Genomic DNA, 144,179 nt, shown 5'->3' with positions numbered 1-144,179 from the left:
AGGAGTAGGGGACTAGGACTGGATGAGCAAAAGATTGGGAATGGGCTCGTTTTCTGCCTTAATCCTGACTGAAAGAATGCCATTTTCTTTCAGGAAAGACAGACAGACACACACACAATTTACTAATTCCTTAAATTATAAATTTAATTATTTATCTTTTGATAATAACAATAATAACAACAATTAACAGCTAACATGTATTGAGCACTCATTCCAATTCAGGAACAGTGCTAAGAGCTTTAGATACTTGATTAAATCCTCATTACCTTAAGAGTTAGATGCCATTGTCATCACCACTTGCAGAAGTAGAGATTGATGCTTAAAGAGTTAAGTAGTTGCCCAAGGATACCCAGCCTGTTTGGCACAGTGGGAGAGCAGTGGGCTTACTTCAGAAGATTTAACCACCAAGCCACACTCCTGGCAAGGTGGTGATCTTGGCCACTATGCCAGATTGTCTACTTCCAGGAAACACCATTGAACATGAGTGACTGCAGTATATCTTATAACAGAGTTTTCCTGGAAACCAATCGAACTAAATCAAAAGAGTAACACTTCATGAACTGCTGTCTCTTAACTTCTGTAACAAATTACTGGCATAGCTGATATTGGAGTTGAGTTGTTAGCTAAAACTTCCAAGTGCTCCTTCCATTCTAAATGTCTCTGTTGTTTGCCAAAGTGATTTTTTTTTTTAAAGACTACGTAAAATCCACATGTTTCCTTCAAATTTGGCACTTGTGATCTGTTCCTAGCTAGTAGTTTGTCAAATCACCTGGAATTTCAGAACTATCATCTAAACAATTTGCATGCTGACTTCAGAAGTTTTCGAAGTTGGGTGAGCATAATAAACCTTTTGGGACCGGGGGAAATATCAGAATTTCTGTTTTTAGCTCCTCCTTTTGAAAGTTTATGTTTGTGCATAGTACATTAGTGTAGTCATACATGTATTAAATCAATAAATAAGTAAACAAACATTGTGATTGTGTGATCAAAAAATTATAGAGACTATTGATTTAGTCACTTTTCTATGTGAAGCTTGATTTTCTCTCTTGATAGGGATAAGGTCTGTATTAGGCTTGTCTATTGCTATGTAACAAACCATCCCCCAAACTGGTAGCTTAAAACAATATCAATATTTCATTTTCTCACATAGTTGCAATTTGGGCAGGACTCAGAGGGTCAGCTTGTCTTTGCTCTGTCACAGTGGCTTGAAAGCTGGGCTGGAGCCATCTGAAGGCTGCTGACTCACAGGTGTGGTAGTGTTGTTTTCTGTTGTCTGGGAAGATGCAAATGCTTTGAGACAAAAATGTCTGGAGCTCCTCAGCATTTCTTTCTTTCTCTTGTGGTCTTTCCATGTGGTCTCTCCAGTATGGCAGCTTCAGACTAGTGAGACGTATTACACAGCAGCTAGGGCTCTTGAAGTGCATGTCCCAAGGGAGAGAATCAGTCAGAATCCCAATGACCTTTTCTAATCTAGCCTTGGAACTTGTACTTGCTCACTGCTGCCACATCCTATTCTTCAGAAGTAAATCACTTGGTGAATAAGACTTTTTGATTGGAGGAGTGTCAAATAATTTGCTAACATACATTAACACCCCATACACTTTGTTCAAGTGTCACTGGTTGGGCTAGTGAAAGGCCAATGATATGGGTTGGGAGCCATCTAAGTAAATTTGGGCTTTAAGTTATGAGGCGGTTGTGAATCTGAGAAACTGAGCTGATCAGGAGGGTCTCCAGGCTGAGTGGATTAAAACCACTTGTCTCATTTCCATTTCAGCCTCCTCACCCCATGCGGAGGTGAGGCTTTCCTCAGGTGGTACCCTGCCAAAGTGGGGAAGGTAGCTGGATTCCTTATCCTACTCAGGTAGGCCTGAGAGCAAGGGGTTATGGATCGTCTCACCAAAATATCATGTATGTCAAAATGTCATATTGGGTGTGTGTTAATAAAAAAAATGTGTAAACCTTCCTTCAAAATGTCATGCCAACAACAGATATGTGTGCTAGTAAAAAATGTGTATATCTCCCATCAAAAGGTCATATCAATAATAGACGTATGTTCTAATAAAAATATTTACTTTTGCTATAAGCACTTTCCTACTTAAGTTAATTGGTGCTACTAAAACAAGAGTATAGCTACAGAACGTTCAAAATCAATTTCTTATTTGTGCCTCTTCAAACAGTTTAGGTAAATGAAGTAAATTTACAATGTATATTTTGAGTAAAAGCATTTTCTATAAATAATGAAACACGAGTAAAATAATGTACTGTTGGTTACCTATTCCACTGAGGGTAGTAGAACTAAATTGTTTAGATTTATGCAGGTTTCATTTAAGTCGTGATTTCTAAGAGTGTATCTATTCTTGAAATTATTCTGAAAGACTAATAACAACTTCCTTTGACATTTGATCAAGTACATTATTAAAATTCAGAAGCCAGAGAAGAATGCAGAACACTTGGAAGTTGTTCAGAGGAGAGCCTCAAAGATGATTAAAGGGATGAGAAATGAGACCCAAGGAAAGTATAATTTATTGAGATGATTCCATTTTGACAGGGCAGAGTTTGAGGTGATGACTCAGTTCATGTTCTGTTGACTAGAACTCGAACTCTGTGCTCTGCCATAAACTATATTGCTATGTCAAGTAATGTTCATAATTGGGACAATGAAAATTTAGTAATGAAAAATTTTATAATGATTTTGATTTCATTCCTTTTTCCCTGCAACCGAATTTAAATTTCATTAAATGTAAGGTTAGTGCATTCTCCTACTTCGCAAATGGATAATACATAGGATTCTTATTTTCACACCACATCCAGAAATAGTTTCCACATTCTAAACTCTGAAACAGGAAAATGCCTTGGTGTTCATCTTCATCCAGATGAATCAGGTCTTAATTTTAGTTTTCTGGAAAGAAATAACAGCGTGTACAAATCAAATTTTTTAAATTAATAATTGCAGCAGATTTTCAGGGCTGGCTGTTAAGTCATTTTCTGTAGTGGTTGCTAATTGATTATTAACTCTCTAGAATGACTTAAATATGATGCTACCCTAAGACACTGAAAATAGAGCTGATCTACTTGGAGCCTAAGATCTTATGAATTTTCTTTTTTTTTTTAAGCTTTAAATTTTTTTTTTGGTCAGAGGCTTTTCAGTGTTCTAGTAAAAAAACCTCTTAGATTTGCAAGATTATAGATTGCCTATAAATATTCTGCAACTAATGCATTTATGTTTTAAGTCCGTAAAGGAACACTTAGTATTGCTATATCTGCAGGTAGTTTGTTGCACATTTATGTTTCTTAATTACTATGTTAGTAAACAGTCTCTCGGGTGCTTTTTCTATGATTGATGAACTTACTTTTTATTTTGATAAAGATGGCTGTTGCATTAGTGCTTAACCTCCATAGTGTAATCATTCTTGCCCCAGACAAATTTTCTTGACCTGAAAACCAAATGTCTCTGTGGTAAATGCATTACATAAAAAAAGACCCTACACTCTGTTTTTTCTTCTTGTAAATCAGTTTTCTTATGTTTCACTTTTATGAGTTTCTAGCTGTGATGTTATTACAATTGATTCAGCAATGGAAGAAATATTTAGTTGGATTTCAAAGGAATATTCTATGCAGTTGTGGTAGAAAGACATTCACTTAAGGTATTGTCTTAGTCCATTCATGTTACTACAACAAAAATGCCATAAACCGGGCAGCTTATAGACAATAAACATTTATCAGAGTTCTAGAGACTCGGAAGTCCAAATCAAGGCATTGAAGGGCACTAATCCCTTCATGAGGCCCTACCTGCTGATGTAATCACCCCAAAGGCCCTACCTCCTAATGCCATCACCTTGGGGATTAGGATTTCAATATATAAATTTTGGGGAGTACAAGTTGTGACACCATAGCAGGTAACTTGAATATATCTTGTAGTCCCAGATTTTCTAATTCTTAAGAATCATCAAATCTGATAAATTTCACACTTTACATGTCTTATGAATGCCCTACAAGTAGATGCAGGGGCTATACTCAGATTAAAAAAAAAGGGTGGATGCCTGCATTTGCTTGTGAGACTAATCTCAGCTGCAGGCAGACTATTTCGGAAAATTGTTAGAATTTCATGGGGTAACTTTTACTCCTTCCCAAACTAATTATTTTTAATTTCTCTTTCCTTCTACTTTTTGTTTGTTTTCCATGAGTTTTTTTGTTTTATTTTATTTTAATCTGCAGACAATTTGCAGTGATTAGATTTGTTCAAAGTAGACCCAGATTCTTTAAGACTGGTGAATCCTCTCAAATTGAAACAAAACAAAATTACAAACACATACAGAGATGCACACACACATGCATACCCACATAAAAACAAAATATACAGAAAGAAAGTAAACTTTTCTGTTATACTACTATTCTTGGACCTCAAAATGATATTCATAAAAGCTTAAGGCAAAATGAGGGATGAAATCCAGATGAACTGGAACACTTGCTTTATGCCCTAAGAATTTATCTGAAAAGTTGTGGGCATATTGAATTTCACTTTAAAATTTTGGTATTAGAAGAGCTATCATTGAATGAAATTCTGCAGTGCTTCTTTTTGCAAAATGAAACATTCTTTTAGAGGGCAGAAGAGCCTCTTTAACAGATCTCTTTCCAATGAACCTATTTTTTCCTGTAGTCTCTTTGAGCATCAAATTTATAAACTGTAAAATAGATACTAGTTTGTACTTGATAGAGTGGTCAAGAGAATTAAATGAGAATTAGTTTTTTGAGTAATAAAGCCTTACATAAATGTCAGTAGGCTTATGTTTCAGACTGACACCTGTATTATATTAATAAGTCTTCATTTAGTTTGTGTAAAGGGGATGTAAGTTGGTGTCTACTCCTGCTCTGTTACCTGATTTCTAAAGTGTGAGTTTGTATAAATCCTTAAGTACTTTGAACACCAGTTTTTCATTCACGTATTCATTCAGTAAGAAGGTATCAAGTGCCTACAATGTACCAGGATGCTATTGGCTCTGGGGATATAGCAGTGCAAGACAGAAATGCAGCTCATGGAGCTGGCGTTCTGATGGTGAGATGCAAGCACCAAACAAAGGAAATACGTAGGTATGTTAGAAGGTGATAAGTAGTGTGCAAAAAATAAAACTGAAAGGGGATAGAAAATGCGGGGGATTGATTTTTTTAAGTTAATTAAGGTTGTCAGGGAAAGACCTCTCTGAGAAGGTAACTTTTGAGAGAAGACCTGAAAGTGATACAGGCATGAGTCATGTCGAAATGAGAGAGGAACAATTCCAGGTAGAGAGAACGGCAAACAGAAATCTCATGCAGTGAGCGTATGTCTTGGCAAGGAGGCCAGTGTGCTGGAGGTAAGTCAATGCGAGAAAGTCACAGAAGCTGAGGCCAAAGGTGGTGAGTGGCAGGCAGAATAGGACTGTGTAGAGCATTTAAGGACTTTGCTTTTTACCCTGAGTAAGAAAATGAGACATTTGAAGATTTTGTGTGATTTAGATTTTAACGGAGTCCTTTGGCTGGAGAATATAAAATACAGGTTATCAGGTTTATCCTTTAAAATCTTTTCTAGCTCTAGGTCCAAGATTCTACATTGTTTGATAGTTTCTCTACCAATTTTCCTCCTATTATTCCGGGCAGAAGAAAATCCTCTTCAGGCTCTTCTTGGTCAACTCCTGGGACCAGCTATTTGACACACTACAGGAGTTAATTCTCCATGGAAGTGGAGTCAATAAGGCCAATTGAACCTTCACTTTCTCATGGCTTTAAAAAAATAATTTAAAAGAAGATCGCTGTGTTTCAGAAGTACTAAAGAAATGTTGTTAGTATATATGAGGGTTCATGGTGTGTATATAAAGACCATATACTTTTGACCTCAGCACAAGTGAGCAGCTCAGTGCAAGTCAACTCGTCTTGTGGACTTATAGGAAGACCCTCTCTCCTGTCCTTCTTCACAAACCTATGAAAGACCATTCTCTAAATTTTAACAAAAGTCTCTTCCCTTACCAATAGGTGAAAGATTTGTCTCAATGTAATGTAATCCCATGAGATTCCAGAGTGAGGAACATGCTAGTAAATTCCAAAAGACTTTTAAGTTCTTCAAGAATGTTAAAGGAAGAAATTAGCTTCAAGTGTTAAAATTATTTGCAATGCCAGCTTTATAAATTTGTTTTTACATGCTGCCACTCTAAATCCCACAGTACATTGTTATTTGGGCAGTAGATACTTTATTTGTGTGATGACCTGTAGTATGTCAGATTTTAGGAGAGCAAACTCCAGTGTGAAACAGAACAGCTGTTGTTCTGTACATTCAAATGATGGCTGATGCTGTTGATTATTTAAAAAAAGAATAAGATAATTTTGCTTTTATTTATGGCATTATAATTAAGCCAAATTTTCTTTATTTGGATGTAAACTTTCTATATTTAGCAAATATACTGAGTTGGGTAGAGCAATAGAAACCTCAAATTCATTTGTATTCTGACAGAGAGAGAGATAGAGAACATCAATGTTCTCTGCAATGAATTTTATACTTATAAAATAAAACATTAACTGAAATAACCAACATCATAAAAAAAGATATGGGTGGCAGTTACCGAAGGGCATCTGGATCCTTGTAAAAGACCTTGAAATTCCCAAGCACTAAGTTTAATAAGGAAAAGATGAGAAGATCATATTGAAATATATAAAATTAACTTGGCAGAATATTCACAATTCATTTTATGCATGTATATAAGACAATCCCCTGTGCATCACAGTGTATTAAAAAGGACATGTGGGTTGGTATTAAGGATTACATTGAGACAAAACACAAGCTAATTGTTATATGGTTAAAGACACTATTAAAAGTGATATGGTTTAATAAGGAGTATCATGGCCTGCTGTCCAAATACAGTGACTGTCTATGCTGCCGGCTTAAGGAGATCAGGAGAATACTTCAATGAAACTACTTAATACTTCAATGAGTATTAAGAAATTTATTCACCAGATTAGTTCCCAACTTTACTTCTCTTTAAAATTTTTTTTTTTAAAAAACGTTACACATGCATAATAATAACATGCAATGGGTAATAATTACATCATGGAAAATGAGGTATCCATCTCCTCAAGCATTTATCCTTTGTGTTACAAACAATCCAATTATACTATTTCAGTTATTTTAAAATGTACAGTTAAATTATTATTGACTATAGTCACCCTGTTGTGCTATCAAATACTAGGTCTTATTCATTCTTTCTAACTAATTTTTGGTACCCATTAACCATCTCTGCCTTCCCACCAACCCCCCAAAACATTTCCCAGCCTCTAGTAACCATCCTTCTTGCAGATTTACTTCTGAATCACTCACTTTGAGAGGTTACTTATATATGATTACTAAAAGTCAAGATAATAACCAGATTATTTAGAAGAATCATGAGTATCAAAATGATGACCAAATAGTTGACTTATCTGATCCTTTACTTTCTACATTTTAAATTTTCTTCCACCCAGCCAACTAGCGAATTTGGAGCTGCTTAGACAACCATTCTGCTCTAATACGAATTATTTGTATAGAAAGTTAAGATACCTCAGAAATCCAAACCTGACTGCTGGATGTCGGGCACACAGCCACTGTGCCACTGTCCATCAAAAGCACACAAAACCAGCAAGAAGCCCCACAGGTTTGATTTCGAGGTCCTTAGGCAAATGGTCTCAATTTTGAAATTATCTCTTCTTAATAGGAAGTACTCACATAGTGCTATTATATGTCAGGCATTTGAATTTATGTAATCCTCACATCAGTCCTATCTCATGTGTATCAGTTAGCTTTGTGCTGCATAAAAAAGGGCCTTAAAATTTAGTAGCTTCAAACTAACTAGATCATAAGCCTAGAAGACAATAGCACTGCATATTATTCACTAGTCTGTGGGTCAGCTGGACAGTTCTGCTTATCCAGCTAGTGTATTTTCTGCCTGCTAATCTTGGCTGAGCTCTGTTATAATTTGGGGGGCCTTGGCTGGGACCAATGGACCGACTCACTGGTTCTGGTCCATGCGATTGCTCATCACCCAGCAATATGTTCCTATGATGGAAACATCATTTTCCTATGGGGAAGGCAGAGTCCTGGGAGAGAGTGGAAGAGAACAATGTCTCTGGAAGCCTGGGCTTGGAGATAATGCATTGTCACTTCCAATGGGTTTTGTTGACCAAAATAGTCGCAAGGCCAGCCTGTAGTCAAGGGAGGGGAAATAGATGGGAGGAACTACAATGGATGTGAATATAGGGAGAAGTAAAGGACTGTGTCCATTTTTAGAATCTACACAAGTGGGCACAATTATTTTCATTTTGAAGATGAGGGAACTGAGATACAGAGTTTAAATGACACAGTTTATATAGATTCTAAATGTCCAAATCAGAATTCAGACACCCAGGGAGAGACAGACTCCAGAATCCATGTTGTTTATCAATATGCTAAATATTTATTTTGTGTGTGTATTTCCTAGATGTCACTGCTACACGTGTTGAGAAAGAAGATCATGCTCCTTGAATCCTTTCTTGTGCAAGACCTTTGATTCCCTTGGTACCATCCATTCTATCCCATTCCCCTGGACCAAATGTTTGCAATATGTAACACTTCTTTAAACTTTAGTATTTTCTCCTGGTCTTTACAGTTACCTAAAAAAAAATTAAGTTTTAAAGTTTTAAAAAGTGGTACATATGAATGTGTTTTTGTCTTTAGAATGCAAATAGCTGAGAATAGAAACTATATTTTATTTAATAGTTATGTTTTTAGCAAGTTGTAAAATATTTTTCAAAATTCCCAAACAAGCTCTTTCTTCTACTAGCAGGTAAATTCCATTAAGATAGGGACCTAAACTCCAGGCTATAGTTGTTTCCCCAACTGGTAGCAAATGGGAAGTATTCAGTAAGTATGGATTAAATGGAGGACTGAAGGAAGCCACAATTTCAATTAGTAGTAGTAAATATATTTAATCATTGATTTTTATCAAGTAGGTTATACTAACATTATATTCTTTAGTTTTCAAAATAACTTTCTATGTTTTTGTGTATTCAGTGCCATTTTTTCTCATTATGTCTTTGTATTTTATGTATATATATATGTTTGCGTGTGGTACTATAATACTATATCCAGATTTTAAAGACTTTTTTTTTTGTAAAGGTTGAATTCGTTTCCTCTATAATTTCATACTATGACTCCCTGTCAACCTGAAAACATGGTAGTGTTTTGAGACTATGGAAACTTTCAGCCCATGTGGGGCCTTGAGAAAGTTGGAGCTCACAGCCCATCCCTTCCATTGCTCTGTTGCTCGTTTGAAATCTAATCCTTGGGCTCAACTAAGTACTCTGTATTATGAGTGTTGAAAACTCCTTGAAGTTCCTTTTTGGAAACTCTTCTCAGTTACCTGGTGGGTTGTTTGCAGAGCTTTTTTCACTTTACCAATGGGAATTAAGACACAGACTGGGTAAGCAGCTTGTCAAATTCAAAATCAAGGCCAAAGGATTAGGTAGCCTAGATAAGAACTGAAGGAACTCATTTTATAGCTCCCTGTTCAAGAGCCTAAGAAATGTAGTTTGTAAGGAAAGCATAATATGGAGAACAAATACCACCTCTCTTAATCATGAATTGTGTGTGTTTGTACGAAGTTTTTTGATTAGAACATACTAAAGGGTTGGTATGTTGTTAGTTTGTAGAATCGACAGTGGATTCACATGATTATTAATAGGAGAAATATTTCATGATTAATCTCATTAGCATGTATAATTGCTATCAGGAGAAAGATCATATGCCTAGAAGACAAAGAGCAAAATAAACTTATATTGATTTCTTCCTCTAGAGATTAGAACACAAGTCATCAGAATGCACGAGTAGAGCCCCAAGTTAGAATGCTGCCTAAGTATGGGTTCTTCCTTTGTGATAAACCCCATTTTAACCCAGAATCACAGCAATTGGTCTCAGGATGTTTTCCATGAATATATTTTATTACAGTGATATTGTTTGTCAATGAATATTCTGAGGTTTTATCCATTGAGAAGTAGAAATCCTGAGTAACCGGCTTAAAAGTCTGTGGTCTTTACAACACATGAAATTGCGTTCTTCTCTGACCATTATTTTAATGATTTTTATATAATTACATCTTTATATAGTTAATACTATGTGTTCATACAGTTGCTTATGTATTTTGCCTTTTTTTTTGGTCTTCACAGTAAGAAAAGAAGCTGCTTTAGAGTGAGGGCCTCAGACCTTTCATCATCCTGGCTCTGGTCCATCCATCCTTTCTCTGATCTGTAGCTCAGGAATGGGGTGAAGTAGACATGCCCCAGATGCATGTCACTGCCAGGCAGGTCCTTGGATGGGAAAGTACAAGGTGTACTCACAGAAAGGTGAGAAAAGGCACACGTGGTGGGAGCAACTTCTGCTAAAAACTTAACTGACTTAGAATCATTTTCTTTTTTTAAACTATAATTCTATGTATCACATTAGTAAAGGCCTCATAGAAGGGAGTGAAGTATGTCTGCAGAACCGTTGACTGCTGCTTATATATAAAAGAAATGAAATTTAAATATAACAACGACAACACACACATCTGTGATAGTCTGTTATATTGTGGTCTGTGGTTGATAAGGGCTTTTATCTTGACTAGCAGGAGAGAGTGCAATATGGAGCACTCTACAGATCAGCAGTTCTCTATCATTTTTCAATTTGTAATTATCAAACTGCCTGACTGAGAGTCAGGATAACTAGTATCATCTTTCCCAGACTTATAAGAAGAATTACCTGGAGGCCTCATTAAACATACAAATTCCCAGCTCCACCCAGATCCTGGTAAATGAGAGCCTCCAGGGAAGTACTGTGGATATTCATATTTTTAGTAAGTTTGAAGGTAATTGTGTTAGCTGATGGTTTTGAGGATTTATAATTCAACTTTGCCATTGTCTGTGTTGAGATGACATGTTATTTCACCATGTCTAAACATGCTTACTTTTCTATAAAAGCAAGGTGATGATAGTATCTCCTTCTGGGTACTATTGTGAACATTAAATGACAAAATGTGTGCAAAACAATTATCATGGTGCTTGGCGGAAATGCTGGATTTGCATCAGCTACTTCTGTACCTGCTACTGTTGTTGTCATTTTACCTAGTGAACGCTGATGCTCTGGGTCCTCCTAATTGGAGGAAATAATACATATAAATGATATAGAGAAGTTTCAAGGGAAAATAAGATAAAGGAAAGGAAACTCTGACAGGTTGGGAAAGGGCTGAGGCAGTCTAGGTTAGAGAGATGGGCTAGATTGATCCTATGTAGAGAGAGGACCTAAATAGATCCTAGGCAACAGAACCATCAATTCTGTTCACATACATGCTCCAAGTTTTTGTTTTGCCTTCCCGCTTACTCCCCTTATGGGAATAAGGGACTTGGCTCGTTTGCCTTGATAAAAAATGTTTTTGTAGGAACTAAGACATGATACAGTTTAACTGGTCAATGATATTATTTTCATTTTCTAAAATTTTCATTTTGGATGTGCTGATAAAGACGATGTTATTGCTTTGCATGAACAGGGCCATCAGAAAGGCAAATATGTGTAGTTCTCATAACATCAAATTTATTCATTTACTATTTATTGAGCACTAACTCTGTGGTAGGCACTGTTTTAAACACAAAGGATATATCAGTGAGTACAAGAGTAGGAGAGGGAAACGCTCCTGTCCTCATGGAGTTTTTATTCTTGTGTGTATGTAAATACATACATAAGTAAGTTATGTAATGATGATGAGAAAAACAAGTGAGTGTGTGTGTATGTAAATACATACATAAGTAAATTATGTAATGATAATGAAAAAAACAGCAAGACAGGAGGAATGGGAGTATAGGTTGTGTGTGTGTGCTGGAGGGAAGGACAGACAAAATGAAGCCAGGATTGTGTAAGGCCCAGGTAAAGACTTTAACTATGACTTCAAGTTATATAGGAATTTTATAAAACATTTTGAACTAATAATATTTTCAGAGAATCTCTCTGGCTTCTGGACAATGAATTCCAGGGAGGCAAAGTCCCTCTTCAGGTAGGAGACTATTATAATAAACTAAGAGAGAGCTGATGACAGCCTGGGCTAGGGTAGTAGCAGTAGAGAAGATGAAGAGTGATCAGATTCTGGATATACTTTATGGGTAGAGACAACAGAACTTGTTAGATAGATTGGAATTGGGGATTGACAGAAAGATAAGAATCAAGAAGAACTCAATCTAAGCAACTGAAAGTTAGGAGTTGCCATCCCTCTGAGATGGAATAAAGTATAGACAGGCAAGTTTTTGTGGGTAAAGTAGCAGTTAGATTTTAGGCCTAAGTCAGACGTCTTAGCCATCAATGTGGAGATGTTGAGAATGAGAAGCAGGCAGTTGTATATGTGAAGGTCTGAAATTCAGGGGAGGGATTTGAGCCAGAGACATAAATTTAATGCCAAGACCAAATGGGATCACCAATAGAACGTACAGGAGACTGGACCATGGAAAGAGTTCTGGGACTTGGAACCTATATATAAGAGGGTAAGGAGATGAGAAAAAAAACATCTCAGAAGACTGAGAGGAGCAGCCAATGAGCTGGAGGAAAACGAGAACAGTGTGTGTCCTGCAGGTCAAGGGAAGACATTATGTCAAGAAGAGAGTGATCAACTGTGTCAAATGGTACTGAGAACAAGATGTGTATTTTATTCACCACTAGATTTAGCAAAGTGACAATCATTGGTGAAAACCGTGAGAGCAATTTAAGTGGACTAGTGCTATAAATAGCAGGATTAGTGTAGATTCAGGAGAGAATGAGAGTGGTGAAATGAGAGAGAAAATGAATGTGTGTTGCAGGAGGCAGGGGGATCTTACTTTTGAGAACTTCTCTAACACACACCCAAACATTCATACTCTTCTGCAATCTCAGTTTCTATACCCCAGTCAATGAAGCAAAGGCCCAAGACTTTAGACAAACCAGACTACTGACAGCTCCCCGAAGCCCCATGATTCTTAATGCATCTGGCCACAGATAAGATTTTTTTTGCTTTCATTTTTTGTGTTAGAAAGGAAGGAGGAAAGGAGGGAGGGAAAGAAGGAAAAAACAAAGGAGGGAAGTAAGGAAGGAAGGAAGATAGGAAAGAAAGAAGATAGGAAGGAAGGAAGAAGAAAGAGAAATAATAACTATATATTTTTGGCAAATTTTTTTTTCACCTACTTCCTTCCTTAATCTCATTTAATGTTTATAACAGTCCTTTGAAATGGGTATTATTTCTTCTTTCCAGATGGGGAAACTGAAATTAGAGAGATTAAATAGTCTGTTCAAGATCTCAGAGCTCATAAGAGACTGAATCACTTCAAACTGAGATCTAGCAGACCTCAAAATACCAATTTTACAGATTTATCTGAAATAGGAAATTCTTGATAAGCCCATAGTTTGACTCAGCCTTGGAAACATGGCTTCAGGCCCTTTCTCAATGGCCTGGAAGATCTCATCACCTATTTGGCAACTCATTTCAATCATATGTGATTGTTAAGTTCTCTGTGTTCCCTTTATGGTAAACATCCATTTCTCATATTTATATAGAATTTCAGAGTGAAATGTATTTTGCTATAAAATTGGCCATGATAATTATTCAAGAAAAAATAAATAATCTTATGTAGAATGCTATCTAAAGTTGTGTTAAATTTACTGGATGTATCAATAGATAGAAATAAGCCATTTTCTGAGACCCAGAAGGAGTCATGTAATTTTACCCTTAAGATGAGGTTAACAGAAGAGCTTCAGTCTGCACAAACATTTTTAATATACATGGGTCAGAAACTGCAACAGCTTGCAGCTGACAAAGGGCTCCTGGGACAAACATAACCTGTTTTTATATTTGTAAATGCTTAGATCTCCTCTTAGCTTAGCTTTGGGTTTCTTGACTCCTTCCATTTGGGATATCTTGTTTATTCATACTAAATGGCAAAGTGTTAGAAAAGTGAATTCCTCTGCCATATTTGGTTCCTTGAACCTCAAAGCTTCTTAGAGAAATGCTGATTCTGCTTTCTCAGGAGGAATAATTTTCCCAGCAGTATTTCCACCAATTTCTTCCTGGATAAAGAAAGATTTTTAGGGTTCTCCTTGAAATAAAGATGACTTGAACCAAAATTGATTGAATAGATTAGGGGAGTACAGGTATATCTTAACAATCAAACAGATATGTTAGCTACCAGTTCTTTACAAATGGTGTGGAAAAGAAAAAATGGCTGTGAAAAGTTAGGCTGTGAAAAGTTAGGCTGTGAAAAATGGCTGTGAAAAGTTAGGCTGTGAAAAGTTAGGTAGCTGAGCTAACAAAAGATAAATGCTCTGGAACACATGTGGTTCTTCATAGTCAAATAATCAGAGCCATTTAGACATGTTGTCTTTGGAAAATAAAGAAACACTCAACTAAAAATATGATCAACAAATATTTCTTGAGTATACACCAACCAAATAATAAGTTAGATGAGTTTCCTCATGGAATTCCCAGCCTAGTGGAGGAGATAAACTGGGTGATAACATAAAAGTCATAATTCCTCCCATGCGATCTTACAAAGTGATTATCTCCACCAATCTCACCCCTAAAGTCCAAGATGCTCCTGTTTAATAGTATCATTATCAACATGAGATATGCTTTGAAGAAGGAAAGGGAAAATAAAATCATATTTACAGTTTCTTTTACCAAAATGGAAATCAGCTTGAAAGAGTTCAGTAAAACTAAACATGAAATTGAAAGTTATAGTTAATCCATAAATTTGGTAACTGAGAGGATAACAGTAGAGTAAGGAACATGGAAAGAGTATGCAAAAGTTGAATTAAGTAGACTTATTTATAGAACATTTGTGTAAAATAGAAATAAATTGTTCTTATCAGAGAGGGGAAAAATATTCTTACCATTGAAAGTCAGATCCATGCCTCAATTTTTGTAGGTTTTTATTTCCCCTCTCAATCAGTTTTTTCCTTTCATTGTCTCTCTGAGGTTTGCTGAAAAGGTCATCCAAGACATGTGGTTTTCTTTTCTTATTTCTTACCTCATTTGGGGATGTTCACAACTAGGTTTATTGGGCAATATTCACTTATTCATAACCTACTAATCTTTCCTTTGTGGTATCCTCTTCCTTCAGAGGATTCATGGTATTTTTATAAAGTTTAAAACATCATTTTTTTCCTAGACTCCTGAAAGAAATATTGTCAAAAAATAGGGGTTATTAGTAAAATAATTAATTACTTTTTCACCAAAGGTTCCATCCTGTATTACCCAAGAATATATTTCACGTATTTTATGGTTAGACGATCATAGTCCTGATCACTATATCTTAAGTATTGACAAGTTTTTCTTATTCAAATAGACATTTACTTCCTCGTGATAATTGTTTTAAAGATGACTTCCTCCTTCACATTTGTAAAGAATGATTATCTAAATGTCATCTGTTTAGTAGTGCTTATATTATATTTTAGTGCTTCTTTTGAATGCTTAGCCTTTAGTATTTTATAAGCTGAAGACGGCTCTTATGCAATTGTTTTTACCTGTTAAGTCACTATTTCCACATTAATAATAGGGTAAAGATATCAGGCTTCAGTTTAGATTATGAAAGTTGCTAATGTCTTTTCCACATTGACTTCAAGCAAGGAGAAGACTTCCTCTCTTGTTTTCATGGGAATTTTATGAATTCCAATATGTATATTTTTCCAGCTGTAGTATTTTATTTGCAATTGGAAATTACGAGTTAAGATATCACTTTTCTTATGAAAAATTGTTGAATACCAAGTCCTAGCAGTCAAAGCTGATTTCAACTACTCTAGTGGTATGATTTTTTTCATGTATAACTTAGAATTTTTAAAAATTCTCTTCAGTTATTTACATTGACACTTCAGGGTCAGGGAAACATTAGGTTATGTTTTTTTTTCTCATATTAACTACCTTTTTGTAAGTATAATTACCTTTTTTGTTATATGGCCTTAAGTAGATGAGTAAGACAAATGAAAACTCTTGACAAATATTATTAAAATGAAGCCATTTAATTTGATAGCTGTCTTAGATTGCAAGTGGGATTCCTTGATTCAAAATGTTTTTGTGTCCAGAAAATACTCACTGGTAATTCATTATAGCAGCAAATCTTTATCTTTGCTTCATCTCAGGAAAATTATTTCCCTATTATGCATTTGACAGACTAGCTCAAACTGTCATGCAGGATGAAATGAAAGGTTGTGATGCTCACATGGATTTTTGGGGTCACGTGAGTTTATATTACTTCATGCTTACATTTTTGTAAATTTTTGAATGTGAGCCTGTATTTCTCAGATTTAAATGTTTGTCTTGTTTCTCTCTCACATCCTTAGATATCTCCATTTGAAAAGTAGCACGTTACAGGTATCATGGAACAATAAGCTAAAAATAGGTATAGCTTTTTCTCAAACAACACCTTATTTTAGTTGTTGTTGAGGAATTTCTTTTTGTTTCCAAAAGAGGAGACAGTGTTTTTTTTAGTGGGGTGGGGCATGCTTAAGTAGGAGTCAGAATATTGGTATGGGTCAGCTCTGCCACTAATTAGTTAAGAGGGTCACACCACCTAATCTCTGAGCTCAAGTTCTTTGTCCGTAGTGTATGAGGCAGGATGAATGAATTCTGAAGTTTTTAGTGGGGTGGGAAATGACCTTCTTTTCTCTACCTTTATGTACGGTTATTCATTTATATGTTTTTTCACTGACTTTGTGGTCAATAAAGTCTATTAGAGAAGCTTCCTGGAAATTAGGAGGCTTAGAGTATCTGCCACTCCAGAGAACCAAATTTTGAAATTCTCCCTATTCTGAGCATCCTCTTCTTTGAAGGAACCAATCAAAAAGGTCCAGGGACAGCTATTAGATTGTAAGCCAGCTTGCAGGAGTTTATGATAGACATTCTAATCTTCAACACTGGAAAGGAATAGCCTTTATGAATGTTTAGCAATAGCAATTTAATTGCACCCCAAAGTAAGTTGCATTTAGCATCTATACGCAATGACATGATGCTGACTGAAATGGAATTTTACTGTCTCATCACTTTAGTTTAATATAGTTTGTTTTCCCTGCCATGTCTTCTTATTTCAAGCTTCAAAATAAGGTGGGTAGACAGTTCTGTAGGCAGTTTTCAATCATGTTGTCTAGGCCATCCATTTTCCATTTAACAGAAAACAGTTAATAGTATCACACATAGAAGAGGCCACTATTAACTGTGCTTTCATTTAACTCTAAGATGTGAAGAGCCATGATGACTTCCTGAAGGGACATAGTGAGTCAGTGGCTCAGATAGAAGAGGCTCCCGGATGTCAGTGTTAGGTCATGAAGATGTCACTCTCTCTTAAGAAAAAGTTTTCATTTATTCTACAGAAACATCAAATGCACTTCTTTCTTTGTATGTCATGAAACAGTGAACTTTTTTTTATCCATCTTTCTTAGTACATGGGTCACTTTAATGATGAGAGATTTTGCTTATTGTTCCGTACCTATAACATGCTACTTTTCAAATGGAGATATCTAAGGATGTGAGAGAGATACATAACAAACATTTAAATCTGAGAAATACAGGCTCCAATTCAAAAATTCACAAAAATGTAAGCATGAAGTAATATGAACTCTTAAGAGTAGTCATAAGGAAAAGTTACATGTTTTTGTAACTTATATAGCTATAAAAGATTGATAATTTTGTGCCTCTGGTTACATGTCTGAGATACTGCAGGAATTAAAGAACTGGTTTTTGTATTATGACAATTAGAAGAAAGGCATTAAGTTTGCATTTAGAAGTACTATTCTAATTATTCTACAGAGTTAATTTCAGGAGTATTTTACCAGGAATATATTAGTGTTTCAAAAGTTGTGAAGATAACTAAAAGAGGGAATTTACTCTCCTACTATTTTAATTTTGTCTCTGATTTTTCCTTATTTATATAACCACATCTCCTCCCTCAGATGAAACTGAAATATTGGATAGAAGAAGAATAAGTTATGTAAGTTCATAATAGAATTCACTGCAAAAAATTCTTTACTTTCCAACTTTAATTAAGGATGTTGTATAGTTTTAAGCTTATCAGATATTAATATGGAGGTTTAAAAAATGTCTTGAGGAATATCCAGTCCAAAATGAAAATAATATTCTAAAAACTCAGATCAGTTTTAGAAGTATGTATCACTCCTTGTTATTTGGCGATTTCGAGCCTTCCCTTATGCTGTCCTTGGCTTTACATCTCCCTGGTAAGCATCTTCTGAAAATCTGCTTGTGTCATTTCTGCTTCAAACATTATTATCAAAAAAACAGGTTTAGAGTCTGCAATTGCAGGTGATTATGTTTATAGAGTTGGGAGATTAGTGTAATAATCTAAAAAACAGCACATTTTGTGTATATGCATAGATTCTAACTTCCGTAGTGAATGGATTTTTATGCTCCTAGGCTGTTATGTTACTGTCGTCAGACTCCAGTCACCCATTGATAATGACAATTGCATTGATTGCCTCAGCATCAGCTGACCTCCTGTGACTAAACATCTTCACATAGCAGACAGTTCATTCAAAAAATTGGACCTAGAATTGCTGATATGCCTTTCTCTTTCAATGCCCAAAGTCCCCTTAAATTTTTGACTGAAATGTTGTATTGAGATAGAGAAATGGATCTTTATTCCAGATGTTTAAACAGTCTTTTTAGGCCTTCATAGGGTTTTTCATAGACATTTATTGTTACTTTTATAAGTGCCATTTAGGCTGCTTATGATTGAGAATGTAAATTCTCCCAGCCCAAATTTAAGACCAAATATGAGGACTTTTATTGAAGAATTATTGATTCTTCTTGTTTCTGTCTCCAGCCCACTTCTCTGCCACCTCAAAATAGTTTTTATTTCAGAGAGTTAATCGTGAAATGTATTAATCATGAATTGAATCAAGCCATGTGATCTCCATGCTGATATGAAGGAGTATAAAAAGCCTATCGAACACAGTATTAAGTCAATCAAGGGACAGGGTAATAAAGTGTGTAAGACGTGAAGCTGCAGAGTAAGACAAATGTGCATTGGACTGAGTTGCAAATTGGTCACTTTTTAGTTGTGTGATCTTGATTAAGGTATTTCATTCCTTCAAGTCCATTTACCACACCTTTAAAATAGTGTTGATAATAATACCTCATCAGTAGAATTTGTGTTTATAAAGACTTAAGTTTTTTAGAGAAATTTTAGGTTCACAGCAAAATTGAAAGGAAGATACAGAGATTTCCTGTATACACCCAGCCTCCACACATGCACAGCCTCCTCTACTATCGACATCCCCCACCTCAGTGGTGTGTTTGTTATAACTGATGAACCTTCATTGATACATCATTACTCAAAGTCTATACTTTATGTTAGAGTTCGCTCTTGATATTGTACATTCTGTGGCTTTGGACAAATATATAATGACATACATCCATCATTACAGTATCATACAGAATATTTTCACTACCCTAAAAATCCTCTCTGTTCTGCCTGTTCATGCCTCCCTCACTTCAACTCCTGGCAATCACTGATCTTTTTACTATCTGTGTAGTTTTTCCTCTTCCAGAAAGTCATGTACATGGAATTATGCAGTATGTAGCCTTTTCAGATTTGCTTATTTCATTTAGTAATATGCATTCAAGTTTCTTTCATGGCGTTTCATGGCTTGATAACTCTTTTTTTTTTTTTTTTTTTTTCTGGTGTTGAAGTCCATTGTCTGGATGTGCCACAGCTTATTTATCCATTCTGTTTCTGAAGAAAATCTTGGTTGCCTCCAAGTTTTGGCAATTATTAATAAAGCTGTTTGAATTTCATTTGAGTAAATACCAAGGAGCATGATTGCTGGATAATATGATAAGAGTTTGTTTTGTAACAAGATGCCAAACTGCCTTCCAAAGTGCCCGTACCATTTTGCATTCCTACCAGAAATAAACAGAGTTCCTATTGCTCCACATCTGGTATTGCCAGTTTAATGGAATTTGGCCCTCCAAAGATGTGCTTTGTAGTGTTTCTGTCATGACCAAATGACATATTTTTAAAAGGCACTTATCATAGTACTTGACACATTCTAAATATATTATTGTTATTACCTGTTCTTATTCTATTATGCCAGTCAGTGAAAAAAAATCAGTCAAAATAGATTGTTAGACTTTTGTTTCTGGCCACTATGCACTTAGGAAAACAGACTTACCTTCCTTCCATAAACAACTGGAAACTAGGTAATGTGCTTGAAATGACTGTTGTTAAGTGTTGGACCACAGGCAGTGTAAGACTGCAATTCCTGAGAAGGAAACAGATGGAATAAATGCTACCCAACAATAACCTGGAAGCACATTCCTGGAATGAGGTTTAGGATTTCTGCCTGGAAGTACATTCTGGAATGAGGTTTAGGAAGGGGTTCCCAAGCAAGGCAGGTTGGTCTTAACTGAGTTGAGGAGACAGATATCAGAATTCAAGGAGGCTACATTAGTTGGCTGTTGCAAAGCAGAGTTCTGAACAGAAGAGAGCTAAGGAAAAAAAAAAAAGTTTTGGAAATCTGCATAGGAGTTCACTTGAGCCTTTGCTGCATCCTAAGTTCACATACACTTCACAAGGTCAGGAAAAAAAAAAAAAAACATGAGGGAGCTATAAGCTGAAGGTAGCATGGAGATGTTTGAGCTATGCTTAGCCAGAATGGAGAGTCCTTTTGATCACTGAGAAATCATGGACAAACTCAGAATGGTCATGCCTTAGTAGTAGGGTTAAACTACACCTAGAATAAATAGAATAAATATTACTGTTACAAAAAATAAAAGCACATCTTTTCATTTAAAAAATTTTATTTTACTTAATTTTTAAAAATTTAACTTTTATTTTAAGTTCAGGGTTTGCTCGTGCAGATTTGTTATACAGGTAAACGTGTGTCTTGGGGGTTTGTTGTACAGATTATTTTATCACCTATGTATTAAGCCTAGTACCCATTAGTTATTTTTTCCTAATCCTCTCCCTCCTCCCACCTTCCACTCTCAGATAGGCTCCAGTGTGTGTTGTTCCCCTCTATGTGTCCATGTGTTCTGATCATTTAGCTCATACTCATAAGTGAGAATATGTGGTGTTTGGTTTTCTGTTCCTGTGTTAGTTTGCTAAGAATAATCGCCTCTAGCTCCATTCATCTTCCTGCAAAGGACATGATCTCATTCTTTTTTATGGCTGCATAGTATTCTATGGTGTACATGTACCACATTTTCTTTATCCAGCCTATCATTGATGGACATCTAGATTGATTCCATGTCTTTGCTATTGTGAATGGTGCTATAGTCAACATACACGTGCATGTGTCTTGATAATAGAACAATTTATATTCCTTTGGGTATATATCCAGTAACCGGATTGCTAGGTTGAATGGTATTTCTGTTTTTAGGTCTTTGAGATATTCCCACACTGTCTTCCACAATGGTTGACCTAATTTACACTCCTACCAACAGTGAGTAATCACTCCTTTATCTCTACAACCTCTGTGGCATCTGTTATTTTTTGACTTTTTAGTGATAGCCATTCCGACTGGTGTGAGATGTATCTCATTGTCGTTTTGATTTGAATTTTCTTTCTTTAAAATTTTTTTTTATTATACTTTAAGTTCTGTGGTACATGTGCAGAATGTGCAGGTTTGTTACATAGGTACACATGTCCCTTAGTGGTTTGCTGCACTCATCAACCCATTATCTACATTAGGTATTTCTCCTAATGCTATCCCTCCCCTATCTTCCCACCCCTCAACAAGCTGCAGTGTGTGATGTCCCCCTCCCTGTGTCCATCTGTTCTCATTGTTCAACTCCCACTTATGAGTGAGAACATGTGGTGTTTGGTTTTCTGTTCTTGTGTTAGTTTGCTGTGAATGATGGTTAGATACTGGATATTAGACCTTTTTTGCATGCATAGTTTGCAAAAATTTTCTCCCATTCTGTAGGTTGTCTGTTCACTCTGTTGACAGTTTCCTTTGCTATGCAGAAGCTCTTTAATTTTTCAATTTTTGCTTTTGTTGCAATTGCTTTTGGTGTCTTCGTCATGATATCTTTGCCCTTTCCTATGTCCTAAATGGTATTGCCTAGGTTGTCTTCTATCATTTTTGTAGTTGTGGGTTTTAAATTTGTCTTTAATCCATCTTGAGTTAATTTTTTATATGGTATAATCAATTCAATCTTTTTCACATGGCTAGACAGTTTTCCCAGCACCATTTGATGAATAGGAAATCTTTTCCCCATTGCTTGTTATTGTCAGGTTTGTCAAGTACTAGATAGTTGTAGATGTGCAGCCTTATTCCTGGGTTCTTTATCCTGTTCCATTGTTCTGTGTATCTGTTTCGTACCTGTACCATGCTGTTTTGGTTACTGCAGCCCTGTAGTATTGTTTGAAGTTAGATAGTGTGACACCTCCAGCTTTGTTCTTTTTGCTTATAATTGCCTTGGCTACTTGTGCTCTTTTTTGGTTCCATATGGACTTTAAAATAGTTTTTTCTAGTTCGGTGAAGAATGTCAATGGTAGTTTAATGGGAATAGCATTGAATCTATAAATTGCTTTGGGCAGTTATTTTAAGGGGCACAAGAGCAGTTTTTTTACATGGATATACTGTGTAAGTGAAGTCTGGGCTTTTAGTGTATCCATCACCTGAATAATGTACTTTGTACACATTAAGTAATTTCTCATGCTTCTCTCCCTCCTATCCTCCCACCTTTCCGAGTCTCCAATGTCTATTATTCCACTTTCTATGTTGATTATTTCACTGTCTATGTCTATATTATTTAGCTCCCACTTATAAATGAGAACATGCAGTATTTGACTTTCTGTTCCTGAGTTGTTTCACTTAAGATAATGGTCTCCAGTTTCATTCATGTTGCCCCATTAAAGGCGGGCAAATGACGTGAATAGATATTTTTCAAAAGAAGACATATGAATGGCTAAAAAGCATATGAAAGAAAATGCTCAACATCATTAAGTACCAAAGAAATGCAATGGGGATTTCTCAGAGAACTAAAAATAGCACTACCATTTGACCCAGGAATCCCACTACTGGGTATCTACCCAAAGGAAAAGAAATCATATCAGAAAAAGATCTGCACTTGTATGTTTATCACAACACTATTTACAATAGCAAAGACAGAGAATCAACCTAAGTGTTTATTAACAGATGATTGGATAAAGAAAAATGTGAGATATATATATATATATACACACACACCCACACACATATATATACACACATATATATACATATATATACACACATATATACATATATATATATACACATATATCACAGGATACTACTCAGCCATAAAAGTGAATGAAGTCATGCCTTTTGCAGCAACATGAATGGAATTGGAGGCCATTATTAAGTGAAAGAACTCAGAAACTGAAAGACAAGCAGCACATGTTCTTCCTTATAATTGGGAGCTAAATAATGTGTACACATTGACATAGAAGGTGGAATAAGATATTGGAGACTTGGAAAGGTGGAAGGGTGGGAGGGGTCAAGGGATGACAAATTACTTAATGGGTATAATGTATACTTCTTGGGTGATGGATATACTAAAATCTCAGATTTCACCATTATGCAATATATCAGCATAACAAAACTGCACTTGTACTCCCTAAATTTATAAAAAATATCTAAACATTGAAAAGTTACAGTAAGTATATAGTATTGTAATCTTACAGGGCCACAGTCATATATGTAGTCTGCTTTTGACCAAAATTAGGCAGTGCATGACTATACTGGCAAAAGGATAGACAGAGAAACAGAACTGAATAGAGTCTAGAAATAGACCTACACACATAAAATCAGTTAATTTTCAATAAAGAAGCCAAAGTAATTGAATAGGGAATGCCAAAATAATTGAATATCCATATAAAACATGTTAAGTCTTATATGATTACGATATGCATTTATCATATACATAAATTTACTCATAGATCTAAAGGTATAAAACTTGTTGAAGAAATTATATGGGGAAATCCTCACCAAACTGTGACAGTAATGATTATCCAAAAAAGATGAACCAGAAAATAATTGGTAAATTAAACTTCATAAAAATTATAAACTTGCTGTTATAAAGATATCATTAAGAAAATAAAAGTCAAGTTATAAAATAGGTGAAAATATTCACAACACATATGTTTGACAAAACTTGTATCTAGGATGTGTAAAGAACTGTTACAACTCAGTAATAAGATAAATAGTCCAATCAAAAGTGGCAAAAGATTTGAGCAGACACTTCAAAAAAGAAGATATTTGAGTGGTCCATTAGCACATGAAAAGCTATTAGGAAAATTCAAATTCAAATTATAAGATACCACTACACATCTACTAGAATGACTAAAATTAAAAAGACTGACAATACCATACCAAGTGCTGGTAAAAAGGTAGAGAAAGTGGAACTCATTGATGGATGGAATATAAAATGGAATAACCATTTTGGAAAATAGTTTGGTAGTTTCTTATAAAATTAAACATTACACTTTAGCATAAAAATCAGCAATTATCCTCAATATTTATCCTTAGGGAATAAAAATTATATATCCACACAAAACTTTAAGTACATAATTATAGCAGCTTTATTCATAGTAGTCCAAACTGGGAACAATATGTATGTCTCATCAACTGGTGAAAGGATTTTTAAAATTGTGGCAGAGACGTTTGAACCAGGGAGACTCTATCTTGAGTAGGGTCTGGGTAAAATAAGGATGAGAACTAATGGGCTGCATTCTCAGGAGGTTAGGCATTCTTAGTCACAGGAGGTCTGCACAAGATAGGGGTCACAATGATTCTCCTGATAAAACGGGATGCGGTAAAGAAGCCAGCCAAAATCCACCAAACAAAAGGTAGCTATGAAAGTGACCTCTGACTGCCCTCACTGCTCATTATATGCCAATTATAATGCATTAGCATGCTAAAGACATTCCTGCCAGCACCGTGACAGTTTACAAATGCCATGGCAACATCTGGAAGTTACCCTATATAGTCTAAAAAGGGTAGGGAACGCTCAGTTCCAAGAAATCCCTTCCTCTTTTCTAGGAAACCATGAATAATCCACCCCTTGTTTAGCATATCATCAAGAAATAAGTATAAGTATACTCAATCTAGCGGCTCATACTGCTACTCTGCCTATGGGTAGCCATTCTTTTATTTTTTTACTTTCTTAATAAACTTACTTTCTCTTTATGGATTCACCTCGAATTCTTTTTTGTGTGAGGTCCAAGAACCCTCTCTTGGGTCTGGATCAGGACCCCTTTCCGGGAACAGTATCTCCTATGATAGAAGGCTGTTCCTCAATAAAAAGGGAGAAACTACTGATTCTCACAGCATCATGGATGAATCTCAAAGGCATTATGTTGAGCAGAAGCCGAAGAATACATGCTCAGTTATGTGAAACTCTAGAAGGAACAAACCTAATCTGGAAAGAAGCAGATCACTGGTGGCCTGAGGCTTCAGTTGGTGAGGCTGTGTACAAGGGGGCATCAGAAGCTTTTGAGGAGTGGTGGCAATGTTTTGTATCTTGATTTATAGTGCAATATTGGTTACACAAATGTATCCATTTATCAAAACTCATCAGTTTGTCTATCCATTTTATCCATCTGAAATGAAGTTTTTTATTTTATGTAAATTAACCTCAATAAAGTTAATTACTAGAGAAAAACCAAAAAGCAAAATCATGTGAGCATTTGACTAAACTTTAACCTGCAGGCTAATTCTTTAGGATTAATGAAAAGTAGAAACTGTTTGGAATCTTAAAACTTTATAATATGCTTTCACTTAATCCCCATACTAAACCATAATTGTATATTTTATTTTTCTTATTTTATTAATAAATAAATCCTTGCTAAGGATAAGTAAATTGCCCAGTCTTCCACAATTATTAAGGTTTGAAACATCCGTCTTCTTTATTCTTCCTACTGCTGTAATGTTAGCCTTCTGACCCATTCCTGGAAGGGAGAACAGAGGACTGTACAGTATGAACTAATTTTAAAAGTCATCCCCACTCCTCCTTGAGAGAAATCTATGGCTTTTGAAGGCCTGAACATTCTGCTTCTAATTTTAGATAAAGCAGACAAAGAGGGGTAAGAAAGAACATGTAGGTGAGGTAGCAACATAATAGGAAGAGACCCAAAAGAAGGGCCTTTGAGGTTCCTCCTTAAATTAGGGTGTTATGATTTAAGAAAACACTAATAACATTATTTGTCCTTGGGACTTAATTAAAATCTCAAGTAACTTTTACTTAGGAAGATGTACAGAGAAGAATAATTTTGGAAATGCCTTTATGGTTGAAGAGAAAGTAACATTAATTCTCTTAATATTTATTTAACCAAGTGTTTATTTGGTGCCTCCTGATAGACCTTATTTTTAAATAAAGGTGAATATATAGTTGGATTGGAAGAAACATGATAATATTTTATTAGAAAAGTTCTAAAAATTGTTATGGACTAACTCTGTTCTTTACTCTCATTAGGTTAGCAGTGGTGGAATTCTAGGCTATTTATCTGTCTCTCCATCTACCATGTGTCTATCTATCTGTGCATCTATTTATCTTATTTAATCCCCACTAGATTAAATGTATATATACATTATTATCCTGAGCTTACACATGAAAAAGTGAAACAATGTGAATACATGTACTACTTATATTATTTAATTTTCTGTAATGAACACCTGCTGATTATATAATAAAAAAGTTGAACATACTTATTTAGTTTCTGCCATAAAGTTAGTTAAATCTAATTTTTAAATTTTATGAAATTTTAATGGAGCAATTGTTAATACTTGAAAGAACTTTAATGCTTCCATTTTGAACATATTTCACTTTAAAGGAGGGAATAATTTCTATAAAGTTGATTGTAAAACGACTTTTTATTAGTAGAATTCTATTTTTTCAGTTTTTAATATTGTTAGAAACTGTCTTTTAAAGTGTTTTGAGGTATGAAAAAAGAAAATTATTCTTAAGTTCTAACTTCTAAAACCATATTTTGCAAGGAAAAGCAGTAAAAAAATATAGTGTTAGTAGAGAAAGGAGTCTTCAATGTTATGAAGGACAGAGCTGGAATTTTACAGAGGTTAACTTCCTAATTCATACAGCAGGCTACTAATGGCAGAGCCTTTCCACTCTGCCACACCACCCTCGTGATACTAATAAAACCATCAAATTTGCAGAATGGGCATGCAATGTACCTTGTTTTCTTTATTTGTTCACAGTAGCATTCATGTCTAAAAGTACAACCGACAATAGTCAGGAATAAGATGCACATAATCTAAACACCTGATCTACTTTTTACCAACCACCATAACACTAGCCCCACCTCCAATAAACTGTTGCAAAACAGGATACAAATCTACTTAGCTGGATCTGTTTTCACTTGTGATACTGCTATCTTGTGGAAATAAACAGGTTGTTCTGGACTGAAGTAAGGAACAGGCATAAGTAAAGCAGCACCAAAAATTCAAATTGCTATAGTGAATTCACTAATTGAGGGAGTAATTCACTAGCATGGACAGAAGACTAAGTTAGATTTTCAGCAGATAAGATAGGGGTGTGGAGCTAAATTACTAGAACTTCTTCCTGAGTGTCTCTGAAATACTGGATCTATTTTCTTCAAAAATGTATAAATTTGCTCCATGATAAATTTTGTCACTGTTATCACCTAGCTCTCATAAGATAAATATGGAATCTGAAACACAATATCTAAGATTATTTAGAGTTTACCTTTTGGAATAGGTAAGGCATTCCTCATTTGAGCAAGTTTCTAAAATAATACTGAAAATATTTCTGCCACTGAAAAATATTGCTAAAACTAGCTTTAGAAATTAGCTTCTCTTCTATCTCCAGCTAAGCCACTTTATCTTCAGAAACATACATTTCTGAATCCTAATTTGATGAAAACCATTCTAAAAATGTGAAATCACAACGAAGGTTTTCTCTGAACATTTGGCTCTGCTACCTCATGAGAGTGTTTCTCATGCAATTACATATGGTGATTCAGGCTGACGCTTGAGTTGGACCACACTTTTCATCAGGATTTTCAATATTCTTGAAGGTTAGATAAATCTTAGGAAACCTGTAGTTGACATATCCAATTACTTCCTTGCTATAGTTTGTAGTGACCAAGGCTGATGTTAGTCTTTCCTCACAGGGAAGGGGGAATTTAACAATGATTAGATATACAAATAGGATGTAAAATTTAATGTTTGGTTTAGTTCCTATGAACTTATGAGTTATACCTAAATTATTGGGGGTAAAGAAGATATAACAGTATTTTGGAAAGTTTCTCTACTTCCTAAAGAAGCTCAAGGCAGGAAATCCCATTATTTGAGTTTGTATTTATTTAAATTATTCATCTGATGTTATCTGCATGTAAATGGAACAGAAAAACTGGCCTTTCTTCAATGCAATGAAATCCTTAATTAAACCAGAATTCAGATAAACATAACATTCAATTAATTTTCTCTCTCTTTTACTTCCTCCCTCCCTCTTGCTCTTCCTCCCTCCCTATTTTCTCATTTCCTCCCTATTCTTTCCTCCCTACTCTTTCTTCCCTCCCTTCCTTCCTGCCTGCCTGTCTCCCTCCCTCCCTCCCTCCCTTCCTCTTTCCCTCCCTCCCTTCCTATATTTTTCCCTTCAATTTTTCTTATTTTTTTTAAAGAAAATACTTGAATGAAGAGAAAGAACAAAATGATAATATGGGAAACTTAAACATAAAAATAATATAATCTTCGCACAAAGTCTTGGGGTTAGTAGCTTCTGACAGGGCCTGTTTATCTTGGCAACACCTTCAATGTTGTCCCAGGAAAAGCAACTTTATAATGAAAACTTCAGGGCCTGTAGGTTCCAGAACACATGTGATTCTTTGATCATCACAGATACTTACAAAATAGGAGTGTGTTTCCTTATATAACATTTTTTAAATGAAAATTTATAATAGTTCTCATTATTCCCCAATTAAACAACAAATCACAGTTTTATTGCCTGTTTAAAATAAGTTTTTAGCTGTAATGCACTTTAGACCACATCTCATGTGGATCTTTAAAGATAAATATGCCTGCTTGGAAAAGGAAAGCCCACTGGTTTGAGAAAAATGCTCTTTAGAGATGATACTCTCTTCTGATATGAAGGGGAAATGAGCTTTACATTTATCTGATTTTTATGTCATATGTAACATTCCTAAGTCAAGTTGTTCCAACAGTGTTGTTAGGATCATATATTCAAATTGTCATTATAATTCGATTTGTGGGAAGACTTTAGAGAGGAATGACTCCAGGAGGAGTTAGAAGTATGGCAGTGCAGGTGAAGCTGGGGCATGGGGCTACTAGATTAGGAATGTCATGCTGAGAAGGAGATGCTTTGGCGAAGCTGCAGAAGAGCTTATCACCAAAGTAACTGCAGTGAGAAGATAGTGGATTATTGAATGTGGCATTTTTGGAGGGTCATCCACATTTAGGAGGGTGCAGAAGAAGCTATCCAGAGTGCCTACCAAGGAATCCCAATGATAAACTTCCAATAACCGCAGAGTGACTGAAATGAAGTCAAGGTCCTCAACTCTTTTTCCCAGCCTCAATTCACCTGCAGTACATTCTTAATAATGAAGGGGCCTATTATGGTGGGGACTCTCGGCAGGGTAAGGCAGGGGTAGGATGTTTAGAGTGAATCAGAATCTAGGGGAAAGTCTTGTGTTGGTTTAATTATGTCCTGGCTTGGGAGTGGGAGTGGTGAGGGGGTGGCTGTCATTGAAGCCAGTGTTTAAATGAGAAGAGCTGTATCATCGTTGTGCTCCAAAAGAATATTGTGTATTAAAGAGGCATTTTGATTAAGCCACTGCCTGAAGAGAGCATGCTTATGTACACTACCTGGTCACTAAAATACCTTTAAAAAGTGTTGGTTGTTGTATTAGTCCCTTTTCATGCTGCTGATAAAGACATACCCTAGATTGGGAAGAAAAAGAGATTTAATTGGACTTAACAGTTCCACATGGCTGGGGAGGCCTCAGAATCATAGCAGAAGGTGAAAGGCACTTCTTACATGGCAGTGGCAAGAGAAAATGAGGAAGATGCAAAAGCAGAAACCCCTGATAAAACCATCAGATCTCGTGAGACTTACTCACTACCACAAGAACAGTATGGGGGAAACTGCCCCCATGAGTCAAATGATCTCTTAATGGGTCCCTCCCACAACGTGTAGGAATTATGGGAGTACAATTCAAGAGGAGATTTGGGTGGGGACACAGAACCAAACCATATCAGTTGTTGTTCACCAAAATGAATTGTGTGTGGAAGTTTGGGGGCAGAGAAAAATTGCTCTGTGAAATAGAGGGTGGCTTAGGTGTCACATGTGAGGCAATGAGGGGAATCACGATTGGTGTCAATGGGAGAGCAAAACTGGAGAGAACAGGGTGAACAGAAAGTGATTTTTGAAGTAATTTTTAACTTTGTTGAGTGTGTCCTACAAAATCTTTAATACATTATTCATTGTTCACTAATGATTTTGTTGCAATTGGGTCATTTTGGGGAAAATGGTAGGAGATGGGGACAATCATTTAATTTCTCTGGGCCTGTTGTCTCATTTGTAAAATTGAGATATCATTATTCTAATCACCCAATGGAGATAATGAAAATTTTAACTGTCTCTAAAGGAAATTTTTTCAATCCTTGAAATAATTTTCTGAGAATGCATAGCCAATGGGGAAAAATGCTGCCTTCAAAAGGCTCAAATTGAAGAAAGCAAATGGAAGAAAGGGATTTTTCTTTCCACAAAAAATTACTTTTATGGCATGAAAATTATTTTTCTGTCCTTTATAACCATTGTTATTCTTCTGTATATTTTCCCAGTATATGTTTGTATTTCGTACAATTGTAAATATGCTATATAAATAATAGTGTCTTCCTTTTTCACTTTCATGTGAAGCACTTATGATAGTATCTATATTTGCATGTATCTCTGTATCTCTCTTTGCATCTTCATCTATCTATCTAATTGTCAATCTGTCAATAATTTTCTGTTATCTACCAATAATCTCTGTACTTAGCTTTCTAGTACTCTGAAAATTTGTTTTCCTGAAGTCCACTTTCTAGTTCTTATTTAATAACATTTTAATTTCTTTGATTCTGATCCAGTTTGGTCTAAAGACCACAATAATTAGTGTATTTCCTGGTGCATAATCTTTATAACCATCATTTAAAAACGCTTTATATAAATCTGAAAAGATCCTCCAAAATGTACTCACATACTCCTCTGTTGTTGAATATAGAGGTGGTAGTAAATTTCACTATTTTAAATAACTCTGTAATATATTACTTTATAACACAACTGTGTTTTTTGGATTATTTCCTTGGGAGACATGCATAAAGATGAAATCAATTGCTATAAAATTTTATGACTTTTTATAACACATAGCGTCAAACTGAGAAAGGCAAATATATTCTTGTTTTTATCCCACTATATCAAAGACATTGCTTATCTGTGCCGCAATTTTTCTTCAAATCCTAAAATTTATATGTACATTTTGCAGCTGAAGAAATCTTCATAGACATATATTTAGTGGTAAAGGATGGTTTTGCTGCTCATTTTCTCTTCTTGATTTCCCCACAATTATCCAAAAAAGCAAAATGTGTTAAGGTTTATTCCAAATTAAGTACTCCAATACTCCAAATCTTATTTGGTCAATAAAAGTATAAATGAAAAGGCATTTTCCTATTTAATTGAATAACCAAACTCTGGTGGGATGATACTTAACCCTCATGTTGCTTGACTGGCTAAGTGACTGAATAAATGAATATCATCTATAAATATGACTGATTCTCTTCACTAAGGATAAAAAAGGAGTTGCAAAATTGACTTTGCTGCTTGCCAATTGAAGCCTCTCTTCCTCACCCCCACTAAATCCTCTTTCTGGGACCAACGTATCAGCCTAGAGGAAATAAGTTTCATAATGCCAAAAGGGCCAAGAGTGGCTGGCACAGAAATAATTGACTCAAGGGATTGTAAGTTACGTCTCATACATCTAAAGCAACAAATCAAAAAAGTTTTATCATTATTTTTGTCTTCCTTTTAGCTGCTAAATAAACATGATTATTTTACTGCATCTAAAGAGGAGCTGCAATGCTAAAACTATTGATTTTGAGGATTTAAAAGTTTTTACTGGATATAGACTCCTCTTTGAGAAAAAAAGCAGTGTCTTATTTTCCTAAACAGAGTAATATAAAATGAAACAAACAACCTTCTCCTCCCATTACTATCCCTAAACAGACTATAATCATGAATATAGCAATTATTTTCTTTGTAGCAAGAAAGATCAGTGTTGCAAATTTTAGGTCATAGCTGAACATGTAAAATATGTTTTGTAATCAGAAAATTATAAAGTTGAATATTAATACTTAAAATTTATTGAAATTCTGGCAATATAAAATTAGATGCATTAATGCAAATAGATTATAATTTCAAGAGTAAATTTTATTAAATGGTAATCATAAATGATAATAGTAGATGATAATAATAAAAGGAGGTAGATGATATAGAGCATATTTATGTTGATATCTCATCCTATATTAAAGTGTATTTACAAAATTCGGATTGGATGTTTTAATAGTTCATCAACTTGCGATACAGCATATATTTTAGTGTGCTTTGAAACAGCAGATAGTTGTTTTTTTCATGTGACTTTTGATTAATGTTCTTAAAAAAATAAGCTTGGTCTCACTCATGGCACTTGGATAAAGGTTGTATTTGATTTTCAGCCTGTGGAGTTTGTGGTAGGAGCCCAGCCAAGCATATTGCAAACTTAGCTATAGGCTATTTAGAGAGAGAACAGCAGTTGGTGGCAGGAAGGACTTGTACCCCACAATCTGCTACTTAATTTTTCAGTTGTTTGTATGTGGGCCCAAAAACATAATTCATATTCATTCCATCTTTAGGTTTGAGATAGTCAATTAGTTGCAAAAATTCCTTAGTGATTAATCATTTGGAAGACAAGTGCTGTCTTTTCCATTAAAGTTTATTCTTCATATTACCATGGAAATAGTTCCTTGAAAAATTCACATTTTGAGATTAGGTAGACCTGTGCTGGACTGTCCAGTATCGTAGTCACTAGCCACATGTAGCTATTTATATTTTTATCTAAATCAACTAAAATTAAAGAAAATTAAACATTCAGTTTCTTTGTCTCACTCAGCACATTTTAAGCGCAAATAGTCACAAGTGGTGTGTGGCTACTGTATTAGACAATGCAGGTGTAGAGGTATAGGACATTTTGTCATTGCGGACACTATTAGATGGTGAGGAGCTAGACTAAATATTTTACAAAATATCCCTTTTATAATTATAATCTTATATCTTGCTTGATTTTTAAAATAACAAAGAGCAAATAAATGTGAACAAAAATAATGTGTAATAAATAAAAATGAGTGAGTTACTCTAAAAACATGAAATTTCACTTTTTATTGTGGCCTATGTGAGTTTATACTAAGATGAAAACAGATTTTATATGTATTGGTATAGCAATACCCAAAAGAAACTTGGTGATGTTTACAAGCTGGGCCTAGAGGCAGCATTTGAGTAGGTGCGGACAATACTCACGTAGTCACAGGGGCAGGACAATTTCAAGGTGATCTCTGAATTATTAGTCTAGTGAATTTTTTTCCTGTCATCTTAGAATTGCAGTTTTTTTCTACTTCAATTTTTCAAAAGTTATTAAAGAATTAAAAGGAAAAATGTGGTGCTCTACCTGAATAATGATAATATTTTGCTTTTCTTTATTCAGTTTTTTTTTTTTTTTGGACAAAGTGGTAGTTACATCATAGTTTCTATATTACAGAAAGATGCTTTCTTAGTCCGGATACTACACAACTATGTCCTGTCTAGACTTTACTTGGATTATTTCTTTTAAATTTTGGGGATATACATCAAAAAGAAAAAGAAGTCAATACAATTTTAACTTAGTTATGAATAGCAGGTCACAATATATCTTTATTATTACCTCTCCACACACAAAAATCATTGTAAACATAAAAGATAAAATAAAATAGATTTTGGAAGAAAGCATGAAATAATATCTTTATAACTCTAAGGGTGGGCAAATATTTCTGAATGTAAAGGAAAAAAATGGTAAATGTTTTTATGTTGAGATCAAGAACTTCTGTTTATCAAGACACCATGAAGAGAGTGAAAAGGCAAGACAGAATGGGAAAAAATTTGTAATACATGTAACACACAAAGGATTTGTATCCAGAATATACAAATCAATGAAAAATCCCAATAGAAACATGTGCAAAAGTCATAGACATAAACCTCAAAAAGAGGATGTCTAATGCATATAATCAATAAATAGGAAAAGTTGTTCAGCCTAATTAATTGCCAGGGAAATGCAAATTAAAACTGATTTCATAATACATTTATCAAAATGGCAATGATGAGAAACACTGCAAATGCCAACACTTGCACTTGCTGATTGGAATATAAATTTGATCAAACTCCTTGGAAAGCTATTTGACATTAAAATTGAAAATATGTGGCATTAAAGTTGAATATATTTGGCATTAAAGTTGCAAGGGTATACATATATATGTGTGTGTGTATATATGTGTGTATATATATATGTGTGTATATATATGTGTGTGTGTGTATATATATGTGTGTATATATATATGTGTGTGTGTGTATATATATATATATATACCCTTTCACCAGCATTTCCACTCCCAGATTTATATCCAATAGAAATGCATACAAATGTGCACTAAAGGCATGCACAAGAATCTTCAAAGCAGCATTATTTACAAGAGCACCAAACTGGAAACAATCCATGTGTTCATCAAGAGTAAAATTGATTCATCTTGATCTATTTCTACAGAGGAATACTACAGAACAGTGACAATGAATAAACTCTAGATTTTTCGGCAGCATGGATGAATCTCATAAAAATAGTATTAGGTAAAATAAACAAGACACAGGGTACATAATTTATGAATCTATTTATATAAAATTCAAAAATCATGTGAACCAATCTATGGTGTTAGCTAACTAGGATGGCTGGTACTCTTGGAGGAATAGTGATTAAAAAGAGAGTGGATACATGGGTGTTAACTCTGTGTACACTTATGATGAACACTTTTCTGTGGGTATGTAGTTTTTAAAATAAAGACAATAGAAAGTTTATTTACAAAATTAATGAAAAGGGATCATTAATGTATGATTTTGTCACAGAGATTTGCACCTGTGCAAAGGCCTTTGACAAAAGTCCTGTGGTTAAGTGCATCCAAAAAGATAAAGGTAGAAAGCCTAATTATTAATGTCCACTTTTCTCTTGTGAGAGGATCTACAGAAAATAAGACCACCCTACATAAATATGAACAAAAAATCTTCCTGGGGCTTCAGAAGAATCTAATTGGTTCTCAGAAAACATAAAGGAAAATCTAATTGGTTCTCAGAAAACATAAAGGAAAATCTAATGTACCCCTCAGCAGGACTTGGGTTTTCCAAGTCCTGTGAGAGGGTAACAGAGTCTTCTGGTCATCTCAATTCCAAGGACAAGGCACTCGGGTGACCCCGAAATCAACAGTATAGGCAGGAGGAGAAAGACAGACCTGATTTGAGAATGTTTTCTTTTAATACGTACTGACCTCAGTGACCTTTGAGGGCTGTCAGAATGATGGCCAGAGGAAGCATTGGAGCATATGCTTACTCATTATCCATGGACGTTAGTCCGGAGAACTCACAGGGGTGGTTATAAAATGTCCTCAGATCACTGTGGGCCTCTTTCCAATGACATGTCAAGCAGCATGGGCCTGAGCATTTTGTACTTACATATGTATACACATGTATACCTGCAGTTTGTGAATGTATTCAATGAACGATTAAGGGGGGTCTGTTTTGTGTAAGTCATTTGTAGAGAAGGCAAAATGGACCTAATGCTGCTGTTGGCAATTAAATATATTTTGAATTCTCTTGGGATAAAATCATGCTACCAATATTTTTTTTAGTGCCAAAAATCTGCTAGTGAAAAAAAAACTGTATGGTCAGTTAAGTCCAGAAAACTAGACTAGAGCTCCTCGACTGCACTCCTCACAGTTTATATACTTTATGCCAAGAGAAGTTAAGTTCATTATCTTCTAGGATATTTCTAAGTATTAATGTACACAAGCAGAAACAAACACTGCTTAATTTTCTCTGAAACTAGCTGATGTGCATTTACAATAGGAAATCTTCCTCCTAGAAGAAATTAGAAAAAAAAGTTTTAAACAAGGATTTTTATTTTGAAAAGGTATATTGCAGAAGGGTTTAAGAAGAATCACTGAAGTGCATGAGGAAAGTATTTGAAATAATTCCAAATTATTAAAAGAACAGAGTACTTTTTATTACTTTGCCAAAAGAAAGATTATTTTGTTGTTTGAACGACTTGACTCATTAAAATCTACTTATATAGGTGATGAAATTTTTTGGGTGAAAAGTTCTCAACTTTTAGATAGAGAAATATGATAATTCTTTGAATCCATCTGTCCATGAGGTAGGAGTCCGTGAAGAAGAAATTTTAGCCTGAGTAATATGTTTCATCTATGAATATTGAAAACGAACCCCATGAGGCCCACATTTAATCTACATTCACTGAAAACACTTGTACCTTTTACACTCTGCTTATTCATGCAACTGGATTAACTAAATACATAAGCTGCTGCTTTCAGCTCTGGTCCTCCTGTTTTCTGCTGGTAAAGGTCACACTGACTCATACATGAAACCTTTTGTTTATATCTCAGAGGTAGCTGACCCCGTTGCACCTGCTTTTGAATATCTGGCAAGAGACAGGCTTGCAAATGAATATGGCTCTTTCAAGAGGTTGCTTATTTTAAAATGAAATTAGCATTTCCATAGGTGCCAAACCGCTGGCAGAGGAGAATGGAGACCTCTGTGTAAGTGAAGACAGGTATATTGTGGAATTGTGGCAGCATCTGCATGTTCACCTTACCCTATAAATAATGCCTCTAAATGATTGCTGAATGAATGAACAAATGAACAAAATAGTTATCTTTGACCCTTTTTACCTAATTACTAACATTTTATTTTGTTTATACAGACCTATTCTATAACTATGTAAAGGAGGAAATGTGATTTAAGCACTTCCCTTTTTTCATAATACCCCTTACCCTTCCCCAAATATCAACCATGTATGTTACATGGACTAAAGTCATTACTGTGACAGTAACTGATATTCAATCAGTATAATTAGCTTCCTTTTGTGGTAACTAGTGCTCAGATCTTTCAAATGATATGGAAAAAATCAGAAGGGTATACCAGATTAAACGAGGAGGTGGGGAGGCACTGAATGCAATACTATGAGGTTAGATTTCATTCTGTGATCCAGTGAAGAACGAGTGGATATCTGGGAAAGAATACCATCAACAGATGTGTACACTAGAAAGAAAGTTGTGGTGACCATAAGTGTAACTAATTGGGAGAGATTCTAGAGGCAGGATGTTCAGTTCAGAAGTCATCTCAGTAATACCAGCAAAAAGACAATCTCTGTTATTAGCTGTTAGGATACTGGTTACCCTTATGGGCAGTAGAGACTGAGAGAGATTACAAAGGGAGTCCTAGAGTGCTGGTGAAATTCAGCTTCCTGATCTTGGTTTTGGATATTTGGATTTATTCACTTGCATATATCCATTGCAAATAAAGATGTATATTTTGTGTGTCTTTCTGTATGTATACTTAATAAAAAAAAGTGTAAAAGAAAAATAATGACACCTGAATCACTGCAGTGGGAGTGAATAGCATAAGGTCATTTGCAGAGATAGAATACCACAAAGATTTGCACAATTACTGAAAGAGGAAAATAAAGGAGAGAAGAAAATCAAAGGTGACTTTGAGATGTCTTAGAAATAGAAGATATTTCATTTATACAATTAGAAATCTCATGAGGAAGAACTTCTTTTTGGAAGGAAGTTAATGAGTTCAATATTGGATATTTGAGATGCCAATGAGATAGTTAGATAGGACTAACAAATAAGCAAATGTGAATGTTGCTTGGAGCTCAAATGAGAGTTAAAAATGGAGGTTATTGGAAGTTATACAGACAGAAAAATCAGTTGAAATAGTAAAAATAAGGAGATCCCTAAGAAAGTAAGGAACAAAAGAAAATTGAGCACTAAACCTAGAAAACCGTTTCTGTTTCAAAATTTTACTTTATTATAGCCTAGTTCATGACATAGTAATTCTGGAATAAAATGTGTAAAAATATAGTTTGTTTTTTTTTTTTTACTGTGATGAGGTTTTAAGTCTTTTTATTCTTTGTATTTTTCAAATTGTCTTTAGTGAAAACATATTGTTTTTGTAGTTACATAAGAAAGTTACACAATGAAAAAATATTTCATGTGGAATGACAGGATACTGAGATAGCAGAGTTGTCTGGATAATATCTGACAACAACAATTACCCTATGATTTATGACTATATTTTTTTCTAGAGAAATATATATATTTTAAACTTTAATGTTTAAATTTTTTTCTGAAAAAAAATTTAACTAAATTAGGTTAGTGACTTTTGGACATACCAGATTAACCTCACGATTTGCACCTTCTTTGTGGTCATTTTTATCAATTTATATATGTTTAAGTAAGGGAAATATAGATATATTCTCACTGCATAATCTATAAAGAGTAAGAGACATAATACTAACAAAGTATTATTACAATAAAATAAATTGGAATACATGTTTTATTTTAAAATTCAGATATGCTATTTTTTGATTTAGTCCTATTTCAAATGTATTAATTAGTTTATTAATTGAAAGAGGTCTTATAAAGGATTAATGGAAAAGTCACATTATTAAAATAAATTTTATAAACTGTTTTAAAAGGTTTCACTTATCAATATAAACTTTCTGTAAATTGTTGCTATTATATAATATACACAAATCTACTCTGTGAACACTGTAAATTTAACGTGACAGTCATAATTTCTTTTAAGTTGATGTATGTGCTGTGATGACACCATTTAAAACCATGTGACACTTGTGTTGACAAGGGTTTGTTTTAGCTGTCACATGCTAGAGATCAGTGACATACACCTACCTTGACAAAGAGCTTTGTGGAGACGCTAAATCTGCTATCTTTATCTAAATAAAACATAAAAAGGCTGGTTTTCTGCAGCCATTCAGCCCTAGAAAGGAAGGTTAGTTCATCACTTGGTGTATGTTTGAGGTGTGGAGAATATTTTCTTTGAGATCACATGGTAATATGTGTGATTTGTAATAAAAAATATTTGTTTAGATTATTGGTTCTTGGAGAGCAAGATTTATTTTATATTCTTTAATGTCACCTGATACAACATGCTGTTACATTCCCTGAAAGACATGCTCATTACTTGTTATAACAAGGGAAAGCGATTAATATTTGCAACATTTTACTTAAGAAAAGTGTTTTTATATTTTTATTCTTCCATAAATATATATAACCTTTGAAACTAGGGGACCAGAAAAATTTATTTGTTGTACCAAGAAATATTAATAATCTTGGATTAATATAGATGATGACTATTTAAAAGACAAATTGAGTTTTCCCTTTAATTGGGTAAAATGATTTTTTATATTCTTAGAAGGATAAGATTATAATATGCATTTCTCTCATGGTCTGTTCCTTTCAGTGCCTAATATTCCATAATGTTCATTATGGAATTCCTACATATGGAAGAATATTCTAATTTCAACCCCCTATTCATTCTCACCCTTGTCCCTGTTTTTTTGAAACCCTTCGATATAATGAACACATTCATTCCTGGCCCCTCTTTGTTTCTGAGGCAGTTGATGGACTCTTCTTCAGGCAATGACGATTCAAGATGTTGGGAGAAACAAAGCCAGGACTGTCACTAGCCTGCCTTTCAAAATGTTCCAATCACATATTAATGCTTTTCCAAATAGATGTTGGACAAATCCATTTTGACCCAGAACCAGAACAATGAAGCCAAATCTAGAATCGTCCATTCTGGCTAAGGTTGAACCACTGGCAAATACATTTTTCAAAATTTCGTTTTGTAAGGAATTAAATCCAATTCCTTTCCACATGGAGAAAAGCCAATAATGAAAGCTGATGATTGTAAAAGTGAGACCAAAGAGCCACAGGACATATTTATTTTGGAAAGAAAGTTAAAAGACTAAGAAGTTAGGCCATAAAATATTTTACACCGGTTTAGATTAAATTAACAGTATAAAAAAATAAATATTTTGCATTTTTATGCAGATGTCCAGATAAAAACAGCTGTTGTACTAAGAGAAAACTTAAGATTTCTGGAGAAAAGCATCCATAAATGGCTCCTGCATAAATGGTTCCTGAAGTATATGCAAAATGGGAAGTGGCAGCACTTACAAGATTTTTAAAAAAGCTTTATTCGAAGAAAATATATTCTCAAAACCACTCAGTCAGGTTGATGTCTAAAATAGAGGTCGGCAGTCTCTCAAATGTGGTAGGTAATTGCTTTCTGGATCCCAAGGGAATGGTGGTTAGGGATAGAAGTGACTGGAGCAAAGAAATTTGCTGCCAGTTGTTTTGTCTCTAGGTGGTGCATAATAGTAAAGTCAGCGTAGTTTCTAACAAAGAGCAGAGAAGAGGATGTGGTAGCCCCATCTGGCTCTCATGCTACCTCATGTGGTATCACAGGAACCCCATACCCGTCAGATTCCAACAGGAAATAGATGGCACATCCAAAGTAAGAAAATTAGACAGGTATTTACTTAAAAATGAGTGATTTATCCTCTGTAGCTGTAGGAAAAATTCATGGGATACTGCAGTAACCTGGGCTGATTGTAGCTGCACTATTATCACACCTAGGTGGGAAGGGATGTGCGGAGGGATGGTTTCTTGGAATCTGAAAGGACAGACTCATGTGAATTACGAGGCCTTGAGAGAAGCAGTGGCTTTCAGTGGGGTGACACAATTATCTCCAAGATCACTTACAAGATAGGGCCAAGGGAATAAATTCCATGGCCTTGCTTTGCCCTCTCCCTCTGATCTCCTGCTGAGGCTCCACATTGCCTGAGTTGAAATCTAACTGGAAGCCAGAGGGTAGAGGTGTTGAGATGGGGAGAAAGGAGAGTGTTGATGGAGTCCATTGGAGATCCATCTCCAAGGTAGATTGTAGGTGAACCAGGTGCAGTGTCTCATGCCTATAATCCCAGCACTGTGGGAGGCCAAAATGGGCAAATTGCTTGAGCCTAAGAGTTTGAGACCAACCTGCATGACATGGCAAAACCCCGTCTCTACAAAAAATACAAAAATTAGCAGGGCATGGTGGTGCGTGCCTGTAGTCCCAGCTACTTGGGAGGCTAAGGTGGGAGGAACACCTGAGCCTGGGGAAGTTGAGGCTGCAGTGAGACATGATCACCACTGCACTCCAACCTGGGCAACAAAGCAAGAGCCTGTCTCCAAATAAATAAATAAAGTAGAGGGTAGAGAGCAGGTGGAGAAGGGTAGAGAGTAAAACTTGAGGGGTTAATTGAAGACAACTGGCACTGAACACTAGCTGCCAATGACCAGATGAAACTAAAATATTCTGCTTCCCGACCTCACCTAAGGGATCTACTTATTTTTTTCCTTTTCCCCTTGTGCCTTAATTAAACCAGCTTATTTCCACTTATTCTCTTATGATTTTTATTCATAATATAACCCTTTATGAATTTGAAGATAACAATTTCTTCTACTTTTCTTGTTAGTATCTTGAACTTAATTTATATCCCAAACATCTATTTTCTTTCTCTCTGACTGCCCTCTGGACTCTCTGAAAAATTTTTGTCTGTTAAAAGTAATGTTTGGTATTACACATACTTCAATTGTTATACGTGTTTTCCCACACACTTGTGTGTGTGTGTATTACTCAAATTCTAACACATGTCCCCAACACATGTAAATACAAGAAGCTCTTTCTCATCAAGACCATTTTGAATTGTAGTTCAAGAATTAACAGTCTGACCTAGTTTAGTAACACTTGTAAATTTGAGAGCATTTTCCTCATTCATTTTCTGGATTATCAAATAGGAAGACTGAAAAAGCTCGGCCTCATGGCTGACACTTCTGAGCCTTCAGGTGATATTATATGGTGTGGAACTCTTTTTTAGATATGATCTTGAAACTAGACATTGACTGTATCAATATTAGAATGGTCAAGATTATCTCATTCTAGTTAGAGATGATAAGTCTTTAGGGCTGGGACCAAAGTTTGTTTCTTAGAATAACACTAATTCTGATTACTTACCCACCCTAGGCTACCTACTTTGTGACTACTATAGAGTGAAATAGTTATAATATGGTTTTCTCTTCACCATATTATATTCTTTTTAATAAAATTTTTAAGTAGAATTTTCTAGGATGGACCTAGTCCTAGAAAAACTTTATTTTATTTTTTTAAGAGACAGCGTCTGTCTCTGTCACCCAGGCTGGAGTGCAGTGGCATGATCATGGCCCACTGCAGCTTTCAAACAGCTAAGCTCACACAATCCTTCTGTCTCAGTCTCCTGGGTAGTAGATTCTACAGGCACATGCCACCATGCCCAACAACTTAAAATTTAAAAAAAAAACATTTTTTGTAGAGACTGGGGTCTCGCGTTTTTGCCCAGACTGGCCTCGAAATCCTGGCTTCAAGCATTCCTCCCACCTCGGCCTCCCGAAATGCAAGTGTGAGCTGCCATGCATGCCCAGACTCTGGAAAACATTTTTTTCAAGACTTTGGTTAATGTACAGACTTGACTCATCAATTTTCACATGATTCAAAAGTTGTGTAACAGACACGGTTAATGCCCCTTGGGTCCCTTTCACCAGGTCTGTCTCTCAGCTTCTCTGTGCATTGCTGCTAAATGCTTGTACCTGTCATCTCCAGGGGCTTTCTTTTAAGCACTGGAGACTTCTTGCCCACAAACACAGCCAAAAGGCTGCAGAGTTTAGTGAAATATCATTATTCAATTTAAATATGTATAAGTAAATTGTGATAATTTCTGTGTAATAGAAGTACAGAGTTTGAGTCCTGGTACATAATAGTCTAATTTGTATTTATGAAAAACAGTGTCTAGTGAAGAAAACAGAAGATATATTATGCATTTTAAGCAGAAAATGATTTACATACAGTCAAGTATAATGGTAATTGTTAGATGAGCTGGGGAAATGGAAGCCGGGCTGGTGTCCTAGGAGTGACTCATAGAATACCATGGACTCACCTGTTAGAGGAGCTATTATCTCTCCTTTAATCAAGAAAGATGGGGAATAAGGAGGTTGTCATTGAAAAGAGTGAATTCAAGAACATGCTACTGCAGCTGCAGTCAGGATCCAGAAGGAACAATTACTGCAACTGCCTGAACACTCTATGTGGAGCCCAGCTGCCTCAGTTATAAGTGTGTGTCTCAATACTCATGAGGTTGGTGATTGGATGCTGGAATCTCTGTAAACATTCCTGGCAACAGAACACAGAAGCGATATGAAGGTGGCCTCCACTTCATTTATGCATTCCAAATATCTCATGATTGCTTTTAATTGATAGATCTGTTTTTCAGCTAAAATTCTAACTGCAAGAATATCTGAGAAATGAAGTTTTAAGATTTCTACTCCTTGGAGTACTGGACAACATACTTGAAGGAGGTGGGAATAATTGCTGAGTGCCAACCAGGGCCGTTATGCTGTATAACTCCAAGTGGCATCATTCATAATGCAAGTGGTGGCCTGGCAGTGCCAATTGACCGTATCACTCACAATACCAATTAAAGATCATCTACAGTCAAGTGTTTAATTTCAAGTATCACATTTAAAAATACATGTTAAAAATAGTGTGTGTTCAAGGCTAGCTATCAAGACGGTAAGGGATTTTAAAATCACATCAAAAGATGAAGGAAGTGGAAATGGAAATTAAAATAGCAATCTATAAGCATTTGAGGAAGCAGGTGTAGACTTGTTATGAGTTTCACTGTGTGGCAGAAAGATCAGTACAGATACGTTAACAATGAAGCAGGTTTTAGGTTGAGATTTTCATTTGAAATTTCATCTAATATTCCTTTAAATATAAGATTCTATGACTGAGCTTTTCTAGATATTTGCAGATAGATCTAGAGTCTCTGGACGCTATTTGGAAGATTCAACATATGATTTTAACAACTCCTTCATTTTTATCATTTTTTAAAATTAATTCTATCACCAGTTCTTAAAAAAGGGTATGTAATATTTTCATCTCTTTTACATCATTACTTGTATTTTATTCAAAAATTCAGTTTTCCTTCTCTTGTACTTAAATAGTGGCTTTAGATCCTACAAGGTTTCAAGGGGAATATGCTCTAAAATTAATAAGGCTTTATTCATTAATATTTTTATGTTTTTTTGAAAATAAGTGTTAGGAAACATATTACAGATGAATTTGGAAAAAAATAAGTGAGCATGGATTGGCAGTTTGGGAAATCGACAATGAAAATGAATTTTAACAGGAAAAAATGCAAAATAGATTAATAATTGGAGAAATAATAATCCCAAACTCAAATATTTTATGAGCAGAAGACTACTGTATTGCCAAAAGAGACATAGATGAAACCAGAGGGCAAATGATTTTGCCATGTGTGGTGTCAATAAATTAAGACTGATGTAACTGTCGCCTGCTAAGGAAGGATCCTCATAGACAGGGTGGAGATGGTTTTACACTTTCAACAGTTCAATTGTCAGCTTTGAGCAACTGAATTCTAGAAATAAATGACAGAAAAGTGAGAAGGTTTAAGGAGGCCTGAAGATAGAGACAAAGGAACAATAGAGAAATTGTATACTTCAATAGGTTATATTTAAAGTAACTTTTTAGATGAAAACTCATGGGTTGGGCAACAACTAAAATTAATTCCCATCCTTTAGAGGAGAAATAGGAAAATAAACATTCATACCAAGTCAATAATTGCTTAAATAAATTACATATCTCATAAATTCTAATATACATTACATGTGAATGGAAGAAAACAATATAAATAATATCATAAAACTATGCATGCAAAATAGGACAAAATTTAAATGACTAGTATGTAGGCAAAGTTGAGATTCAAATACGGCAGCTCTAATTTTGGTAATCTGTGCAATTTGAATACAATAATTTTTTTTCTTGAAAATTAAGGGCACTTTTCATGGTATACTTTACTCTCATTTCGCCAGTCGACAACTCTCAACCATCATACCATAAATTGTGCACTGTGTTCCTAAGTACCAGCATTTTTCATACGTTGAACAGAGCCTGTTCGTTGATTGTTGTGTGATCCTGAAAGTAATTAGCTTAACTATTTACCCTTAGGCTGTATCTCTTCTTGATGGCAAAACATTAGAAACATAGTGAATGTTTTGATTAGAATGTTTTGATGGGCCAATGTATTTTCCCACACAACAGTTGTTTAAATAGACAATGGTGACCAGCACAGACGAAGAAGGAGAGGTGGGCAGCTCTCCATTAGGCCAGAGTTTATCAGCTTGTTGATGTGACTTTGGGATATGAGATTTTCCCCGTGGAAAAAGCAGAGGAGACCTACTCTGAGGGAGGTTGGCTAGTGCACTGCAAAGTCAATAACCACGTGGCCATGTACCTATGTATACATCACTTACCATGTGCCAGGCACTCTTCTATATGCTATGCATATGTCATCATTAATTTTCTCAGATTTCTGAAGTAGATATTATTATATCATCTTCATTGTACAGCGAATGAAATTGAAGTGCAAAGGGGTCAAGCAACTCACACAAGATACAATAATCAAACCCAGGCTTTTAACCATTGATTGAACTCTATTACCTCTATTACCTGGCATGAAAAAGAGATCAAGTAGTATTATTACTTTATCATTGTAAACAGAAATGTCTGCTTATATTTAAAATAGAAAAAAAAATTCTGGATCTTGTTGCTTCACAGGTGATTTGTTATTTCAACTTTTAACTGATAGACTATAGAGATTTTTCCCAATGAATTGATGTGAGGAGACATAAGGTAGGTTGGAGTTATTGACACTTCCTTCTTATTTGAAGATGTGGCTATAGCAGAAAATAGCAGGGAGCCCATCGCCATTTTCATGCTGGCAGAGACATACTTGTCGTTCAGTTTCATCCAAGAATCCATCTGGTACCATCAATAGAAGAAATAACTTGATCAATAAAAAAATCCTCTGTGGTAGGGTAACTAGGTCCTTGAGCTTCACTGATTTGTCCACCTTATTGAAAATTTTAAAAATATATATTTTTAATAGCATGTAGACCCAGCTGGCATAAGGGAATCTCATTTGTAATAATAGCAAGTTTTAGAGTTCTTTACTGTTTCAAGTAGTGCCAGGAGAGGTACAATGGCAAAAAATAAATTTATTTTAATGTTTGACTCTGTGCACTTGTAGACATTAAAAAGGGGCAGTTTTTTATATATTGACTTAAAATTGATTTTATTATAAGTACTGAAGTTCTAACAATACCTGTTACATCTCCAGGAACCATCATGGTAACTAAATTAATTGTTTACCGTATTCTTTCTGGAATGTTTAACATCATTGCTTTCCACATTGTAGCATTTGAAGTTTCCAATTACCTAAGTTACTCAGCTGAAAATTATGGCGGTTAAAGCTTTCTCTTGCTAGAAATTTTGTAAGTTTCTGTTTCTAGTGTATGCTTTACAAAAATAAGTAACAGGCAACTGACTTGTATCTTCATTCATGCCCCATTTGGAGCAGTAGTTCTTAACTTTGGAAGCATAGCAGAATTATTCAAAGAGATTGTAAAAACGTAACTATTCTTTGGCTTCATCCAAAGAGATTTTGATTTAATTGATCTGGAGTAGAGCCCTAGTATCAGAATTTGTTTAAAGCGCCCCCTCCCCCGGCCCTGCCCCCTCCATGGGACTTAGAAACAATGTTTTATTCTTCAGTTCACAAATGTTTGAGATGTCTATTCTCAAATACACATTTTTCAAAAGAAAGATGATTTATCTGAACCATGAATACGATATTATAATCAACTTGTAATGAATTATTGACTTTATTTTTTCTTCTTGCAAAAAATTTTTGGTCATGATTTCTAAAAATCTAGGTCCTGAACAAACATGTAAACGTTGTATAGCTTTTGGGTTTTACTTGGTGGAACAAAAAGCCACGGGGAAGATTTTAGCATAAGGCATAATGTGATTTTAATTTTCATACAATCACTTGGGCTGCTGGGTGAGACTTGACTATTGTGGACAAGGTAAAAGAGATACTGTTTGGGAGACTATAACTATGATGTGGATGAGAAATGGTGGTAGCTTGGGCCAGGGCAGTAACAATGAGGGTGGTCAGAAGTTGCTGGATCCTAGACACATTCTATCAGTGAATTCTGCAAGATTTACTTTTAGATTGGATGTCTGCAAAAAGGGAGAGGAGTCAAAAATGATTTCAAAGGGAAGTTAACTTGCTGTTAATCAACAGGTGGAAGACTGTGAGGAAAGAGGTTTTGGGAAGTAAAAACAGGATTTTAGCTCAGTGTTAAGTTTGAGAAACCTCTTAGACATTAACAAGAAGAGCAATTTAGCTTTAATATCTTGAACATTTCCCTGTTGCTGGAATATATAGTTTGTGATCTTTTATACAGTTTCATTTCATACAGGGATGATATTTTACATTCATTCCTTATCCTCCACGTTGTCAAAGAAAAATTGTGAAGTCTACAGTTTCTCTGTAAGTCTGTTGATTTATTATGTAAAGAGACAGGAATGTATAATAAATCAGACATATGAATTTGGTTTCATATAGTCTATCTTTAAAAATTCAGTTTAGTATTATTTATACTCTATGTGTTAGTAGGTTCATGTGCCTTATTATCCAAAAAGCACAAGAAAAAAACAAAAAGATTTGGTAGATAGAAGAGAAAAGCTCTCTAGCAATTAAATTGTGCATGGGAAGTGTTACTGGAAGTGATCCTGTACAATACACACATTTACAGGAAGAATATCACTTGTATTTAGTCTATGTTTTAACTCATTCAGAATGAAAACTTACGTCTTAGGAGGTATAGCCAGGAAATATGATAAAGACCTGGACTGAGGACCAGTTAGGTGTGACAATGGCAGGAGCAAGCATATAAGAGCAATCTTGTTGGCATCTTACTAAGTTGATGATGGTATGTTATTACCAAGCCAAGAGTTCAAAACCAAATTATAATGACATAAAATAGCTAGGTAAATGATTATTTTTAAAGGAAGGCTCTCATGTGTTTTCTAACAAGAAGGACTATATGTTATTGTGTTTTTGTTCTTGCTATCTTTGAATAGAGTATTTCAGCAAAGTAGCTTGAATCAGGCATAACATAATCTGTTACTTTGTGAACCTAAAGGTAAAGACTGCCAGTGGATGCCAAATTAAAGCACTTTCTAACTGTCTCATTCTCTGATACTAGTTTCCTGACAAAATATATACTTAGTATATACTAGTTCACTTGAATTAGCTTGCTACAAAAAGCAAAGAAAAGCAGAAAAATGAGACTATTATTTTTCACTTTTCTATGGGTCAGAATAACTAAGGAAGAATACTCAGAGAAACTAAAAAGGAAAAAGATGTGATACGAAAGGAAGATTCTACTTCTTATGAAAAATCAGAAAATGAAATGCACAAGGTATCATTAAATTCAAAATATAGCGAATTTTAGCTGGAAGACATCAATTATATTCAAATGAAGCAGTTCATTATTAGCCTATTAATTCAATTTCAGGTATTAGGTTTATGCAGAGATGATGATTAAATCCAAGGATATGACCTATCGTAGATATACTTGGTTATTCCACATGTTGATATATGTCTCCTCAAACATAATATATGACTAAGAACTGGTATAAAAGCATGTGTTCATGCTTTCTTTCAATAATGGCATTATAGAAAGTTCTCATGCATTTGGGTAGGATAAAATTTTTCTAGTCTACATACTATTCCCTTAGTTGTATAGTTCGTTTTATTTTAAGATTAGTTGGCTTTGCCACTTTATGATTAATCATAAAATGATAAATAATAACTCAAGCTTTCTGTTGTTATTTGAGTTTTTCTTTTCTGTTTCAAATTGGGATGAAGAATTCATTTAGAGTCCTGGGCTTGTGGGTGTGGGGAGGGTAGTGGGTAGGGTCTATCAGAGAACATAATTCTGCATTTTGTGATACACTGCAATTCTGGAGCCACTTATATTCTAAGGCAGAACCTCGCCAAGAGGTCAGTGTTAACAAAGCTACCTTCTGCTGAATTTTGTTGTCTTTGTGCTAATAAAATAACAGTTGGGAAAAGGGTGAATGTCCTGCAAAAGCAATTATAATCAAAATGAGTCATAGTGCTGAAAGGTTAAGCTGCACGTCTACATTTACAGTACATACGTCATTCCAGTGATTCTTAACTAATTAGCAATATCACCAGGATCTTTTGTTACTGTCACAAATCTCTTAGACTTATGCAGGAGAATATTTTTATTTCAAATTTAATGTTTGAGCTGATGAGACGAGGCTAGAGCTTTTAAAGTTAAAAAGTACTTCACATTATCATTCGTTTTTTATGAACTTTGAAAATATTTCTAAAATGTATTTGTGTAAAATTGTGTATAGTTACATTGCATAATTTTTGCATGTGCAGAACTTTGCCTATTCTCTTGCCTGAGGCCAAATATATTCACTTTTTGTGATAACATTCTGGTCATTAAATCCAACTAAACTTCCTAATATAGAAGACTTTTTTACAGGAGATATATTTCCAAATTGTCAATGAATGTCATACTTTTCCATGTTGGTTTAGCAATAAACAGGCAGGGATTAAATAGGATTTCAATATAAATTATTCACTGAAATAATCATTATTTTGAGTTAATCACATTAAAAATGCAGCTTTCAAACACCAAAAGATCAGATCACTATTAGAATGCAAAATAAATAAAAGTACGTCACTCCTGGCATCTATAATTATAATTCTCCTAAATCCACATCGCCCCATTACCAGCCAACCTTAGATTAAAACCCTTAAGTGCTTATTTGATACCAGTTGAGATTATATTAATAGCTATTTGCCAGCGAGTCAAGATTTCTCCCTCTGCATTGGGACTCTAATGAGGTTTAGACCCAGATGACTTTGGGAAAGTTGAGCCCTATAGGTCCACTCCTTTATTTGCATGGGGAAATATCCTCAAACTTTGACTTCACTGTCCATCTGCTCTCTGGAACTTAAAGGCACAGGCTTCTAGATCTGTTACCATGCAGAAATCATGCTGTTCCAGTTGCCTGTTTCTTACAGAAACAATATGGAAAGCATTGGTACTGCTGCAAAATAGTACCTCTTGGAGAAAGTCCTGTTATGTTGGGAATAACTATTTTGATATGCTTACCGGTACCACACTAAGGGGATGCCTGAATGAAACTAGGGTTGTTATGGTTGAGAGTTAACAGAGTAACTTCTTCTGCTATCTTCCAATAAATTGTGTTGCCGTTTACAAAATTTCTTTCTTCCCTTCTGCTCTCCCTCTGTCTTTCCCTCCCCTCCTCGCTCCCTTCCCCTCCCCTCCCCTCCCTTCCTCCCTCCCTCCCTCCCTTCCTTCCTTCCTTCCCTCCCTCCCTCTACATGGAAATGAGTGAAATATGTGTTTAGGGGCAGAGTTTGTTTTGACAAAGTTGAGGAGAGGGCAGACAGACAGGTTGAGTGTAACTGCTGTTAAAGTAGTGGAGTCTTTGGAGAAAAGGGGGATTTAAGGTTGTTTGCCATGAAATGTGCTGTATAAATTCTTCTTTTCATTTTTTTGTTGACATCTTTAACAAATTTAATGCTTCTCAACAATACTGCATGTGAGTGGGCCACTCCAAACAGAAGTTGAGAGTACAAGAGGAGTACTGACTTCAGCACCGTACCAGAGGAAAACCTTTTGGCAAAAGCAAATGTGTAAGACAGACTGACCAGAATCTATTTTTGTTTGCCATGTAATTACAATTGGAAATGCAAGCAAAGATATACTGCCTCCCCAGTTAATCAGCAGGAATGACTCCCAGACATGAAAACAGAGTGCCATTTTAAGAAGTGATAAGCCTGGCAAACTCTGTCTAGCTGGACACATCCAGAATATTCTACTCTATTCATTCAGTGTGAGCATGAGCATTTTCCTGGAATTAATGAGACACGTGGTAAGATTCCAATCTTAAGGGAATAAATTTAGACCTGTTTTCAGAAAAAAAAAAATGCTGAAATTAGAAACACTTCAAGCTAGTTTGGTTGAAAAAAAAAAAGTCTACATTAGTATAAAGTTCTTCCCTTAGAATGGTCTTGGAGAATCAGTGTGGAATATTGACCAACACTCAATATTTCATGTTTAGACTCAAATTGACATGTTAGACTCAATTTTCATGTTTAGACTCAAAATGACACATGTAAAGTGCCCCTCAATTTTGAAATCTTTATCATCTGCACCAATTTTGGGTCACTAGACTAACCTGTAAGCCACTAAAGTTTCTCAAATGCTTTGTTCACAATCCACATGTAGACTCCATGAAATTCTTACTTCCTACTAGAATTAGATGCTAGCATGACTTGTGTAGTCCACCTTATATGTGTGAATGGTTCAACAAATCTGTGTTTAAATATTTTAGTGACTTTTCTGTTACTTCTCTTCAATGGGAAAATAAATGTCAATCTTTCAGGTGAATAAATTTAATAACTGATTGGATGCTGGTTACCAGATAAATTTCAAATCAACTAAACTAATATTAAATGCTGCATATATTTTAGGCTCTGTGCTAAGTGCTGAAATGATTTAGGAAAACTAATAAAAATGTCTCATATTTCAGCTATTGTTTTGCGTTTGATTCAGACTCGTACAAATCTTCTTTTATTCAAAAGGCTTTTGTAGCATATAACCTGGAAGATTCTTCATAAAGATTCTTTATAGTACATTTGTCCCACAGACTTTAGCCTTATCAACCTTGGTGGTCTAGCAACAGTAGGAGAAGATGTTATTTGATTTTTATTTAAAAAATGTTTAGCAACAGTGCCTTTGACTTCTCTAGTATTCATGGTCATTTATGTGGATATTGCAGAATATTAAGGCAATTTATCTTGGCACTTTTGATATATCTTAGTTCCTGAACTTTATCATTAGAATCAAAGTTATCTCTTACTATGTAGCACCACTGCAGTTTTTGGTCATTAACAGAAAGTATTTTAAACGGTACATGCTCTTTCAAAAGATAGTTTTGAGTGTTTCTTTTAGAAACACTACATTGTATGTCCATTATCCTGTTGGAAGATCAATGATTTGATGTAACTTGGCCTTGCGCAGGACATGGTTAGTCAGAATTGAGACTGCATTACCTATATGAATTTGACCCTATGGCAAGAGCTTGCATTGCATATCACAGCAGCCTTTCTGTTAGGTATTTCTCCTTAACTCCTGTGATTCAAAGAACAGTACAGTCCTACTAGCTAAGTAACTTTCATGAGCTATTTAGTGGAAAAATATTAAAATTGACTTCAACCAATAGACCTTTGAAAGACTTCCCTGAGAATTTCACTTAGAGGTGAATTTCACATTATATCATCACAAAAATTTCCAGTGTTGCAGATATTCATTGCCTTCACGGACCTTTTTTACTTTTTTAAAAATACTTTTAGTTTCAGGGGGTACATGTGTACGTTTGTTGCCTGGATATATTGCGTGATGCTGAGATTCAGGGAACAAATAATACCGTCAACCAGGTACAGAGCGTAGTTTGTTTTTCAGCCTTTCTTTTCCTTCCTCCCTCTGTCCTCTAGCATTCCCCAGTTTCTATTATTGCCATCTTTATGTCTATGAGTGCCCATTGTTTAGATCCTAGTTATTAGTGAGAACACATGGTATTTGGTTTTCTGTTTCCTGCATTAATTTGCTTTGGATAATGGCCTCCAGGTACACCCATGTCCCTGCAAAGGACATTATTTCATTCCTTATTATGGCTGCATAGTATTCCATGGTGTATATGCACAACATTTTCTTCATCCAATCCACCATCGATGGGCACTTAGGTTGATTCCATGTCTTTGCTGTTGTGAATACTGCTGCCATAAACATGCAAGTGCATGCATCTCCTTTCCTCCTTTCTTCCTTTCTTCCTTTCTTTCTTTTTCTTTCTCTTTCTTTCTTTCTTTCTTTCTCTTTCTTTCTTTCTTTCTTTCTTTCTTTCTTTCTTTCTTTCTTTCTTTCTTTCTCTTTCTCTCTTTCTCTCTCCCTTTCCTTTCCTTTCCTTTCCTCTCCTCTCCTCTCCTTTCCTTTCCTTTCCTTTCCTTTCCTTTCCTTTCCTTTTCTTTTCATTTCATTTTCGAGAGGGTCTCACTTTATTACCCCAGGCTGGAATGCAGTGATACAATCACGGCTCACTGCAGCCTTGACTTCTTAGGTTCAAGCAATCCTCCTACCTCAGCCTCCCAAGTAGCTGAGACTACAGGTGTGTGCCATGATGCTTGGCTAATTTTTGTTTATTTTTTTGTAGAGACTGGGTCTATCTTTGCCAGGCTAGTCTCAAACTCCTGGGCTCAAGCAATCCTCCCACCTCGGCCTCTCAAAGTGCCAGGATTACAGGCATGAGCCACTGTGCCTAGCAAAGGATTTGTTTTCTTTTGGATATATACCCAATAATGGGATTGCTGGGTTACATGGTAGTTCTGTTTTAAGTTGTTTGAGAAATATCCAAACTGCTTTCCACAGTGGCTGAACTAATTTACGCTACCATCAACAGTGTATAAACATTCTCTTTTATACACAGCCTCATCAGCATAAGTTTTTTACATTTTAATAACAGCTATTCTGACTGGTGTGAGATGGTATTTCATTTTTTTTTTGTAAGTTCAATAGGTTTGGGGGGAACAGGTGTTGTTTGGTTACATTAATACGTTATTTAGTGGTGATTTCTGAGATTTTGATGCACCCATCACCCGAGCGGTATACTCTACCTAATGTGTAATGGTTTTGGTTTGCATTTCTCTGATGATTGGTGATATGGAGCATTGTATTCATATGTTTGTTAACTGCTTGTATGCCTTTTTTTTTTTGAGAAATTTCTGTTCATGTTTTTGTACATTTTTTTAATGGGGTTGTTTTTGCCTATTGAATTAAGTTCCTTATAGAGTCTGGATATTAGACCTTTGTCAGATGCATAGTTTGTGAATATTTTCTCCCATTCTGTAGGTTAATTGTTTACTCTGTTGATAGTTTCTTTCGCTGTGCAGAAGCTCTTTAGTTTAATTAGGTCCCACTTGGATGTTTTTGTTTTTGTTACAATTGCTTTTGAGGACTTAGTCATAAATTCTTTCCCAAAGCTGATGTCCAGACTGATTTCTCTTAGGTTTTCTTCTAGGATTTTTATAGTTTGAAGTTTTACATTTAAATCTTTAATCTATCTTGAGTTAATTTTTGTGTAAGGTAAAATGTAGCAGTGCAGTTTCATTCTTCTGCATATGGGTAGTCAGCTATCCCAGTATGATTTATTGAATAGGGAATCCTTTCCCCACTGCTTATTTTTGTTGACTTTGTCAAAGGTCAGATGGCTGGAGGTGTGTGGCTTTATTTCTGGGTATTCTATGCTGTTCCACTGGTCTATGTGACTGGTTTTGTACAGTACCATGCTGTTTTGGTTACTGTATCCTGATGGTACAGTTTGAAGTTGGGTAATGTGATGCCTCCAGCTTTGTTCTTTTTGCTTAGGATTGCTTTGGCTATTTGGGTTCTTTTTGGTTCCATACGAATTTTAGAATGTTTCTTCTAGTTCTGTAAAAAAATGATATTGATAGTTTGATAGGAATACTGTTGAATCTGTAGATTGCTTTGGGCAGCATGGCCATTTTAATGATATTGGTTCTTTTAATCCATAAACACGGAATGTTTTTCCATTTGTTTATGTTATCTGTGATTACTTTTAGCAGTGTTTTGTAGTTCTCCTTGTAGAGACATTTCGCTTCCTTGATTAGATGTATTACTAGGTATTTTATTTTGTTTTTTTAGCTATTGTAAATGAGATTGCATTCTTGATTTTGCTCTCAAACATTACTGACGTATAGAAGTATTACTAATATTACTGATTTTTTACATAGATTTTATATCCTGAAATTTTACGAAGTTATTGGTTCCTGGAGCCTTTTGATAGAGTCTTTAGGGTTTTCTTGATATAGGATCATATTGTCTGCAAAGAGAGACAGTTTGACTTTTTCTTTTCCTATTTGAATGTCCTTTATTTCTTTCTCTTACCTGATTGCCCTGACTAGCACTTCCAGTACTATGCTGAATAGGAATGGTGAGAGTGGGCATCTATTTCTTGTTGCAGACCTCAAGGGGAATTGTTCCAGCTTTTGCCCACTCAATATGATGTTGGCTGTGGGTTTGATGTAGATGGCTTTTATTATTTTGAGGTATGTTCCTTTGATGCCTAGTTTCTTGAAGGTTTTTTTTAATCATGCATGGATGTTGAATTTCATCAAAAGCTTTTTCTGCATATATTGAGATGATTATATATATTTTAATTCTGTTCATGTGGTTTATTGTATTTATTGATTTGCATATGTTGAACCAACCTTCCATATTAGGAATGAAGCCTACTTGATTGTGGTGAAGTAACTTTTCGATATGTTTTTTGAATTTGGTTTGCTAGTATTTTGTTGGAGATTTTTGTGTATATGTTCTTCAGGGATATTGGCCTGTAGTTTCCTTTTTAGTTGCTGTGTCTTTGCCAGGTTTTGGTATCAGGTTGATGGTGGTTTCATAGAATGAGTTAGGGAGGAGTTTCTCCTTCTTGATTTTTCGGAATAGTTTTATTAAAATTGGTACCAGGTCTTCTTTGTACTTCTGGTAGAATTCAGCTATGAATCTATCTAGTATGAAACTTTTATTGGTTGGTAGGTTTTTTATTAGTGATTCAATTTTGTAACTCGATATTGGTCTGTTCAGTGTTTCAATTTCTTCCTGATTCAATCTTGGAAGATTGTGTTGTCCTAATTGTATTAATGATTCAATCTTGGGAGATTATGTGTTTTCTCTAAATTTCCTCTAAATTTTCTAGTTTGTGTGCATGCAGGTGTTCTTAATAGTCTTTTGTGATATTCTGTATTTCTGTGGGATTGGTTATATTGTCACCTTAGTCATTTCTGATTGTGCTTATTTGGAACTTCTCTCTTCTTTTCTTTGTTAATCTAGTTATTTTTTCTTGTTATCCTTTAAATAGCCAACTTTTACTTTCATTGTTTCTTTTTTTTTTTTTTTTTTTTTTTTTTTTGAGACAGGGTCTCACTCTGTCACCAGGCTGGAGTTTAGTGGCACAATCTCAGCTCACTGCAACCTCCGCCTCCCAGGTTCAAGCAATTCTCCTGCCTCAGCCTCCCGAATAGCTGGGACTACAGGTGCTTGCCACCACACCCAGATAATTTTTGTAGTTTTAGTAGAGACGGGGTTTCACCATGTTGGCCAGGATGGTCTTGATCTCTTGACCTCGTGATCTGCCTGCCTCAGCCTCCCAAAGTGCTGGGATTACAGGCGTGAGCCACTGCGTCTGGCCATTTCGTATGTATTTTTGCATCTCAATTTTATTCAGTTTCACTCTGATTTCAGTTATTTCTTCTGCTAGTCTTGGGGTTTAGTTTGTTCTTGTTTTTGTAGTTCCTCTAGGTATAATAATAGATTATTAATTCAAGATATTTCTAGCTTTTTGAGGAAGGCATTTTTGAGGAAGGCATAAACTTTCATCTTAGCAGTGCTTTTACTGCATCCCAGAAATTTCAGTATGTTGTGTCTTTGTTTTCATTTATTTTAAATAATTTTCTGATTTCTGCCTTAATTTTATTGTTTACCCAAAAGTCATTCAGGAACAAGTTGTTTAAATTCCATATAATTGTGTGGTTTTGAGATATCTTCTTGGTATTGATTTTGATTTTAATTCCACTGTTCAAGAGTATGGTTAGTATAATTTTGATTTTTTTTGAGTTTATTGAGATGCACTTTATGGCTGAGCATGTGGTCAGTCTTGGAATATGTTCTGTGTGCTGATGAGAAACTTTTATTATATTATCTGCAATACCAAATGGTATGAGTATTCATTTTTAATACTGTCACAAATTTATCAAATGTGTGCATTCTAGGAGGGATCTTATGATGAAATATCTTGAGATAAACTAAATAGAGTCCTCTTGATTTTTTGGGTTGGGGGGATGGGATCTCGCTGTCTTGCCCATTCTGAAGTTCAGCAGCTATTCATGGGTATGATCATAGCTCACTGCAGCCTCAAACTTCTGGCCTTAAGCAATCTTCCCACCTCAGCCTCCCAAGTAACTGGGACACAATTACATGCCACCACACCCAACTCTCTTGATTGTGTTTAACATGGAATAATCTTTTCAGCATATGCGTTCTGGGGATTTAGCTCACTACAAGCTTTTTATTTCCTCCTGGGTATTTATTTTATTAGAGAATCAGCCTAAGTTTTCGGTAGCAACTGCAAGACTGCTTATCAGTTGTTTACTAGTTTAGATTGAGCTTGCAATTATACTATTTTCAGTTTATTAGGACCCTACCAGTTTATTTTTTGCTAAGAGGCCACCCTGGTCACCAGGTGTTGAGATAGCAGAAAATAGGCAAGGAATAAGCAAAATTTCAACAGTGTCAAGAACTACTTTGAAACAATCTTATCCTCATCGTTCAATCCCATTATTCAAAATTATGATCTTAAGAGGAATAAAACATAATACAAATAATATTGAACTATGGATATTGAACTATATACTAACTCTAGTTATGAACAGTTTAAGTTTATCTGGTAGAAATACATTTATTGTATAAGATATTAGTAACAAAAGAAAATGTTGAAGAAATAGAATATGAGCACACTTTGCATTATTGCTGTTTGCTTTATTGTGCTTCACAGATATTGTGTTTCAAATGAATTGAGGGTTTGTGGCAACTCTGCTTACAGTAAGTCTGTTGACACCATTTTTCCAACAGCATGTGGTCACTTCATGTCTGTTACATATTGGTAATTCTTACAATATTTCTAATTGTATTATTATTATTATATTGTTATAGTGATCTGTGATCAGTAATCTTTGCTGTTTGTGTTATAATTGCTTGGGGGAGACTTGATCCATGCCCTTGGAGGCAAGTCCCTCTACCAGCAAAAAGATTACAACCTTCTGAATCCTTCTTTTTAGTAATAAAGTATTTTTAAATTAAGGCATGCATTTTTTTGATTTTTAAATTTTGTGGGTACATAGGTGTATGGTATGTATGTACATATGTACATGAGATATTTTGATACAGGAATACAATATGTAATCACATCAGAGTAAATGGGGTATTCATCACCTCAAGCATTTTTTTTTTGTTACAAACAACCCAATTACACTCTTTTAGTTATTTAAAAATGTACAATTAAATTAATGTTTACTATAGTCACCTGTTGTGCTATCAAATAGTAGGTCTTATTCTTCCTATTTTTTTTTGTGCCCATTAACCATCTCTACTTTTCTGCCAACTCCCACTACCCTTCCCAGCCTTTGGTAGCTATCCTTCTTCTGTCTATCTCCATGAGTTCAATTGTTTTAATTTTTAGTTCCCACAAATAAGTGAGAGCACTTGAAGTTTGTCTTTCTGTGCCTAGCTTATTTTACTTAACATAATGACCTCCAGTTCCATTCATGTTGTTGCAAATGACAGGATCTCATTCTTTTTTTCTGGCTGAATAGTACTCTATTGTGCATATGTACCACATTTTCTTCATTCGTTATCTGTTGGACACTTAGGTTGCTTCCAAATCTTGGGTATTGTGAATAGTTGTTCAATAAACATGGGAATTCAGATATCTCTTTGATATACTGATTTCTTTTCTTTTGGGTATACACCTAGGAGTGGGATTGCTGGATCATATGGTCACTCTATTTTTTGTTTTTTGAGGAACCTCCAAACTGTTCTCCATAGTGGTTTCACTAATGCACATTCTCAACAACGGTGCACAAGGATTCCAGTATTTGTTATTGCGTGGCTTTTGGATATAAGCTATTTTAACTGGGGTGAGATGATACCACATTATAGCTTTGATTTGTGTTTCTCAGATGATCAATGATATTGATATGTTTTGGCAGTGTCCCCATTCAAATCTGATCTTGAACTCCCATGTGTTGTGGGAGGGACCTGGTGGGAGATAATTGAATCATGGGAGCAAATCTTTCCTGTGCTCTTCTCATGATAGTGAGTAAGTCTCACAAGATCTGATGGTTTTAAAAAGAGGAGTTCCCCTGCACAAGCTCTCTCTCTGTCGTTGCCTGCTGCCATCCATGTAAGATGGGACTTGCTCTTCCTTGCCTTCTGCCATGATTGTGAGGCTTCCCCAGCCACATGGAACTGGAAGTCCAATTAACCCTCTTTCTTTTGTAAATTGCCCAGTCTCAGATATGTCTTTATCAGCAGGATGAAAATGGACTAATACAGTAAATTGGTATCAGCAGAGTGGGGTGCTGCTGAAAAGATCCAAAAATGTGGAAGCAACTTTTGAACTGGGTAACAGGCAGAGGTTGGAACAATTTGAAGGGCTCCGAAGAAGACAGGAAAATGTGGGAATGTTTGCAACTTCCTAGAGACTTGTTGAATGACTTTGAACAAAAGCCTGATAGCAATATGGACAATAACATCCAGGCTGAGGTGGTCTCAGATGGAAATGAGGAACTTGTTGGGAACTGGAATAAAGGTGACTCTCGTTATATTTTAGCAAAAAGATGGTGGCATTTTGCCCTTGCCCTAGAGATCTGTGGAACTTTGAACTTGAGAGAGATGATTTAGGGTATCTGGCAGAAGAAATTTTGAAGTGGCAAAGCATTCAAGGGGTGACTGGGGTGCTGTTAAAGGTATTCAGTTTTATAAGGAAAGTAGAACATTTGCAGCCTGACAATGTGATAGAAAGAAAAATCACATTTTCTGAGGAGAAATTCAAGTCAGGCAGCTGCAGAAATTTGCGTGAGTAATGAGGAGCCAAATGTTAATCCCCAAGACAATGGAGAAAATGTCTCCAGGGCATGTCAGAGACCTTTGTGGCAGCCCCTCCCATCACAGGCCTAGGAGAAAAAAGTGGTTTTGTGGGCCGGGCCCAGGGTCCCCTAACTGTGTGCAGCCTAGGGACTTGGTGCCCTGTGTCACAGCCTCTCCAGCCATGGCTGAAAGGTGCCAATGTAGAGCTCAGGCCATGGCTTCAGAAAACGCAAGCCTCAAGCCTTGGCAGCTTCCATGTGGTGTTGAGCCTGTGAATGCACAGAAGTCAGGAACTGAGGTTTGGGAACCTTTGCCTAGATTTCAGAGGATTTGTGGAAATGCCTGGATGCCCAGGCAGAAGTTTGCTGTAGGGGCAGGGGCTGTGTGGAAGGGAAATGTGGGGTGGGAGCCCCCACACAGAGTGCCTACTGGGACATCACCTAGTGGAGTTTTGAGAAGAGGGCCACCTTCCTCCAGACCCCACAATGGTAGATCCTCTGACAGCTTGCACAGTGCACTTGGAAAAGCTGCAGACACTCAGTGCCAGCCTGTGAAAGCAGCTGTAAGGGAGGCTATACCCTGCAAAGCCACAGGGGCAGCGTTACTCAAGACCATGGGAACCCACACCTTGCATCACTGTGACCTGGATGTGAGACATGGAGTCAAAGGAGATCATTTTGGAGCTTTAAGATTTGACTGCCCTGCTGGATTTTGGACTTGCATGGGGTCTGTAGCCCCTCTGTTTTGGCCAATTTCTCCCATTTGGAATGGCTGTATTTACCCAATGCCTGTGACCCCACTGTATCTAGGAAGTAACTAACCTGCTTTTGATTTTGCAGGCTCCAAAATGGAAGGGACTTGCCTTGTCTCAGATGAGACTTCTAACTGTGGGCTTTTGAGTCAATGCTGAAATGAGTTAAGACCTTGGGGGACTGTTGGGAAGGCATAATTGGCTTTGAAATGTGAGGACATGAGATTTGGGAGGGGTCGGGGTGGAATGATATGGTTTGGCTGTGTCCCCACCCAAACCTCATCTTGAATTCTCACATATTGTGTGAGGGACCTGGTGGGAGGTAATTGAATCATGGTGGCAAGTCTTTCCCTTGCTGTTCTTGTGTTAGTGAATATGTCTCACAAGATCTGATGGTTTTAAAAAGAGGAGTTCACCTGCAGAAGCTCTCTTTCTTTGCCTAATGCCATCCATGTAAGAGGTGACATGCTCCTCCTTGCCTTCTGCCATGACCATGAAGCTTCTCCAGCCACATGGAACTGTAAGTCCAATTAAACCTGTTTCTTTTGTAAATTGCCCAGTCTCGGCTATGTCTTTATCAGCAGCATGAAAATGGACTAATACAGATGTTGTGCACCTTTTCATTTTTCTGTTTGCCATTTGTGTGTCTTCTTTTGAGAAAAATCTATTCAGTTTTTACCCATTTTTAATAGGATTATTAGATTTTTTCCTCTGGAGTTTTTTAAGTTTCTAACATAATCTGGTTATTAATCTCTTGTCAGATGATAGTTTGCAAATATTTTGTGGCATTCTGTGAGTTGTCTCTTCACTTTGCTGATTGTTTCCTTTGCTGTGTAGGACCTTTTTAACTTGATGTCATCTCATTTGTCCAGTTTTGCTTTGGTTGCCTGTGCTTGTGGGGTATTACTCAAGAAATCTTTGCCTAGTCCAATGTCCTGGAGAATTTCTCCAATGTTTTCTTTTAGTAGTTTAATAGTTTAAGGTCTTAGATGTAAGTCTTTTGTCCATTTTGATTTGATTTTTGTATATGGTGAAGATAGGGCTCTAGTTTTATTCTTCTGTATATGGATATCCAACTTTCCCAGCAACACTTATTGAAGAGACTGTTCTTTCCCCAGTATGTTTCTTGGCATCTCTGTCAAAAATGAGTTCACTGTAGATGTATGGGTTTATCTGTGGGTTCTCTATTCTGTTCCACTGATCTATGGCTGTTTTTATGTAAGTACCAAGGGCATGTACATTTTTTTTAGACATAATGTGAATGCATACTGAATTCGCCATAGCATAGTATAAACATAACTTTTATGTGCACTGGAAAACCAAAAAATTTGCATGACTTGCTAACTTTATTGCAACATTCACTTTATTGCAGTTGTCTAGAACCAAACCTGAAATATCTCCAAGGTATTCTGTATGTCGTGTTTTCATCTCATACAACTGACTCTAAGATCTCATTTGATGGTATATTAAATGGGAAGGCACAAGTGTTATATACATTATTAGGCACCAACTTATCAGAGTAACTCCTGAAAGTACCAGGAAAGCCTTTTACATTGTTAGTATGTGGATAAAAAAAATTCAGCTCAAAAATATTAAGCACTAATTAATTATATGTTAGATACTTGAAATACAACATTGAATAAGACAGAAGCCCTTTTCGAGGAGCTCAAAACTGCATGGGGGCAATTGATCTCATTCTGACTAAACAGACTGAGAAGGTAAGGCTGACTTAGCCATCCATTGCTTCAACTTGCTGGAAGAAAGTCTGGCATTGCAACACTTACAAAAAATACCTATGATCATATTTTCTTTTTGGAGTTGGTTAGAAAAACATATAAATCAGGCACCTGAAGTATGCACACAAACTTCTTGGGGCCATAAAAACAAGGATTTTTCTTAGTTTGCATCTAATAAAATAGAAAAGCAACCCACTTGACAGAAAATGGGCTTCCTAAAAGCAGTGGTGGGGCCAAGCTCTGCTGTACACAGTACTTTACATTCAGAGTAACTGGGCTGTGTTGACACATTGCAATAAATAGGGCTCTGCTGTTGCTACTGCTGCCACTATCAACTGAAGGGAGAATTTCAAAGATACATTTTCCAGGACTAAGATTTTAATGACTTTTCTTAGTTTTAGTCGTTCACCCTAGGAAAGTACAGATACCTTCTGGAAGGACATCTGGAAGGATCATCCACTGACACTTGAATGTTACTGTGGGACTGCCAAGGATGTGTGCAAAAGTGTTTTTTTATAATCTCAAAACTGATGCATTGGTTGAAAGATGGATATTGTTAATCATTTTCCTTGATGAAGTTAATTCTTGATGTCCTATGTTTTGCTTTGTCTCAGTTCATAGTTTTTAAGGAAGGCTCTCTTGATACTCAAGGACCCCCTATTTATAATATGCATTTAGCCTCTTATATGCATGAGGAGACACAGCAATAAGGAATACATCTTAGTCACTTCATTTTGATCAATTAGTTTTTTCCATTTTCATTTTAGGGATTTAGTTGTTTTTCTGCTTTGTTGATAGAGCACAACATATTAAGAAACAAAATGGAAAAATCTTTTGAGAAAATCAGTAAGGATGGATTTAGTTCTCAAATGTATAATCAGAAAATTTGTGGAGCACTTTGATAACAATGTTACAATAATTATGGATATATGCATGTTACTAATAGCATTTAATTTACTCCACTATCCACCATCTGGAACCACCTGATCTATTTAACCTCTGAGGGGGTGTGTAGGTGGGTATTTTATGCTGTAGTGATGTACTATCAGGAAAAAAATGGGAAAGACAAAAAGGGTCACTTGGGATAGGACTCGAGTAGAATGAGCTGGAAAATCTTTAAGGAAAGTTGATAGGCAACTCTGATGGGAGGAAAGTAGATTGCTTAGAGAAGGACTTTATGTAGTGTTCAGGCTTATACATTCCTTGTATGCTATTTGGAAGATTGCACATTTAAAATTTGAGTAATTTTGAAATTATTTGTTTCTGGACTGAGTTCCCTCAATTATAGCACCATTCCAAGAGGCTAGAGGATTACATTAATAACAGCTTGACTGAGTCATCTATCTGAAGATAACATTGCTTAGTTTTTTAGTTTAATATCTTTTGTGTGTATTTCACCTGATAACATTTTTCTTTAATTTTTGTGGCATGCCTTAGGTGAGTTCCTTAGAAACAGAGCCTGACTAACCAGGGATTCAGGTGCACTTGATTTATGAAAGGAGTGCTCTTTGGGAAAAATTCTAAGAAAGGGAGTGGGCTGGGCACGGTGGCTCATGCCTGTAATCCCAGCACTTTGGGAGGCCAAGGCAGGCGGATCAACTGAGGTCAGGAGTTCAAGAGCAATTTGGCCAACATGGCAAAACCCCGTTCTGTACTAAAAATACAAAAAAATTAGCCAGGCATGGTGGTGCGCACCTGTAGTCCCGGCTCCTTGGGAGTCTGAGAATCGCTTGAACTCAGGAGGCAGAGGTTGTGGTGTGTCGAGATCATGCCAGTGCACTTCAGCCTGGGTGACAGAAAGAGACTCTGCCTTAAAAAAAAAAAAAAAGAAGAAGAAGAAAAAGAAAAAAGAAAAGAAAGGGAGTGAAGCCGAGTAAGGAAGAAGAAAGAGGCAATTGAAAATGTGGTCTTAGATCAATCAAGTCTAGTCTTGGTCTGATGCAGGGAGGCTCTTGAGTCTAAACTACACTGCAAGGGCATTCCGCTACATTATAAGGGTGCTGAATATCCTTCCTGGGTGGAGTGGCTTCCAGTAACCCAGGGACATTTTCTGGAGGAAGGGTGCAGCTGTGAACTCTTAGCTGCCAACACTTGCAGCAGCCAAGGGATGGGTGGGTACATCAGATCCACCCATCTGGAAAAAAAGGTAACCTGGTGTTATGCTGAAGTAGGATTTGGACTTAGAAAAGCTGGCTCAGAGCTCAGAGCTGGCTCTTCATGCTGCAGATAAGGTTGGCATCTTTGTTAAGCAATTTGAAGAGGCATAATATTTCTTTCTTATGCCAGTTAGACCACATGATATCTGTACTCCTTAACAAGGACCTTTAACACTTAGGGCATCAGCTTTATTTTAGGACACTCTATACTACTCATGCTACCATTACCGTCTATCATTCTTTCTCTCATCCATACCCAAGTCTTTTTTTTTCTTTTGAGATGGAGTCTCACTCTGCCGCCCCAGCTGGAGTGCAGTGGCGGCATGATCTTGACTCACTGCAACCCCTTCACCTCCTGGGTTCAAGCAATTCTCCTGCTTCAGCCTCTCGAGTAGCTGGGATTACAGGCATGCGCCATCATGCCCAGCTAATTTTTTTTTTTTTGTATTTTTAGTAGAGATAGGGTTTCACCATGTTAGCTAGGCTGGTCTTGAATTCCTGACCTCAAGTGATCCACCCGCCTCGACCTCCCAAAATGTTAGAATTACAGGCGTGAGCTACTGCGCCCAGCCTATTTTAAGGCACTCTGTACTTCACACTCTTACCATTACCATCTACCAAGATTCTTTGATTCCCTAAATCTACCATCCTTTCTCTCATCCAAACTCTTGTCTTTCTTGATCCTTACGGATACCTTCATTTGACTGTTTCCTGTCATTCTTCTTAACATAGATTAGACATTTCCTGCTGGAGGCCTTTCTTGATGATGTGAATTAGGTATTTCATTTCAGCCACATAGGCACTTTGTACTGCTTTTCAAAGTACTTTGTAGTATGTATTTTAATTGATGTTTGGCTTCCTCATCTATTCATCCCAGCAGACTACAAACTCTATGAGGGCAGACATTATTATTGTATTCACTATCATATTTCTGTACCTCGCATATAGTGAATACACACATCACGGATTTATATGTGAATATATAGAGATTAAATTGAAAGATCTATGAAATTTAAGTTTTTATGAGAATGGAGGTTTTACATTTCTGTTAAAATGTATAATAATATAAACTATAGTTTAACTTACCCACCAAAAATAGAACTTTCTAAGTTAAAGGTAAGTTTTGCCAGTGTCAGGAAAGAGCTAGATAGTGAATCCCAATGGATGGCTGCAGATTTCTGAGAAGGGGGGCTGTGGAATTATTAAAAGCGTTATCCAGAGTACACGAAACACTGTCTAGATTGCCAGTATGTCTTCTACACGATAGTAAATCTAATTTTCTAATCTGTATAGCTGCTGTCATGCCTAATAACAAGCAAATTCATATGAAAGCATATCTGCAGTAAAGATAACATTTATCCTTATGCAAAGTCCCAGAGAAAATTAAAAGTGCAAGTATAACTGGGGAGGGGTGTAATAGAGGGTTATACAATTTTTATCTTTGTAAAGAAGCTATTCAGGAAAAGGTTGGAAAGTGCTTGCTTAGAGCAAAAACTACTCCATCAGGACAGACCTGGATACAGGTACTAGTACTGTGAGATGAGGAAGGGCATGTGCTTTGGGGTCAGAAAGATTTGGGTTTAGTACCGGCTCTGTTACAGCCAGGGGTACCAGAGGTGATACCATCACCATCCTCATTCCTCAGGTTTTTCATTTGTAGTACTTTCAACCTCAAAGTTTCTTGTGGAGAGTCATTGAGAGCCTGTATGTGATAGACTGAGCACAGTGCCTAGCACACAGCAAATCCTAAATGACTTTTAGCTATGACACCACAACACATCATACTGGGAGAGCACGGGATGGGTTTGGGGGTTATTTTATCCAACAGAATTGAGAATACTGCACATCTGCATGAGAGGGAATATTGTTATATGGAAATGGTTTGAAATATTGTTATATAGAACTAGTGTGGCACTATCACAGACTCCACTCATTGACCCATGTGCCTAGGGTCAGACCTGATTTGCTATGTGCCAGCACTTTAACATACACTATTTCTAGTTTTCATGTTATATGCAAGTTAAGTACTCTTATGTCAGTTTCACATATGAGAGAAATGGGCTCAGAGACATCCAAGGATTTGCCCAGGAAAATATAGCCAATGTAGTGACAGGGCCTGATTTGGATCCAGATTTATCTAGCTGAAGGCAAATTCTGAGGTAAATTTGGAACAAAAAAATATAGGGAAAAAGGAAACCCAGGATCTTGGCACTGCATTTTTTCCCCCTTCTACTCTGTTACCAAGCTATTAGCACTCAAAGCAAGTGTTTTTTCTCAGGAACATAGGGATGAGATGGCGGCTAATTGTAATCTAACTGAAAAGTAATTTGTTATGATTTCCCTTGACTCTAGTCTCCACAGTGATTATACACCATTTCTTCTTCCAGCTTCTCTAAGTCCTGGAGAATGAATGTGCTTTGGTTTCCTTTCAAACCATTCTATTTTCTCTGCAATTTACCCTGAACCATTAATTCATCTACTAGATATACAGCAACCATGCAAACACAGATGTCTAAGAATTGGAAGCATTGATTAAAAATTTTTTTATGGCTTTTCATTTTACATTATACAAATGATAAAGGTATTTTTTTGCAAAAGAGAAAGGGCACCATTTGTTATGGTTTGGTTCTATGTCCCCACCCAAATCTCATCTCGAATTGTAATCCCCATAATCTCCACGTGTTGAGGGAGGGACCTGGTGAGAGGTGATTGAATTATGGGGGTGATTCCCCCCATGCTGTTCTCATAATAGTGAGTGACTTTTCATGAGATCTAATGGTTTTATAAGTGTTTCACAGTTCCTCCTTCACATGCTCACTCTCTCACTTGCCACATTGTAAGATGTGCCTGCTTCCCGTTCTGCCATGATTGTAAGTTTCCTGAGGCCTCCTCAGACATGTGGAACTGTGAGTCGATTAAACCTCTTTCCTTCATAAATTATCCAGTCTTGGGTATTTCTTTATAGCAGTGTGAAAATGGACTAATACACCATTGTATAAAGACTCCTTGTTATCAAAGCTTATTTTGACTGGGCATGGTGGTACATGCCTGTATTACTCTGGAGGCTGAAGTGGTAGGACTGCTTGAGCCCAGGACTTTGAGGCTGTAGTGAGCTATGATTGTACCACTGGATTCCAGCCTCAGTAACAGAATGAGACCCCATCTCTTAAAAAATGCAAAAATAAATATAAAAATTAGCTGGGTGTGGTGGTGCATGCCTGTAGTCCTAGCTACTCTGGAGGCTGAGGTGGGAGGATTACCTAAGCCCAGAAGTTCAAGGCTGCAATATGTATCACTGCATTCCAGCCTGAACAACATAGTGAGACCTCATCTCTAAAAATGTAAAATAAAATGTAAACAAAAACTTATTTTGAATATGAAACAGTAATCTTTAATGCTTGATAATCTTATATCTCTTCCATTTTCACCTAGATTTATGCTGCTGTTAGGCAACTCTTCATGGTATGAAATATCAAAAAAAGGATATTTGGCATTAATCATTTTTAGTGGGGACTTTATTAGTTTTTAATTTATTTGTTACCATATAGTAAGGTTTTCTGACATAATTGTCTTATAATCAGGATACATTTTACTACTCTTTTGTTGACCAACATAATATCAGAAAGTTTTAGTGCTAAAAGGAATGCTATTAATTATAAAATATACTTTCTCAAATTGTTTTCCAGTGTTCTGGAGTCTCACTATCTCTACTTTCTCTCTAAAATACAGAATGATTGCATGCTTACATACACTATGGAAACAGTGATTTAGGGTGAATTACAAAGGTTTCTTCTAAGTATCTACTTGGCTTATCCCCATTATGACTCTCTTAACAAGTAATACAGGATACAGCCTTTCTTAAATTCACCATGTTAATGATCCCCTCATCCCACCCCACCCCAATCTGTCTTTCATATACCATCAGGTAGGACCACTATGCTCCAAAATATGCCTTTGGAAAATGTATTTATTCAAATATCTCTGTTTGTAAATGATGAAACTAAAAGACCCCAGAGAAACTAAATAGCTCCCACTGTGAGGGCATGGACCATGCAATCTTGACTTTCATTGTTCACTGATAATCTGGGTCTGCGGATAGCAGTTAGACTACAGTGGGCTCATTCTGCAGGCTGTAAAACTCTTGGTATAACAGGAACTAATACTGAATAAGATCAAGTGTTGTTGTTGTTTTTGCTTAAAAAAAAAAAAAAACCCTCCAAATGCTTTACAGAAGATGAAATCAAAACAGTTGACTCCGAAAGAGGTTGGCTATATTGAAAGCAATTTGAAACAGAATGTTTACGGATTTGAGACTTTTAAGGATTTCTAAAATTATAATTTAAAATGAATGATGGTTTTTGATAATGGAGTTTGACCCAGCGTCTTAGATCATAAAAGCATTTTATAATCACTGACAAAAATAAAGAGGTTTTGGTGCCTAGTATAAAATACGATTTTTGAGATATCAAAAGAGTTTAATACATCTAAATGTGTTAAATGATCTAGTTGAGATTATATTATGAAAAAACAAAGTGACACGTTTTCATATCACATTAATATAGTATTAATTATATATTAATTAATTATAAGTGTTATTTTTATTTATGGAAGAGTTCTTTTATCAGGGGAGTTAACTGATTTTTAAAATCTAGTTTATTTTGAAGCCAATGGATTACACAATTGACAACATGAAATCTATTTTGGTGAAGAATTTATTGTGGTGTAGTGTAATAAAGAAATGTAGGAAAAAAGGATAAGGCTAAATTGGGAAACTACTTAACAACTGTTGTCTTTCATCATGTAATCAGGTAAGAGGAATATCCAGCAATCTGAAGAGCTCTTAGCATCTGATCATAATGGCTTTTAGGGGTGCATAACACAGCATTAAGTTAATTTTCTTTTGGTGTAAGTGATAATTATGAAAAATCTGTAGGCAGATTTTTTTTCTCTTACTTTTATAGCTCCTTCTCCACTTCACCCCTATTCTTTTTTCCCTCCCTCTCAGCATCCTTTAAGTGTAGCTTGCCAAATAATACCTGGGTGTCTGCTAAGGAGTGGAAGAAACTGTAGTTATCTTTCCTCCCTTCTCTTTACTTAGCCATATAGTTAAATCACTGGTCAAAATGACATCATATATTTATATGGAATGTTTTAATTTGTATACTACTTTCACAAGCATTTTAATTTAATTCTTATAAAAAATGCATCTGTTAGGCAGAGCTGATATTGTTAATCATCATTATGCATGATAAAAATGAGGACTAGGGTGATCAAATGGTTCATCCAAGTTCACAGCTAAGGAATAGCAGATTGGAATCAATGCCAGGTATACTTTTTATTTTAATAAAATGTAGAATTTATATTTTTCTATTATAAAATGAATTCCTATTTACTATGAAATTTTTGACAAAATAAAAAATAAGAAAAGGAGAAAAACTTACTCATGTCTCCAACATTCAAGGATAGTTATTATTTGGATTTTTCTGTTCAGATTTTTAATATACATTGAGATTTTAAAAATATAATTTTGGTCAACTGCACAGAAACTCATATCCTCTTTTTTTTCCTGGTTGATCTTTGCAGTTAGGCATTTAAAAATGTTATTAGGTTGGTGCAAAAGCCATTGCAGTTTGTGCCATTACTTTTAGGGGCAAAAACAGCAATTACTTTTGCACCAACCTAATGCTATAAAATATTGTTACTTGAATGTTCAAAATGCAAAAATTAAATTGCTAATTTTAACAAGAGAAGCAACATAAAAGGCAATCATTTCCAACTCCTGGGATCTATACTAATAGCCCAGATATATAGCCTGACAACATTACAAGTCATCACATATAAATTAAACTCTATTTTTTTCCAATTTGTGTGTCAGCATGTATGACATATTATATATAAATGAGAACTGAACATACCTATTATCAGGCTGGGATTTTTTAAAGTGTACTATTTCTTTCTTTTAAAGGTTGCTATCTTTCTAGCTTTCTTTTTTTTTCTCCTTCCTTCACATCACAAATATATCAGTAGGTATGTGAGTAGTACCAACATTCATTAAATATATAAATGTTCTAAAGTAGAGGATGGAAAAAGTAAATTATGATACTTCCAAAATGTTGAAAAATTCTTACAACCTTTAAAGATGTTTACGATAAGTGTGCTATCCTATTGGAAAGCACCTATTTTTATATTAAATAGAAGAAAATGAGATCCAAACTTGTACACAATGCTTAACCAAGTCTGTAAAATATTCATAGAAATAAATTGGGAAGGAAATACACCAAAATATTGATGACAGTTTTTCCCAGGTGATGTTGTAAAAATCCAATAAATATTCATTATTTTCAATAATCCCAATGATTAACAATGAAGAAAAACAAGTTTTGAGAGAGATGGGGCCCTCACCTGCATATTTGCTCTTGGTTTTTTCCTAGACTATCCTACTCAGTGAAGTTTCTTTTCATTTAAGTGACCCTCTCCCAGTCTATGTTAACAATTCCAATGTACACCAGTATACATTTTCTCATATAGGTTCCCTAAAGTTGACCTTTCTACTTTAGTCTTCTTAATCTATCAGTAGATTAAGAAGCCTGTGCTTTAGAAGATTGGCCTGCTAATCCTCCTTTTGATTAAATGGACTCTGCAGAACAAAAAAGCATACAAGGAAAAACATTTACTTTATAGTCTAGATTAGTGTATTTATGATATGTTACAGAGTAGTAATAATAGACATGTTGATAATTATTAGCTAGGTCTATGTTAGTGAATCATTTGGGCAATTAGGAATACAACTAGGTGACACTAAATTTTTCAAAAACACATACATAAAATCACTGAAATTTAAAAACTTTTCTTAAAATCGTTGTGGTTGTCAGTAAATTTCAAAACACTTTAGGAAGGCTTTTAGCAGCTCAAGAAATATAAAATAGCATAAGGTATCCTTTGCTCAAGCCAGGGCGTTCTTTAAACAGCAAAAAAAATGATGTTTGATCCAGTTTATTTTTAATTTTTGTATTTCTCTACAATGAATATAGTATATTGAAAGCATTTTACGTATCCTTTTTGTGAGATATGCATCTCTTTTGACAATTTGTCACCAAGGCAACCAAACCTTTGCTTAATGTCCTATACTTCAGTGAAATAAAATGCATGCCATTTTAAATATAGTTTCTTTATTTAATTTTTATTTTTTCACTAGAGAAGGTTTGAGATTTTACTTTGAATGAAAATGGAACTCTTTATAAATCTATTTTCCATAAAACACATCTTTCTAAGTGTTTTGAGTGATTATTCTCAGAGATATGTGTGTTTCAGATCTGAGGAGACATTCTTCTCTCCTTCTGCCTTCTAAACTTGACATATACCAATCATAATCAGATTTAACTCATCTATGCAAATTGAACTACTTCACTCCCATTTGAAACACTACTGAGTATAAATAAGTAAAACTATCAAATCCGATAGGAAAGTGGAGCTATTCACAGAATCCAGCCTGTAGAGACAGGCTAAATAGTCTCCCCACCCCCATTGGCTTCACTTTCTCTAGGTAGTATCAAAATTAACATTGATGCTTCTGAAGATCATGCCAGATATATGCAACCTCCAAGAACTCAGCTCTTTCAGGATTCCAGAGCCTGATTTTTTCTTTGTATAGTATTTTCATCTGTCAAGAGCAGTTGTTGCTTCTATTTGTTCATGAGACTGTTTGTGATGGAGAGTGACTTTTCTAAGACATATTCAAAGCCTTCAGTATGAATCTACTTTCCTCAGGTGGAGTTGCTTTGTTCGGTTTTACACCACTAACAATACACTCTGTTGGTTGATTGGCTCATTTATTCAAGAGAATATCTATGTCTAGGAATGTGAGGAAGAAAGCTGGGAGCAGAGTTTTCATCAGCTCCATTTTGTGTATCTGGAGTAGAGAATCAAACACACAAGGCCTTGTTAACTTCTCAAGGGGAAGTCAGCAGCTATCAACCAGAAATGACTGTAAGAACGTTGTGAGATTCTCAAACTGGTATACAGTGAATTCTTATTTTAATTATGGTTTATTTTTTGTTACCCCAAACTGAGTGGCTTTTAACAGATTAAACACAGAATCTGTGAGCTGATCTTTAGAAGCTGTGAAAGTTGGTGAGATCGGGAAGGGAATGGTAAGAGAGGAGACCCCATCCAACCCTTCAAAAATATGAGAGAGATGAAGACAATCTCCAAGAACTGAGGGAGTGACAGCAGCATTAAGAAGAGCCCACTGCGTTCCTGAAGTCTGTACCATGGCAGAAAGAAGGATGAACACTGGAAATGAACCTGAGCTTGAGACAGGCCAGCATGAACAATAGAAAGCCTGCGTGATTCTGGCATCTCATTTCCGTGGGTCGGCTTCCCTAGGGTGTTCCTGTTTTTCTCAGATGCTTCCCTTCTTCAATAAGATGTCCAAGATTTTCACAGTGGCTCTCTTTTGACTTGACAAGACGTTGGGACTGAAGAAACCGAAGTCTCAGTTCTTCACGTGTAGTGAGTCAGGATGCATAGTGTTTACGAGCAGGGGAGACTTCTTTGAGCCTTAGTTTTTTGTCTGTAAAGGGTAAATACTATCTCCCTAATAATGTCTACCAGAAATCAAATTTAGTAATGCATGACAGATACTTTGCACCTTAGCTGCTCCTCCTTGTATTGCTGTTTATCTACTCTGCCACATTTCTTGTATTCTTAGTTGGTTTGTAATATTGTTAAATACCAAGACCATGTCTTAAATCTCCTGTAGCTCTAGTGTCTAATTCTAAGCACTGTAGATACTGGGACTCAGTAAATCTCTTTTTATGAATGTTGTGTGCCCTTGCCTGGTGAAAAATAATAGCTTAAAACTTATAAGAGAACTTACTATATGCTACGTCTTAAGTGATTTACTTAGATCAAATCAGGTAATTTTAAAACTTTAAAGGAAATTGATCATTGCCATTTTACAGACAAGGAAATAAAGACCCAGAGTTGAAGTAGTTTCACCATGTGGTCCAACCAGGATTTGAACACAGGCAGTTTGGCTCTAGAGACCACTCCTTTTATCACAATGCTCTATTGAGAAACACTTGGGATCCCTCACTAGATCAATCACTTCCCTCATTTAGGGAAAGAAGAGAAAATATTCATGTCTGTACAAAATGGGCAAGTGGCGACCACTACTTCTGAGACTGAGGTGATTTTTGTATGTGTTTTATGGCCAGTACAAGAGCATGTTCTTCCTTTTCCAGGAAAGTATGAGAAGTAATCTCAGAGTGCAGAGAACAACTTCAGGAGCAAGAGTGTAGGTCAGATGCTGCTGCTCTAGCAGTTAACTCTTGTTCAATAATGCTCTTTTTGCTCCACTGAAAAAGTTCCATGAAGAAACGTTCTGGCTGTATACAACTAAGCAATAATAGCAATTACAGCAGTAACATAATCATACTGAAAACGTGGATCCACCCATATGTCATCACTGTTCAACTAATGTGTTTTTTAATGGAGGGAGCTTATTGACATCATATTCACACATGAAGATTTATTTGAAATGATGAATTTTCCCCAGAAGGCACTTCAACTATGCTGGGCAGAAAGTGGTGCCGTAATGCAAATACCATAGGCCGTAGGGACAGACAGACTTGTGTTTAAGCCTAGCTATACTATATATTCACTACATGAATTTGGTCAAGTTGCTTAACTTCACTTAGCCATAGCAGATAATAATGAAAAGACTCAGAGGGTTATTATGAAGGTCACAGTTTGAATTCCAAATGGTGTATAAGAAAAACAAGAATTATTCAGCTGCCCCAAAGTGAGCTCTGTTTGCTTTAGCAGTATGGCTATCCCTGGTTACCCAGATTCAGCAATTACACAATTACATATTTCCTTTTGGCTTCACAAACCTGAGCTTAGATTTCTTTCAGGTTCTTAGAAAATTCAAATAGCAACAATAATTCCTTGTCTTGGGTACTGAAACATAGCACCTTAACTCCGGGTGCTAAGAAATCCACTCACATGCTATTCTGTGAATCATCATAATTATATTAAGCAGAATAGAAAAATATGATTATGTTGAGTCAGTGGCTTCGTAAGAAGTTGTGGGTTCTATGCACATGCTATTCTATTAATCATCATGATTATCTTATATAAAGCAGAATAGAAAAATATGATTGTGTTGAGTCAATGGCTTAATAAGTTGTTGGATTCTAATGTTAATCTGAAATATGCCCCATGTATCCTACATGCTGATGTAAATGTTAGATGAATGGATTAATATCTAATCAATGAAGTTAAAGCAGTTGTTTGGCTTCTCAGTATTGATGTGTTCCACACAGCTGTGTGACCAACCATCCTAGTTTCCTGAGAACTAGGACTTTCAGTGCTAAGATCAGGAACGTCTTTCACACACTGAGGCAAGTTAGTTACCCTACACACAGAGGTAAGTGGGATCTGTATTAAAATCAGTTATACAAATTTATCTTCTATTCATTAAACTATTAGAATTTAAAATAAACATCTTTATTAAGTTGCTCCTAAATGAAGTGACTGCATTTTATTTTCAAATTAAATTCTTATATAAGGATCTTTATATCAAGGTAGATATAAATTAACTCTCAATTCACATTGAGAGTCAGAATAGATGCATCTTTTATTAAAATTACCTAAAGAGAAAATTGTAGCTTTGAATGGTTCAATACCTAATCAGAAGATAATTTTTCAGATTTTATAATTGGATTTCTTTCCAGATTTGTCTGCATCCTGAAAATGGCCACCTTTGCATACTAGTCTATAATATTATATTAATGTATGATTTTCAGCTGGAGTCCCTTTCTGGAAGATTTTGAGCCAAATCTAAATTTTAGAGAAATTTTAGAAAAACCCATGTAAAAAAAGATATACCTTTCATAAAACTTCCATAATTATCAAAATTAAGAAAAATTAGAAAATCTCAGAAAGACAATGAGATTCCCAGTACAAAAGTCACTTTTTTCCCCCAGGAGTGAATGGGTAGTATAATCCTCATTTTGTGATAAAAGTGCACAAAGAATCAAGGATTGGTGCAAAATCACTTTTTGTTTTCAAGTGGGTCTTTGAAGCTTCTAGTGTGCCTCTGCTACTCTTGGCAAATTCAGTTCCAAATTATCATCTCCTAAGCTTCATCATAGTACTTCTCTCTTCTGCTTACCCAAAGGAAAATTGTTTCTCAGGAGACAGCTCAATATTAGTTTACATTGCTATGTAATAATGTAGAACTTAAATAACTATCCATATGCCAGACAATGACGAATGTCTTGGTCTAAGAAACAACCTTCTAAGGTGCAATTCCAGATACTAGGAATTCCAAGCAGTAGGAGTGAGATGGTGAACTTCACTGTTGTTAAATTATTCCATGGGATAATCATTTTCCTGAGTTAAAATCTAAGAGACATCGCTTGATCATGACTAAAGATCTATGTCTGAGGCCAGGTATAACTTGTGACTGTTTATCAACTACTTATTAACTTTACTTTCTTAAGTTTGATTTGCAGGGCTGGGCGTGGTGGCTCACACCTCTAATCCCAGCAGTTTTGGAAGTCTGAGATGGGCAGATCACCTGAGGTCAGGAGTTTGAAATCGGCTTGACCAACATAGTGAAACCCTATCTCTACAAAAAATACAAAAATTAGTCGAGTGTGGTGGAGGGAGCCTGTAGTTCCAGCTACTCAGGAGGCTGAGGCAAGAGAATCACTTGAACCTGGGAGGCAGAGGTTGCAGTAAGCCATGATGAATTAAGCCATTGCACTCTAGCCTGAGCAACAGAGCAAGACTCTGTCTCAAAATAAATAAATAAATAAATAAAAGTAAATTAAAAAATAAAAAGCTTTGATTTGCAAGTATATGAAATACGTTGCCACCTTGGATTCCTAGGGACCAGACTAATTTTTACACTTAATTTTTCTAGGTTGACTAAAAATGCACATATCCATGGCTGAGACAAGAATCTGTAACTGACAAAGCAGAGAATAATAGCACCCGGGAATGTGTTGGTGGGAAGTTTTAGTTCTTACATGTTGCCATAAACCCCCAGGAGCTGTGTTGCAGCCCCTGCTTTTTCCCCGTGGATGGAAGCACAGCTGTGTCTAGATAACAGATAGAAATCTCTTGTTTTTGGGAAGGTAAGCCCCTCAGTCATCTCTATGGCATAATTCCTGATCAAGCTAGGCCAGTCATGGCAATTCTAGCCCACTTTGCTTCTGATTGGCCTACAGGTGGATATGACCCAGTTCTGGTCAATGAGACGTAAAAAGGAAGTATTACAGGGATTCTTAGGACAGATTTTCTCCTCAATTAAAAAAACAAGAAAGTTAATGCCTCAAAGAAGGTTCTTTCCTTCCTGATTGAATACTATTGTATAAGATTGTGATATTTGGTGCTTCGACAGATACCTTGAGACCATGAGCTAGCATACCTAAGAACAAAAATATAATACTTTAAGGCTGATAGAGCAGATGATACTGTTGAATTTCTCTATCAAATATAGAAAGATTTGTCCCTTGATTTCTTATTTTCTAAGGTGATTAAAATCTTTATTGTCTAACATCTAGCCAAATGTTCTGTTACTTGTAGCCAAAAGCATTCCTAGGTATAAGTTCATAATAATAAAATAATATTTTAATATGACATAGTATTTTAAAATATTATACAAAATATTAATAAAAGCCTCATTAGAAAAGCTTGTTATGTTTTTCTATAACTTCATTTGTGGATAAACAATGTAACATATAAAAATATAGTTTCATTATAAATCTCTTGGTCTTCTTTTTTAACCTGATTGCTTCCCTTAACGTCTTTCCTATAGATAAGTACTGGAATTACCACAGATAAGAGAATATGGACAACTTGAGTTTTCCGTATTTCAGATATATCACAGACTAAATTGGATATTTTGGAATGTACATGGCCACATGGATACATGTCTCATCACATGAATTAGTTAACATCTTCATTTACCCACTTTCCTCCACACAAACATAGCACAGTTTATCTGCTGGTCTTTTCTTCTTTCCCATGCTCATGTTTTTTGTTTTTTTTTTTTCTGCAGCTTTAGTTTTGTCTTTTGTATTCTCTCTAGTTTTCCTCCTTGACTATGTGTCCTTAATATTCTAGATTTAGCTTTGATTCCAACCTTGCCCTTTCTCTTGATTTCACCTCCACATCATCTACTTCTGCTTCATGTTTGAAGCCATTTTTTTTTTGTTTTGTCACCAAAGCAACCATCTGTCTTTTATACAACCCCAGTGAATTAGGAACTCCCAATAACTGGAGTTATAGTGTGATTTAGTATCTTTCATAATTGCTGAAGTACTTATATTTCTGTTGCCCTTCAGCTCCTGACAAGGTGACATGTAGTAGAAAACAAATTTTCTACTCTTTCACAAAAGTGCCATTGGTCAAAAACATGGAGTTGTAGAATAATACTATACTAGAGGTTGTCTCATATATATTTCCATATGTTACATAATCTTAGTAATGACACTGTTCGCAGGCTAGAGTAATGTAGCACTTTGAATTTAAAGACACATGCATGCATATGTTCATTGCAGCACTATTCACAATAGCAAAGACATGGAATCAACCTAAATGCCCATCAGTGACAGACTGGATAAAGAAAATGTGGTACATATACGCCATGGAACACTATGCAGCCATAACAAAAAATGAGATCATGTCCTTTGCAGGGATGGAGTTAGAGGCCACTATCCTTAGCAAAGTAACACAGGAACAGAAAACCGAATACCACATGTTCTCACTTATAAGTGGGTGCTGAAAGATCAGAACACATGGACACCTAGAGGAGAACAACACACACTGGAGCCTCTTGGAGGATGGAGGGTGGGAGGAGGGAGAGGATCAGGAAAAACAACTAATGTGTACTAGGCTTAATACCTGGGTGGTAAAATAATCTGTACAACAAACCCCCTGATATGAGTTTACCTATGTAGCAAACCTGCCCTTGTACCCCTGAACTTAAAAGTAAAAAAAAAGTTTCTATCTATTTATGTTCTAAATTTCTAAAACTTCAACTATCCATGACTACTAATAAGGTTCAATCATTTATTATGACCAAATTAGCTCTGGTTGGCTTAATTGCTAGAAATCAGCTTTCTTCTAAATGTGTTCTCCAGCAATTTTTGAGACTCCTCATGAAGCAGCATTTTTAGAACTTTTCTGTTTCAGCCATGAAGAAATGCAGTTATGTGACATGAAGTTTTTTTTAGCTTTCTCTTTATACTTTAATTTATAAGCAGTAAAATTCACTTTTTGTTGTACAATTTTGTGAATTTTGACAAATTCATAGTTGTTTAACCACCACCACCAACAACTAAAAACAAAACTGTTGTTCTGATATTTCATAAAGAAATACCTAAAGCCTTGATTGTGAAGTGAAGGGTGGGGTAGGCCTGCCTTCAGAAAGAGGATGTGTATGGAATGCTTCACTAACCCTTGCTTGCATTACAAGTTCTGAGCTTGTCTTTGCTCAGTGCCAATAAATTCTTTGTTGCATGAATCGTTATAGTTACCTGCTAGCTTTTAAGGAACCAACGTCATAGAAATATTATGGGAAACTACAGGAGAAAGAAGAATTACTAAATAATAAGTGGAGAAATAGCATCACATAGAGCCATGTCACCGAAAAAATTAAAATAAAAAATTAAATTACATTAAATATACCACTAAAAGCGAAGCCCAAGGGAATTTTATAGTACAATGATAATAAAATGTAATTGTATATTTCACCATTAGTCATGTGTAAAAAATCCCACCGTATATTTGTCACTGTGTGAAAAGTATTGTTTCCTCAGTCATGTTTATTGTTTATTATTTTATTCAAAGTATACTTATTGAATGTCTATTATTTGTCATTTACTGTTTTAGTTACTAGGGATACAAATGTGGATAAAAGAATTGTGTTTCTACCTTATAGAATTACATTCAAATTGGAGAGAATTATAATAAATATGTAAATTAATGTATGTTATAACTTCAGATAGTGGTAAGTGCTATGGAGAAAAATAGACTAGAGTAGGAGGCTAGGTAGTCTAGGTAGTGAGTGAGGGTGAGAGTTATTTTATAAAGGATGGCTGGAGAGGCTCTCTCTGAGGAACTAATATATGAGCACAGGGAGCTAGCGAAGGGCATAGGAGAATCTAGAAGAAATATTTTCCAGGCAGAGAGACTGGCAAATGCAAGGTGTATTAGTCAGAGTTCTCCAGAGAAACAATAGGATATACACAGATATATAAAAAGAGATTTATTAAGGGGGTTGACTCACACAATTATGGAGGCTGAGAACATCATGATTTGCCATCTGCAGGATGGAGAACCAGCAAAGCTGGTGGTGTCATTCAGTCAAAGTTTGAAGGACTGAGAATCAGAAGCATCAGTGTCTGAGGGTAGGAGAAGATGGATGTCCCAGCTCAAGCAGAGAGCAAATTTGCCCTTTCTCTGCCTTTTTGTTCTATTCAGGCCCTCAATGGATTGGATGATGCCCACCCACATTGGTGAAGGCACAGCTTCTTTACTCAATTTACCTATTTAAATGCTAATCTCTTCCAGAAACACACTCACAGAAACACTCAGAGATAATGTTTTACCAGCTATCTGGGCATCCTTTAGCTCAGTCAAGTTGACACCTGAAATTAACTTCCACACGAGGACCCTGAAGTGGGACTGAACATGATAGGCCCAAGGAATGGCATTACTGCCCAAGGGGCTGGAGTGGAGGGGACAGGAACAGAATGGTCAGTGTGAGAAGGCCAGGGAGATAAGTGGTGCCAGATGTTTTACGGCCTTATGTGTTACAAACAGGAGTTTGGCTTCATGCCCAAGTGTGATGGACAAGAAGCCATTAGAGGGTTTCAAGCATGAGATTAACATAATGTAATTTGTGTTTTCAAAAAAAAAATGCCTTTGGCATCTGGGTGGAGAAGTGACTGTAGGGAACAAGAGGAAAGACAGAGGAACCAACTAGCTAATTTCAGATAAGAGATTTCCTTTTGTCTCCCTCCACACTGAGGGCCTGTTAGTAGCACCTTCACTGAGAAGAGGAAGAATGTCAGAGTTTTAAATGGCCATCCACATAGAGATATCAAGTACCTACTATATCAATCAGCAACTTAGAAAGTATTGGAACTAGAGATATAAATTTGGATGTAATTGGCATATGATGTTGTTTAAAGCCCTAGGACTTCGTAAGGCTTCCAGGGAGTGTATGTAGATAGAGCCTGAGACATAGTAAAGAAAAGGAAGAGAAAAGGCGAAGGGAGAGAAGACTCATCAAGACCAGCCAGAGAAGGGCTAAGAAAGCTAAGAGGGAGTGATATATTAGGAGGTGAGTGAAGATAATGTTGCAAGGAGGAGAGAGTAATCTATTGTGTAAATGCAGCTGGGAGTTCCAGTAAGATGAAGACCATTAATTGAACATTGGATGTATTATAATGCATATCACTGCTCCATTTAACCAGATTGCTTTCACTGGGGTTGTGCCCTGGGAAGGAAAGCCTGCTTGGGAGTTGATTCAGGAGAGAATGGAAGGGAAATAGTGGAAGGCCCAGGGGGAGTATTTTTATAGGAGATTTTAAAGCTGGTATAGGGCATTTGTGTGGTTATGGGAATGATCCAGAAGACAGGAAAAAGCTGATAGTGCAGGAGAGACAGGGAAACACTTGCAGAAGCCAAGTCCTTAAGAACGAATGAAATCTCTAATACAAGGAGAAAGGTCAGGCTTCAGGCAGGAGAAGGGGTTGTCTCTCAGATTTTTATTTAAGCAAGTGATCTCTATTCAGAGATCTGATATACAGCTTATTCTGTAAAGCATACTGTCTCTCGCTGCTCACTCAGGTATCCGTGATGATATATAGGTAGTTTGTGAATAAGAATAACGTGTTAATTGGCAAACTCGCAAGTATTCTTTGAATCACCAACTAGTACCTTAATTGCAAAAGTAAAAACAAAACCAAAAAATCCTTCAAACCAACTTTTTAAATACAACTTGTCTTATCCAGCTGATCCTTCTAGGTATCTGTTTAATATTTAGTATACATTTCCCCACACGCAGTGCACTTTTTTGTTTTACACTTGTTCTATTCTTGAATGTATAACTGAACTGTAGGCGAAAGTCACAAACAACATATGGGAGCATTTCATGGAAAGTCCCAGGCTTAGAGTTACTAACCTCTGTGGGCATCAGCCATGCATCCCTGGAGACTAAGTACCAGGGGAGCCCTTTGGCACTGGCAGCACTGATTTGAAAGCATAGCATTTCTGTTTTTAATGAGCAATTTTTTTTGCCATGACAAATGTTTATCTATATTTACTTTTTTAACTGACAAAAATTATATATATTTATGATGTACAACATGATTTTTTGAAATACATACATACATATATATCTTGTGGAATGGCTAATTCCAACAAATTAACATATGCATCACCTCACATATGCATCACTTCACATTAAAATCCACTCTCTTAGCAATTTTCAATTGTACAACATATTGTTATTAACTATAGTCACCATGATGTACAGTGGATCTCTTGAGCTTATTCTTCCTGTCCAACTAAAATTGTGTGTCCTTTGACTAGCATCTCTCCTATCCCTTCGCTCTTGAGCCTCTAGGCTCAAGTAGAATGGTAATCACCATTCTACTTTCTGCTTCTATGAATTTGACTATTTTAGAGTCCACATGTAAGGGAGATTGGGTGGCATTTGTCTTTCTGTACCTGGCCTAGTTCACTTAACATAATGTCTTCCAGGTTCATCTATGTTGTCACAAATGATAGGATTTTGGCTTTTTCAAGGTTGAATAGTATTCCACTGTGTCCATGTACCATTCTATATTCATTCATCCATTGATGGACACTTAGGTTGATTCCATGTCTTGACTATTGTAAGTAGTGCTGCAATGAACATGGGAATGCAGATATTTCCTTGACACACTGATTTCATTTCCTTTGATATATACCTTGTCGTAGGATTGCTGGACCACATGGTAGTGCTATTTTTAATTTTTTGAGAATCCACCATACTGTTTTCCATAATGGCTATACTAACTTACATTCTCACCAACAATGTGCAAGGGCTTCCTTTTCTTCACATCTTCATCAACACTTGTTATCCTTTTTGATAATAGCCATTCTAACAGGTATGAGCTGATATCTCACTGTGGTTTTAATTTGCCTGATTTTTTAATCATGAATTATTTTTTTGATAGTTAGTGATATTGAGCGTTTTTCACATACCTGTTGGCCTTCAATTAGCATATTCTTAAAAAATGAAAATTACCAGAGATTTTGTACATATATTAGCATTTCCTCCTTATAGTGGGCCTTGGCCTACAAGAGTTAAATGGCAGGTAAGGGACCAGAATAGAGTCAATAATAGTATAGTGTTTTCATCATTAAAGTAGGTTGGCATTGAATTTGAAACCAGGTAATCTATATTGAATTCTGATAATGTGAGTCCTCTATATTAATAATTTTCAAAAATTTTATCAGCAAAGTTAATTTGCTTTATGTGTATCTTTTAATCTCCCTAACACATTTTTCTCATTATTAAAAGAAGGGTAAATGAAAATGATACTTTATTTGCTTTTTATTTCACTTCTTGTGCTGTCTTCTGAGGCCAATGGAATTATTATCAATCAGGTTTAGGCTAATCTTTTAGTTGCTATCATGGGGATTGATGGCAAGTGTAAAAGAGAACATTTAGCAAATCCTAACCTCTCAACTAGTTCTTCTTTGTATAAATGGTCAGAATTGCTTTGTGACTGTGACCATCTCAACAGGTTCTTGGTACCAAATGTATCCATGCACAGAGTCTCTTGGATGATTTTGTCCACTGTTGTCCAGCAGAGCCAGAGCTTTCCAGGGCTTCACTGCTCTGAGAACTGTAGATAATCATTGAAAAGATGAAATCCATGCCTATAAAAGAGTCAAAATATCAACAGAAAATTACGAAATGCAAATTTGTTACAGGAATATAAAAGGCTCTTAAGATTTTGGAATCTCAAAATGACTTTCATCATTTATTTTTAGCTATTTTTTTCCTGAGGACAACTCTGAAGTCATATGCACAGGGCTATATATTCTGTCTTGGATATATCAATTTTTATTATTATTATCTCTGTTGAGATGGTGCCAGTGGCTGTATCAGTAGATCATGCCTGACCTATTGCCAAAAAACACCAATTAGAAAACTATTAGCCATGAGTTGTAACCTTGGGCCTGGATACGAATACCAAATGACACTTAAGATAACTCGCACATAATTCCAAATAGAATTATAGACACGTGTCACTTAACGATGGGAGTATTATTGTGAGAAATGCATCACTAGGTTATTTTGTCATTGTGCCAATACCATAGAGTGTGCTTCCACAAACCTAGATGGTATAGCCTACTACACATCTAGGCTATCTGGTAGTCTATTGTTCCTAAGCTGAAAACCTGTACAGCATGTTACTGTACTGAGCACTGTAGGCAGTTGTCATACAATGGTATTTGTGTTTCTAAACATATCTAAATATAGAAAAAATGCGGTAAAAATATATTATAATCTTATGGGACCAGAATTGTACTTGCAGTCCAAAACATCATTATGTGGTGCATGGCTATATATGGTTGAAAGGGATTGTGTTTTTGACACAGTTGCAGGCAATGAGAATTAACATTTTTTGAGAAAATATTGGCATAATGCCTGAAATTCATATGTGTTCTTTCACTTCATTCTCCCAATGACTTCTTCAAACATATTAATTATCTGTCTTATGCCAGGTGTTGCATAAGGCCCTTGAATGTATCAATGAGCAAGACAGACATATTGCCTGCATGCTCAGAATCAAACGAGACAATGATGGTTGAATTAATACCACTGATCGACTGATTATTATTTTATAGCCATTGCACTAAACATTTCATTCATCATAATTTAACAAATGAAGGGATGAAGGTTTATGGAAATGAAGTAATTTGCACTAAGATTTGAATCCCAGTTCTGCTATGTGATTCTGACAAAGTTACTTCATCTTTCCATCTGAGTTTCCTGATACAAAGAATGAGACCAACTAGATGCTGCCCAGCCTTACCCTTTTTGTGGATTTAGATACTTCCTGTCCTTTGAGTCTCAGTTTAGTCATTACCTCTCAGGAAAGGCTTCCCTGCTCACCTTTCTCTATTCTCCAAGAATTTTTTGAGTGAACGTGTTCTATAGCACCTATGTGGCATTCCTTTCTCATGGTACTTACTCATTGCAAGCTAATTACCTGTTCACTTTCCTTAAGGCAAAAGTTGAGGATAGTGGACTGAGAGGTGAACTGTTTCATCAAGTGTTGTTGTATATAAATAATAAACTCAACACACCCCCTTGCTACATCCCCACATTGTGCCACATCTACTTGAGTCTACCATATTTGTGAGGATAAAGAAGTGGTTCTGTTTTACACTGGTAGTGGGTGAAATGGCCTTTGAATGAAAGCTTAGTGAAGAAATGTCATTAGCATGAAGCCAGAGCAGTGGCTGAGAGGAAAGGCAGGCACAGTTGCCAGTGGCAGGCAGGAATTGACAGGGAGGCGCAAAGAGCTCGCCACTCTTGCCCAACGCTTCACACCTACTGGCACATTCATTCAACACCTCAGTCCGCAGACTGATATATTTTTGATGAGGGAAAAGTTAGGGAAATCCTGGAGAGTCAAAACAGACAGAAGACACAGTTCCTCTATCCTGAATCAATGGGACCATTTGGGCCATAGCTTTGCCTTCCTGCAACCAGGGTCCAATCTGGTGCAAATCAATATTTGTTGATGCATAATTTCATGGAGCAGGCTTGTGTTTTCTATAGCAAGGTTGTCTTTTAATAAGATGACTAAGCACAACTTTATAAGGCAAACAAATGAAATAAAATCTTCCAGACTACTACTGGAAATGTTTCATTTTTTTAAAAAAAACTCCAATACAGACCTTTCAGTGAAATGCCTGACAGTTTTATGTGTTCCTTCCTGTTTAGCATGGCAGTGAAAGATGGAATTTGGGCTTGTTCTGTCTGAATTCAGGCCCACCATAACCTGTTGAAGTCACTTTCTCAAAAGACAGCCTTAAATAATAACCTTTCAAAAGTCATTCTAAACTAGGGCTTTATAGCATTTTTCCCTTCACCTATGACTTTTTAAATTTAAAAATAAAAATAAAAAAACTAATGAATTATAACTGCTAAGCTTTTCAGAACATAGATTATCTTAGAAAGATGTTTAAGAATGTGTTACAAACTATTTGAACTAGGGCAATATTGGGAGAAAAATCATAGAGCCTCCAGAGGAATTAGGATCACTTAAGATAAAGTTCTTTCTATTACTCGGCTGAAGAAAAAGTCAAATAAGAATGTTTTAGAGTAGACACAATAAGCCCTATAGGTGAAAGAGATCTAGGGGGTCTCAGCTAATCCGATAAATACTTATTGAAAGGATTACTTTTTGTCCAAATTTTTAACAGAATGTGTTTTTAAAACCAGTTTTAGTTTCACAGCAAAATTGAGCAGAAAGTACAGAGAGTTCCCAAATACACCCTGTCTTAGTACATGCACAGCCTCTCTCATGATCAAAATCCAAAACACATTGGTACATTTGTTGCAGTTGATGCACCTATACATCATTTGACAATGTGTCAGTGAAGTGTCACTCAAAGTCTATAGTTTACATTAGGGTTCACTTTTGGTGTTGTACATTCTATGGGTTTGGATAAATGAATAGCATGTATCTGCCATTATAGTATCATACAGAACAGTTTCACTGCCCTAAAAGTCCTCTGTCCTCTGCTATTTATCCCGCCCTCCCCATTAACCACTGATCTTTTTACTGATTCTTTTACTATATCAATAATTTTGCCTTTTCTAGAATGTCATATATTTGAAATCAAATAGTATGTAGCTTTTTAAGATTAGCTTCTTTCACTTAGTAATATACCTTTATGTTTCTTTCATGCCTTTTTTGTGGGTTGATAGCTCATCTCTTTCTATTGCCAAATAATATTCTATTATAAGGATGGATCACAATTTGTTTATCCATATGTCTATTAAAGGACATCTTGTCTGATTCCAATTTTGGGCAATTATGAATAAAATGGCTTATTTCCTTTGGTAATATGCATTTATGGTTTCATCGTGTTGTTTTATGACTTTATAAGCTCATTTCTTTTTAGCCCTGAATAATATATCATTATCTGGATGTACCACAGTTTATTTATCTATTCACATACTAAAGGACATCTTGGTTGCTTCCGAGTTTTGGTAATTATTAATGAAGCTTCTATAAACATCTGTGTGCAGGTTTTGGTATGGATGTAAGTTTGTAATTCATTTGGGCAAATACCAAAGACTGATTGCTCGATTGTATTGCAGGAGTATATTCAGTTTTGCAAGAAATTGACAAAATGTTTTCCAAAGTGGATGTTCCATGCGCAAAATGTTTGCCAAAGTGGATGTACCATGTGCATTCCCACAAGCAAGGAATGGTAGTTCCTGTTGCTCCACATTCTTGTCGGCATTTGGTGTTGTCAGTGTTTTAGATTTGGGCCATTATAACAGATGTGTAGTGGTATCTAATTTTTGTTTTTTCCCATCCAATTTGAGACTTACCCCTCACTTTGGGAAAGGCACATGAGCCCTAAGCACTGAACACAGCTGAGACTAGAGAAATAGGAACTGACTGCAGTGTTGGAGGAGAAGAAGTGGGTAATTTCTTTCTAGAAGATGTTCCTGGACTTGATGAGTTTTCCCTAAAATGCAGTTTGGAACACCAAGTGGCTAAAAGAAAGGTCAATTCCAATTTAAGAGCCAAGTAGGAGAAACTATGAATAATTGATAAATATACTCATTCCCTCAGCTAAATAAGGTTATGCACGACTTTATTTAGTTTGTAAACTCTGTGGGTGTTAGTTTAGAACCAGCACTGCAAAGTATCAGCTGTCTACAGCTTTATAGCTGCATAACCAGTGGTCTTTTGCTCACCAGGCTCTCAAGCTGTGCCTTGCCTCACATTTTGGAGGTGGATTGTTTTTACAGGTGTCTCAGCTGAGCCCTTACTACACCATTTTAGTCATCAAGTATAATCAGATTAAGAAACCAAGGTCAGGGCCAATCTATAACATGAAATGATCTGCTCCTCTCTGTCTCTATGAATTATTCTGAAGGGCAGAGTCCCTAGGTTGTCCTTTCACTGTGAGTGTGACAATGGCCCTTGAACAAAGTAAAAGTTACAGTGAAAAGAAAGAGGAATGCCGCTAGCCCCCTGTAGAAAGACTACTCTCTACAAAGCAGATAGCAGTCTATTCTTTTTGGTCAAGGCCAGTTAGGCTTAGCTTTGACAGAAAGTTCATTTTTCCTTATACTAGAGTATATTTTGAGATATTGCAATCTTTGTTGCCACTATGACTATTTATATGTTTATATAGACAGTCCTCATATTGCACAGTACCTTGTTACAGGAACTCCTACATACTGAAACTTTGTCCTAATTTTACATGGTTTCACGTATCTGAGATTTGATCTAAGAGCCTCAGTTTTTGAAAAAATTATTGCCATGAGATGTAAACTCCCTCTTCTTTTCATCTCTAAACCAACCCATCCTTGCATCTATCTCTGATGGAGGAAGTGTCCCTCTCCTCCTATGGGCCGCAGCATTACCTTCATCCCATCCTAGGGGAAGAAAGAGTTAATATTTCAAGATATCATCTGTTTAACATAGTAATTCACCACTTTTAAAATCCTCTATGCCTGTGCCATAGTAGGGCTTTACTCTCTTGGTTTTAAAACACCACTGTCTCCGACTTTCCTTCCTTCTTCAGTTCATTCTTTTTTTGTGTTTTTGGTTTTTTGTTTGTTTGTTTTGTTTGCTGGCTCCTTCTCTGACCTCTCCATTAGGTAACTCAGAATTTGGCCTCAGGCTGTCATCTTTTCCGTCTCTAACCTCTGTCCCTAAGTGATCTCATTAGCTGCCATGGTTGTGAGCTCTGTGCTGCTAATGGCTTCCACATTTCCATTGGAGCCCACATCTTTCTGCTGAGTTCTTCACTCTAATGTCCAAATGTCTGCTTGACATCCTTCTTTGGATGTGGCTCAGGTTCTCCAACTTAACAGATCCACAGTGAAATTCTGGATTTTTCCCCTTCCATGTCCATCTTCTCCAATCCCTGTTCTTCTCCTTTTATGTAAAAAACAGGGTTTTATCAAGTTACTCAAGCTAACCTTCTGGGAGCCTTCCTTTCTGATAAATTAGACATCCCATACTTTGGCAAGCCTTATTGATACTACCTTGAAAATAATATCTGAACTTCTCCTCACCTCATGTCATAGACCACCCTCTTAGTCCAGGCCTCTGCCTTCTCTTGCCTCAGTGGACACGCCAGCCTCTAACTGGTTTCTCTACTTTTGCTTCTCACCCCATTGCCCCTATTCATTCTTCAAATAGCAGCAATAGAGATCTTCTCAATGATACTGTGATGATGCACTTCCCTTGCTTAGGATCCTCAAGTGGCTCCCCTTATTTAACATAAAATTCCACCTTCCTCCCATGGTATAGTATGCCCTTCATAATTGTGTTTAGCTCCCCAATCTCATCTTTTTCTACTCCTCTCTTCACTCAGTTTGCTCAAATATCACTGATTTTATATGGAAGGAAGAAAGGAAAAAAGGTAGGAAGGAAGGGAGGGAGATAAGGATGGAGGAAGGAAGGGAGGGAGGATCCCATCTTATAATAAGGAGCTAAGGCCCAAGGTAACAATAGCAGAGTCAAAATTTACCCTCAGCTCTGCTTTATTTTCCAGAGCACTACTCTATTTAGTAAACTATAAGGCAAATACAAATAAAACAAGCAAACAACAATAAACTCTAGTATAAAATCAAGAGTCTATTGAAAAAATTAATGTGATTTGACAAAGAAGAGTAACTTTAGTTTATTCTGAATTCAGATAGACCTATCATTTACTTACTGTGGAACTGTTAGCATACTGTGAACCTCAGTCTCATCACCTGTAAAACTGACATAATAAGACTACCTTCTACCACGGTTGTAAGAATTCAATGATAATGCATTTGCATGCCTAACAAGTTGTGGCACAAATGTCTGCTAGAACCCTTCTGTCTTTCCTCTTCTATTTTCAGAAGCACTTTACATGTGTTTAGAGTATGAGCCAGCCATCATAAAACTATGGCTTTCTTTGTGCAGTGATAACAGCAACAAGAATTCCATGACTGTTCCCACAGCTACTAATACCTTTCAGTGAGCATCTGCTCTGTGCCAGGCACCGTAATGGATGCTTTGTATACATGATTTCTTTTAGGCTCCCAACACCTTAATCTGTTTCTTGGAAACTTTGACAAAGTAATTCTTCATGAAAATGTTTCCATGGTCAAGCACATTTCATAAATACTGAAAAATTATATGCTCTTCCTGGAAAGTCATACTATCTAATTAGAAAACAAAAGATCTTGAGAAATCTTATATTAAACAGTGTTTCATTAACCTATATATTGCTATGAAAATCATCGCTCCATGACTAGCTTATTTATTTATTTATTTCATGTTTGTGCTTGGCATCCTTTTATATTCTGCAGCCCTAATGTTCTTTGGGACACATATTTTGACTCTATGTACTGAACGCTACTTAAGGTCAAATAAAAGTGTGGTAAAAGTTTTGCATTCCAGACATTATGTTCTTTACTGCTTTCCCTTTTGGATATTATTCATTATTATGTCCTTGATTCATTTGTACTGTGATGGGTTGGATTTCCTCTCTCATCACCGATAATTCTACTGCTCATTATAAAAGCCATAATTTCTACAGTATACATATATATATACACGTGTCTATTTATAACCATATATATATATACACGTGTATATTTATAACTATATATACACGTGTATATTTAAAACCATATATATACACACGTATATATACACACACGTATATATATATATACACACGTATATATATACACACGTATATATACACACACGTATATATATATACACACACACACACACAGAGAGAGAGAGAGAGAGAGGAAAGAGAGAGAGAGAGAAGTGTTAATCTGTATAGAATTTGGAGTAAATACTTTGGCAGACATGATGGCTTTTAGTCTAAAGTATCGTGTTGGATTAGTTAGATTTAATTTTTGTTAGAATTTTAAGCTATTGAATGAAGTGTAAAAATAACAATAATCAATATAATATCATGTTTTGTTTAAAGCTTACTTTTCCTTATAACTTAAATTTTTTTTCAAAATGGGTACAAGTTTGTCTAATCATTCCTCAAGGCTGGAATTGCTAGGATTAAAATCGAATGGAATAATAAAATAGCATTTTAAAGAGCTCCTTAGAACTGGGATATTTTTCTATTTTTGTTTGAATAAAGCAAAGTCATAACAGTGTCTGGCACAGAGAAGGTATTCAATAAATACTTAATAAATGAATTAACTTCTATACCATAAAAAGAAAATTGTAAGTTCTAAAACCACAGCTGACACATAAATCTCTTGCCTAACCTCCTTAATAAATACTCTAATGCTATAGTTTCTTCTCTGTGTTAGAACTGGGCTTGGGTTCTTTTAGAGTCGCTTATTGCCATTAAGAGTGTCTGAAGGTAGTCATCTAACTTATGCTTTTTACCTTTTTTTAAAACAAAGTCAGAATTCTCTTCTGAAAATTTTTGGAGTGATGGCTGTCGTTAGGCAGATTTTAATTACTCTTATGTTTGTACTAACTGTTAAAGAAATAGTTATTCACTGACGTGTGTTACATCATAAGCCTGACTTTATTCATGACCATCGCAATAGGTACAGGTACCTTGGCAGTAGAGTTTTGCAGTTGGGAGAGTGAGTGAGCTCAACTCTGAATACAGCATGAGCAAGTGGGAATTTATAGCCAAGGAGCAGGGTGGGAGTCAGTGGATGGAAAATTACTAAGAGGAAACATCAGGGGTGAGAGGGATTCTGGCTAGACCAACCTAACAAGATTCTCGCTGTAGACAGCCCAGGGCGATCAGTCATCACTGCAGGGCAGGCAGAGGATAAGGAGCCAAATATCAAGGGTGAAGCTTCTTGTTAAACTGACTTAGCAAGGCTCTCTGCTAAAACTAGATTTAACAAGGAAATGCACAGATGAACTTAGGAGAAGATTCAGAAGGTTGATAAATTTTCATCAAGCAGAGACTCTTTGTCAAAACCTCAAGATATTATAAAATAGACCTTTTGGTTTTTTTCTTTTTTGTCATTAAAGCCAAAACTCTTTCCTATTTCTTTTATGTTTCCTTTTTAAAGCTCTTTATCAAATTCTTTCTTTCTTAGGATTTCTTTGTCTAGTATCATAATTATATAGAACACTAAGATTTCTTTTGTCTATACTTTCCAGGAGCTACTAAAAAGAATGGTTGAATTAAGAAATTACTAGACAACATAATATTCAAAGAAGAAGATTTAATTCCTTAGGAAAATCATGTGAATTAAGTTACTTTTATAATTGTATGAAATAATAGGTTTTTGAGAATTGTGGAAAGCCTAGGTAAAGGTATTATTCAGACACATTGTGCAGTGATCTTACTTTCTCCCCAAGTTATGCCTTTCTGATGCTGAATTTAGTTCAATAATTGGATGTGGGAGTTGCTGTTGTAAACAAAATAATATAACTGTTAATGCAAAAGTTCTTCCAAGATGGTGGTGTAAGTGCAAATATAACAGGGAAAGATATGACAGTATTCTGATAGAAAATATAAATAACAATTGCTTGCCCCCTTCAGAAGCAATAGGGGCAAAGGAAAGTGTGTAGAGATTTGCAACATCTGCCTTTGCAGGTGGAGCCAACTGACTCTGACAAGCCTTCATGTCTTCAATTAAATAAATTGGAAACTTCATCTAATGTGTACACATGGTGGGAGGTAGGGGTTGCCTGTGTGTTTACCTATGTGTGGTCTCCTCTCACCAATTTGTGGCTCATGAAACACCTCAAAATGCAACATGAGCATTGTTTAAGCAGCTAATTTTTTAGGGCAATTTGTTACTATATTTACAAGTAATATTAACAAAGTTATTGCAAGTCATTATAAGAGACCTATATCATGCTAAAAATTCAACAATTTTGATGAAGCTGAATAGTCACAGAGTTCAAGGGATGCTTAAGTCATTCCTTGTCAAGCATGAGCTGTTCACCCTAGCATGTGAGCTGAAACTTGATCATCTCTGGCAGAAGTTCCATTCATTGCTGGGAGGTTGCACATGTTGAAATCTTCTTTATGTTGAATTGCCATCTATATCTCTATCTCTGTAACTTCCATCACCCTCTGCCCTTTAGGGACACAAAGAACAAATATAATTTCTATTCCATCTGACAGCTGGCCATTCAATTATTTATTCATTTATTCAACAGACCTTTATTGAGTAACAACCATATGTAGGCGCTGAGGACTCAAAGGTCAAAAATACCAAACTATGTCCTTAGGAATGTCACGGTCTATTACGTCATCCCCTTGTAATAGCTCTTTTACAGGGCAAACACTCCTTGTTCTTTTTGTCATTCCTCATGTGTGATAGTACCAGGCTTCCTTACCATTCTCTTTGAATTAGCTGCAGTTTATGAAAGTTCTCAAATAATGGAGTCCTGGCTGAACACAACTCTATAGGTATTTCTTGACCAGAGTGGAAAATACAAACTCTTACAACTCACATTCTGAATGCTCTGACACTATTATGCAATCAAATTGCTTATTTATTTGTCAGTCACATCACACATGACAGCAGTGATTTTGTTTCCAATTTATTAAATTAAATCTGAAATAATTACCCTGCCTTTAAGCCCCTGCCTAATCTACTTGTAATTTATCCACCAGTACTCTCCTATATGAATGAATTCATTGTGTATTTTCTTTCTTACACATCTTTGTCATGTTCTTCTCTCTTAGAACAACCCAGAATGTCTCATGGTGGCCTGTTTCAAAGGTAAATGTTTTAAAAGGATCATCTTTGATGACTTTTTGTTCCTGAAACATCCTCAGTTTCTCTCTGTCATGTGGTAGGTGTGGAGGAATGTCTGTCAAATTAGTTGGAAGTGTGCTGTGAATCAGATATGGCTAGATATTGAATAGCATATGTTGTATTAGGATATAACTCAGAGTTCATACGCACAATCAGTTTATCCTCATGGTAACTGTGAAAAGAGAGATAAATTTTATTAATACAGGCAATAAAGCTGAGGCCTCCATTGCTTTCTCCTCTGCAACTGCTGCTGCTGACACTGCATTAGTTTTGGAGGAATGACCATGCTATATCATACATGTTGCTAGGGAGAAGTTTGTTACTTTTAACACTTGATCCAAGAGCTCCTTTTATGGAGGCATCTGTCTCCGTTTAGAAAAGTATGCTAACAGATTACTTTTGGGGAAGATTATGAGGTTATTAAGGCATACTGTAGAAGAAGCAGTGAAATAAAGAATTACTCAAAGAGGTTAAGGAGAATTGGGCTTGAGTGGTAAGCAGGAGAAAGAAGAAAGGGAAGAAGGGCAGAATGTGATGGGAAAGTGGGAAACTGGAGCAAAATGGCCAGAAAAAAGTGGCTAGAGAACTTATGAGCCCAGGGATCTCTTCAATCCCATGGTCAAGTTCTGTGGTGTGTGATTTTATCATATAATGGTCCTTCTCCCATTGCCACAGACCCTCAGTAATGTCTGTCTTATGCAAATGCCTTGTATGAGTGATGTTTCAGTTGAACTCAAGGACAAGAGACTCTATTCAAAATCTGGTCAGAGCAGGGCGGAAGGATGGCGGTGAGACAGTTCAGCAAGAACAAGATATCAGAATGAGAAAGCCTCTGAAAAGGAGTCCCCTGAAATTAATCCTGCTTTGTAGAAATTCTGAAAGGACAGAGTGACCCCAGCAAACATGTGGGTTACATTTACATTTCTGCCTGTCAACTACACATGAGGCAACTTGAGTGTAAAGACTGTGGATTCAATTTTGGAGTCCCTTGTGCCTAGCCCTCAGATTTCTTCAATGCCTGGTTTATTTTCCGTTTCCAGTTCCATTCTCAGTAACTTTTGAGTTATTATTCAAATATTTATCATTTCCAGGGAAATTTCTCATTTGCTACATGTCTAAAGTATAAGGCCACTTTTTTGACACATTGTTTACACAAATACAGTATGCTTTTCATTAGTAAATGTGAAAAACACTCAAATATGCCATTTCCAATCAATTCTGATTTTCTAGGTATTTTATGTCATTTAGGTTAACATCTGTATTATTTCCCCTTTTTGAGTCCTGGAATTTAGACACATTTTATTTGGAGGCTAACCTGAAATTTCTTCCCATTTTGTCCTTTTTAGAAGTAATACTAACCTATGAAAAATAGTAGTAATAAAAATCTACTGCATAAGTCAAGCATTTATGAATGTACATTGTAAGATCACAGCACATAATTTTATGCTCTGTGATCTATGTCATTGTCAACCTGAATTTATTAAGATTATTATTATTATTATTATTATTTTTGAGATGGACTTTTCACTCTTGTTGCCCAGGCTGGAGTGCAATGTCACCATCTCGGCTCACCACAACCTCTGGCTCCCAGGTTCAAGTGATTCTCCTGCCTTAGCCTCCCGAGTAGCTGGGATTACAGGCATGCGTCACAACACCCAGCTAATTTTGTATTTTTAGTAGAGACAGGGTTTCTCCATGTTGGTCAGGCTGGTCTTACACTGCTGACCTTAGGTGATCTGCCTGCCTTGGCCTCCCAAAGTGCTGGGATTCCAGGTGTGAGACACCGCGCCCAGCCTAAGATTAATTTTGAGCATTAGTTTACTATTTACTTTTCGTAGCAGGTGGAATGGCTGTAGTAGTTCTGCTGACAATGTAAAAACAGAATTAATTTATTTCTGTATTTGTTTATGGTCAGAGGTTTTGACTTAAATGTTTGAATAGAAAACTAAAATATAGTGAAGGCACTGAATTGATAAAAATCAGTTTATGGTAAGATAAACTTATCTGCACTTGCCTCTGTTAGAATGAGAAAATTTGCCATTCACAAATTTACACTTAGCCTTACAGAAATAATTTAAAAATTATATCTGCACAAATTATTATTATATTTATTTTCCACTTAGCAGAATACTGAGTGGTAAGCAGGTGGTCAGAACAGTAGGGCTAGGATCAGGGACACATATCTACTGGCTGTGACCCTGTCACTAAGCAGCTGAGTAAACTTGAACACCTTTCTAGGTTACAGTTTGCTTACTTTTATTTAACATGAGAAGGGATTTTGTGGTGTCACTCAATGCTAATAATATTTATAATTCTCATTTATAACTCTTCATGGGAATTAGATTTATTTCCCAAATTTAAAAGCAAAAGCTCATAACAGCAAGGATTTCACTTAGAGGAAATACTTCTGAACATGTTGTTAAAATATTGAAGAACTAAGCCAAGATGTTCTGTTCATTATAAAAGTGGACTTCACTAGTTCCAATGGTATATTATTTTCAGTGGATCAAGTATATCTCATATGCTGGACTTTTAATGCCTGGACACCGTATCTTCTGGAAGGGCATTTATTTATTTTTATTGTGGTTATTTTCATTTTATACTAACGCACAAGACTATAACTCCAAGAAGAATCGAAGAGAGAATGAGAGAAAGCTCCTGGTCCTCAGAGGGCATCGTTAAGTAGGACAGGCCAAGACATCATTTTTTTGACTTGTGCTTTGGTACTTGACCACTCCTTTCCCTGTGTGGGGAAATTCTTTTTGGCACCTATCCTTTTTTTATTCCCAAGTCTCTTATTCTCCTCTTTAGGGTTTAAAAGAAAATTATTCAATTTCATGCTGTCTGGCCAACTCACAGGGAGCATTTTCCTCAAATAATTGCCTGTGCAGTCACTTCATTGTGGTGTAGTTCCTTTGGAAAAATCCTTTTAGCAGCTTCCAGTGGGAAGAAGCCCATTTCTCAAAGACAAAGGACTAAAACAGCCAGTGAGGAGATCTCCCAGATGATTTGTAGTTTCCAAAGAAACAAATAGACACATTCTGAAGTTTAAGAAAGGAAATGAGAAGTTAATGGGTTAGGAATGGGGACTCTCTTCTTGAAATACATAATCTATGATTTAAATAAAAATGTTATTGTGTAAAAAATAAAAAGATAAATCAAAATGTTGCATCCTGGCTCTCATATTTTTTTCCTTCCTTTTCTTTCTTTTCTATTTGATATGGTTTGGCTATGTCCCCACCCAAATCTCATCTTGACTTGTAGCTCCCATAATTCCCACATGCCATGGGAGGGTGGGTTGAATTGAATCATGGGGGTGGGTCTTTCCAGTGCTGTTCTCATGATAGTGAATAAGTCTCATGAGATCTGATGGTTTTATAAAGTAGAGTTCCCCTGCACACACTCTCTTGCCTGCTGCCATGTAAGTTGTGACTTTACTCTTCCTTTGCCTTCAGCCATGATTTTGAGGCCTGCACAGCCATGTGGAACTTGAGTCCATTAAACCTCCTTTCCTTTATAAATTACCCAGTCTCGGGTATGTCTTTATTAGCAGCATGAGAACAGACTAACACACTATTCAAAATTTAGTGGCATTAAAATATAATTCTATTAAATTTACATAAGTATATTTATATGGGACATAAGCCTTGGTGTTAATATTTGGAGTGACGGTAAGAGTATATATGACTACTAGACAAGGATGCCTTTTATATATTAGGGTTTGAGCATGGAGAGAAGTAATGACAATGAGGCCTTTATTTTACTTGTTCACTATTTGACAGCCAACTTCCAAGACAGCATAAAGATTTAATTTCTATACCCTAAGCTCCATTCTGATTGGCCTGCTTCATTGATTTTGTGTATCCAAAATGTGAGGAGCAGTGCCAAAGATTTGATCACTAATGACAAGCAATATGGCTGACTTGAGGCACAAAGGTATTTTTATACAGTAGCACATTTTGATATGCATTACCAATCAATTGCTTCAGACCTCCGTTCCTGTTTGCTTGTGTACACTTAGTCACTAATTTTGAAATGTGATCTTTTTTCTATGTTTTAGAATCGTGACTATAAAACCTTTCCTTTCCAAGGACTGGAGGAAAATTTTCAATATTCAGACAATTCAGATTAGTACTTCAGCATTTATTTTATTGCACAGGGTTGATGCTCAAGGGTCCTTAAAGCATGTGAGTTTTGTGGTGCAAGGAAGGATCATTTTCTGCCCACCTTGGGGTGGGTGATACTATTTGAGTCAGTTTTCAGGCTGCTTTATTTCTTTTGGTCCTCATTATTGGAACATTTTAAAAGCACTGACTGGAAGTAGTCTGGGACCAAACAAAAAGTTAAGTTTCAGGTCTCAGTAGAACTACTGTGATTATCTTATTTAAGTCAATTTAATTCAACAACTATCAGTTGTCATGTAATGCATAGGCTTTGCAGGATATGAAAAAGAGAAAGATGTGTAAAACAAAATACTTGTGTATTAGTCAGGAGTCCTTTTATTGCAAAGCTCAGAGACAAAATCTCAACTAGTTTATGCCAAAGCGTTTCTCAGCAATTAAAGGAAAGGTAAAGTTAACTAATCATGGGATGGACAGAGACACAACTGGATCATCTAAGATTCAAGAACAAGTAGAATCAACAAATTGCCAGGACACTTTGTCACTACTTCTTATCTCTGCTTCAATCTGTACCTAGGTCTTATTCTTCCTCTCAAAAGATTGGTTTAATCCACAAAAAGCAAAAATGGGCACCAATAGCTCCAAAACATCACAATTTACTGCTACTATCACTAGAGTACACTGATTCTTATTTCCAGGTCAAAAATAACCCATAGAAGAACTCCCAGCATGGACTGTGTACCCTCTAGGTGTATACAGGGTCGTGTATGAAGGTGGTAGTTGATACTGAATCTGCAACTGACCTTAGGTCATTTGCCCCTTTATAAGTTTGTATTTTAATAGCCACAAAAAGGCAGGCAACACAGACCTGGTCCTGTGTGAAATGTTGGCTGTGGAACTGAGACTCATGCTGAGTGAAAGGACAGCAGGGCAGGAAAAAAAATACCTTTTGGAAAAGAGACGGAGAATGAACTGAATTTAAGCCTCAGTGTTGGTGATTGAATTTGTACTTCCTGCATGGTATAGAACACTCAGACCTAAAAACTAACCTAAAATTAACGCCTGGGTTTCTAGCATTCTGAATACCTTGACATAAGCAAAAACCAATATTCTGTTGCTGAATACACAAACCAGGTATTTCAGGATTCCTACAGATAGAGTCTAGCTAAACATGAGCCCATTATCCAAAATTACAAATAGCCTGAGTAAACAAATTATACAAACCCGAGTCAGGAGAATAAAAGGAAAAGAAAAACAAATAGCAGAAATTAACCTTGTAGATCCTCAGGTGTTGAGGATAGGGTATAGAATATAAAATAAATTTGTTTTAAAATGCTTAAATAAATAGAAAAGGAAATAAAAATATTAATGAAGGACAAGATTTACAAAAATGGGTAGGCAGATCTAAGAAAAAATCCAGATAAAACTTCTAGTAACATATATCTTTGGTATTAAAAGCTAAATGGGTGGGTTAACAGAATATTAGACACAGGTGAAGAGATAATTAGCAAAGTGGAAAATATAGCTAAAGAAATTACCCAGATTTCAACCCAGAGAGACCATGAGATGAAAAATAAAGAAGGAAGATAAAAGACATGGAGAATAATCTAAGAAACCATATCATAAGCCTAATTGTTATTTTAGAAAGAGGGAAGAGTGAGCATGGGAAAACCCAGTTTTTCAGAATTGATGGAAGACGTATGTCCTCTGATTCAGGAAACTGAAAACATTGCATGGAAACTGCTAAACAATGAAGACAAAGGAAAGACCTTAAAAGAAAGGAAAGTTGAATTAGTTTTAAAGAAAATATAATTAGTATCACATCAAACTTCTCATCAGTAACAATACAGACTGAAGACATTGAAATAATATTGCAAAATTTTACAATATTTTACCATAAAAATGTTGAGAGAAAATAAATGTCAAACCTTATTTACATATCAAGCTCAACCACAACTCAAGAGGATTGTCTTCATGAAAGAAAAAAGAAAGTTATCTCAAAGAAAGGTCTGAGACTCAAGCAAGGATGATGGACAAATGAGCAAATATATAAATCTAAATTAATAAACTATTATAATAATTGTGTCTGTATATACACATATATGACTATACATAAATGCATAAAACAATAAAATGTCTCATAAGAGATATAAAATAAATATATAGTTAAAAGGCTGGATGGGAATAACATAAGTTGGGAGGGTGTTAATACAAATTTAGACTTTCTAAAGCCCTATAGTATGTAAGAGGAGGTTAGAAATACAGTGTACATCACACTTTGTTTTATATTTATCTTAAGTAGTAAGATTAACTACTAAAGGAATAGAAATAGAGTGCATCTCTTTCAATTCATTAGAGAAAACTCCAGAGGAGGGCAGGAAAGAAGAAAGAAAAAGTGTAAATAAAATAAGTAATATGAAATACAATTATATAATTCTAAAAATTAATCTAAGAGTACCAACAATCTCAATAAATGTAAATTAGCAATTAAATGCAGAGATTTTTCAGATTAGACAAAAATAGATTTCTGCTATTTATTACTTATAAGTGTCACAAATAAAATATAGAATATAGAAACACTGGCTACAAAAAGTGGAATACTAATCAAAAGGTCAATACAGCTGGTGTAACATTAAACAAAATAGTCACTAAAACAAAAGCATACTTATAGTTTTAATTTACCAGAAAGGTGTAACAACCAAACTTGTATGTATCTAATAGTATTTATTTCACCTAAAGCAAAAAGTAACAGATCTAGAGAAAGATATTGACACACTCACGGTCATAATGGGAGATTTTAATACGTCTCCCTACATAAGCAATATATAAAAAAGACCAAAAATTAAAAAGAATGGAGAATATTTGAATAACAATAAGCTTCCTTAAAGAGTGTTTATAGAACTCTGCACCCATCAACAATATAATTTCTTCTTATATATAGATAACAGTTATAAAAATTGACTGCATATTCGGCTATAAATGTCTCAGTATCAAAGAACAAAGATGAATGTATCATTATTATACAGTCTTGACATCATATAGTCTTATACATTTGAAACAAAAAGTCTAAATACTTAAAAATTAAAGGAAAGTATGTAATAAAAACTAGAGAATACTAAGATGTAAATGGTAATAAAATTAGTATGTATCAAAACTTGTGGGATATAGTTGAAGTTAGAGGAAAATTCATAGCCTTAAATACCTACATTACAAAATGATAACATCGAAGTTTTGAAAAGCTAAGGATATATCTCAGAATTTGAGAAAATAAAATGGAAATAACCCCCCATAAAAGTGGACAGAAGAAAATAATAAGAAGCAAGAATTTATAAACTAGAAGAAAAGATAGGAGATAAAGAATCAACAAAGCAAAAAACATAGTTTATTTTAAAATGTAATAATATCAATTAAACACAACCTTGGCCAGTTTGTTTAGCACAAAAGCATTAAACAATATTTGGAATGAAAAATAGGAAACAGATAAATATATTGGCTGTATTATAAAATATACAACTTATGTTGAAAATTTGAAAACTTAGATAAAACCGATACTTTTCTGGAATGATAAAATGTGTTATTTCCCAGTGCCAGCCCTCCCCAAGGACCTCTGTGAGGCAAGGCAGAAATCACCACTAAAGAACTTACTCATGTAACCAAACAGCACCTGTTTCCCAATAACCTATGGAAATATATATATATTTTAAAGGGGAGCCATGTAGCTAAAGACAGAAAGAGGGAGAGAAACAGAGAGAGGGAGTGGGGGGAGGGGCTCTCTATGATAAGAAGGAAACCAAACCAATATTGAAATCTTATGGTGACTTGTGAGGTCAAAAATCATTAGAAAGTCACTCTGTCTTGCAACTATTCATTGATTTCCTATTGCTAATGTGGAGTGTACATGTATGTGGTATTTTAAGAATATGGTAAAATCGAGTTATAAAGAAACACATTTGTTTCTTTATATGTACCCTGGGGAAATGACAGGCCTAGTCACAATTCCTTTAATGTAATTTTCTATGACAGTACATGTTATACAGATATTTATTCTGGCAACAACATAATAAATGATTCAAATTAAAAAAGAAAGATAAAATGTGTCAAAATTGACTCAAGAAGAAATATAAAATCAAAATAATCTTATGATCATTAAATAAAAGGGAATCAATAGTTGACAGTATTGTGGGATATTATGTGTCACTTTTTTGTTTGTACAGAACTCCATACTTTTCCACAGAGAACCTAGTGCAAGGTGGAGGTGGTGTCATATGTGGTTTCTTAGCTCTACTTTGTTTAGGGTAACAGCTCAGGAGAGACTAGTGAGGAGATTTTACCTCACACAATTGGGGAAAATATAATTTGAATTCTATATTAAAGGATTAAATTTGGCATACATTCTTGAGAGAAGACTTCTCAATGCAGCTCTGTTGCTTTTCCTGGTAGTTCCCGTCAAGACAATAAATACTATAGCATACGTAAGATTTCAATACCTTAACAAAATCATGGACTGGAAAAAGAGAGAAAAGAACTCTCCTCACATCATATATAATTTTTCCTGACTAGGCTGCTGTTGACCCTGATCTTTTTTCCAAAACATTGTACCTAACCAGAATGGAAAGAAGAACAGAATCAACTTTTGTGGAAACAGGTAATTTGCAATTCTTCTTCTCTCATAGGTTTGTTCATATTTTTTGGCCATTTACTCATGGATTTATTATTTCTTAATTTATAGGATCATGTTTTTTATTTCTGTCAGTTATGTTGCAAATATTTTTCCAGTCTACTATTTGTAAACACTTGTCGCATCATAAATATATAAATATGTCAACGTTTTCTCCTTTGTGGTTTTGGAATTTCTGTTTTTCTTTGTGTGTGTGTGTGTGTGTGTGTGTGTGTGAAATGGAGTCTCACTCTTGTCGCCCAGGCTGGAGTGCAATGGCGCGATCTCGGCTCACTGCAACCTCCATCTCCTGGGTTCAAGCGATTCTCCTGCCCCAGCCTACCTAGTAGCTGGGATTACGGGCACCGGCCCATGCCTGGCTAATTTTTTGTATTTTTAGTAGAGATGGGGTTTCACCCCAGGCTGGTCTCGAGCTCCTGACCTCATGATCCGCCCGCCTTGGCCTCCCAAAGTGCTGGGATTACAGGTGTGAGCCACCGCATCCAGCCTGGAATTTCTGTTTTAAAAAGTTATCCTTTACCCCAAGGAGAAAGAAAATGGTAACACAGACTGATGTCAAGATGATCTCATGGCCAATGCGTTCTTTGGCCTGCTGCTGGGCAAGATATTTCTAGGCAGGGGATGTTTTAGCAGACTTACCAAATCATACCCAACATACTCCTATCTACCTAAACCAAGATTAGCCACGTACTGACCATAGCCATGGACTTAATATCAACAAAGCTTTTTTGACTTCTTCACTTTAAATCATATAACCATGAGCAACAGTTGAAAGAGTAATTCTAAATTTTTAACTTGCTTTCAGTCATGGTGGAGTAGCTTTTAAAGTAGTTCTTAAATAATCTCTTTAAATTTACAGACATTTTCTTGGTTTAAAATTTTTTAAACTGCATGTTAATTTTCTTTTTCATATAGTCTCCAGATAAACTATAAGACCAATCTACTTGTCACCTTTATGTTGTAAGTACTAAGAACATACAATGGGCAATAACCCCTGTGAAACAGTTTTAAAGACAGAAACGTTAAAGTAGAGGTAGAGTGGCATTAATGTAAAGGTTAGTGCTGTAAAATAAGATATTTTTATTTTGCCTTTATCTTTTTAAAATTTTGTCCTTATCTTTAGAGGCCTTGAAATATGTAACTGTGACTTGTTAAAATTCATCTGATTGTATCTGAGCATACAGCTGGGTAGCCTCCATATGAAGACATTTATTAAATGGTTATTGATTTATCTGAGAAGATGATATTTAATTTTAAGAAAAATGCATTATAGCTACTAAATATGAGTATTTTTAAAAAGTATACTTTTGACTATGAAAAAATTCAGACTAACTTCAATATAGTATACACATTGGAAGTTCTCGTATGTCACAGTTAGAGTTGAATTATTTTTACCTCAAATTAGTCTCTCCCAGTTTTCAGATTTGGTGACAACTCCTTTGAATCTTGAAACTGGACCCAAAGAGTTTTTTCTTATCCACATTTTCTATCTCCTTCTGCCTCTTCTCTTCTTCCTCATCTTCCTCTTCCACATCCAAAAAGTTTCTTTGGACATTGCTGCTTCTCCTCCACTGAACATAATAGTACTAGTTTTCTCTTTGGAAATGTAGAAATGCTCCTGGGCAGAAATATGTCAATCTGTTTGTCTTTCTGATTTGAAATGGCAAGCAGAAGCTGTAGAGTTTGAACTCATTTATCTTTACATGGCTTACCTGCATTTGTGGAGCCAATCTCCTTTCCTCCAAAGGGTTTGCCCTGAAACTGCTGTGGGTTTCCGCTGGAACATAAGCACTGGCAAGGAAGCCTCTGCCTCAGGGAGCACCCTGCTTAGCCTCATAAGCCAAATGAAGGGTACCTAGGCTGTGACCCAGGATCCCAGGTTTGAATTTGATAGTTTCCGGAAAGGTGATCCATTGTGATTGATATGATTCTCTCAAAATAAATTATTTGACTCATGGAATTTCTTTTATTTTTAAATGCAAGTTGAGTTTAGCTTTATGGAATGTAACAGTAGAGCTAATTAAAAGGTTTTCTTCCAAACGTCCTTAATTCCACAGCATAGTTTTTCAAATAATGTGTGTAGTCCATATTTTGAAACTGTAACCACTTTAGAGATCTTACTTTTTATTTCTTTGGTTTAAAGTTTGCTTACGCTCATTCCTTTCAATAATTTAGGAGGGTATGATATTTAAGCATAGGCAAGGAACATAATGCTTACCATATTTTCCTAAGTTGGAATGGATAGAGGGGAGCTATGTCAAGAGGAGTGTTGTAATACTGTATGTCATGTTCCTCACATTTTAGTTCAAGTTAACTATGGCTTTGCTTATCTTTCTGAACATTTTTGGACATAAACAACATTACATCCTCTGGTGTTTGGGAATGGTCCAGCTGGGTGTCATGTCTCATTTGGTTATTGGTCTTTTAGCAGCATGAGATGGGGCTAAGTGCATACCCCAGGATAGATGGTGCCTAAAGTTTCAGAATATACAGTATTCAGAATATGCAGTATTCAGAAGATGCAGATATGCAGTAGTTCTTGGATACTCTTTCAGACTCAAGTTAATAAAATATAATTTTATGTTCTATCTTCTTCTCATGGAAGTTTAGTGAGTTGACTTCTAACTGTTCATAGTTGTCCCAATATTCATTCTTTCCTTCTTTGTTAGAAACCAGAATCCTGGTTTTTAGCTAGATGTGTGTTCTCTTTGATAAAGAACTTCATCTCCTAGCCTCCCTTGAATCTGGTTGTAGGCCATGTAACTAATGTTTAGTCAATGAGATATAAGCAGAAATGTTACCTGTGAATTCCTGTAAGTCTCTTTTAAGAGAGGATTGTTTTTTTTTTAATGTCCTGTTCTTTTATCTACTATCTAAAAGAGAAGGATATGACTGAAACTCTTGCATATTGCTTGGACCATGAGAATGAAGGCTGTACTTTCAGTTTGTTGGACCTGAGAATTGAAAGAAGCCTGGACCTCATATGTTTTGTGTTGCATGAAAGATGAATAAACTTCTATTTTGTTTAAGGCATTTTTTTTCTATCATACGCAGGCAAGCATTTCAACTATGTGGTAGAATTTTGTAATGGAAGTGGAATGCTGCAAGAATAAAAACTAAAATGTGATGTTGCCATAGTAGAGGCAGTTGGATAATGAGTGGTGCAGATCCTCTAGTCTAGAGAATGGGTGACCATTGTTATGTAATAGTAAAATGGCCAAGTATGAGAACACAGTATGGACTGAGCCATAACATGCAGGAAAAGTACAACACATTCAGAATATGGAAGAATGTTGACTGCTGCTTGATGGTTTTAAAGAACTCTTAAAGTAGAGAGAGGCACTGAAGCTAAATGTAGATAGTTTTCAAGTAGAAATAGAAAGACAAACTATTTTCTTCTTCGCTGAAGGATAAATTATCTATATATGGCTCCAAACTGCCCTGATTGGGAGTCCCACAATTTACACCCTCACAGGAGTGAAAAAGTCAATCACCCCTGTGTCCATACTGAAACACCAGTGACAAAACTAAAGCTTTAGCAGGTGGTGGTAAGACTATGGCCCTTTTTTTTTTTTTTTTTTTGAAACGGAGTCTTGCTCTGTTGCCCAGGCTGGAGTGCAGTGGCACAATCTTGGCTCACTGTAACCTCTGCCTCCTGGGTTCAAGCAATTCTCCTGCCTCAGCCTCCCGAGTAGCTGAGACTACAGGCACGCACCACCATGCCCAGCTAATTTTTGTGTTTTTAGTAGAGATGGGGTTTCACCATGTTGGCCAGGATCATCTCGATCTCTTGACTTTGTGATCCACCCGCCTCGGCCTCCCAAAGTGTGACTATGGCCCTTTTAAACGTCTTTGACCAGACAATAGAGTCATGCCTGTGGAAAAAGGTCAAATGAGGGTATAGTCACACATATTCAACAAATAGTTAAGGAGCACCTACGATGCTCCCAAGTGCTATTGAAACAGAAATTAAAAAAAAAAAAAAAAGGCAAGGGGGAGTAAAATGGTGCCACTGTAAATAGAATGGGTGAGATAGTTCTCATTGATTCATTTATCCCAACACTTGCAAGAGTTGAGGGAGTAAGCCCTATGGCTCTCTGGGCAGGGAACATTTCAGGAGGAGGGACTGCCCAGTGTGAAAGACCTTTAGGTATGTCAGACAAGTCTGTAGAAAGGGAGAGGCCAGTGTGACTGAAGAGAGTATGTAAATTCAGAGAGTTAATGGAGTAGGAAGAGAAGCTGTATAATCTTATAGACCTCTGTGACAATGTTGGCCTTTGCTCAGATTGGGATCCTTTGAAGAGATGGAGCAGAGTAAATCGATCTGATTTAAGATATCATTGTTATCTCTTGTAGCTGTTTTGAGAGCAGTTAGTAAAGGGACTAGGATAAAAGGAGAAGGATTAGCTAGGGGAATATTGCAGTATCTAGGAGAGAGATGATGGTGACTCGCCTCAAAATGTATCAGTGAAGGGATAAGACATGGTTGGAGCCTGCATGTTTTTTGAAGGGAAAGTCAACAGGATTTTTTAGAAGTCATTTTCCCACCCAAATTCACTTTTTCCAGAAGACTTGAGGCCATGGCCATTTGTGTGAAATAAGAAGGAATAAATAGAACATAGAGATCAGAAATTAAAAGACTAGACTCTTTGAAGGCATGAAATTCCCACAGAAACCTTGAGTATCCTGCAGCAGGTTGTGGCTTAGTGCCTTTAACAACTTGTTCTCCTGAAACTACATCAGCAGGAGTATGCTGAAAAGCTGGGTGGCCTCCAGGAAGGGCATGATCTCTAGGCCCTCACAACCAAAGTTCCAGGCTCCCACAGCCAGAGTTCCAGGCCCACATAATTTAATCTCTGTCTTTTTTTTTTAGTTTTCTTCACGTAAAACAGGATAATAACCACACCTATCTCAAAGTGTTTTTGCCAAGGTTCAAAACTCTTTTTAATTCCTCACATGCGAATATTCAATCCATTGGTGTTACCTGGGTTTCTCTAGAGAAACAGAACCAATAGGATGAGAGAGAGGATAGAGAGAGCAATAGAGAGATTTATTTTAAGAAATTGTGTCATGTGGTTATGAAGGGTGGTAAGTTCAAAATCTGTGGGTTGGGCCAATAGGCTGGAGACTTGGAGAAAAGCCAATGCTGCAGTTCAAATTCAAAGGACATCAGCTGGAGACATGGGTTGATACTGCAGTTCAAGTTCAAAGGCCATGAGATGCAGAATTCTGCCTTGTTCAGGGAGGTCATTCTTTTATTTTATTTGGGACTTCAACTCATTGGTGAGGTCACTCACATTGTGATCGACTACCAGTTTTACTCAAAGTCCGTAAGTTTAAATGTTAATCCCATCCAAAAATATCCTCAGAGAGACATCTAGAATAATGTTTGATCACATACCCAATCACTGTGGCTCAGCCAAGTTGACACATAAAATTAACCACCACATGTCCCAAACTCATGCAGACATTTCATCCAAGTACTAACCAGGCCCAGCTCTACTTGGTTTCTGAGATCAGATAAGATCAGCCACCTACAGGGAGATACGGCTATAGATGTCATGCCAGCATTTCTAATACTTTATGTCACTCTTTCCTGAGCTCAGGTGTAAATTCAGGATTCTTCTCAATGTAGTACTTTAGGCAGGCAAAATTAGAGTTGACATAAGGATTCAAACATATTTTCTATCTCTGATTCATAAGCTGAGACATACATTCTCAATTCTACATGCAATACCCCAAATTCCTATTTCCTGGGAACACCCTCTGTTGCTGTTCCTCTCTGATCACTTGCTGCTTCCCAGGATCTCTCTCCTCTATGTCTCTGTCTTCTCCCTTCCCTCCCTCTTTTCATCTCCGTCTCTCTCTCTCTCTCTGTCACACACACATAACAGCCTTTTCTCTAGACATAACTAATAATGCATTTTTAAACTAATCATGAACATTCACATCTGTACAATCCATACATTTGTAAACCCTACATTATCTATAATGGTTTTCCTCTTTTATTTACAAAGTCTATCAAGTCTCAATACAAATATTGCTTCTTCACAAAGCTTTCTAAAACCTTGACAGGATTAATTGTTTTATTCCTTGTATTACCCTGGCACACCACATATTTTCTATAATAATATTATTATAAAAATTACCATTAAGGGTTTTATGTGTGTATACATTTATGTATTTCCCTATAGGCTGTGGACTTCCTGAGGACAGCATCACATCACCATGATACCTGTCACAGTACATGATAGGTAGTAGATGCTTAATAAATATTGATTCAATGATACATGAATACATAGCCTTTGATGGTTTCTCAATTATAATTAGGTTTGCTACATATAATTAAAAAAAATTCCAAAATGATCATGACTTAACTGGGTCTCCAGCCATCCCCACTGTGTTCCAGGTTACCAGCAACAGGAAGAGCAAAGCAAGAATGCATTCCCTAACCAATTAAGACATTTTCCAGATTCATACGACACTTTTGCTTCCATATTACTATCCAGAGTTAAGACACATGGCAATAAAAACATGCAAGGGAGGTTGGGACATGTCATCATTTAGTTCTGAAGCAATGTGTCCAGATAAAAGTTGATCTTCTGTTGTGCACAATGCATAAGAATGGATATTGTATGGCAACCAGAAGTCTTTAAATATAAAGAGAAGTATGAAGACAAATCTCTGTGGAAAACCAACTTTTAAGGTATGGATAGTTAGAGAAAAAAGTAAGATGGTGAAGTAGACTGAAGAAGAATTACAGAGGTAAAAGGAGAACAAAGCCAAGTTTCTAGAAGTGGATAGCAATGCCAAATGTCAGGGGACATTACTGAAATAAAGGACAACTTAATTTGACTTGTAGGAGGACATTGGTAACATTCAAGTACTGCTTCCATTAGCTGATGCCTGTCAATGAAGAGCTCCCCAAACACTACAGGGAATGGGAAGCAAAGCTGATCACTTGTGCTAACTCACATGGAGAATTTTCACCACCTGGATTCATTTTTTTCTCCCTTCAGCTTTTCACATTATCAGTAACATTTGAGACAAGATAGAGGGGTAGAGTCCAAAAATAAACCCTTACAATTCTGGTAAATTGCTTTTGACAAGAGTGCCAGGACAATTCAACAGGGAGAGAACAGTCTTCAACAAATGGTGCAGGAACATCTAGATATCAGATAAAAGCAAAAGAATGAAGTCAGACACCTCCCTCACACCATATACAAAAATTAAGTTAACGATAGATTAGAGTTCTAAATGTAGGAGTTAAAGCTATAAAACTCTTAGAGGTGTGGATGGGTGGAGAAGAAGATAAGATAGTTTATGAAGAAGAGCAGGTAGAGAGGTGGAAGAACAAAGCCAAGTTTGTTCTCCTTATAGGAAAACACAGGAAAAATTTTTACAACTTTGGATTAGGCAATGATCTCTTAGATATGAAACCAAAAGCATAAGTCAAAGGAAAAAACAGATAAGTTAAAAATAGTCAAAATTGAATACTTTTATATTTAAAAGACATTATTAAGAAAGTGAAAAGACCACATAAAGAATGGGAGAAAATATTTATATATCATATATTTGATGAAGGACTAGTATCAATATAATTCCTTTTATAAAATAACTTGCAACTTGACAAACAAATTGAAAAAAGGGCAAAAGTTTTGAATAGACAGTTCTTCATGGAAGACATACAAATGGCCAATATGTACATAAAATATTTCAACATCATTGTCATTAGAGAAATAAAATTAAAACCACAATGAGAGACCACATCAAACACACTAGGATGGCTATAATGAAAAAAAGACAGACAATAACAAGCATTGGTGAAGATGTGGAGACACTGGAACCCTCATACATTGCTGGTGTGAATGCAAATTCATGCAACTGCTTTAGAAAACAGTTTGGCAATGCCCCAAAATTAATCATGGAGTTACCATATGACCAAGCAACTCCAATCCTAGGCATGCTCCCAAGAAAAATGTCCACATAAAAATTTATATATGAATGTTTATAGCAATATTATTCACAGTATCCAATAAATGGCAACAACCCAAATATCCAAATGATGAGCAGATAAACAAAAGTGGTGTATCCATACAATGAAATATTATTTAGCCATAACAAGAAATGAAATGCTGATATATGCTCTGACATGGATGAACCTTAAAAAATTATGCTAAGCAAAATAAGCCAGTCACAAAAGGCCACATATATATTAATCTATTTATATAAAAATCCAGAATAAGCAAATTCATTGAGATAGATTAGTGGTTGCCAGGGGCTATAGGGAGTGATTGCTAACAGTTGCATGATTTCTTTTCAGGTAATGAAACTTTCTGGAATTAGATAGTGGTGGCGATTTCACAATTCTGTGAATATATTAAAAACACTGAATTGTCTACTTTTTTTAAAAGGTGAATTTAAAGGCAGGTGGATTATATCTCAATAAAGCTGTTAAAAAGAGCAACAAAAAAGAGAGAGGAGCGGAGAGTTCAGACTGAGGTTTGCTGATTGCCAGTGACTGACAGATACAACTGGCTATTAACATATGTGGCAGTGCCAAGGAATGTGTAATTCCAGTGCCTGCTGTTTGTGAGCTGCTGTGCATGGACATCTTTTACATCCTGTCAAGGGTAATCATAGACTTTCTCCCATCATCAGCATGGTGGCTCAATCTTACACTATCCCCCAGCTCCTTTATCCCATGCAGCACCTTGGAACAACTATTTGCTTAGACCCCCGGGAGTGCCAAAATATCTCTGCTTACCCACACAATCTCCTTCCTCTACTCTGCTTTCAGTTTAACAATTCCTTCCTAGTTAGAAGGACTGAGGTAAGGTGAGAAATATATGAGTGACCGGCTTGAATGTGCTACTTACTGCCTGTAGTGGTTTTCATTCATCTTTGAGATTCTCATTTGGCCTTATAAACGAAAAGGGACTTGAAAAAAACAAAACAAAACAAAACACTGAACCCACTGGCTAATTGAACTGGAATTGAAACCCCTTTGCATTTCATTTACAATTCCTTGTGCTTAAAAGAAGTGAAAATGATTGAGACCATCCTGGCCAACATGGTGAAACCCTGTCTCTAATAAAAATACAAAAATTAGCTGGGCGTGGTGGTGTGCACTTGTAATCCCAGCTACTTGGGAAGCTGAGGCAGGATAATCGCTTGAACCTGGTAGGCGGAGGTTGCAGTGGGCCGAGATCGTGCCACTGTACTCCAGACTGGCAACAGAGCGAGGAGACTCTGTCTCAAAAAAAAAAAAGAAAAGAAAAGAAAAGAAAAAAGTAAAAATGGTTGTAGCAAGGAATTAAAATAGAGGCTCTATGAGCAAAGCATTCACTGTGTTGACTGTAATAACAGTGCCAACTTGTGGAGCACTGACTGTGTCCCATGACTTGTTCTAATTGCTTTATGTGTAACCCAATTAATCCACATTGCATCCTAATGAAGTAGGTAGGATTACTATTTTTGTTTTATAGATGAAGATGATTGACACTAGAATAGGTTGGGATTTACCCAACCTCTCACCATAACTTGGTTAGCAACTCTAACCAAGTACAATTCCTAACCATTGTACTTCCCTGTTACACAGACTCTTGAGCACATACCTCACAAACATTTAGTGCTTGTGCATGTTTGTCAGTCATATTACTAATAATTAGTACTATTGCAGAAAATATTTATTTTCTTCTTACTGCAATGTAACCAAAAATTTAGAATTTTAGTTCAAAAGATATTTATAGATTTTTTTTTTCTTTCTTTCCAAACTTGATGAGCCAGAGATCCAAATCTGATGTCTGTTGCTTCAGACACATAGTTCAGTGTATTCCCCAGTCTCTTTTACATTAGTTGCAGACTCAATTATAATGAATAGAATCTAGGTTCCACGGCTGGTCTGTAAAAATCTCCCATGTGCTTCTCTATTCTCTTTTCTCTTCCAGTCAACTGGAATAGCAGCTGTTAGGGTGATCTTAATAGCCATGTATGAAGATGGTATAACTGCTGACAACCTGGATTCTGAAAGACTGTGTAGAGGAGTTGCCTTACTTTTCTGAATGAACAGGTCTATAACAAGCAAGAAATAAAAGTCTGTTGTTTTCAGCTACTGAAATATTGGGGTCTATTTTTTTTATTGCAGCATCACATCCTAACTAATATAACAAATTATATTAATTATAATTAGAAAAACTAATTTATTATTCTCAATTGCATATTATCTAATTATTAAGGAATAAGTGAATGAATGAATGAATTAATGAATATAGCATTTTGGAGGAGTTTAGGTAAGTATTTCTTGAGTTCTTATTATTTGCTAGAATCTTCCGTGCTGTTGCAAATCCTCACAATCCCTGAAGTAAATAATTGATACAAAGACTCATATAAAACCTATACTTTCCACTACTCCAGGGTATCTCAAATGACAACTTATTTTTCTTCTCTATATGTGAGTAAGTAGAGGAGGAAACACACTGAAGTCAGGTTACTGTGTACCACCTGCCTTTGTTAAAGGATAGGTGAGTTGGTGAATTCCTTTTGGTTCTCATATTCCTGAGCAAAGATTGCAAAGACTTTTGGGTCATTTTCAGGTTATTGCCTTAGGGTTCAGTTATTTTATTTCTTTCTCTGTTAATAGAAAGAACGTCACTTTGCCTTCAGATGTGGCCATGTTTCTTAGAATGTGTTAAATCTAGACTTTTATCCTTAGACAATGATCAAATTTACTTTCTGTTTTTTGACTTTATTTTGGTGTGTGTGTGGCATGTTTGTATGTAAAAGAAAATAGTTTTCTAAATGAAAGTTTTCCCAAGTATCTAAGTCCTATTCGGTATTATATAAACAATTTATTAATGTGAAAAGTGTAATATATTATGTTATTTGTGACATACATATTAACATAGATTTTTTAAATAAAACATTATATTACTTATCTTTTTTAAGAATTGAGGAAATTCATTTCTGTGCTTAGGAAAGCTCTATGTCTTGGAATTGTATGACAGTAATTAATATTAGTTATGATTTATTTGTTTTTTTTTAAATTTTATTTTAGCTACAGTGTCTTGCTCTGTCACCCAAGCTAGAGTGCAGTGGCACAATTAAAGCTCACTGCAGCCTCCAACTCCTGGGCTCAAGTGATCCTCCCACCTCAGTCTCCCAAATAGCTAGGTCCGTGCCACCATGTATAGCTATTTTTTAAAAAACTAAGTGTAAAGACAGGGTCATGCTATGTTGCTCAGGCTGGTCTCAAACCCCTGATCTCAAGCAATCCTCTGGCCTCAGCTTCCCAAAGCCTTGGGATTACAGAAGTGAGCCACCGTGTCTGACCAATAATTTCTTTTGTAGCAGCTGAAAAATAGCGAAGTGGCTCTTTGAAGAAACATGGTAGAACACGAGTCTGCTCTTAATCGAAACTGAAATGTTGGGACCATGGTGACAAAATCTGGGCTCTGCCCAATTTGGACATAATTTGGAGTTGATTTAAGCTTGTCATATGCAAACAGATTTTTTGTTTTAATTTCAAGTTGACAACTACAGATGCTTTTAGCACTATTTGTGCCATAAAAAGAAAAAACTCGTTTTTTTCTTTCTTACCCCAAGTGAACATAGATATTTATTGGAAATTTGGAACTGAGAAACAGTATTCTTCAAGGCATAATCTAAACCCACTTAGCAAAACATGTGAAATCTCTTACAGCATGTAAAAGTTTTCTTTATGTACAAAGCACTGGAGAGTTTTAAACAACACCTGCATTCATGGCCTGGACTGTTATTCTCTTATTTTTGCCTTACTGTGGACTTAAAGTTCTCATCCATAAATCATTTTTATGAAATGAATAAACGACTTCTTTCATTGATGAACTACAAACTGACTGCACTGGTTACATTATAGCTAAGAGTAACATATTGATAGAGTTCTGCAAAAAGGAAATGAATGCGGCTTTTTGCCTGAGAGGAGCGAAAGTCAAATTAGATTTGGAATGATAACAAAGAGCAAAACTCAGGTTCAGTAAAGTTTAAGCCTATTGACATTTTATTAATAGTTATTTTTAAAGGCCACTAATGAATTTTTGTAGGGAATTTTAGACAGTGGCTGTTTATTAGGGAACTTGAAGCACATGGCTTAAATATTTAATAGCGGTCATCAAAGCCAGAGGAAATGACCTGATGAAAATAGAACTAGAGATGCTAATTTCTACCCAATATTTAATATGAAAATAATTTTATGTTATAGTAATTAGCACACCACATGTTTTTAATGCTTAGTAAACACCACCATATCCATTGTATATAGTGAAAGAAATAGAGATTGGATCTACAGAATAAAGTAAAATGTAGAGTCTTGTATGCATTAAAAGCCAAATAATTTAAAGTCCCCGAATACATTTCTATGCAGAAAAATATGGTTAAGAAATTTTTATCTTGTAGATATATGACACCGAAGTTAAATAAATAATCAGAATTTATATGTCTTAAAGAACCTAATCATTTTCAAAAGGGATCAATTATTTGGTCAAATTGTATGTTTGATGCCATGCCAAACATCTGGATTAATGGTTGAAAATTTAAATGAGGTACTTATACTGAACCGTTTTTCTGACACATCTGGCAGAATGTATATTGATGCTAATGTCTTATATCATTTTCTTATTTTAAATTAAACCATGCCTTCAATGTGAAATAGATTCAAGGTAATTTTCAAACCTAAGTTATACTGCATTGCCTATTATCCAATAATTTAATACAGAATCTGTGAAATAATGAAGTGATTCCAGAAATTTCAGAAGATCATGCAATCCCTTTGAATGCACAATTAAAATGTATACACTAATCATGAGCTCTATATTGGTGAAATCTGTAAATAACAAAAATAACAAACTTCTAAAATTGAAGACTTTACCTATATAACATTATTTGTAAGTCTAACATTTAAGATAGTACGGTCCTGACTACAGAGCCACAGAGCATTTGTTAATTTTTTCCACTTTTACACACTTTATTTTCTAATAAATATAAAATATTGAGATCCGATGATCAACATCAAAATCATTTACAAAATTTCCTTTTGTACATAAACACTTCCTATTGTACCTCCTAATTCCACCCTGGAGATCCCTAACATCATTCTTTGATTGTTGACTTTCCACTGTTTGCATATCTTTGTGCTTTCCAAGCCACCCCAGCTGCAGTGAGCAGGCTTTGCTCATAAAGCCTTTCCCTCAGAGATAAGGCCTGCCTTCATGTAATCTTAGCACATCCCTTCATTTCCTCTTGTGCTTGAGTCCTTTTAAATGCAGCCTTTCCGGTTTTAAAAGTGCCATAAACATCTTCCTAGCTCATTACAGACCATTATCATACTTTCTTTTTGCTTATATGCTAGACAGAGAAATCCACTGCTATGCCACAATGGAATAAAATCATTTTGGAGCATCAGGAAGTGTAGATGCCTTGAAATATCAAACTGGATACCTTCCAAAAGCAAATCACAGTGCAAAATTATGGTGATCAAACCTCACACTGGCATCTGTCAGCTATCTCACTATTAACTGAATTTCTAATTAGGAAAATATTGGAAATAGAATGAGAAGTTGGGCATATTTTCAAAGACAGCAGAAACGTTTAGTGAAGAAAACATAAAGCTGAAGCCTGATCTTGAGGAAGGAATTGGTTGTTTTTTGGGGGGTGGTGGGGTAGGTGGTGGTAACCTGTGATGTCCTCATGATCTGATCCTAGCCTTCTTTTTAATTCTTTCCCATCTACATTACCTGAAAGCAAAGTTTTCCCAAGACTTCATGCTTTCGTGGATTCCTTCTCTTTCTGCTTTCCTTCTTCCCTTCCTTCTTCCCTGTTCCAGGAAGAGTTGGATATTTCTTTTTTCTTTCCTAGGGAAACTTTTACATAATTGTGGTTAACAATTTCAGCTTCTGAGGAGACAGTCACTTCCTGAGTAGACTACTTCCTGTTGGATGATTCTGATAAACAGTCTTTCAGAAGCAACTCAGAATCCATCCAGTGACTGTTCAGCAGGAAAGCCCTTCACATATTGGAAACTCATTTACATATTCTTCTTTCTGCTCATCTACGCCAGAAACAAACTCTCTAGTCCTATAATGCAATCCTTATATAGTCAGGGTCCCCAGGGGATCCTTATTTAGTTAAGACTCTTCTGAATGAATTACTTTGCCAATATACCTTTGAAATGATGGTGCCCAGAGCTAGACCCAAAATTTCAAATATAATCTAATGTTATCTAGACATATGTCACTACTAATGCAAAGGTAGGGAAACATCAGCTTTTCAAGCAGACACTGTAATTTCCTTGAACCTTTTAAACCTGGAATTAACTAAAATGTTTAGACCTTTTTATATGAAAATGCTTTCATGTCAAGTTTTTACCATCAATACACTGCACTTCACATAGTTACTCAAATTGTGTTTTATCAATATGTCACAGGAAAAATGTACTCAAAGTTTTGGGTTTTCTTCACATTTCACCTTTGGGGTCTCTAATGTGAAGAAACAAGGTGCTAAACAACTAAGTTTGGCCCGAGAAGGTGGAGAATTAAAGAAACCCTTCTTGTTTAAAAAAAAAAAATGAAAAATGTAACATTCGGGTGCAGGTGTTTACGAGATGAAACCAGAAATGTATACATATTTGGACGTACATTCATGAAATATTTCTGAAAGTATGCACAATAACTGGTATACAAATTGCCTCAAGGATAAGAATATATCTAAGGAACACGGCGAATGAGAAATTTTCACTCTCTTCTTGTTTGTATCTTTTACATTTTGAACCATGTAAATACATTACCTATTCAAAAAATAATCATGTTTTAAAGAAAGGAATAAATTACTCTCTATATATTTGTGTGTGGTTAGGATTTGTTTTCTGGAAGGAGACACAAAAGTAGTTAACAAAGATTATTTTGGGTTGGGGGTATTTTGAATTACTTGTTAACCCTATTGTTTAAATCATCTCACAATAAGTATATATTTAAATGCTAGCTGGGATTTTCTGCCACAGGTATTTTCTTCACTAAGATTTTTCTTTAAAAAATATTTTTCAAGATAGTTATTATAAGAGCAGAAAGATAGCTTAAAAATCAAAACTCAAGGTGACAGTAAATCATTTTAGAAGTAGCAATCACTTTAGGTTCTTCATAAATACCGTTTTAAGAATCAATCATTTATTCTTATACATGATAATTTTTTACTCTGAACTCCTTTCTTTGCAGAGCTTGGTAAACACATGTCTGATGATTTAACTTGGTGTTTTTCTTGTGTTCTTTTTTTCTAATTTATTACTGTTTACCTGTTTTCCATGTTGCTCTATTTAGATTATTTTAAACCAAAGTTAAGTCCAAGAAAATAGCCAGAGAATAGCCCAAAGGCAGTGACTACATCATTTGAGTCTGCCAAATCTCCTAACAGTACTATCACATAGGAGATGATTAATAAATACTTGATGATTTGAAAACATAAAAGAGCAAGTGGCCTGTTGGATGATTCTAAAACGCATTCTCGGTGTTGATCTCTAGAAGTGGTGTAGCGTGAATTGATGCGAAGCCTTTTCCAAATTCAGGGTTAATTTAGAGATTCAGTAAGGATTTCAATTCTAAGGACTTTTTTTTTGTCCATTGGGACAACAAAATTCTCATTAAAATAAATCCTTTCCTCTATTTGTTTTGAAGAAAAATGCATTGCACAGGTGGCATAAGCTTTCTGGAAATGAAGATGAGGAAAGAGGCATAGACACGCATAGTGCTCAGCCAGCAGACGTTACTAAGAAATAATACTAAACCAGTCATCAGAAGACATGCAATGCCCCATTTATTATGGATTGGGACATTTAGGTTCTTACTTAGGCAAGTAAACTATCCTTCTTAAGACATTTTTTTTTCTGTAACTAACAGTTCTATTGTAAAAATAATATTTTGTGATGTCTAAAAAGATACTAGAAGGATTTATGTAGCCATATAATTTCATAATATATTTGTACTTTTAAATGATTTGTTACTCTTAATATGTAAAAACAATTAATACATTTTTAAAATTGTTAAATATAAACTAGATGTTCAAATGCATTGTGCAGAGTACATAAAACTTACATATCTCTAACCAAGCTCCTTTATTGAAAGAGCCACTTAAACCAGACTCCAAATTTCCAATTTGTTCTTTCTCCTCAGAGACACAATGAAGACTTGGTAGAGGTTGCATTCTTTGCTGCAGTAAGCAATAAACTCAGCTTTGGGTTATGCATGTATGTGTGTGTATATATACATACATACGTAGTATAAAATCTATATAAATTGTATATAAAATATATACCACTATATATACTACTAGTATATATACTGTATATAGCAAAACTAAAATTATAAAGAAACTGCTTGTAAATAATAATAGCTAATGTTTTGAATTTGTCTTCAAATTTTTCATGAGAAGAAAATTATAGGTTATAGAGTCTTTTAAAGTTCATCTTTTTGGTATGATGAGAAATACACTCCTCAATAGATTTTTTATTTAAATTCAATGTGACAGATCCCAACTAGTAGTAAATATGACCCATGATGTCTTCTTTGAACTTGATAAAGACAATGTTTTTACTTATTCATAAAACAACTCCCCAACAATTTTAATCCTTGTATTCTGGCCCACAGTTTCTTGTGATTCCATAGAGTTATAATCATCACCACCTCTCTGGGTTTACTTTTCCAGGAGTCTGGTAAGATTTAACATTAGGCTCAGATATAAGGTTTTCCCTAAATATAGTAGCTAATGCAAACAGGCCTGCAGCAATGAATTTGACATAGTGTTCTGGGGTGTTTTAGAAATTTTTGAAAATTTAGAAAATATAGTAAGCAACCTAATTTTCATAGGTTATCTATACTCTGGTTCTTCACAAGGAAAATTACCCAATATTTTAAAAGAGAGTTTATTTCCTTTGTATTTTTCTCACTTAACTTGGCAATCTTTTTGAAATTTAATTTTATTTATTTATTTATTTTTGAGACAAGGTCTCACTCTATTGTCCAAGCTGGAGTGCAGTGGTGCAATCACAGCTCACTGCAGCCTCAACCTCCTGGGCTCAGGTGATCCTCACACTTCAGCCTCCCGACTAGCTGGGACTACAGGTATGCACCACCATGCCTGGCTAGTTTTTGTAGTTTTTGTAGAGATGGAGTTTCGTCACATTGCCCAGGCTGGTCTCGAATTCCTGGGCTAAACTAATACACCCACCTCAGCCTCCCAAAATGTTGAGGTTACAGGTGTGAGCCACGGTGCTTGACCAAATTTAATTTTTTTAACTGACAAATAATAATTGTATATATTCATACAGTACATAGTGGTGTTTGGATATACATATAATGTATAGTGATCAGATTAGGGTGATTAGCATAACCATTATCTCAAACATTTATCATTTCTTTGTGTTGGGAACATTCAATATCTTCCTTCTAGTTATTTTAAACTATATTTTATTATTAACTATAGTCATCCTATAGTGGTATGGAACACGAGAACTTGTTTCTCCTCTCTAGCTATAATTTTGTATTTTTCAGAGATTACATAGGTGTAGAATACTGAGTTAGGGGTGTTTATTTCACAAAATTTTCATTTCAGAGAGAGCAAATAAGTTCTAGAAGAGATATGATTTTATTTTCTGCTAAATAACAAGCAGATTTCACTCATTTAAATTTATGACATTGGAACAGCATTGGCAGATTACAAGTTCTTTGGTGACATCAGTGAAAACAGATTTACATGGTTTTGGTTAATGCCCCAAAGTTTATGAATGCATTCTTTGCCAGTGAGATCCACATGTGAAGCACATGAGCAGGTGAAAGTGTGATTACATGGTTGTCTCTTTCTTTGCAACCATAATTTATTCCTTCCATGATGCATTTGAACATCTGTTTTATATTTGAAGATTTTTCAAAATGAATTTATTAATTTTACATGTTACTAAGTAGAGCTAATCATCTAAATTACAAAAACATTACAAAATGATATGGCTACACAAACAAATTCTTCTAATATCTTTCTAAACAACCTAAAATATTAGTTTTTTTCCATAACAACACTAATTGTTAGAGAAAAATGTGCCTTAAGAAAGTACTTCACTTGCGTACATAATAACCTAAATGTTCATCTATAATAAATGGGGCATTTTATGTCTGCTGATGACTGGCTTAGACTTAGTAAGTAATGCTCTGCTAGATGGTCACCGTGAATATCTATGCTACATTACCCCCTCCCCTGCCATTCCCAGAAAGCTTGTGCCATCTGCAATGCATTTTTCTTCAAAACAGATAGATAGGGGACAGGGAAGATTTTACATTTTACATGGAAGATTTTTTTTTTTTTTCTGATGGCAAAACTGAGGCTGTTGTTGAATCTCTAAATTATTCTCAAATTTGGACAACATGTCAAGTCCACATTTCTTCAAGACCACCACTCTGTTCTGAAGATGTCATTGGAACCATTAAAATGGCCACTTTCCTTTCAAAATTTTCAGAACAACAAATATTTATTAACCTTCTTTTGTTTTCTAAGTGTTCCAGGAAGTTTCAAAGAAAATGAAAGGTCTGTCACTACTTATGGTAGACATATCCTAAGGAGGACACATTCTCAATGAGCTACATCTTTGTATAAATGTCTCCTATTCAGTACAAGCAAAATTGCTGACTTACTTGCTTCTAAACAAGAATATGGCTAAACGGATGGCACATCACTCCCTTGACTAGATTACACATAAGGCAAATGTAAAGGGATTTTGCATGTGTTAAGTACAACTGGTATTGTACGACTCATAAGGTAGGCCTTGGTGGGCCTGATATAATCATATGACAACTCTTAAAAGACAGACTCAGCCCTTTTGTGAGAATCTCTTTCAATGGTTTTAAAAAAGTAAGTTGTTACATTGCGAGAGGGCCTTTCAGAGGCCATCAGTTATCAATGAGAAAAAGCTTGAAAAATAAAAATTGCCTGTGGTAGCATGTATTTTATCCTTTTTGGAGGAATTAAGAGTATGGGTATAACTAGGTGATCATAAAATTTATCATTCAACAAGGACACATTGAATATGAAAGAGAGGAAAGTAGAAAAATTAAGTTGGAACAACAGGAGGGTACCAGGACTATTCTTGGCAAACCAGATTTTTTGGTCACTCCTGTTATAAAGCATCTCTCAGACAATAGGTACAATGCTATCCTATGTTCATTTGCTATCTCTAGAGATTGGTTATTTAAAATCAGACTGTTCTACCCCCATCAAAAAGTTTTAACCTAAAAAATTGTCATTGGTCATTCTAAATCTATTTAAATTTCACCTGAGCAAACCAGTGTTTCATGCTCTAATTTTAGATGTCTTATTATAACTGTATAATGTCTCCTCTTTTACACGCACAGTCTGACTTTATTTTCCTTACTCCTTTACCAGTTGCTTTAAACATACTCTTGTTCACTCATTGTAACCTCTCTTCCATTTTCCTTTTTATTTCTTTCTATTTGGGAGATAATGTGGTGTAGGAATTAAAAGCACAGTGCTAGATTCTGACTGCCTTGGATCAAATTTTGTCTCTACTATTTATGATCATTGACAACTTAATTCATCTTGCTGTGCCGTAATGTTCTAACTTGTAGTTAAGAATAAAAAGGGAGATTTAAGAAGTATCTGCATCATGGCTTGTAGAAAGATAGTGTTGGGCATGTAGTTAAGCACTCAATAAATACTAATTCTCATTATTATTTCTCTTTTAATAAAGCTTCCAAGCAGGCCAATTCACGTAGGTTTTGTAGTGTAACATAACTTGTTTATAACTAAGAAAATAAAATTAATGCTTTCTAAAAATTAGCTCGCTAGCTTAAAAAGAAACCTGCTTGGTATCTGCTGACAAATGGGTTCTCTTTAGGCTTTGTTTGGCTCAAAGAAGAATGTGGTAATATGCTATTAATAATGATATCACTAAAGAAACATTGGTCATCATTCAGAATAGGTTTGATAAAATAATTCAAATGTGAGAATATCACTGCATTGAATAACTTAAGCTATAAACTGGTATTCTTTTTTCTTTACATCAAGTAACTATCTGATGATTTTATCAGTCATTGAATAGAAACATTAGTTAAGTAGATACAGATTAAAAAGTCCCCAAGTCCTTAACCATTTCTCAAGGAAATGATTTTAAAACAAAGAACTATGGCAATGGAAAAATGTCTGCATATTAAAGCCAAAACATACTTCCGTGACTTTTGTCTTTAGCGACTAAGATTCCAGCAGGATTAACTGACTGAAGTTCTAAGCATGTTTGATAGTTCTGAATCAAGTTCAAATATTCACATTTACAATCAGTGCCCTAGAATTAGATATGGTTAATCTGACAATCAAGTTCAATGGAAAAACCATTTCCATGAGAACTGCAGCACTGTTGAGTATGGCATATCGCCTTTGGAAGGTGGATACATTTCCCATGAAATATACTTTAGATGACTCTATAGTAAAAATTTAATAAGCCTGGCTAGAGAATGTTCACTGTGATTCATTTTGCTAATTTGGTACATTTGCTCAAATTTCCATTAAACTAAACAATGATCCAGTTACTCAATTACTAAAATATTCAGTTTTATGTTTCTAGAAAAAAAATGCAAGGGAAAAAGGAAGGTGATTCTTGAGATGTGAGTCAAACATCTCTCAATATTTTGGAAAGCTGAGTCATCTCTTGGATATATTGTTTTTGCTTCCATCATTTAGTTTAGAAAAAAACAATGATGACATAAAACAGAAGCAAAGTAATCTTTGATGGAAAAAGTTAAATTTTTTTTCTTTCTTTCTTGCATTTGTTGGTGAACTTCAATAACTCCCAATATGAAGATATTACATATAAAAAATAAGTTGAGAAATGGCTCTTGGATTCAAGCTTCATATCTACTGGACAAAGTGAACTAGAGAATGGAGCAATTTTCCAAAGAATCTACAGAATGTGAATAAATAGAAAATTCAGACCCTAGCCCTCCTTCTGAGATGGGCAAATGATTCTTCTCTCTTTTATTTGCATAGCATAGGCATAAATTTCATATATATTACTTATAATTAGTTCTTGAATTAAATGTTATTTGATATTAATTTTCAGTTTTTTTCTGTGTTGCCTTGTATAAGATTTAAAGGTTTTTTTAAACTCTCTTTTGGGTAGCTCTACCCAGTATTCTCCATAGGCACTTCAAAGTTTACATGTCAATCTAATTCATTATTTCCCGTCTGGTCACACTTAATCTGCCTTCTATATTCGAAACTATGGTCAACAGTGTCACCATCCACTCAATAACATGAGCCCTATACTTTTACACCTTTTTGTACAAACACAGTGCTATTAACAAGATAAAGACTACGAAAAATTCTAGAGAGAAGAAACTTATTTAGCTTCACTTAATCCATGGTTTTTCAATCACAGTTTTTTTTTCATAGAACACTTATTAAGACTTTACCAGAGTAAAAATTAAAACTCTTACAAATAACTGTAAGATCCTACACAATCTGACTTCTGTCATATCTCTAATTCATCTCCTACATCTCTCTGTCCTCACTCACACATCTTCAGTCCCACTGGACTCTTTGCCATGGACTGGTTTGAATTTACTTTAAGACTGCATGTTTAACCTGTTGGTAGATGACCCTGAGACAATAATTTGAAGAGAAGACAGCTTCATGTTTACTTCAAAAATGTGAGGTGAGCAAAACTTCCAGAGCAATAGGTAACCTTAGTAAAATAGTTGTAATCCCTTTGGATTTTTTTTTCCCTATAAACCACAACTCACTGATTCTACAAACCATGATTATTTCTTAAAGTGGCCTCAAGGGCCTCTCTTTGTTATTTTGTAGATGCCATTAGCATGTAGATTTCATTATTTTTTAGATAAAATGAATGTAAATATTTGAAGGGAGTAATGAATTGCAGAGTTATAAAACTCTTGTAACTGAAATCTAATCATTTCAATTTAGATTTTCCAATGAAGTCAGTTTACTACAGCATAAGCAATGGTGATAGCAAAATGCATCCAGATTGCAACACTCAAATTTTGGTTCTGTTGCTTTACTCATTGTATGATTTTTGTCAAGTTATCTTTGAGTTACAATGTCCTTACATGAAAACTGTGAATAATAATTGACCTTTCCTGCTAGGAACATTGTATTAGTGAAGGTAGACTAGGTCAGTATTCTAAAACTATAGCATGTGTGAGAATCACCTGGAGGTGTTAAAACTAGTGTTTGACATTTTCATTCCCACCAACAGTGTAAAAGCATTCCTATTTTTCCACAGCCTCGATAGCATCTGTTGTTTCTTGACTTTTTAATAATCGCCATTCTAACTGGTGTGAGACGGTATTTCATTGTGGTTTTGATTTGCAACTCTCTAATGACCAGTGATGTTGAGACTTTTTTCATATGTTCATTGGCCATGTAAATGTCTTCTTTTGAGAAGTGTCTGTTCATATCCTTTGCCCACGTTTTGATGTTTTTTTTTTCTTGTAAATTTGTTAAAGTTCCTTGAAGATTCTGGATATTGGACCTTTGTCAGATGGGTAGATTGCAAAAATTTTCTCCTATTTTGTAGGTTGCCTGTTCACTCTGATGATAGTTTCTTTTGCTGTGCAGAAGCTCTTTAGTTTAATTAGATCCCATTTGTCAATTTTGGCTTTTGTTGCAATTGCTTTTGGTCTTTTTGTCATGAAGTCTTTGCCCATGCCTACGTCCTGAATGGTATTCCCTAGGTTTTCTTCTAGGGTTTTTATGGTTTGGGTTTTACATTTAAGTTTTTAATCCATCTTGAGTTAATTTTGTATAAGGTGTAAGGAAAGGATTCAGTTTCAGTTTTCTACATATGGCTAGCCAGTTTTCCCAGCACCAGTTATTGAACAGGAAATGCTTTCTCCATTGCTTGTTTTTGTCAGATTTGTCAAAGATCAGATGGTTGTAGATGTCTGGTGTTATTTCTGAGCTCCCTTTTCTGTTCCATTGGTCTATATGTCTGTTTTGGTATCAGTACCATGCTGATTTGCTTACTGTAGCCTTGTAGTATAGTTTGAAGTCAGGTAGCACGATGGCCTCCAGCTTTGTTCTTTATGCTTAGGACTGTTTTGGCTATATGGGCTCTTCTTTGGTTCCATGTGAAATTTAAAGTAGTTTTTCCTAATTATGTGAAGAATGTCAATGGTAGTTTAATGGGAATAGCATGGAATCTATAAATTATTTTGGGAGGTATGGCCATTTTCATGATATTGATTGTTCCTATCCATGAGGATGGAATGTTTTTCTATTTGTTTGTGTTCTCTCTTATTTCCTTGAACAGTGGTTTGAAGTTCTCCTTGAAGAAGTCCTTCACATCCCTTGTTAGCTGTATTCCTAGGTATTTTATTATCTTTGTAGCGATTGTGAATGGGAGTTCATTTATGATTTGGATCTCTGCTTGTCAATTGTTGGTGTATATGAATGCTTGTGATTTTTGCACATTGACTTTGTATCCTGAGACTTTGCTGAAGTTGTTTATCAGCTTAAGGAGTTTTGGGCTGATACGATGAGGTTTTCTAAATATAGAATCATGTCATCTGCAAACAAAGACAATTTCACTTCTTCTCTTTCTATTTGAATACTCTTGATTTCTTTCTCTTGCCTGACTGCCCTGGCCAGAACTTCCAATACTACGTTGAATAGGAGTGGTGGGAAAGGGCATCCTTGTCTTGTACTGGTTTTCAAAGGGAATGCTTCCAGCTTTTGCCGATTCAATGTGATATTGGCTGTGGATTTGTCATAAACAGCTCATACGTTTCATCACTACCCAGTATATTGAGGTTTTTGTTTTTTTTTTTTTTTTTTTTTTGAGACAGAATCTTGCTCTGTCACCCAGGCTGGAGTGCAGTGGCACGATCTCGGCTCACTGCAAACTCTGCCTCTCAGGTTCACGCCATTCTCCTGCCTCAGCCTACTGAGTAGCTGGGACTACAGGAACCCGCCACCATGTCTAGATCATTTCTTTTTGTTTTTGTACTTTTAGTAGAGTCGGGGTTTCACCATGTTAGCCAGGATGGTCTTGATCTCCTGACCTTGTCATCTGCCCGCCTGGGCCTCCCAAAGTGCTGGGATTACAGGCATGACCCACCACGCCCGAATACCCAGTTTATTGAGTTTTTAACATGAAGGGATGCTGAATTTTATCAAAGGCCTTTTCTGCATCTGTTGAGATAATCATGTGGTTTTTGTCTTCTGTTTATGTTATGGATTATGTTTATTGATTTGCATATGTTGAACCAGCCTTGCTTCCGAGGGATGGAGCCCACTTGATTGTGGTGAATAAGTTCTTTGATGTGCTGCTGGATTTGGTTTGCCAGTATTTTATTGAAGATTTTTGCATAGATGTTCATCAGGGATATTGGCCTGAAGTTTTCTTTTTTTGTTGTGTCTCTGCCAGGTTTTGGTATCAGGATGATGCTGGCCTCATAAAATGAGTTAGGGAGGAGTCCCTCCTTTTCAATTGCTTGGAATCATTTCAGACGGAATGGTACCAGCTCCTCTTTGTGCCTCTGTTAGAATTCAGCTGTGAATCCATCTGGTCCTGGGCGTTTTTTGGTTGGTAGGCTATTAATTACTGCCTCAATTTCAGACCTTGTTATTGGTCTAATCAGGGATTCCATTTCTTCCTAGTTTAGTCTTGAGAGGGTGTATGTGTCCAGGAATTTATCCATTTCTTCTAGATTTTCTAGTTTATTTGCATAGAGGTGTTTATAGCATTCTCTGATGGTGGTTTGTATTTCTGTGGTGTCAGTGGGACAGTGTGGTGATTCCTCAAGGATCTAGAACCAGAAAAACATTTGACCCAGCAGTTCCATTACTGGGTATATACCCAAAGGAATATAAATTATTCTACTATTAAGACACCTGCACATGTATGTTTATTTACATTCACTATAACAAAGACATGAAACCAGCCCAAATGCCCATCAATGATAGACTGGATAAAGAAAATGTGATGCCTATAAACCATGGAATACTATGCAGCCATAAAAAGGAATGAGATCATATCCCTTGCAGGGACATGGATGAAGCTAGAAGCCACCATTCTCAGCAAACTAACACAGGAACAGAAAACCAGACACTTCATGGTCTCACTTATAAGTGGGAGTTGAACAATGAGAACACACGGACACAGGGAGGGGAACAACACATACTGGGGCCTGTTGAGGGGTAGGGGGCACAGGGAGGGAACCTAGATGACAGATCAATAGGTGCAGCAAACCACTATGGCACACATATACCTATGTAACAAATCTGCACATTCTGCACATGTATCCTGGAAGTTAAAGTAAGATAAAAATAAAAATAAAAAAATAAAAAAACACAGGTGTCTGACAGAAGGGATTGCACTAAACTCAAAAGCTTTTGCACATCAGGGGAAACAACTGAGTGAAGAAGTGATTCACATATTGGGAGAACATATTTGCAAATCATACATTGAAAAAGTCGTTAATATTCAAAATGTACAAGAAATTCAACTCTAGCAAAAACCAAAATAAGACAAAACAAAACAAAAATTATGCAATTAAAAATGGACAAAAAAACCCTGAATAGACATTTTTCAAAAAAAATGGCCAACAGGTATATGAAAAGGTGCTCAACATTTCTAATCATCAGATAAATGCAAATTAAAAGCACAATGAGATAACACATCATACCTGTTAGATTAGCTACTAACAAAAAGAATAAAGAAAGCAAGTGTTGGTGAGAATGTGGAGAAATAGGAACCATTGCGCACCGTTGGCAGTGTTGCGAATTAATATCACCATTTTGGAAAGTGATGTGGAGCTTCCTCAAAAAACTAAAAATAGAGTTAACATATAATCCAGCAATCTCCCTTTTGAGAATATATCCAAAGAAATAAAGCCAATATGTTAAAGAGTTGACTACATTTGTATATTCATTGTAACACTATTCACAATAGCCAAATGAAGATAACTAAAGTGCCCATTAACAGATGAATCAATTAAAAAAAGTGATGTGTACATACACAATAGAATATTACTCAACCTTTAAAAAGCAGAAAATCCTGTCATTCAGGAAGGTAGGGGTGAAACTAGAGGATATTATGCTAAGTGAAATAAGCCAGGCACAAAGAGACAAATACTATATGATTTTATATATATATGTGAAATTTTAATAAATCAAACCCATAGAAGTAGAGAGTAAAATGGTGGTTACCAGGAGCTTGGGGAAAAGAGGAGATATTGATCAAAGGATACAAAGGTTCAATTAGATACAAGGAATAAGTTCTGGTGATTTATTGCAAAGTATGGTGACTATAGTTAATGTATATTTCAAAATAGCTAAAATAGAAGACCTTATTTTATGATTTTCTCATGTAAGATAGGTTTTACTATTTTTTTTAACTTTTATTTTATGTTCAGGGGTACATGTGAAGGCTTGTTACACAGGTAAACTCATGTCACAGGTGTTTGTTGTACAGATTATTTCATCACCCAGGAATTAAGCCCAATACCCAATAGTTACCTTTTCTCCTCCCCTCCCTCCTCTCACCTTCCACCCTCAAGTAGACCCCAATGTTTGTCATTCCCTTCTTGGTGTTCATAAGTTGTCATCATTTAGCTCCTGCTTATAAGTAAGAACACATGGTATTTGGTTTTCTCTTCCTGAATTAGTTTGCTGAGGATGATAGCCTCCAGCTCCATCTATGTTCCTGCATGAGAAATGATCTTGTTCTTTTTTATGGCATATAGTATTCCATGATGTACATGTACCACATTTTCTTTATCCAATCTCTCATCAATGGGCATTTAGGTTGATTCCAAGTCTTTGCTATTGTTAATAGTGCTGTAACGAACATTCGCATGCATGTGTCTTTACGGTAGAGTGATTTACATTCCTCTGGGTATATACCCAGTAATGGGATTGCTGGGTCAAATGATAGTTCTGCTTTTGACTCTTTGGGGAATTGCCATACTGCTTTCCACAAGGGTTGAACTAATTTACACTCCCACCAAGAGTGTATAAATGTTCCCTTTTCTCTGCAACCTCACCAGCATCTGTTATTTTTTTGACATTTTAATGGTAACCATTCTGATTCATGTGAAATGGCATCTCATTGTGGTTTTGATTTGCATTTCTCTAATGAGCAGTGATATTAAGTGAACAGTGATTTGTTTCATATGTTTGTTGGCCACATGTATGTCATCTTTTAAAAAGTGTCCGTTCATGTCCTTTGTCCACATTTTTATGGGGTTGTTTAGAAGCTCTTAAGTTCAATTAAATCCTACTTGTCAATTTTTGGTTTTGTTGTGATTGCTTTTGGTGTCTTTGTCATGAAATCTTTGCCCATTCCTGTGTCCAGGATGGTATTTCCTAGGTTGTCTTCCGGGATTTTATAGTTTTGAGTTATACATTTAAGTCTTTAATCCATCTTGAGTTGATTTTTGTATATGGTATAAAGAAGAAGCTTCAATCTTCTAAAACAGGATTTTAAATGTTCTCATCACAATTAAATGACAAATATTTGAAATGATGAATATGCTAATTATTCCTGATTTGATCATTTTACAATGTATACATTTCAGACATTGCACTGTATCTCACAAATATACACAAGTATTATTTGTCAGTTAAAAATCAAGTAAAACTTTGAAAAATCAGGTGTCTGAGCCCCATCCCCAGACTTTCTGATTCAGTACTTCTAAGGTGAAATCCAAGAACTGGCCTTTCTAGTAAGTTTTCCAGTGATGCCGATGCTGCTGGTTCAGGACCACATTTTGAGAATCCCTCCACTAGAATATTCTACAGTAATAAGCAATCCCACATTTAAGTGGTTTATAACAACAGAAGCTTATTTCTCAGTGTATGTGGCATGAACGTTGCAGTCTGCAGGGGGACTCTGCACATCATGGCCACTCAAGGGCCCAGGCTTATGGGGGCTCCACTGCCACACGTGCATCCATGGTCATCAGAGAGAGGAAGAGAACCTGGTCAGTTATGAGCTGACTCTTAAAATTTCTGTTGGGAACAACTCACTCAGTGTTAGCTATTATGGGTAAAATTTTAGTGTAATTTCTGTTAATAGCACTGATTAGGGTTAGGCAACTTATCAAGGGGGTGATGCTACTTCTGAAGCTTGCTTGGATATGCATGGGGAGGAGAGTCAGAATGACAGGGATAAAGACTGCTCTCATCTTTGCACTGACATTGCAAAGTAATGCTGTTTTTCTTTTTCTCTGTCATCTTGAACTGCCTTTTCAGTCTTGTGCCTTTACACAAATCCTGTTTCTGAGATTTTCTAGCCTTGACTTCTGAATTCCATTTATTAAACCTTGCCTGTTCTGTGTCAATGTAATAGCTAAGAATTATTGATCAGGTCTTTATTTTATGTGTTTTACATACAGTCTTTCTTTTAATCACTAAATCTCTTATCATCTTCATGTCACAGATAAGGAAACTGAGGTCCAGAGTCCCTTTGGCTTTAATCTGATAGTTGTCCTCCATCTACTTCCTTGAACTTGATGCTTTGGACTTTCCCTTGCTTTAAGTACCCCCTTCACCTGGTTCATGGACTTCATCTGCAGAGCCTTGAGCTCACACTGGGCACTTCTCTGCCTTGCTTGGCTCCTAGAGAAGAGGCTACACTTGGATGATAAAAAACCTGCTCACATGTTCATCTCAAGGGTATTGGAGAACTACAACATATTACAGGTACTTTCATGTGAGTACTTTAAATTCTACAAAAACATACAGCAAGAGAGGAATTATTTTTTTCTCATTTCAGCTTCGTGCAGCCATTATTTCTTTGGTGAAGTTTTTGTGCTCAATAAATTATAGCAATAGCACAGGTCAGTTTTACCTGAATCCTCACCACTTATTTTAAATTTTATTCTAGGAAGACAGAAAAGTACAGTGGGAAAAAGACAGGTTTTGAAGCCAGGTAAACCTGGGGCCGAGTCCCTGTTATACTATTCTACTAGCTGGGGAACTTTGATGAGGACATTTGATTTCTCTTATTTGTAAAATGAGAACGACCTCAAAGAAACGTATTTTTTAGGTAAAGCATCACTTTTCTGTACTGCAAGGGCCTGCAGGAAAATTAAACAGGAGGTGGTTGGACCAATAAAAGCTTATGCAACTGTAATTAATTAATGAGATATGTGGGCCTGTTCTTTACAATTTTTTCAGCTTATTTGCGCTGCCAAAAGATGAATTCTCAGTCTCCAGAGAATGGGATTAGCAGTATGAAGAATTTGAAGTGATCTTTCTCTTCTAGAATGACTGTTTGTTTTTCATCTCTGTTCAAATAGCTAAGTTGATTTATTTCATAGTTCTAACTTTGCTTTTATATTATCTCATATTACTTCATCAGAATTATGATTATTTGTTTTTCAATTTAAAAACATATATCATGCATTATGTGTGTCTTAACATTCTGTTAAGCATTATTATGGATACCAGAAAATTAAAAGGCATCGTTCCTGCTGGTAGGAAGGTTATATGTTAATTGAGACAAAGTTAATACTTCAGTAACAACTCTAGGAAAATTCCAGATTATGTATTATACAGTATCATATTGTGGGGATAGGTGAACATCTATAGTATATGGCCAGGGCTTTCCTTTCCCCTAAATTTTGGGAGAAATTTATTACATGGATACTTTACAAGGGGTATTGTGTTATCTGGTAGATGGTAACTTGGAGTATGGTTATAGAAAATATAGAAGGGGTGGATTTCTGTCATGTCACCCCTCAGACACATGCCAGGTGGGTCTTAGCAGAAAACTAGATTAAGACCAAGAGGAAATAATAATACTTCAGAAGCTAAAACCCCCAGCGTTAAACAAAGTTTTTCAAAATACATTGGTTTCTCCAATTCATTCTCCACCATGCTATCAGAGTAACCTTTTAAAAATGCGAATTTGATCATGTCAATCAACTGCTTTACATTTTTGTTGGCTTCCATTGTATTCTTCTAGGAGAAAGACCCAAACCTTTAACATTGCTTAAAGCCCACTGTGGGCTGGCTGGCCCCTACCTTTGTGCCCTCTCATTTATGCTAATGACATTCTTTAAACAGAAGCCACGAGGTTCTGCTGTCAGTACTCATTGAGACCAAAAAATACACTTCTTGCTGTTGGTCAAAAAGTCTTGTCCAAGTAAATTATAGGTGTGGGAAAAAATCCGTAACAGAATGAGAACATGAGTAAGAAGTGAACTGAAAGACAAAATTAGTAAACATTCTTCTCAACTCTTATTAAGTACAATTCCATGTTTACATTCTTAAGGTGAGCCTAAGTTAAGGTCTGAGAGCTAGACAGCTATTTTTTGATTGTTATGTTTTCAAAAACTTCAGTCCTAGTAATGGTAGTGTATTGCTTATCCTTATGGATGGATAATGTTCCAAGAGATTGTCCTCAAGCAATACTACTTGATGATTCTTTTAAGCTTCTTTTTTTTCTTCAAATTTTCATTTTTTAACTCCCTCATTGAAAAACAAACAAACAAACAAAAACAAAAAACAAAAAAAAATGTGCTGAATGTCTCTATGAGATCAACCACTTTGTTGGATATGAAGGCTAAAGTAAATAATAAAAGTAGTGCTTGTTTGCCCTTTAGAAACCTCTATTCTAAGTAGGAGGCACCTGAGCAGACAGAAATATGTAGTGTGGTATAATATAGAGGCCTACAGAGGAGAGGTCCCTAACCCAGACTTAGGATATTAACAGAGGTTTTGCAGAGAGTGTGATGCTAGAGTTAATTCAGAAATACCAACATGAGTTGGTTAGATGAAAGATGTGTATAGGGAAGGCATAAGTTGCTTTAGAAGAAGGGAGCAGCAAATTCTACTGTAGCATTAGAGATAAGAGAGAGCTCATGTGTTATGGACATTTCACATGGGTCTTGAGGTAGGCAGAGGAAAAACTGAGGCTACATAATAAAGACCTTGTATGTCTTGGTAAGACTTTTATTCTAAAACCTACTGGAAACCATTGGGGGTTTCAAGTAAGGAATCTCTGTGTTATTTAACACTTTTATATGTGACCTGGCCAGCTACCAATTATTCTCTTTTGCTTTAGAGTCTCTCTGCTTAACCCAGCTGGTTTGTTGGTATTATAGAACACTGTCTCTCTGGCCATGTCTGATTAGCTGTTCTATCACATTGAGGCAATCATATGCTTTCTCTTTTGAATTTGATCTAAAGACCACCAAAATGTAGAAATTAAAATATTTACTTGCGAGCTGTAGAATTACATATTCTGTCAAATAGGTTTGAAAGTAGAGAAGGAAAAAGGAAGCAGTTATCGAGAGAAAAACAGAGGCCTAAAACAAAGTGAGGTTATTTCCCTGAAATTATTATTGTCATCTACTAGTTGTAGTCTTAGTTCCTATCAAGGCCTAAGCGATTTCTTAGCCTTGGGTCCTGTAGACAACAAACATTCTTGTCATAGTTTGGCTTTCTCAAATGTAGACCTTCAGATATGGATTCATAAGTAAAAGATTTTTTTAAGAAATGTTCCCAGGAAAATAAAGAAGTAGAGTAAGTAGGTCCAGGAAGGGAAGAATGGTGCAATATCAAGCCAAGCCTAGTGAAGGGCAACTCTGGTTCAATACCTCAGAGGAATTCCAGAGGCAGTGTAGGTCACGCCTTTGAACTTTTTACAATCAGGGATGCAGGGAGCCAGGGTATTGCTACCCCTGCACCTGTCAGTCACTGATTAAGAACTGCCCCTCAGAGATCTCAAATTCCAAGGGAACCCTACCTCTCTGTTCCAATAGCTGAGAGAAGCTCTTGAACATCGATTTAAGTACTGGCTGTTAAGAGTTGGACCATGCCAGGATCCATGTGCTGGACTATATTGTGTGGATCCAAGGGGTTGTGGCAGAGCACAGAGAATATCAGCAATACTCCTTCAAGTAAAGTCCCCTTTTAAATTTATTTTTAGCTGAAGTTCCTTTTATGTAACCTTTAACCAAAATTGTTTAAAATAACAACATGATGTTATTAAATTGTGTTTTAAAACAAGCACTCTGGTTGCAGTACAGAGAGTGGATGGAAGGGGTATTAAGTTAGGAAGACCAGTTAGAAAGCTATTGAAACAATCCATTGACTATTTTATTTTATCTAGTTAGCAACAAAGGTTTATTAAGCATCTATTGTATATGCATGGATGGGGATAAAGCAATGACTAAGACTAAAAAGGTACTAACTAGTGTTGGAAGATATTTTATCTAATCAGGCAAACAAGACATGTTGACAAAAAATTATAATTGAGTCTTTATTGTCTTAGGCAGTTCAGGTTGCTATAAAAATTACCATAGTTTGGGTGGCTCATAAAAAACAAAAAATTATTTCTCCTTGTATTCATGTCAGGATACAAGGAGAAGTCGGCAGTCTGCGGCCTGGAAGATGGCCCTTAGCAGAACCTGACCATAGTAAATATATTAGCCAGGAGTGGTGGTACACGCCTGCAACCTCAGCTACTTGGGAGACTGAAGCACAAGAATCACTTGAACCCAAGGGGCAGAGGTTGCACTCCAGCCGGGGTCACACCTGGGTCATACTGCTGCACTGCAGTCTGGGTGACAGAGTAAGACTCTGTCTCAAAAAAAAAAAAAAAATGCCTTCAAATATTTCCCTAAAACACATTTCTCATAACAATAGAGAGTGAGTCCACCACCTCTACCTTCTTAACTCTTACTTAGAAATCCTGCCTTTCTTAGAACTCCTACCTGTCTGCTGGTAATTTGAAATAAGGGTGCCTGTATGGTCAGGTTCTGATGGAATTTCGAAATAAGGGTGCCTGTATGGTCAGGTTCTGCTGAGGGCCCTCTTCTGGGCTGCAGACTGCTGACTTCTCCTTGTATCCTGACTTGGCAGAGAACAGAGAGAAGCAAGCTCTCCCTGGACTGTTATAAGGGTACTAATCTCATTCCAGAGGCTTCTACCTTCGTGACCTCATCTAATCCTAATTACCTCCCACAGGCCCCACCTCCTAATACTATTACACTGGTAGATAGAGTTTCAACATACGAATTTTAGTGGGACAAACATTCAGCCTCACTGAAGGTCAAGGTTTAAATATTACTTAATCCTTGAGCTTCATTCCATTCATTCCCAGTTGCAGACAGGTAGGCTTTCTAAGAAAGGTAGGATTTCTAAGAAAGAGTTAAGAGGGTAGAGGTGATGGACTCGCTCTCTGTGATTGATGTTATGAGAAATAGGTGTTTTAGGGAAATAATTGAAGGCACTCCAACCTGTATCTGAGTGTAAGGGAAGGTTCCTTGGAGAAAGTGAAATAGAAATTGGGTCCTAAAATAGGAAAGGAATAATAATGGCCTAGAAATCTGTAATAATGATGAGTAAAAGTGAGTTCATTTGTATGATATTAAAGAGGTAGAAGTAATAGGCCATGGTGATTGTTGGGATATGAGAGATTTTCGTCTTGGTCAGTTAAAGATATCAACTTGGAAAAAATATTCAAAAAGTAGATTTGAGAGTTAAATACTTGTTTACCTTGGCAATAGTGTACAGAAAATATTGTGAGACATCCAGGTAGATTTGTATTCTTTGTGGATGTCTAGGGTATAAGAATAGAGTTCTTACAAAGAATCCCAAACTTCTAGCCATTACCTAACTTTGAAGGAAAGTTTGATTCAGAAGATCGAGTTAGGCTTAAGACTTGCTAGACACAATCCTAAGGCTATTCAGCTTCTCCTTGACTTTTATTTCCCTTGATGGCTCTGTTAAGTTAGATTTATTTATTTTTAATTTTTTGCTTTTTTTATTAGTTTTAATTGACATATAATAATTGTACATATTTATGGGGTATAGGGTAATATTTCAATACATGCATAAAATGTGTAATAATTAAATCAGGATAATTAGCATATCTATAACTGAATATTTTTCATTACTTTGTGCTGGGAACTTTCAGATTCTGTGCTTCTAGCTATTAGAAAATATACAATACATTGTTGTTAAAATTATAGTTACCCTCTAGCGCTGTAGAACGCTATAACTTTTCTCTCCTCTCCAGCTGTACTTTTATATTTATTAATCACCTTCTGGCTATTCTTCACTCACCTTACTTTTTCTGGCCTCTAGTAACCAGTATTGTACTCTCTACTTCTATGAAACCAACTCTTTTAGCTTCCACATATGAGTGAGAACATGCAGTATTTATCTTTCTGTGACTGGCTTATTTCACTTAAAATAATGTCTCCAAGCTCATCCATGTTGTTACAAATGACAGAATTTGATTCTTTTTTATGTCTAACTAGTATTCCATTGTGTATATGTACCACAGTTGTTTTTTTTTTGGGTTTTTTTTTTTTGAGACAAAGTCTCATTCTGCTGCCCAGGCTGGAGTGCAATAGTGTGATCTTGGCTTACTGCAACCTCTGCCCCTTGGGTTCAAGCGATTTTCATGCCTCAGCCTCCTGAGTAGCTGAGATTACAGGTGTGCACCACACCTGGCTGATTTTTTTGTATTTTTAACAGAGATAGGGTTTCACCATGTTGGCCAGGCTGGTTCACAATTTTTAACTTACTCATCAGATAATAGACACATAGGTTTATTTCATATCTTGCTTATTGTGAATAGTGCTGTGATGAACATAGCAGTGCAGATATCTCTTTGGTATACTGATTTCATTTTGGAGGTTGGCAGTGAGGGGGGTGATATAAACACAGTAGTGAGATTGCTGGGTCATACTCACCATAGTACTGGAAGTCCTAGTCAGAGCAATTAGGCAACAGAAAAAATAAAGTGCATCCAAATACAAAAGGAGAAAGTCAAATGGTCCCAGGTTGCAGACAACATAATCTCATATATAGACGTAAAAGCTCCACCAAAAAATTTTACAACTGAAAAACAAATTCAGCAAAGTTGCAGGATACACAATCAACATACAAAAGTCAGTAGCATGTCTATATACCAACAACAAAATAGCAGAAAAAGATATCCAATAAATCCAAGAAAGAAATTCCATTTATAATAGCTACAAAAATAAAATACATAGAGGAAATAACCAAGAAGGTAAAAAAGATAAAATATTTCTATAAAGAAAATTATAAAATTCTGATGAAAAAATAAGAAGAGGACACCAAAACAAGACATACCATATTAATGGAAAGGAAGATTAATATTGTGAAAATGACCATAATAACAAAAGCAATCTACAGATTCAATGCAATGACTATCAAACCAACAATTATATTCTTCACAGCAATAGACAAAAAAATCTTAAAATGTATATTTAACCACAAAAGACCCTCAATAACCAAAGTAATCCTGAGCAAAAAGAACGAAGTTGGAGGCAACCTACCACCTGACTTCAAAATATACTACAATGCTATGAAAACCAAAACAGCATGGTCTTGGCATAAAAGCAGACACATTTACCAATGGGATAGAATAGAGAACCTGGAAATCCACATATTTACAGCTACCTGATTTTCAACAAAGACACAAGAACATTCAGTGGGGAAAAGACAGTCTCTTTAAAAAATAGTGTTGGGAAAACTGAATATTCATATGCAGAAGAATGAAACTAGACCCCTACCTCTCACTACATATAAAAATCAACTTGAAATTTATTACAGAATTAAATGTAAGATCCAGAACTATTAAATTACTAGAAGAAAACCTAGGGAAAACACTTTTGGACATTCTGGGTGAAGATTTTATGAAGAAGCCCTCAAAAGTACAGGCAAAAAAAGCAAAAATAAACAAATGGGGTTATATCAAACTAAAAAGCTTCTGCACAGCGATGGGAGAAAATATTTGCAAACTATTCATCTGACAAGGAATTAATACCCAGAATACACAAGGAACTCAAATAACTCAACAGCAATAAAAAAGAAACAAAGAAAACCCACACAATTCTGATTTTAAAAAGGGCAAATTAGTAGAATATATCTCTATCAGAAGAAAACAAACAAATGACCAATAGGAAAATGAAAAAGTGCTCAACATCACAAATCATCAGGGAAATGCAAATTAAAACCACAATGAGATATAATCTCACCTAGGTTAGAATGAGCAAAAAGACAAAAACTAACAAATGCTGGGAGGATGTGGAGAAAGGGGAACTCTTATATAGTGTTGGTGGGAATGTAAATAGTACAGTCTTTATGGAAAACAGTATGGAAGTTCCTCAAAAAACTAAAATAGAACTCCCATTTATTTGTTAAGAAAGCCAAAGAATCAGTTATTACAGTAACTTATTAGAAAAATTTAATGTGCCTCTTTCGTTTGTTGAAAGCTATGTTTCCCAGACTTTGTCATTTGATTTTTCTCTCTATGGGTTTGCCATAACCAGGTGCCAACTATATAATTTTTCTCTAAAAATACTCTTCTACTGTTCCTAAGGAATAATGTCCATCAAATCACAGATGTGATGTGCGATTATATTTTTATAATGTCAAATAAAATAAATGCATAACTGTCAAGTACCACTGCTATTTATGTATCACATCAAATCTCATCTACCAATACTATGTTTTGGGAAATATTGGTTAAGGAAATTAAAACTATGAAAGGATTAGCTTCTAGGTCTCCTCAGGTATGGCTAGTTACATAGTTAATTTTCCACAAGAAAAGAAAAATTTTGCTGATGGCAAAAATGAATGTAGGTCAGAGACTACACATGTTGTTTAGAGAGACCGAATGATAGAGAGCTAACATGGCAACTCTGTTCTCTTGGCTTTGCAGAGTTTCTTTAGGGGATGGCACTGCTTTCTTAAGGAAAGGATAAAAGTGGAGCATGCGACAAGAGCTTTTAGCCACCCCCAGAACACTGCCTTGGAGTCACACATCATCAAAGTATGTTAACAGCAGCAAATCTGTACAGGTCTGCAGAAACCTCAATTCTTGCCTCCCCAGAAGAAATAACTTTACAGAGGGGCACAAGGCAGAGGGAAAGATGTATGTCAGTTTTAGAGCTGGAATGAATGTTTATTAAAGTTTTAGAGGAAGAACAAAAGTAAAGTACCCTTGGAAGAAGGCCAAGGGGGCAACTTGAGAGATTCGAGTGCCCAGTTAACCTTTGACTTGGGGTTTTAAACGTTGGCATGCTTTCTGTGGGTTGTATCCCTTCTTCCCTGATTCTTCCCTGGGCTCAGGTCATCCACACGTGCAGCAGCCTACCTGCACTTGGGAGGGGCTGCAAGCACAGTGTGTTTACTGAAATTTTAGGCATGCTCACTTGAGACATTTTTCCCATACTAGTCAAGACGTGTTGAAATTCCAACATTTTGCCTCTTAGTGACTCGAGGTGTTTTTCCTTTACTAGTCACGTGTTCCTAGAGGAAGGTCACGTACCAGTCAAACTCTACCATTTTGCCTCTTAATGTGCATGCTTGAGCCTACTCACCCAACTCCTGAAATCTTATCGGGAAGCTGCTGACCACCAGTTTCAGGTGTTTCTATTCATTGGGAGATGGCCGTTCCCTGTTGCCAGCTGCAGCCAATTATTATTTTAACGAGGCAGTTTAACAACCTCCTGACCATGACCTGATGGTTGCCTGACATTCCTGGTGTGCGTGGGGGCCCTCTGCTGCCCTGCTCATGTCGGACTACCTACCTACTGTAACAACAGTAGTTCTATTGTGGTACATTGCATTTATTCAACCATATTTCTTAGTTTGCTAAGTTTACAAACAATAAAAGATTAAATGATAAGCTATTACTAAAGATAAATAAAATGAACTAGAGCAAATAGGATTGAAAGTTGAGAATATGAAAGAGCAAACATTCTGCAGTAGGAAAGAACAAGGGTTGTTATCTGAACTGAAATGTCTAAAGCTGTTCACAAATTCCTTTTGTGCCTGAAGTAATGAAGAGGATTTCTTCTTGGGAAAGATATTTTCTAGGATTAAATTAGGAGAATGAAACCCTTAACAAATTTCTGAAGTCAGAGAAGTTGTGTGTTAAATACATACAGGCCTTCAGGCAGACAGTCTGCAAAACAAGGAGAAAACAAAAGGGTGCTCATGGTTTTCCCCAGTGCCATTGCCCTGGAGGCCATCTGGTGGAGCATAACATGAGCATAGCTGGACTCCAGCACCAGCTTTGAGACTTTACACGGATTACTTGCCACTATGGGACTGATACCCAGGCCTTACTACCCAGCAAAATTAAATCCCTTTTGGGACAAGATTAGAAGGTAAATTTAATAAACAAAAGTACTTCTGCACATATTACCCTGAGGTTCTATGGAAAGTCTCAGTGGCAGTGTCTAACAGCATCTAAGTGTGAAGCACATAAACTTTGTTTTATTTTGTTTTAAATTAAGACTATTTTTTCAGAGCAGTTTTAGGTTTATAGAAAAACTGAGCCTGAAGTACAGAGAATACTCATATACTCCATCTATCCCACCCACAGTTGCCCCTGTTTTTAACATTTTGCATAGTTATGGCACATTTGTTACAATTGATAAACCACTACTGATATATTATTATTAACTAATAATAATTTACATTAGGGTTCACCCTTTGTGTTTTACAGTCCTATGGGTGTTTTTGTTTGTTTTGTTTTATTTCGTTTTGTGTTTGACGGAATCTCATTCTTTCGCCCAGGCTGGATTGCAGTGGCGCAATTTCAGCTCACTGCAACCTCTGCCTACCAGGTTCAAGCGAGTCTCCTTCCTCAGCCTCCCGAGTGGCTGGGACTACAGGTGCGTGCCACCACACCCGGCTAATTTTTTGTGTTTTTTTAGTAGAGACGGAGTTTCACTGTGTTAGCCAGGATGGTCTCGATCTCCTGACCTCGTGATCCGCCCACCTCGGCCTTCCAAAGTGCTGGGATTATAGGAGTGAGCCCAGCCCAGTCCTATGGCTTTTGATTATTTCATATATCCACCATTGCAACACCATACAGAATAGTTTCACCATCCTAAAAATTCCCTGTATTCTACCTATTCATCCTGCTCCTTTCCCCTTAATCCCTGGCAACCACAGATCTTTACTGTCTCCATAGTTTTACCTTTTCTAAAATGTCATATAGCTGGAATCAGAAAGAATGTAACATTTTCAGATTGGCTTATTTCACTTAGTAATATACATTTAAGTTTCTTTCATGCCTTTCTGTGGCTTGATAACTCACTTCTGTCTATTGCTGAGTAATATTTTATGTAAGGATGTAGCACAGTTTGTTTATCTATTTGCCTATTAAAGAACATCTTGTGTGATTCCAATTTTGGACAATTATAAATACAGCTGCTATAAACATCTGTGTGCAGATTTTTGTGTGTGTGTGGGTATAGGCATTCAACTCATCTGCTTACCTAGGAGCATGATTGTTAGATCAAATGGTAAGACTACATTTGGCTTTGTAAAAAATGCCAAACTTTCTTGGCCAAAATGCCAAAAAGCCGAACAGTACCCAGTATCTCACCCCAGCTCCCTTTCCAAAAGCACATGCACGTCTCATTTCTTTAGGACCCTAACCCAAACTAATGACAGATAACACAGATACGAATTCAGGTACTGTTCTTTGTACAATTAACTTCCACAGATTTTTTTTTCCATTCAATCTTAAACACTTATCTGATGAGAGTTTATTTTCCCCAATTTGAAGATGAGGAAACTGAGTTTTAGCCAAAGTTTGTGCAGTTAATTAGTGGTATAGATAAACTAGACACACCTCAATCATTTAAAGTCTCATCTGGAATAAGGAGAAATACAAGTTAAATAAGCATACAAGTAAACCAGCTACTTCTCCCAATTCAACCTGGAAGTTGTAATGACAAACTTGGCTGACATGTGGCTCTTCCAGATAACATCACCATTTAAAAAGTTGATGGTTCTCATGTGGAGTGATAGGAACGCTTTTACACTGTTGGGAGTGTAAATTAGTTCAACCATTGTGGAAGACAGTGTGGTGATTTCTCAAGGATCTAGAACCAGAAATATCGTTTGACCCAGCAATCCCATTACTGGGTATATACCCAAAGGATTATAAATCATTCTACTATAAAGATACATGCACACATGTTTATTGCAGCACTATTCACAATAGCAAAGACTTGGAACCAACCCAAATGCCCATCAATGATAGACTGGATTAAGAAAATATGGCACATATACACCATAGAATACTATGCAACGATAAAGAAGGATGAGTTCATGTCCTTTGAAGGGACATGGATGAAGCTGGAAACCATCATTCTCAGCAAACTAACACAGGAACAGAAAACCAAACATTTTCTCACCCATAAGTGGGAGTTGAACAATGAGAACACATGGACACAGGGAGGGGAACATCACACACCAGGGCCTGTTGGGAGGTGGGGGCTAGGGAAGGGATAGCATTAGGAGAAATACCTAATGTAGATGACGGGTTGATGGGTGCCACAAACCACCATGGCACATGTATACCTATGTAACAAACTTGCACGTTCTGCACATGTATCTCAGAACTTAAAGTATAATAAAAAAAACAACAGTAGATGGCATTTTATCATATGTTTTAAATGTGTAATAAAGAAAGCCTTTGAGTGGCCAAAAGAAATAGTAAAAAAAAAATTATATTTCTCATGCCATCACCTGAAGGAATGAATAATTAACAATGGTATTTTAATCACTAGAGGATACTTTTATTACCAAGTTGACCTAACATGCAACTAGTCAGACAACATGTCATTCAAAAATTCCTTTCACTATTCTTGAAGTAGAACAATGAAGTAGTGATGATCCTTTCTGAAACTAGAGAAAGCTGGTAAGGGGGTGATATGGTTTGGCTGTGACTCCACCCAAATCTCACTTGAATTATAATAATCCCCACATGTGAAGGGCCGGGCCAGGTGGAGATAATTGAATCATGAAGGCAGTTTCCCCCATACTGTTCTTGTGGTAGTGGATGAGTCTCATGAGATCTGATGGTTTTATAAATGGGAGTGTCCATGCACAAGCTCTTTGCCTGCCGCCATTAAGATGTGACTTTTCTTCATATTCTCCTTCTGCCACGACGGTGAGGCCTCCCAGCCATGTGGAACAGTAGGTCAATTAAACCTCTTTCCTTTATAAATTGCCCAGTCTTGGGTATGTCTTTATTAGCAGCGTGAGAACAGACTAACACAGTAAATTGTTATTGGTAGAGTGGGCTGCTGCTCTAAAGATACCCAAAAATGTGGAAGCAACTTTGGAACTGGGTAACAGGCAGAGGTTGGAACAGTTTGGAGGGCTCAGAAGACAGGAAGATGTGGGAAAGTTTGGAACTTCTTAGAGACCTGTTGAATGGTTTTGACCAATATGCTGATAGTGATATGGACAATGAAGTCCAGGCTGAGGTGGTCTCAGATGGAGATGGGGGACTTGTTAGGAACTGGAGTAAAGGTGGCCCTTGCTATGTTTTAGCAAAGAGACTGGTGGCATTTTTTCCCTGCCCTGGATATTTGTGGAACTTTTGAACGTGAGAGAGATGATTTAGGGTATCTGTTGGAAGAAATTTCTAAGCAGCAAAGTATTCAAGAGGTAACTAATTTGCTTTTGATTTTACAGGCTCATAGGCGTAAGGGACTTGCCTTGTCTCAGATGAGACTTCAGACTGTGGACTTTTGAATTAATGCCTAAATGAGTTAAAACTTTGGGCAGCTGTTGGGAAGGCATGATTGGTTTTGAAATGTGAGGATGTGAGGTTTGGGAGGGGCCAGTG

The sequence above is a fragment of the Pan troglodytes genome, chromosome 5 (genome assembly GCF_028858775.2).
Source record: "Pan troglodytes isolate AG18354 chromosome 5, NHGRI_mPanTro3-v2.0_pri, whole genome shotgun sequence".
Lineage (NCBI taxonomy): Eukaryota > Metazoa > Chordata > Mammalia > Primates > Hominidae > Pan > Pan troglodytes.
This window is presented reverse-complemented; position numbering follows the sequence as displayed.